At 38.1% G+C, this 144,179-nt stretch overlaps 1 protein-coding gene and 2 pseudogenes across 2 annotated transcripts; 1 reads left to right on the top strand and 2 right to left on the bottom strand.

The window, feature by feature from the left end:
- Positions 1-7,503: 7,503 nt before the first annotated feature.
- On the bottom strand, positions 7,504-106,103 carry WARS2 (tryptophanyl tRNA synthetase 2, mitochondrial). Of its 2 annotated transcripts, XM_063105947.1 has the most exons (6): positions 106,014-106,103; positions 52,618-52,875; positions 29,729-29,809; positions 26,427-26,512; positions 11,282-11,400; positions 7,504-9,290 (listed from the first exon to the last, which is right to left on the bottom strand). In XM_063105947.1, the coding sequence occupies exons 1-6, from the start codon at positions 106,101-106,103 to the stop codon at positions 8,842-8,844; spliced, it is 1,083 nt and encodes a 360-aa protein (XP_062962017.1). In that variant the 3' UTR covers positions 7,504-8,841. The 2 variants fall into 2 exon arrangements, with proteins under 2 accessions (XP_062962017.1, XP_062962018.1); XM_063105948.1 differs by lacking the exon at positions 52,618-52,875.
- LOC134384781 (alcohol dehydrogenase class-3-like) lies at positions 39,759-40,896 on the top strand (annotated as a pseudogene).
- A 29,563-nt stretch (positions 106,104-135,666) lies between the features above and the next one.
- On the bottom strand, positions 135,667-136,158 carry LOC134384246 (E3 ubiquitin-protein ligase RBX1-like; annotated as a pseudogene).
- Positions 136,159-144,179: the final 8,021 nt, after the last annotated feature.

A 144,179-nucleotide genomic window follows, 5' to 3' on the forward strand; every position in this document is an offset into this window, starting at 1 on the left:
AAAGTAGCTACCAAACCACATGGTGGTTTAAAGACACTGTAAGTGTTTAAAAACATATGAGCCAGGACTGAAATAATTTTTAGCGGCACATGGCAGACATGCAGAATGACATTTTTGTTTCTCTTTCCCCACTACCCCCACATTTGGAGTAGACCAGACTTTTTGTTTCTAACAGTGGGTGGGGGAATCAGTCCCTTTCTTCTAAAGATTTGCATAGTTTTGGGGAAACTGGGCAATGCTAATTGCTACATCTTTATTATCACCAAGTCTAGGTTCACTGAAGTTCCAAGTTTGGTTAATTTTGGGGTGTGCTATACTCTTTCTATACATTAGCACTATCCAAAGTGTTTAGTTCCTATGCGAAAGACATAAGATCAGTTTTCTGTGTATAATAATAACAGTATTTTATTTAGGTTTTGAATTATCCACAGATTTTAATTATGTGGGTTTTCTCATTAATAATGGCAAACTGGTTTTAATCTCAAATCATCACATTTTTATGAATTAAATCAATTTTATACCTTATCTCCTCTACCTTTATTATCTGTTAAATCTGAAGTGTGCTCTGATTATACAAAATACACTAAGTACCAAGTCTTTATTCTCAGGCAGTCTGCTTGCCAGCCCACCACCAATACCACATTGGTCTAGTCTGGTTCAGTCTAGTGCTCTGAACACTGTAGATTATGATAATAAAGGTGGTGACAGCAAAGATGGTAGTTTCCCTTTATGATATTGACATCAGACATTTTCAGAAATAATTCGAACATTCCTAAATTGTACTTAATGCAATTTCATGACGTTCTCACTCATAAATTTAATCCATGCTCAACTGTTTTTATTTCTAGGCCATATAACTCTTTACGGGGTAATAAGTGCTGTAATTTTACTACCCACTGTGTAAAATAACTCCCCCTCTTATTTGTCCCTTTTGGCTTCAGGAAATCCTCATTAATCCTAGTATTGGTGATCAAATTTCTGTTCACTCTATCTACAAATGTAACTTCAATTATTTCCCCTTTTAGGATGTGCACAGACACAAATTGCCCAAATTTTTAGGCTGTCTGTAAATAATTATGTATACAAACAAAAGCAACCTAAACTAAATTATTTTGAGTTAACCTGGTTAAAAAAAAGGGAGCAGACAGGAAATAGCAAAAAGTCAAAACAATAATTACGTTTTTTTTTTTTTATGACTGATTATCTATTTGTACCTTTTTCTCTCCGAGGTAAACTCCTTGAGGACAGAGGTCAGTTTTTATTCATTTTTTATCCCACCCCCACACCCCTATCCCCTGTCCCTAGCACAGTGGTTCTCAAACATCTGGACATCCCAATCACTTGAGGGTTTAATAAAACCCTTGATTGCTGAGCCCCACTCCCAGAGTTTCTCATGCAGTAGGTATGGGTGGAGTGCTGATCTGCATATCTAACAAGTTCCCAGGTGACTGATTCTGCTGGTCTGGGAACCATACTTGGAGAACCACTCACTGCCTCAGCACATTGAGGGCTCTCACAAAATGTTGGTTGCTTTGAATTGAAGCAACCTGGTTGGAGGGAAGACATCAGACAAAGAGGCTAGTACGATTAGTGTATTGGTTGGGGTAATTCCTAAGGTACTGTAACACAGAGATCCCAAGATAAAGTGGTTTAAACAGGGTAAAAGTTATTGATCACACAACAGTGCAGAGGTAGGTAGGTAGTCCAGGGCAGAAAGGCAGCACTGACTGCTGTAAGCAGGAACCCAGGCTGAAGGGTCGACTCTGCCTGTTTGTCCCTTGTGGCTTCCATGAATGGGTCAAATATGCTCTTCCAGGATGTGGGGGCAAGGAGCAATTTCCTTTAGAAAAGATGTGAAGAAAAAAAGTTTCCTTTAAAAAAAAAATTGCACACATCACTTTCTCTGTCGCAAAAAATTTATGGCAAATCTGTATATAAAGTGATAAAAATCTGAGCAAGAAATACAGTAAGGTTTCTTGGAGTATTTATACATATTGTTTTTTGAGGGGATGGAGTGAAGTGGGGAAGCAATTATGCTTAATGCAGAGAGGTTGTTAATTTGGTATCAGCATGCATCAAAAGCCAAAGCCCCACTGTATACCTTGACATGTCATGATGTCAGCACATCAAAGGGGCATCGAGTGTGCTTTCCTCAATAGAGGAATATGGAGGAACAGATGATTTGATGAATATGACGCTGTAGAAGGTGGGAGAAATGGCATGAATGTCATGACAGTGGTGGGGGCAGAAAGGACAGTGGGGCTGAGAATGGGTGCGAGTGAGGTGCACAGTGGTAATTACTGCAGAATAGTGGCGAGGACATCTGGAGGAGTACACAGAAGCTCAAGCACAATGGGAGACAGCTTGCCTTGGCTGCAGAGGTGTCAGACATCAAGGGAGACGGTGGAAGAGAGTAATGAAACCTATGCAGGAGTCAGGGAAGATCCTGACAGGAGCACTTTACATGGCGACAAACTGCGATAAACAGCATGGTGGGAGTTATGAAGCACTGACCTGGAAGAGTGCCAAAGTTGAAACGCTCTCAGGAAGAGGTGGTTTTGTTTGTTTCTCAAGCAACTAAGTAGAAAAAGCAGCAAATAAGAGAAGCAGCAGCAGCAGTAGCTGATCTATCAACTTAGATATGGGGAGGGGGAAGAGAACTGAGTTCAGATGCCCCAGAAGCAAAAGCACATGACCATTATGCTTAAATGTGGAGACACACTAAGCATCAGGGGATTCTTTGTCTTTTTATTGAGTTTGTGGGAGCTTTAAAGATGACTAGAAAACAGTGAGTAGAGAATGCAGGCATAAAAACAATGAAAGGATAATAATTCACTGAGGAACCAGCAACCTCAAAAATTCCACTCTTTGTTAATTTTTCTATAAGGGGCCCAGGAGAGGAACTCATCATGAAACAACTTTGTGTCCTTGCATTCTCATGAGTACTCACCTTCCTTTCTAGTGCAAGAATTTCTTCTGGAACACTGCTGAGGAACAACACCCTTCTTGCTCACTAGCTGTCTGGTTCATGGTAGGAACACTTCTCTCCCCGGGGCTGTTTCTCATGGTGGTGTCTGGATAAGTCACATAGTCTTTTGTTGCTGTTTTTAAAAACAAACAAACAAAACACATCACAGAACCCCCTCTTTTGTGGGGAGGCTACCACAAACTAGGAAAACTTTCTAGATACCTATTTATCTGAGCTGATGATTGTTCTCAATGGGTTTCCCTGTGGGACAGGCTGGTGTGGGGAGATCTGGTGGTAAGTGCCAGAAGCACAGCACTTCATCCCTGCATTCACAGATAGCAAATGAGACATGGCTTTCTTCCCAGGAAGAGTCTGTATTTTTAAATACTTATATTACTCAAAAAAGGGTAATCTGTAAAATCAGACCAGTTTATAGTAGAGTCATACAAAGTCACATTATCTGCTTTTCAGCAACACTTTTAGAAAATGGTGACTGCTTTACTATGTGCACATGTGGGTAGGAATGGCAAGGGTATATTTAAAAAATGAGTTTGCATTCCATAAAGCCAACACGATTATATCAAATATGAAACATTTTATTTATTCAAGGACCACTAAGTGAATGTGACATCTAGAGGCCACGTTTCAGATAATTAGGAGCTAACACCATAGCTGATGTACCCAGGAGAGGGACTTGACTCAGAAGAGTTTGGTTTTTGTTCCTATTCTACACCTCACTCTCTTTCTGTGTCCATCTGCAGTAGACAAGGAGGCTGAGGGTAGAAGCTGTGTCTTATTTTTAATTCTTGGTGCCTAATAGATGGTGCCTGTAAAACAGGTAATCCACAAATGCTTGTTCATTGAATATATTAGGTTGATCCACAAGAAAGTGCCAATTTTATTGGTAAAAAATAATGACCAAATATTGACAATTTCATACAGTTCAACATAATATTTCCATTTTCATTTTGCCTACATATTGTATGGATTTGCTTTCCCCTAAATGCTCTCGTTTCTGTGTCCTGGTTTATGATTGGAAAGCCCTTTCTCCTATCCCATATCTATCATATTCCTTCCCTGAACATCCTTGTTAATCACTCATTCCCATCCTCACCCAGCATTTTCTAGCTAGTATCTCTGTGTGTCCTCCTCTGAATTGTAGTCATATTGTATTTACCCCCTGCCTTTCACAAAGCCCTACATAAACATCTGTTGTCATAATGTCATAATGTCATAACTTTGAATTACATATCTGAAGTCACCAATTCTCTGAACCCATTTCCTTCCTAGAGAAAGAAGATAATTCCTACCTAGCCAACATAACAGAATTTCTGAGAATTAACATATGGAGGCTTAAAATGATTAACAGTAAAGCCTCTACGTTGTTCTGCTTATGGGGGTGTTTGAAAAACTTTAAGTGCTAGTGATAGGCAATCTGTTTTCAGCTCATTCTCAGGGAGTGATTGCCTCTTCCCAGCCAAAAAATCTCAAAGGACCTATCCAGCTGATGGAGTAAGAAGAGAATGTTGGTCACAGCAAGGGAACACATAATCAATGAGAACACACACACAGAGTTCTCATGTTAAAGGGACAGAGACCAAGAACTGCCACATGCCACAATCATTCCCTTTAAGTAATAACACAGGCACACGGCACTTGACAGAGTGAACCGGAAGAAAACAGAGGCTACATTTGAAAGCAACCTAAGACTGGGCAATGTGAAAAATCAAAGAACTTTTGGGGAATAATTATAAGAGCATTGAAGCAAGAAGGAGAGGGGAGGAGGAAAGGACGTACATAGGGAGATATAAGGGCTGAGAATATCATGGGACACACAGAAAGGATCACAAGTACTAGGAGAAGATTCTAGACTAGATGATGAAGGGCAAACCACTCCCTTGGGCTTACTAGTTAAGGGGCATCTCTGGGTTCCTAATTAGAATAAACTAGAGACTAATAATTAATGTGTGACTTTCAGCAAGTTGCTGAAGCAGTTTTCTTACTTGAAAAAGTGGTTCTAATAGTTCCTATCTTACAGGGCTGATATAAATATTAAATGAGATATTGAACACAGACACACTTACAAAGTGCCCAGCATATAGCAAATATATAAGACATGCTAGCTATTATTATTTAAATTTTGTTTGGGAAACTATATAGTCTGTCATTCTCAACTAATCCTTTTACTATCTTCATGGGTACTTCAGTTGAAGAACCCTCCAGGAAGAGTCCTGCACTGTATGTATTTGACCTATTATAAGCAAAATCAGTAAGCTGAATGGCTTAAAGTAGCAGTGTCCAATAGACAGTTCCGTAATGATGGAAATATTCTCCATCTACACTGTCCAGTACAATAGCCACTAGTGACAAGAAGCTATTGCGCCCTTGAAAGTGCTGCTAAGGAAGCACATTTATTATTTACTTAATTTTAACTAATGGAAATTTAAATGGATACATGTCATATTGAACAGTGTTGCCTTAGATCATATTACCCCCATACACACCAGGAGACATTGTGCAGGGGTCCACTGTGGCCTAGTTGGACTCTGGATCAGATTACCTGGGCTTGAATCCTGACTCTACCCCTTAGAAGTGGAACTGTGTTGGGTAAGGCACTCAACCTCTTATGCCTCAGTTTCAACCTTACCAATATGAGGTTGATAATAGTATCTACTTTATTGGCTTATGAGGATTAAATGAAAGGATTCATTTAAAGCAATGGTTCTCAAAGTTTAGCACACATCAGAATCACCTGGAAGACCATTAAGACACAGATTGCTGGGTTCATCCTCCAAGTTTTTGATTCAATAGGTCTAAGGTAGAGCCAGAGAATTTGCATTTCTAATGGGTTCCCAGATGATGCTCATGTTGCTGGTCTGGGGACTACACTTGGAAAAACACTTTTGTAAGACATTTAGACAGTGTCTGATACATAGTGAGAAGTCACTAGCGTTAGTTATTTTTTTATGATAAGTATCTTTATGATGTGCATCAGGTTTCTGGGAAAAAAATGCATGCCCTATTAGAAATCTCTAGCCCAGTTTCTGACATTATTTTGATAAGTGTTTATGAGGCATCTACAAAGGGCCAAACCCCCACTGAGCTCTGAATGACCAGTTATCAAGGTGGGTTTGAAGTAGGGCTTGTCGGTAGGTGGAGCTATAGAGCACCAAGCTCCCTGACCACTACTACTACCATCTGAAATATTTTTCACCATTTCAACTCTCCATAAAACTAACAGAAAATAACAATTAAAATCACCTTTTATGGTAAACTTCAGTTCGATTTCTCTCTGATTCTTCATCTCTATTAAAACGATTGTGCTGTAAATGATAAGTGGAAAGGATGTGAAAATAGATCTAGGATCTAGCCTTGGCTCTTTTGTCAACTGCCTAAGATCATTGGACGTGATGGTTAATTTTATGTGTCAACTTGGGTTACCCAAACAGCTGATAAAATATTATTTCTGGATGTGTCTATTAGGGTGTTTCTGGAAGAGATTGGCCCTTGAGTCAGTAGACTAAAAAGATCTGCCCTCATCAATGGGAGCAGGCATCATCCGATTCAGTGAGGGCCTGCCCAAATAGAGCAAAAAGGTGGAGGAAGGGCTCATTTGCTCTCTTCTTGAGCTGGAACATCCACCTTCTCCTGCCCTAGGACATGGGAGCTACCAGTTCTCGGGTCTTCAGTCTCCAGGACTTACACCAGTGGCGCTCCAAGTTCTCAGGCCTTTGGAGTTGGACTGAATTATATCACCGACTTTCCTGGGTCTTCATCTTGCAGGCAGCATATCAGCCTCCATAATTATGTGAGCTAATTCCCCTAATAAGTCCCTTCCTATACATCTCTCTATATATACTTTTGGTCCTGTTTCTCTGGAGAAACTGACTGATATACTGGAAAAGTCTCTTAATCATTATGGGATGATTTTGGACTTGAGCACTAGGGTCACTTTCAAAGAATAACAACAGAATGCATACAAGTCCAATCTCACCTGTGCATAGACTTTGCTCCTTGGAAGTTATCACAACTTATCTAGTTTTTCTCTTATGAGATTCTTTCCACAGTGCCTTTAGTTCTTTGGAGGAAAAATGTTGCAAGGGAGTAAAAACTACACAGACAAAGAGACAATTGGTTAGATAGATCCATCTTTAATTTTGTCATTTTCCAGTATTCATAACAGAGTTCATTTGAAAGGAGAAAAAACAAAAACAAAAAAAATCTTGGAAGAAATATGCCCCAAAGGCTCTAGGACTATAGGTATCCCATTCCAAGAAAAAATCCAAAAGGAAAAAGGTTTCTTTTCCCATGAGAAAGGTTAGCTCCAAGCATCCTTAAAAGGTTCTTTTAATTTGGATTCTGGCATGCAGTGTTTTGTGGTTTTGTAAATCTACATCTTTTCTAATACAAGGACCACTCTATTTCCTTCTCTTAAGAAACATGAGTAAAAATTCTTTGCCCAACATATGATTTGTGTATGATAAATGGTGATCACAGTACTAATTGGCAAAAAAAATACAAATAATTTGGTACAAAATTAATCTTGCTAACTGGTCTTGGTGTATAAGTCAGTATTATCATTTTCATCTTCAGGTGTGGAGAATAGAAGTGCAGAGAAGCTAGGTTTTAGTGTGAATTGTTATCACTCAGACTGAAGTAGAGACAATACAAGAAGCTTGTACTCATTGGAATATCTGATTTGTCAGGCCTCACTACTATTGTAGTCTGGCAAAATATACTTTGAAGTGTTTGCAAAAAGCACAGAAGAGAGAACTTGGGACCTACCTTGGAGATTTTGAAGGAAAATGTGACCAAGGTTGGCTGCATCCAGATTTAAAGCAGGCAGCTATTGGCTGAATTACTGATATTAACAAAATCAGTAGTATAGTTCATGTACTTCCAATTCTCACCTTCAAAATCGGAATGTTTGGAGTCTGGAAAATGCTGCCTTCATCAGGGTTTTGTGCTGATGAAAAAAGCACCTCTCTTAGGAATAAGGAGTAAAGGTTTTACTCTTGGATTTGCTTCTCACTTACTGAGTGATATCATACAAGTTAATTGTATTCTCTGAGCTTCATTTTCCTCATGTGTAAAATGGCAATTCCTCTCCTAAATATTTCACAGAAGGTTGACGAGACTAAACTGAGATGAATGAAGGAAATACTTATCAAGAACATAATTCAGGGACTTGGGCTTTTGTACAATAAATAAATCAAATTAAAATAATATAACCTTTTCAGAAGATGATGTCTCGTCATTCTGAATTAAAACCGAACAAACATTTATTGGAACAGTGTAGTATCTTGGGAAACAAGTTAAGCAGCTTAAATACATTAAGGCAGGCACCATTTCAATGATAAATGAACTGTACCAATCAACTTATTTTTATGAGATTGGAATACAAATCAGATCAAACGGCATCCCCAAAATTGTCTAAGACCTGTATGTATTGCTTTTTAAAAGGATGGAGATAGATAAACTGAGTATCTGTTTTAGTAAGTCGTCTTGAGAGAGGCACAAATGATACCCCATTTTCCAAATTATTGCTCACCTCAATTACATTTGTGTAAATGAATTCAGTCCAAGGAGTGTGCTTCAAGTAATTGGGGATCAGACAGCTACACCTTCTTTAATTTAATTTAATTTTTTATTTATTTTTCTTTTGGTCACAATATTTTGTTGATGGGAATTGGAACATTGCTCCATTTGAGAGCTACAAAGCATTACTCATCAAATGAAGTCAATAGTCAGCTATATCAAACTAAATATCCCCAAACTATAATTTTTTTTGCTGTGAGGAAAGCTGCCTTTATCAAAATGCACAGAATGCTAGATCCATGTACAAAAACATTTTTCTGATTAGTAAAAACTTCCTATAGAAACCCCACCAATTTCTTTACCTCCTGGCACACAGGATATGCTAATTCTTTGGCTTTTGCAGACCCAACTTGCAAAACCTTCTCTAAATGTTCCTTATCCATCTGAAGTCTTTCAATTTCACTCTTAATTGGTGCAAATTTCTCAATCACAGCATCCGCCACCACCAGTTTGTAGCGAGCAGTGTCGATGCCCCTGCTGCTCCGGACCACTTCCTGCACCGACAGTCCAGTCACTGCGGCGTGGATTGCAACCATGTTGGACACGCCCCCTCGGCCGGCAGGGTCGTAGGTGACCTCAGAGGTGAAGTCCGTCACAGCCTTGCGGAATTTCTGCATTATCACCTCTGGGCTGTCTGTTATTCGGATGGTGGCCAGTTTGTCAGGGTCTGATTTCGACATTTTGACAGAAGGATCACGGAGGGATTTCACCTTTTTCATTGATGCTAGGTGAAAACACCAACACATTCATTCCAAAAACAAAAACAAACAAAATCACAAGGAATGTCACCATCTAGATCTTAGAAATGCAAAAAATACTAAATGATTATTTTTATCTGGTTATACAAATAGCAAATATTGTAAAAAATTGAAGAAATTATAAACATGAAAATAAAGGTCATCTGAAATATGTGATAATACTGTTATATTTTGCTGATATTTTTCAGGCATCTTTTAAAGCATATATCCACATAAAAATGTATAATCTTACACAAATGAAATTATATCTTCATACTGTTTTTGCTGTGTATACCTTTTTTAAAAATGTTGTTTATTTCTTTCCTCTTCCTCTCTCTTTTCTCTATGCTCTTCCCTACCAGTTAATCACCCCCTGCCCACAACCACTGCCTGTCCTGCCCCCAACCAGTGTTTTCTGTAGCAATCCTTCCATTTCCTTACCCAGGATTATAAAAAAGTATATACCAACAGACACACACACACACACACACACACACACACACACACACACACACACACACACACACACACACACGACTTGTTTATTGCCCTGAAAGAATCAAGATGTTAAGCTGTGCTTCAAAAACCCATGTTATTAATAATTGCCTATTTTATGCTATTACAGAAGCATAAAAAATTGAGATAGATAAAATAATAATAAGCCAAAACATTAAAAGCATTACTTATTGCTAAAAGAAAGTTTGACTTCAATGCATGGGGTGTCATGAATTCATTTGTGTAAACTCTTTGAATAATTTAGAATTTAGAACTGCCTTATGTTTCTAAATTAATACTAAGCACATGTTATACTACTTTACAATGCTGTCAGCTTAATAAAGATGGACAGTACTTAGAGATTTTCAGCAATCTCTGCCCCTGCTACAAGTTTACATTGCTACCAAAATGCTGATAGAGATTTACAACTTCTTTCCTCTTGAAGATTTCAGACTAGCACAGCTTCGAAGGCCAAAGTTGATGTTTCAGTTTCAGTAAATGTATTATACATTCCATCTTCATTGTTCATTTAAGAAGACATAGTGTGAAGATTATCAATTTCCTCTTGTTTTATCTAGATTATGATTCAGCAGTTCTCACTCTTATGACTTTTTCTTATTGCAAACATTCAGGAAGGCAAGGTACACTGGCTTTGGAATCAGAAAAGCTCGGTATTGGGCCCAGCTCTGCCACTAGCAAAGTTAGCCTTGCCAAGCTTTAATTTCCTCATCTATATCATAGGGAAAGATATCTGCTTTACCAAGTAAGATCTGTTATTATATATGAGGGTACTTCAAAAAGTTCATGGGAAGATTTGTATTACCTTTCTTTTTTTTTTTTTTTCTAAAGAGGAGACATGTTTTATTTTTATTTTTATTTTTATTTATCAATATACAGTGTAGTTGATTTTCGTGTCCATTTACCAATTCCTCTTTCCCCCTCTCTCTCCCCCCTTTCCCCATCAACATCATATTTGTTCACTTGTCTTAACGAGTTCAAACAATTGTGATTGTTGTGTCTTCTTCCCCGCCCCCCCCACCATTTGTTTGTATATTTATTGATTGATTGATTTTTAGCTCCTGTAAATAAGTGAGAACATGTGGTATTTCTCTTTCTGTGCCTGATAAGATGAGTGGATAAGGAGAATGTATTACCTTTCAATTCTATTTTTCCACAACCTTTTTGAAGTTCCTTCATATATTTATATACTTTGCAAATCATATAATACTTTATAAGTGAAAAATTGTTTTTAGTTTTCAGTCTCTCCTATACTTTTCAAACATTTTTAGTTATCTTTTTCAATAATCCAACATGGTCTACTAGTCTTACTTTACAGAAATTAATGAAGATTCTAGTTACAAATCCCAAAGCCTGTCCATAAGAAAGCCAAATTTAGTCCTACGATAGTTCTAAGCCTCCATCTATTATCCAATCATCTCTTCAAAATATGCCGTGATTTAACAATCATATGTTTGTAACTTACTTAGAATGGACTCGGGCACTGGAAAGAACTCCCCATACTTCTTGTTGAAACTTTGTGCTAGATCCCGAACTAGTTCCATGTGCTGGACTTGATCCTCCCCAACAGGAACGTGTGTGGACCTTTAATAAAAGACAGAAAAACTCAACAAGCCTTCTTCTTAGATATTGCAAGCAGCTGCATTTCCTGTGCCTATTTCACTGTTGGTGTTCAACAAATGTTCACCAACAAAGTGAATGTTGAGACCCAGGTCTTTATCTATGTATCAGACAAATGCCAAAGAGATATTTGTCTACTCTAGTTCTGTTTCTCCCATAGCAGAGGAATACAGCCATCAACACCAGCATGACAGGGTCTTGCTGGGAGGAAGGAATGAGATCTTAAATAGCATATGCTCTGAGCATAATCATATTTACAAACCTCTCCTGGTTCCCTCACCCAGTCAGTACATATTATCTCAGCCTTGATCAGATGCTTTTTACCTCAGAGCTGTGGCTCACACTTGAAAGACACCCCACCCCACTTTTCAAATCAAAAGATGGCAGAAAGCTCTTCAGGCAAGTTTTTTTCATCCTAATCACACAGGGAGTAATTCAAGATCTTCTGGGAATATGCTCCTTCATTTGCAAGTAAATTATAACCACGGGACAATAATTATGCTACAGGGAACTTAAATGAACAAAATCTGTAAGTACAAAGTAGACAGATCTCAAAAACAATGTGGAATGAGAAAAACAAGTTGCAGATAACGTGACCTTTATGAAAGTACATATGAAAATACTACATATTGTTTACAGATGTATATATCTATAGTAATAAGTATAAAAACACACTGGAAGCTCCTCCCCAAATTCTTAGCTGATTCTTGAGGAGGGAAGGAAATGGGTCTGAGGAAAGGAACAAAGGAGATCTAAATTTTATCTGTACTTTTTAATTTTATTACAAAATGAAGATGTGAAATAAAAAAAAAATCAGAATGCAGGGATTCTATTTATAATGATTTCAATCCCATATGTAAGGTTTGTATTGTTAGATCATGATGACATATATCAAGTAAGGGAAGATTTTACCATTATAGAGAAGTCTTCCCCAACACCCCAACCAGCCCAGTGATGACCACCAAGCCACCGCAGGAAGCAACCCAGACTCTCCTGAGCCAGGGCAGTGGAGGGCCTCAGACCTCTGCCATGCCCCCCCAACACCTGCAACCAGCCCAGAGATTACCACTGAGCCGCTGCAGGAAGTGTCCCAGGCTCTCCTGAGCCAGGGCAGTGGGGGACCAAGGGCCTCAGCAATGCCCCTCTGACACCCGCAGCCAGCCCAGCGATGACCACCAAGCTGCTGCAGGAAGTGCCCCAGGCTCTCCGGAGCTTGGGTGGTGGGGGATCAAGGGCCTCGGCCACACCTCCTCAACGCCTACAATGACCAGCCCAGCCATGACCACTGAGCGGCTGTAAGAAGTGCCCCAGGCTCCTTAGCTGGGGCAGTGTGGAGCAAGGCTTCAGCCACACCTCCCTGACATCTGCACCCAGACCAGCAATGACCAATCCACCACTGAAAGCCCCCTGGTCTCCCCTGCAGGAATGAGGGGGTTGCCACAGGTCTCAATGCCACTCCTCCTCCTTCCTCTTTCCCCCTCCCTTTTTCTTTCCCCTTTCCCTTCTCCCGCTCCCCCCAACTGCTCTGCAGCATCATAGAATGTAAAAAAATAATATCAATAAATAAATAAACTTTATAAAAAAAAGAGATAAGTCTTGATGGGGAAAACTTTACACTGAAGTTCTATTGTGGGAGACAGGTGATTTTTAAGAATTTAGTGCTTGGATGAGGAGTTCATATCTGATAATACAGGTAACAAAGTGCCGTGGTTTCTTGATCAAAGAAGTTTGGTATTGCTCCTATGAAAGAAGCAGCAAGTTATCATAGGCAAGTTTCTTACCCTTTCTGAGCCTTCATTTCCTCTGTAAAATGGGAATCATAATAGTACTTATCTAATATGGTTGTTTTGAGGATTAACAGACATAGTATAGTACTTGATGGTAAGAGCTCAATAAATGCTAGCTATTGATATAGTACATATTCATTAATATTTGACACAATGAAGGACAAAAGGTTAAAGGAAAGACAGTATAAGGGACCATGATGTGGGGTACACTGTGACTTTTTTCAAATAGGATCATTTTCCTTTTTGATAGCTGACTCACACCACAAACACCAATATCAATGCATAGTCCCAGAGACTGTCACAGACCTGGGCCGCAATCCTGATATGGGTAGAAAATATACTTGAAACTGACAGTTCACATATCTATTCAGGTAATCCCAAAATATAAATGGAATTCTGAGAACTATTTTAATTCAAGAGAAGTGGAAACAAAACAATGAATGGAAAGGAAAAATGCAGAAACTATGACAGTGGATCAGGAAAAGGTTTCTCTTCTTATAAGGTCAGTAAATGAACATACGAAATTCTACAAAATGATTGTTAGGGCCATGTCCATTGCTCTCTTCCATACAGTCTGGAACAGAAAGCCACTGGCTCAGTGAGTAGAAGAAACAAAAACACTCCTTTTATGTTTCCCTTAGCACCATAACCGTGCATGGTCTCCTCTCTGAGCTGCACCTGTACACACCCCACTTTTAAACATTTTTCTTCTTTTACTGGACTTTGCTACTCCTGTCTTGTAATTATCTTATAGTGAGGCTGACATTCAGAGGTCACCTTGACCCCCCCCAAACCAAATTAGCCAGCAGAGGAGATTAAAAAGCAATTACAGTAGCCCATAGGAAATCACATTGGACTGCAACTAACACAGAAAAAACAATTACCATAATCAATACACTTTAAACACATCAAAATGAATATTTCCACATGTCAAAATGGTTCCAGATTCACAAAAAACAACCAAACTAAACAGAAAACACATTTAGTTTTCATAATGACTCTGCCTGTGTCTTTGCCGTATGTCGGATACTAGCTTCTTTTCTTACAATTCTGTGGAGTTTTGAGTTTTAAAAAAAGAGATTTAAAAAATTTTAATTTTTTTCACCTGGTCCTATTGCTCCACTTGGTTTTTCCATCTGATTTCAGTTTGTTTGTTTCTAGTCTTTCCTCCCTCTGCTCCTGCTGATCCTTGCACCTCCTGTAATTTATCTTGGCCTTTACTTCTCATCTATTGAGTTTACACTCTACAGTAATTCAGCCTGTCTTTGATTCCTCTCACTTATGGGGTTTATTTTCTTCACATTTTCAACTTCTCTTCTCATAGTCTTCCTTTTACTTCAAATAATTTAGTGCTTTTTTAAAAAAAAATTTATACCCTACATAATTATATCCATATTAATGTCTTCTCTTTTTCTCCCTTTTCCTTCTTTCTTTTTTTTTTAACTTACCCTGACTCTGCTCTTTTAGACACAACATAAAACCAAAGTCTTTCATAATTTTGATTGTTATAACTTCTGTCACATAATAATGTGTCTGATCTTCTTCTTTGGTGACTAAACCATTTTTCTTCTGCTTAGTTCCTCATTGCATCTACATTGACTTGGGATCCACCCCACCCCTCTGGCAGAATTAGTGTCCAGATGAATAATCATTGCCTATATATATCTGCTCAGAGAGATTTGCTCTCATTTTCTTTCTTACTTCTCTGGCTATGTTTGTGAGTTTTTGATGTTGCTGCCTTAAGCAAGCATGGCTGAGACAGGAGTTGGTGTTATTTTTCCTATCACAAAGGATTAATTCCCCATCATCGATTGCTTGTTGAATATGCTATAATGGTTTTCTAATTCAGCAATTATTTATTGAAGACCCACAACGGGAAAGGTCTGGTGCTGGGTACTGTGAGAGATATAATGAAGAGATCTAAGGCCACCAGGAAGAGAGAAAACACCAAATAAAGCTATAAATTCTCCTGGGTAGTCCTCCTGGAATATTCCTTATCACAGTGTCTGGCACCCCATCAATCCAGCTGCATAAGTCAGAAATGTGGGGTCAGCCCTGATACCTCCCTCTCATACACATCCAACTCATTCTGAAGTCCTATCAGTTTTACCTCCTGAACGTCTCTTACATTTGTCTACTTTTCTTCACCTTCACTGTTACCAGCATGGCCCAAACTAGACAAGTTAAATGGTCTCCAAACAGACTGCCCCAGCTACTCCTGTCTTCTTGCAACTCATTCTCTGTATTTTGATCAGTTGTCTTTAAAAAGTATAAGTCATATCAACTTAACCCAGTCCTTAAACTTTACAAATAGCTTCCCACTACTTTTTGAAGAGTATCCTGGATTGTTGTTAACATCTCAGCACCATTCTCTCCCTTTTGTGCTATCTCTTGATTTTCAGGTGCTAGCAGCCTGGAAACCACCTTCTCAGACTGCCTTCCAGTAGGGTTCTGGTTTAACACAGGCACTTGCCTGATAGCTGGAACAAGGAAAGAGAAAGAAGAAATGATTGCTCAGGCATTTGTGGGCAAATATGTGGATATTAGCAGACTACAGAAATGAGGTTTGGGCACGCAGAGCAGGGAGACATCCAGCAGGGGAGGCGGAAGCTCCACAGAGATCACATGCCCTGTGGTGCCGGCGTGTGACCCAGCAGCCCGGCTGAGTGCGTGTGGAGCAGGTAGATGTCCAGCAAGGGAGGCAGAAGCTCCGCAGAGACCACACGCCCTGCGGTGCTGGTGCATGACCCAGCAGTCTGGCCGAGTGCATGCTGACCAGAGAGGCAGCTCCCACAGAGGCCCAAGACCTGAGGCAACCAAGCACACAAGGCACTGGTGGCCAACTGAGCAGACACTGAGGTAGCCATACCAAATTGGCAACCCCAGCAACATCCTAGCCAGACAATCGTGTCAAACTAGTAGACTGTGACACCCCCTGCCACAATGACTAAACATCAAAGTAAAGATACCACAAATATGAAAAATCAAGAAAGCACACCACCAAAGGGTAATAACTCTCAAGCTCTAGATCTGATAGACCAAGAATCCCTTGAAATGTCTGACAAGGAATTTTGAGTGATAATTCTAAGGGAACTGAATGAGATACAAGAAAAATCAGCTAGACAACATGATGAAAGGAGGAAAAGTATACAGGACCTGAAAGAAGAAATGTACAAGGAAATCAATGTCCTGAAAAAGAATGTAGCAGAGCTTACCAAGCTGAAGAATTCATTCAATGAAATAAAAAACACAACAGAGAGTTTAACCAGCAGGCTTGCAGAAGTAGAAGAGAGAACTTCAGACCTTGAAGATGGGCTGTTTGAAATAACACAGGCAGACAAAAAAAAGAGAGAAAAGAATTAAAAGCATTGAAAAAAGAGAGATAGCAGACAAACTTAAGCACTCAAATATCTGAGTCATGGGTATTCCAGAAGGGGAGGAAAAAGGAGCTTGCATTGAAAACATATTCAACAACATAGTGGCAGAAAACTTCCCAGTTATTGGAAAAGACACAGATCTTCAGATTCAGGAAGGTCAAAGATCCCCAAACGTATTCAACCCAAAAAGGTCTTCTCCAAGACATGTTATAGTCAAATTGGCAAAACGCAAAGACAATGAGAGAATCTTAAAAGCTGTAAGAGAGAAGCATCAAATCACCTATAAGAGAGCCCCAATCAGACTAACATCAGACTTTTCATCACAAACCCTAAAAGCCAGAAAGGAATGGGATGGTATATTTAAAATACTAAAAGACAAAGATTGCCAGCCAAGATTACTCAACCCTGCAAGGCTATCCTTCCAAAATGAAGGGCAAATAGTATATATTTCTCAGACCAACAAAAACTGTGAGAGTTCACTACCACACGACCACCATTACGAGAAATTGTCAAGGGAGGACTGGGTTTGGTACCTGAAAAACAACTACCACTGCCATAAAAACCCAAGAAAAATCAAAGCCCACTAGTATAATAAATAAGGCATCTATGAAGAGAAAACAAACAAACAAAAAAAAGGCTATCTACAAACCAAGGAACAAACACAGAAAACAAACAGTAAATCAGAAAGAAAGGAACAAAAGACACTTAAGACATCCAAACAAAAATCAATGAAATGCTAGGATTAAATCAACACTTTTCAATAACAACTCTTAATGTAAAAGGCTTAAATTCCCCAATCAAAAGACACAGACTGGATGACTGGATTAAAAAGGAGGACTCAACTATATGCTGCCTTCAAGAGACCCACCTCACCTATAAAGACTCACATAGACTAAAAGTGAAATGATGGAAAAAGATTTACCATGCAAACAGAAATGAAAAACAAGCTGGAGTAGCTATTCTTATATCTGATAAAATAGACTTTAAACTAAAAACCATAAAAAGAGATAATGAGGGCCACTACATAATGATAAAAGGATTGATCCATCAAGAAGACATAACAATCATAAATATGTACGCACCTAATGTTGGGGCAGCCAAATTTATAAAACAAACGCTATTAGACCTAAAGAAGGAAATAGATACTAATACCATAATAGCATGGGACCTGAACACCCCACTGTCAATATTGGACAGATCATCTAGGCAAAGAATCAGTAGAGAAACACAAGATCTAAACAACATACCAGACCAATTGGACTTTGCAGATATCTACAAAACATCCCATCCAACAACCTCAGAATATTCATTCTTCTCATCAGCACATGGATCATTCTCCAGGAAAGATCACATGTTAGGTCACAAATCAAGTCTCAACAAATTCAAAAAAATTGGAATTACCCAATGTATTTTTTCAGACCGTAATGGATTAAAATTAGAAATCAATAACAAACGAAATTCTGGAAACTATACAAACACATGGAAATTAAACAGCATTCTACTTAATGACATATGGGTCCAAGAAGAAATCAAACAGGAAATCAAAAAATTTATTGAAACTAATGAAAATAATGATACATCATACCAAAACCTGTGGGATACTGCAAAAGCAGTACTAAGGGGGAAATTTATTGCATTAAATGCTTACTTCAGAAGAATGGAAAGATGGCAAGTGAACAACCTAACACTTCACCTTAAAAAACTAGAAAAACAAGAACAATCCAAACCCAAAGTAAGCAGATGGAAAGAAATCACTAAGATCAGAGCAGAACTTAATGAAATTGAAAAGCAAAAAACAATACAAAAGATCAATGAATCAAAAAGTTGGTTTTTTGAAAAGATAAATAAATTGACAAACCATTAGCACGGCTAACTAAAAAAAGAAGAGAGAAGATCCAAATAACAAAAATTAGAAATGAAAAAGGTGATATTACAACTGATTCAACTGAAATACAAGGAATCATTAGAGACTACTATAAACAACTATATGCCAACAAATTTGAAAATCTGGAGGAAATGGATAAATTTCTGGACACACACAAGCTACCAAAACTGAGCCAAGAAGATGTAAAAAATCTGAACAGACCAATAATAATAAAGGAGATTGAAGCTATTATCAAAAGGCTCCCAACAAAGAAAAGCCCAGGACCAGATGGATTCACAGCAGAATTTTACCAAACATTCAAAGAGGAATCGACACCAATTATTTACAAACTATTCCAAAAGATTGAAACAGAGGCAATTCTTCCAAACTCATTCTATGAAGCAAACATCAACCTGATACCAAAACCAGACAAAGATACAACTAAAGAAGAAAACTACAGGCCAATATCCTTGATGAACATAGATGCAAAAATCCTCAAAAAAACACTGGCTAACAGAATACAGCAACACATATGTAAAATTATACACCACGATCAAGTGGGATTCAACCCAGAGATGCAAGGTTGGTTCAACATACACAAATCAATATACGTGATACACCATATTGATAAAATCAAACACAAGGACCATATTATGATCATCTCTATAGATGCTGAAAAAGCATTTGATAAAATTCAACATTCATTCATGACAAAGACCCACTATAAGTTAGGTATAGATGGAAAGTATCTCAACATAATTAAAGCCATATATGATAAACTCACTGCCAATATCATCCTGAACGGGGAAAAGCTGAAAGCTTTTCCTTTAAGAACAGGAACTAGACAAGGATGCCCACTTTCACCATTCCTATTCAACATAGTGTTGGAAGTACTAGCCAGAGCAATCAGAGAAGAGAAGGAAATAAAGGGCATACAGATTGGAAAAGATGAAGTCAAACTGTCCCTCTTTGCAGATGACATGATCCTATATATTGAACAGCCTAAAACCTCTACAAAAAAACTCTTGGAGGTGATAAAGGATTTCAGCAAAGTAGCAGGATACAAAATCAACACACAAAAATCAGTAGCATTTCTATTCTCCAATAGTGAACATGTAGAAAGAGAAATCAAGAAAGCTTGCCCATTTACAATAGCCACCAAAAAAATAAAATACTTACAAATTGAATTAACCAAGGATGTGAAAAATCTCTATAATGAGAACTTCAAACCACTTCTGAGAGAAATTAGAGAGGATACAAGAAGATGGAAAGATATACCACACTCTTGCACTGGAAGAATCAACATTGTGAAAATGTCCATACTACCTAAGGTGATATACAAATTTAGTGTGATCCCTATCAAAATTCCAATGACATTTTTCTCAGAAATGGAAAAAACTATACAGACATTTATATGGAATAACAAAAGACCATGCAGAGCCAAAGCAATACTGAACAAAAAAATAAAGCTGGAGGCATAACACTACCTGACTTCAAACTAAACTGCAAAGCTATAATGACCAAAACAGCATGGTACTGGCATAAAAACAGACACACTGATCAATGGAATAGAATAGAGAATCCAGAAATCAACCCACACACTTACAGCCATCTGATCTTTGACAAAGGCACCAAGCCTATACACTGGGGAAGAGACTGCCTCTTCAGCAAATGGTGCTGGGATAACTGGATATCAATATGCAGGAGAATGAAACTAGACCCATACCTCTCACCATATACTAAAATTAACTCAAAATGGATTAAAGAATTAAATCTACACCCTGAAACAATAAAACTTCTTAAAGAAAACATAGGAGAAACACTTCAGGAAGTAGGACTGGACACAGACTTCATGAATATGACCCCAAAAGCACAGGCAACCAAAGGAAAAATAAACAAATGGGATTATATCAAACTAAAAAGCTTCTGCACAGCAAGAGAAACAATTAACAGAGTTAAAAGACAACCCATAGAGTGGGAGAAAAAATTTGCAAAATATATATCTGACAAAGGATTAATATCCAGAATATACACGGAACTGAAACAACTTTACAAGAAAAAAACACGCAACCCAATTAAAAAATGGGCAAAAGAGCTAAATAGGCATTTCTCAAAGGAAGATATATGAATGGCCAGCAGACATATGAAAAAATGCTCAACATCACTCAGCACTTGGGAAATGCAAATCAAAACCACACTGAGATACCATCTCATCCCAGTTAGGATGGCTAAAATCCAAAAGACTGTGAATGATAAATGCTGACGAGGTTGTGGAGAAAAAGAGACTCTCATACATTGCTGGTGGGACTGCAAAATGGTGCAGCCTCTATGGAAAATGGTATGGAGATTCCTCAAACAATTGCAGATAGATCTACCACACGACCCAGCTATCCCACTGTTGGGAATATACCCAGAGGAATGGAAATCATCAAGTTGAAGGTATACCTGTTCCCCAATGTTCATTGCAGCACTGTTTACAATAGCTAAGAGTTGGAACCAGTCCAAATGCCCATCATGAGATGAGTGGATACGGAAAATGTGGTACATCTACACAATGGAATACTACTCTGCTATAAAACAGAATGAAATACTGCCATTTGCAACAACATGGATGGACCTTGAGAGAATTATATTAAGTGAAACAAGTCAGGCACAGAAAGGGAAATACCACATGTTCTCACTTATTTGTGGGAGCTAAAAATAAATAAATACACAAAAAAACCGGGGGGTGGGGGGGAAGAAGACGCAACAATTACAATTCCTTGAAGTTGATACGACAAGCGAACAGAAAGGACATTGTTGGGAGGGAGGGGAGAGGGAGGAGGGTGGGAGGTTTCAGTAATGGGCCACAATAATCAACCACATTGTATATTGACAAAATAAAAAGAAAAAAGAAAAAACATATAATAGGTGGGGAAAAAAAAAAAAGAAATAAGGTTTGGCCCACAGCTTCCAGGATTTCCTAAAAATCCAGAACAGACTGGCCCCACACAGAATGGATGTAGTTCAAGAACTGGAAGTCTCCACAGCAGTTTTAGAAACTAAACTCTTAAGACATCTCAAAAAGCTTATTTTTACTGGTCCTCAATGACAGTAGTCTGATCCTCAGATATCCTGATGTCTTATCTCTTCTCTGACTCTACCAGACTGAAGTTTCTGACCAGTCATTTTACTCTCTATACTGTTTCTCTGTTTCGTTTGGTTTCTTGAGGCCTCTGTTTCCTCTTTTTCCTATATCATTTCAACTTTTGCTTTCACTTTCTTCTTATCCTCTTCCCATATTTCTCTGTTCAAATTCTTAAGATAATTTGATTAGCCCAGGTAACCACTTTCTCACCTCATTTGAGTAGAGTTAGGGGTCCCCCTCTGAATCTTCATTTCTTTAACTGTAAAATGGAGATAATACCACCTACCTACCTTACACAGATATTGTGAGAATGTGAATAATGTGCATGTAGCAGCTAGAATGATGCCTGACCAATAATGTCTAACACATGTTAATTCCTTCCCTCAAGGTCAAGCACAGTACCTTTTTCTGGATCAGTGGTATCACAGGTACTTAACAGGCATTTGCTGTATACTAATAAAAATTATATATGTACGTGACTGTAGAGACATGTATATATGGAGAGACAGAGACACAGACATAGGTCTATGCACACACACATATGCAGAGAAAAGAAAAGAGAGTAAAAGAGAAAAAAAAAATATTTATTTAACATATAGCCAGATATTTGAAATTAGGTATTCAGAGAAATAATGTAGATGCAAAATAAAAATTATGAATACTTGCTATTTTTGAGTATTGAGTATTTCATCTTTCTTCAAATATCAAGCTATAAATGGTCTCACCTCTTCATTCCTGGGTTTCTTACCAAGTTCTGCTAAAACAATTCCACAAATCTTTTATAAACTTATCTGGAAGGCTCCTTTTCTACTCTTTCCCCTTATGTTTGCTGTCTAGGGTAGGTATTTCTTTTTTAGCCTCAGCCTGCAGCCCACTGCCAGTAGCAAAGAAATTCCCATACTGCAAATATTCCTTCTTTAACTCTTACTGATCTATTTGGTGCTGAGAATATGTACTAAGAAGGGCAGAAAATACCTTTCTGCAACCTATTTTCTAAAAGGAGGATGATAGTGTCAGGATTTTTATCTATCCTCAGCACTGGCCCACCATGCCACTCATTCTAATGCTGATTTTGACAAAAGCAAACACTAAATCTATACTTGACTTGCATCAACATTTTGTGAAGAAGCCACACACATATTTACTGGTAGGAAAAACACAAATGTTTTATCAATCCTTCAATTTATCACCTTACCTATCTATGTTTGTTACGTAAATATTGATAGACATTCTGGCCATGACCTTTCCTAAATCCAGAAATATCTGAAACAAAACAAAATAAAAACAAATAAAAATACCGCAAGTGCTTGATCTCTGTTATAGCGACAACAATGGTACAGACTAAAAATCAGACCTGAGTTAGAGTCCTGCCTCTGCTGCTTATTGTCAATCAATTAAGAACTTCTGAACTTGAGAGGAAGCATGAGACAGATAAGATATGTACTTTAGCAGAGCTGTTAATTGTACTTGTCTGCATACTTTGCAGAGCCCCAGAGGACACATGTGCCCAGGAAATGGGGGATATGTGTGGTGTGGCAACAGCATCTATGGAAACAGTCTGAAGGAAGATGGCAGGAGAAAGAGGTTCAAAGGGACACTGTCTATGAGCTGGAGCATGTGTGGCCAACAGCAGGAGATCCCACCTGAGACCAGACAGGAGGAAAATGTAGAGCTGTTTCTCTTAAGAAGAGGAACATGCAGATGTCTACTCCATGTCAATGATCCAATTATGGCATTATATCTGGCAGATAGTTTCTAGTCTAAGGGAAGGAGACAATCATCTTGAATATAGGAATCACCTAGTTTTATAGAAAAACACTTTTATCTGTTTGTTTGAACAAACTAAAGTATCAGAATGCTGACAATAGATAAAAAATCCTGCTACTATCATCTTCCTTTTAGAAAACAGGACAGAAAATAGGATACAGAAAGGTATCTTATGCCCTTCTTAGTACATATCCTCAGCACCAAACAGATCAGTAAGAGTTAAAGAAGAAATATTTACAGTATGGGACTTTCTTTGCTACTGGCAGTGGGCTGCAGGCTGAGGCTGAAAAAGAAATACCTGTCCTTGGAAGCCTTAAATATTTTAAGTGAGAATCCTACTGATGTCCAGAGAGAGAAGAAGATATATAAGAAACTACTGGAAAGCTTTTAAGGTTTACCTGCCATGTCTGAAATAATAATTGTTTTCTGTAAGAAAAGAGACACAACCTCAGCCTTGGCTCTGAAAAAAGGCAGAATGTATGACGGATCTGGGGATCTTAAGAAGCTATTTTTTGCCAACATCAGCCCTTTATTTATTTTTTTACACTATGAATGTCAGCCTTTTAAAATGTTCCTCTTGCACCTTAAAACTTTTTTATTGAGTATATACTAGGTGATATCAATTCATACATAATTTATTTAATAACTCTCTGGGCTATCTACCCTTAATCCACTTTATAGATAAAAGAAACTGTAGTATTTTATCATTCTGCCACTTGTTTTTTGTTCAATTGATAAAAATATATTTGTCAAGGGTGTTTGCAAGTTAGCTCAGCTGATTAGAGTGCAGTGTTATAACACCAAGGTCAAGGGTTACATTGCCCACCCATATAGGCCAACCACCGAATACAAAACAAAAGGAAAACAAAAAATATATTCGTCATCACTTTAGTATATATGATCTTGTATTGTTTTGGTTGTTCCATGTGATAATTCTGCCTCCTAACATAACTGTTGGTTCCTTAAGGAAGGTCACCACTAGCCTCATGAGACCCGTAATCATGCTCGGATGCTCCACTGTCCATTGACTGGCTGCACAACTTTGGGCAAGTTGCTTACCCTCACCAGAGTAAAGCAAGAGAATTGAAGAGGTGGCTCCTTCCCATAAGGAGCCTTTTTTTTTTTTTTTTTTTTTTTTTTTTTGTCGTTTTTTCGTGACCGGCACTCAGCCAGTGAGTGCACCGGTCAGTCCTATATAGGATCCGAACCCGCAGCGGGAGCGTCGCCGCGCTGCCAGCGCAGCACTCTACCAAGTGCGCCACGGGCTCGGCCCAGGAGCCTTTTAATATTTATTGTGCTCCATGGTATCATAAAGAAGGCATTCATTCTCATTAAAGTTTGCTCTCTTTCACAGCCCTGAGCTCAGAGGACTCTCCCATTACAGTTCTTGAACAGTTAAGGAAATCTACCATGCTTGTGTGTTTTCCTATTCTGATGCTGAAGTCTCAGCCTTTGGTTCTAAAATGAAGTAGGTCTTGAAAAAAAATTAGAAATGAGGTTGTAAACATCAAAGTCATAATCATCATCAATCATAGCCAAGTAATAGCTCCCATCCACAGCACTGCCTGACCCATATTTCATTTTAATCCTCTAATAATCCTGTACAGGATAATTATTCCCATTTTACAAGTGAGAAAATCAAGATTCTTCATAGAACCTTTTAAAGTAAATATCCTACTTTACTAGGAAATATGTTATTAGACTTTCATTTGCTACACCTTGGAGAAAGGTGCTCTAGACTTCCCAAGACCAAAAGACACTTATAAGAAATAATAATTATCATCAAGAGTCCAACACTCAAGTTAATACAACAGACAGACACATAATTCTTATGTATACGTTTTAATCGGAATAAAAGGTAGGCTGAATGTACTCACGGACATTCCCTGCGTGTAGAGCTAAGCAGCTACTCTTCTGGCTGTTTCCACCAGAGTTGTACAAAGGCTTTAGGGTTATGCCATGAGGTACAGATACTGTCATTTCCATGCTACTTCAGATTTACAAGCAAAGAATTCTAGTTCTCCAAGGGAAGAATCTTGGCTTTAGGGGAAAGGGGTGAAAAAACATTTGTGGAGTTTCCTTTTCCCCAGAAGCTTTCACAGCAGCAAGGCTAAAGCTCTAAGTACATGCTGATTGGGAGGCTTTTTCTCTAGAAGGCCAAAAAGGGAGGCCCATACAGAGATAGCAGGGAAGAACTGAGAGAAGGATGAGACCAGATGCCCCAGCCAGCAGTACAGAGTACACGGCTTGGCATCCTCTGTCATATATTTCTGAGGCCTTTAAGTGGCAGCAATAGCTGACTGAATGGATTATGGGTCCAGGAAAAGTGAGGGTACCTTTCATTATGTTAGAAAATCTACTCTCAACCTGTAGGTCTAATATGTAGCCACTAGCCACAGATAGCTATTTAAATTAAAATCAATTAAAAATTTAAAAATTTAAAATTCAGTTCCTCTGTCACACTAGCAACATTTCAAGTGCTCAGTAGCCACATGTGGCTAGTGACTATTGTACTAGAAAGCACTGATATAGAACATTTCCATAGTCACAGCAAGGTCTATTGGAGAGCATTGCTTTAGAGTGTAGATTATATAAAAAATCAACATTTCAAACTCTTGAAGTTTAATTATTACCAGGGAAATATATATGGCATAATGGTTAAGAGCAATGACTTGGCACCCAAACTTCCTAGACTCAAATTCTGGCCCCATGCCTTGTTAGCTACATGACTTCTGGCATGCTACTAACTACTCTGGGCCTCAGTTTCCTCATCTATAAAATGGAGATGATAATGTGCACATTTTATAAGGTTATTGTGAGAATTAATGAATGTAAAGCACTTATAATGGTTTCCAACACATAGTAAGTACTATTTGAGTGTTAACTCATTATTAGTTTCTTATTGAATATACTTCTGTAGCTTAGTACTAGGGAATAGATATAAACTGATTCACAGGTATGATCCTCTCTGTGCCCCCCATCCCCATGAACCAAGTCTTGTAGGATAGTTTAAAATACTCTCCTGTCATCAGGATATGTGTAAGACCAGGGAGGGACTCTCTCCTCACTTGTACAACAGAACGTCGGCTGCCTGGAGCACTGGGTATGTGAGCAGGCCTGCGGTCCCATCGTGGTTCTGCTTAGCAGTCTTTGCCTGTGGGGGGTGAAAAGACAGCAGAGGAAAAAATCTGACTTGAACCTAATTATATTGCTAAATTAAGAAATTTTTTAAGCAACCAATGTGTGAAGCCACCTGCAATAACATATCTCAGTTCCTTTTAACAACTCCAGCCATCTTTGGGCCGGCTTGTCTTCATGCTCCAAGGTTAGGCAGGAACACAGTGAATCTGTTCCACCATAGCCCCTTTAAAGGAGCCTGCACTGCCACTATTTCTCATTAATTTTATTAAAGTAATGACATAGGGGTTTTCTAGTTTCCAAATCAGATAAACTACAGATCTCACATACAAGATCAGAAATTATCATGAAATTAAATTTCTGCAAATTAACATGAATTAACATCAAAAGCCTTATTGTTTATCTGTGGAAACCTCCCAGAAAGCCTCACACCATGCTACTGACAACACTGGAATGTTCCCTTAAAATCACATTTACAAAAACAAAATACAAAACTAATGGCATTTAAAAAATGAAAATAAGTAAGATAAATTTTAATCTAACCGATCCTAATTATCTGTCTTGAGCTTTAGGTAATTAAGAATGCTCGAGCAGTGAGGGTGAAGTGACTACAATGAACAGTACAAGTTGTACAGACAAAAACATTTCCTTCACGGAAAAGTCGATGGAAACACCAGCAGTGAAATTAGAAACATTTAATAATTGGTGAGCGATGTGTGCTGATTATAAACTACTAGTGTGTAACCAGTAAACATGAGCTCTAGTGATACTAATTCCCTTGCTGCAGTTGAACGCTACTGACATGTAATTTGATTCTCTGAGTACAGCTACTTATTAAAAGGCTTACGTACAGTTCTAAGGCCTCCATGTATCATCTCTTATGATAAGTGGATATTTTGGTGGGTAGGTAAATATTATTCATTTCGTTAATAAGAACCATTTCCCTCAAGTCCAATTATTTCTTAATAAATTGAATGACTTAATTTATAAACTTGTATGATTCCAAAGACCAAGCTCATGAGCTCACAACTCGGGCTTCTCTCACCAAAGTGCAGACACACGCTTTGAAACTGGGTCTGAAAAAGCAATAGCTTCTCTCTTTAACCATCTTAATTTCAATGTTCCATAATCTGTTACAAACTTACAACTTAACTTTTCTGGTTATAGCTCATGTAGTTTCTGGCTTACCGCAACCAATGCTATAGGCCATTCAAAGGAAATTTGAAAGTTTGAACATACAATTTCTTCAGTACATCCCCACAGTACAATGTCCATGAGAAAGGCTAGTTTGCAACTATCATTGGGTAAAGATAATGAAAGTTTAATTTGGAAAAGAGGAAATGGGAAAAGAACCCAATTTTTAAAAATTGCTACCACATTAGATTTGCAGTCTTAATATTAGCATTCTAGACCTTGAAATTACAAGGGAAGAAGGCATATGCAGAAAACATTAATATTTATTGAATGCCTATTATGTGCTCCAGATGCCTTTATGTGTGCTACTCATTAATCTTCCAAATAACCCTGACCCCACCCCTCTACACCACTGTTCCACCACTCACTGTCCCAATCAAAACCAAGCTAGGTGCTCTTATCAGATCTTCCCATAGCACTGGAATCCTGCCCTCAATACTTTCTTATTACTTGCTTAATTGTCTCTTCCCAAATAGACTGCAAGCCTCATGAACGGTGCAATTCTCAATGTATGCTCACATACACTGATTGCTGTATATCCAGCATCTAGAGTGACATAAGACTCACAGAAGGTATCACTAGTACTTGCTAGTAAAAGAATGACCACAGAAGGCAGTAGCATCATGCCCTAGGATAGGGCTGGAATTTGAAATCCATGTTTTTTCCACAATAAGAAATTATGGCCTAGTGGAAAGTCTCCTCCAGAATATTGATGCATTCACTAGTAATGTGTTATCATTAGATCCTTACATGCTATTTTAAAGTGGGAACAGTTCTTATTAAATTAGTATTCAGTTCCCATAAAAAAGGATCAACATTAACTTAGTGGGGGAGTATTATGATAAAATGGGAAAGTCTTGCCTAAAACCAAAATATAATACAGAACATTAAAAAATTTTGTTTCTAACTCCTGGCAGATAATGGATCAGCAGCATTACCAATACTGACTTATTTATTTAGTGTCTTAGTTTGTTCCAGCTGTTATAACAATGTACCATACACTGGGTGGCTTATAAACAACAGAAATTTATTTCTCACAGTCTGGAACCTGAGAAGTCCAAGATCAAGGCAAAGTCAGTGACTGGTGAGGCCCTGCTTCCTGGTCCACTGAAGGCACCTTCTAGCTGTGTCCTCACATGATGGAAGTGGCAAGGGGTCTCTCTCAGGCCTCTTTCATAAGGGTACTAATTTCATTCAGGAAGCCTCTATCCTCATGATCTAAGTGCCTCCCAAAGGCCTCACCTCCTAATATCATCACTTAGAAAGTTAGGTTTTAATATATAAATTTTGGGGGAACACAAACATTCAGACCATAGCATTTAGGTACTGTCACTTCAAAGCTCTGTCTGTTCCTTCCCACAACATATGCGAAGGCTTTAAAGACCAGCTTTTGAGGAAACGGATGGCTCTGAATCTATGCTTGAAAGAAGCTTGAAACTGAAATTAGTGTTGACATAGTTGGGGGCTACTACCCTCAGGTTATCCAATTGCAAAAATAAATGAAAGTAAAGTACTACGAATTATCCAATTTATCTTTCTCAGTTGAACTTCTTAGAAAAAGTATAGCCTTAATTCTTCTGTGGGTTTGAACTGTTGCCTGGACTCACTTTGTTTAAATGTTAAATAAAATATGTTGTCTCTTCTCCCGACAATGAAAACATTCTTTCCCTACTGCCAGTTAATTCCAGTGGGGATGGGAGGCAACTTCAAGGTCCAGTAATCCAGAAATTGTAATTATTTTTTTGTTATAATGTTGTAGGTTCAAGGTCATTACCAAGTCTATCCAAAGGTAACCGATTCAACCATACATAGTTAAAATAAACAAACAATAGAATTTATAAGTCGGAAAAAATCTTAGAGAACTGTTTTACGTCCCATTTAATATCCTGAAGCAGGAAGGTTAAAGATGCTGTTCCAGCCATTAGTGAGTAGCAGACCAGGGAGGAGAGTAAACCCAGGATTCCCAGAACCTAACAAAAATTAACAGAAAAGGAAAAATAGCTTCCTTTCTGTTTACTATCCGATCACTGGCATTTACCTTCCACTGGTGTAAATGTTGTAATCGAGGTAGTCTGACCATGCAGGCAAGGATCCAACTTAATTGCGTGTGTTCAGACACCTAAAGAAATAACACTGAATGTTAGCAAAGGTGACCAATGTTTTCTTGCATATAAGAAAAAACTAAACAGACAATGTGTATTATCCTAAATGGCTGAAAATACCCCAAATCATGGTTATTAAAAGAAGAACAGGTGAAGGGGCTTAGTTCTGATTCATAATGCTTAGAATCTTAGGTGAAGAAGAAATCATAAAAGCCAACTGATAACATTTCTAGTCTAGTGTTTAAATCCTCTCCACAACTTTCCTAGCAAGTGGGTTACCAGACTCTGCTTCATCGTCTTCAGTGAGAGGGTTTCATATGTCCTGAGGACCTATTCCATCTTTAAAAATCCAAGCTTATTAAGAAGACACACACACACACACACACACACACGCACGCACGCACGCATGCACGCACACAAAAATATTCACATGCACTTGTTCCCAGTCCTCTCTAAACAATTCCTAAATGTATGAAAGCAGCTGTAATACCTTATGCAAATGGTAGAGAAAGGTACTAGACTTAAAATTAAAGGCTGAATTTTTTAGATCTAGAGTGATTTCAAACTTAGGAATCACTAAGCGTATTTTTATGGCTTCTTTTTCTTTTTTTGGCAGCTAGCCGGTACAGGGATCCAAACCCTTGACCCTGGTGTTGTAACACCACACCCTAATTAACTGAGCAACTGGCCAGCCCCCTATTTAGTTTCTAGTTCCTTCTCTTCCTTCTCCTCCTTTCTTTTCTTTTTTTTTTTTAAAGACATCTAATCAACAAGAAAATATAAATTTTCCCCAATTTGCTTTTGTTTTAACCAAATTTAATAAAGTAACCAAACCTGGCAAAAATTGGGATTATTCTTGGGCCCGGGCCACATTCTGACTGATGACCTAAAACTTAAGTTTCATGCATCCCATATCTGGACCCTGGGGATTATGAGCCCTTCATCAACTGTGGCTTTTTTGTGTGTCCATATGATTTTCTTAAAAATCAGAGACTGTTGCCAACTCTGAAAAGTGGCCCCAAATGTGTTCTTTGTGAGTTTTGAAAAATGAACATAAAGAAATGGAGCTGAATCAGCCCAGGCCTATTTTACTAGCAAGGAATTTGCCATCTGGTGTAAGATAGTTTCTCATTTTTTCCCTCAAGTTATAGAAAGGGGAGAGTTGTTTTTCATATGCTTAACAAAGAATCACTTTTAAAGTTTTGAAAATCCCTGGGTTAAATCTGTCATCTTTCTTCCATGAGGCATTTGAGTTTTATTGTAGGCAGTGACTTTGACAGGACTGTCCACACAAATTGCTAACTGCTGCCGTAAACAAACAGCTATCAAACAAGAGCAGTAACTCTGGATGTAAGCAAGAGGATCAGAGTTGCTTCCAATCGTCAAGCAAAACACATTCCCATTAGAACTAACAAAACAAAAGCTGTTTTTTGGCATGAAAAAGTGATTTATTTTTCTTCTTACACAATTGGAAGAAAGGAAGAAAATAACCATGGACACGTAGAATGAGACCAGATGACTACTTCCCTTCAACTCTGGCTCAAATGCTTGGCTTTGGTGATATGCAAAAAGCTACCACCATGTCTCCATGAAGTCAAGTGTTTTCCTTGGAGTAGCTTTTTATTTGGACATATTGAATGAAATTTACTTAATATTCTGCAGAGATCTTCCTGGTGTTTCCAAAGTAGGGATCATCAAATTAATTCAAATTATCCTCATACAGTAAAAGTAGGGAAAGGGTCAAGGGCAATTAATTTTTCACAATTTATCATCAGTAATTATATAAGAAGGATAGCATACTTCAGGATTTGGTTCTCTTCATTCATATTCATGACAATCGCTAAGAAAGGGCCAGATTTCAAATTGGGGAAAAAGCAAAAATGTATCTAAATGTAATATTTTCTTATGTTGTGAAACCACAAACAAAATAACAATATGACCTGGTTTAGCCACAGAAAAACAAAGGCATGAATAATAAAGTGGCCTATTGGCCATCCACAAACAAGTCAGCAGGGAGGAGTAGAAAAGAACTGAAGATTTCTGACCCTCTAACTGTATAAGTAAAGACAAGAGTAATCTAAAGTTACAGCAGTCTTGCTCACCACTGTAAAACAAAGCCTGACACATTGTATGTGCTCAATGCATATTTGTTGAATGTATGAACAATATCAAAGACTGCAGAAAAAATATGGCCATTAGATTTGGCAACTGACTTGTTGGTGATCTAGGCAAAAGCAGTTTCAAGGGAGTGGTTGGGATAGAAGCTAAATAAATTATAGTGGGCTGAAGAGTGAGACTAGGAAGCAGGATATGAAGACAGATATACAAGAAGCATAAAAGAGTGGTTAAGGGCTCTACCTCCAGAGCGAGGCTGCCTGGGTCTGAATGCTAGTTCTGCCACTTATCTGGGTGACCATGGATAGGCGACTTAACCTTTCTGTGCCTCAGTTTCATTAACAATACAATGAAGTTAAGAATAGTATCCACCTGACAGTGCTTAGAACACTAAGAAGCACTCAAGGAACTGGAATCATTATAAATAACTTTTAGAAATACTTTTGTTTTGCTTTAACGTTTTATTTTGAGATCATTGTAAAACTTACATTCAGTTGTAAGAAATAATACAGAAAGATCCTGTATACTCTTTTCCCAGTTTTCCCCAATGGCAACATCTTGCATAACTACAGTCTATTATCACTAGCAGGAAACTGAATTTGATACAATCCATCCATCCACCCTATTTAGATTTCACCAGTTTTACATGCATCAATGGTATTGGTGTATTTAGTGCTATACAATTTTATCACATGTGTAAGACATTTGTTTTGTAAGGAAGGATAGAGATGGGATAACTCATAGGGATTAGAGAGTAAAAATTTTGTTTTGTTTTTTACAGTGGGATAGATCTGTCTATGTATTGAGTAGGAGGAGAGCCATTGAAAATATAAGAAAGGGGATAATTCAAAGAACAATATTCCTGAAGGGGGAAAAGAATGGTACCTGCTGTGCATTGACTGAATTGTGTCCTCAAAAGTTCATATATTAGAAGCTTAATTCTGACTATAACTGTTGAAAGTAGGAAATCCTATTACTGTAATTGAAAGTGAGGCCTTGGAGATGTGATTAGATTGTAGTACCATACTGTAGTGAATGGATTAATAATGGTGGTCAGGGGCATGGTTCTGTGGGCTTTATAAGGACAGAACATGACAGCCTCTCGCTCTGCTCTGACATTTTCTGCCATGGGAGACCCTTGCATTGCTGTAAAGCCACCACAAAGAAGATCCTCACCAGAGGTGTTGCCTGGACTTTGACTTCCCAGCCTCTGAAACTGTAAGCAAAGAATTTTGTTTTCTTACAAATTATCCAGTCTCATGTATTTTGTTATAAGCAACAGAAATGAACTAATAAAGTACCCTACACAGGTAAAAATATGGATGACTGAAACATCTTCCACTGAAACAGGAGAGGAGAAAAGTACAGATGAGGATATATCTTGTAAGCCAGGAGTGGAGAACAGAAAGTTTTAGAGGAATTCACATCTAATGAGCTCTGTTATCTCTGAAAATAGAATACAGAGGATTAGAAACAAATGGGCAAGAAATAGAATCAACAGAATTGCTGGGTTTGATAGAAAGAAACAAAAGATCTTCTGGAATGGAGTTAAAAAAGGCTTGATGTTTTGTAAACATTTTTATAAATGAAAGAGGAAAAGTGATGCATAAAATATACTGTTAGGGAAACACTGACATTCTTCACAGTAGACTAAAATGTTCTACCTAAATAATAGGAAGTATTTTTTAAATTTGCAGAAAAAATTAAATCAGTTGACTTCATTTTAAATTGCCTTTAGTCAGCAAGGATTTTTAACAGGATCCCAAAAGTACTAAACATAAATCAAAAAACCTTGATAAATTAAACTACTTTAAAATTAAGAACTCTGTCAAACATCACCACTTAAAGAACGAAAAGGTAAGCCACAGAGTGGAAGGAAATATTTGTAATACCTACACAGAATATATTGGTATACAGAATACGTAAAGGACTCTTACAAATTTGTAACAAAAAAGCAGATGAAAATTAGCCAAAAATATGAATAAGGAATTCACACAAATATATCCAGATGACAAGTTAATATATCAGAATATACTCAACATCATTAATAATCAGAGAAATGCAAATTGCATGAATTAAATGCAATAAAGCCACAAGACAGTACCACTACATATTCATCAAAATGACTAAAGTGAAAAATCTGACAGTATCAAGTATGACAAGGATGCTGAGCAAATGCAACATTTATTCATACACTGCTCAGGGGATGTAAATTGGCATACCAGCTTTGGAAAACTGGCAGTATCCACTAATGCTCAATATTCACACATCCTATGACCCAGGTATTCCATTTCTAGGTATAGATCCAACAGAAATGTGTGCATATGTTCCCCAAATATATGTTCAATAACATATTGCAACAGCTCCAAATTCTAAACAATCCAAATGCCCATGTATAGTAGAATAGGTGAATTATGGTATATTCTTACAACGGACTACTACGGCAATGAGGATGAGTGAACAGTTACATGTAACATGAATGAATTTCATAAACATAATGTTGAGTAAAAGAAGATACACACTGAATGAAAAGAGTACATATTAAATAATTCCATTTATATAATATTTTTAAATGGGTTGTCTTGGGGGATAGGGTAGTTAGTGATTAGAAGGGGGAATGAAGGGTATTCTGGGTACTAGTTACAAGGGTGTGTTTAGTTTATGAAAACAAATTGAGCTATATACACACATGATTTTGCATTATTCTGTGTGTTTATTATACGTAATATAAAGTTTACATAAAAAACTTTGAAAATGTGAATATAAAAATTGAATCATGAAATAAAGAACTTAATAGATATGATAAATATTAGATTTCTTATAGTTGAAGAGAAAATTATAAAATAGAATGGAAAAAAATCACTCATCACAGGAATAGATGGTTCCCAAATCAAAGCCAACTCTAGATCCTTCCAACATGGTTGAGGGGGAGAATGGGTTCCCATCATTGAAGAAAGATAAAAATACCAGAGCCACCACTGTGTTTGATGAGACTTCCCCACCCTATTCTCACATAAATCCATTCCAATCACGTTTTCACCTCAACCACTCCATCATGTTATCAACGCTAATGGTTAAGGTGCAGTTGTCATCTTTCTCTGCTTCACCTACCTTGATACATTTTCTTCACCTGGCTCCTCAAGACACTGCATTTTAGTTGTTCTTTCTCCCTTTTTCAATAGTTGCTCTTCTCAGTCTCCTTTTGTTGGTTACTTCTCTTCCCCTCACTTCTTAATATTATTGACACCCAGGTTATAGCCCTTGTTCCTTTACTTCTATTCTGTTTTATACCCATTCCCTTTGCAATTTCAGTTCATCTCATTGTTTTAAATATAATCTGTATAGCCGATGACTTCTGAATTTATAACTCTAGCCAGTCCTCTCTGAGAAACTTCAGACGTATATATCCAGCTGTCTACTTAGCCTCTCTGTGCGGATATCTAATGGACATCTCAAGCTCAGCACATCCACAACTAAACTGATTCTCTATCCCAAACTGCTCTATCCATAGTTGTCCCATTTCTTCTGATGGCAACTTCATCCTTGCAGTCACTCAGGCAAAATCCTTGGGGTCATCCCTCACTCCTCTTATTCTCTCACACTCCCTTATCTAATCCATCTGCAAATCTTGTTGCTTCTACCTTCATACTATATTCAGAATCTCACCACTTTTCACCACTTCTACTGCTAAAAACACTGTGCTCTGAGGGACCATCAACACTCACCTGGATTTCTGTAATAACTTTCTGATTGGTCTCCCTGCTCTCACCCTAGCTCCCCTACAATTTACTCTTAAAGCAGCTGAAGGGACCCTTTTAAAACATGTGAGGGGTTTTCAAAAATTTCATGGAAGGATTTGTCTTATCTTTTAATTCCATTTTTCCATGAACTTTTTGAAGTACCCTCATAGATCATGTCACTTCTCTGTTCAAAATCCTTCACTTACTACCCATTTCTGAGAGTAAAAGCCAAAGTCCTCATCATGGCGTATAAGACCAAGCATGATGGTCGTCTTCCTTTGAACACTGTCATCTCTGTTCTGCAAATCCTACTCCTCACTCCCATTGCTCCTCTTCTCCAGTCATGTTGGCCTTCTTGTCCTCCCTGAACACACTGGGTACACACTCGCCTTAGGGGCTTTGCACTGGCTCTTTTTACTGATAGGAATTCTCTTCCCCTAGATGTTCATCCGGCTAACTCCCTCACCTTAGGTCTTTGCTCAAAATATTATCTTATCAAGGGGCTTACCCAGGCAGACCATACTGAAATAGCAATCTGTCCCCCTCAACCCACTCTCAGTTCTTCTTCATCTTTTTCCTATCACTTATCGTCTCCTAATATACCCTATATTGGGCTTATTATTATGGTTATTATTTATTTTATGTTATCCCAACAGAACATAAATCTGATGGCACAGATTTTTGTCTGATTTATTCACTGATATAACTTGAGTACCTAGAACATAGTAAGTGCTCAATAAGTATTTATTAAATTAATGCATGAATTAAATTAACAGTTCATTTACAGGGAAATGTCTAAGGAAAATGTCACACATGTATATAATGTCATATTGCACAACACATAAAAGAAATGAGCTAAATGTATATGCAGGTACTTCAAAAAGTTCATGGAAAGATTTGTATTACCTTTAATTCTATCTTTCCTTTTTCCACAAACTTTTTAAAGTACGCTTGTATGTATAGACACAGGTAGATCACAAAAAGACACTGTTGATTAAAAACGGAAAACTGCAGAAAGGTACTATAATATGCAATTTACATAAAAATTTTTAAACCATACAAAACAAAATTATTATATACTGTTCATAGAATTATACATGAAGACAAGTGTAAAAAATGGGCTAGATTGATACACACAAAACCCAAGACTTTAGTTGCCTGAGGCAGAGGAAAGGGATGTGAGGAGGAGGGGTAAAGGGAATGGGCAAGGGAAAGGACTACAGGGACTTTCAATTCACATGTAATTTTTTTTTTTTTAATATAAGAAAGTCTAAGGAAATACGACAAAATGTTAACAATATTCATCTTTGATATTGGGAAAATGAATGTTTCTTATATCATTCTCTGTATTTTGAAAAAAAATTTTTAATATTTAATTAACAAAAAGAGTAGAGGGTAGCATGATTCCAAAAGATATGGCCACTGGGTATCAACCAAACCCATTCAAGCAATTAGCTGTTTCAGTAAATTCTGGATGACATCTCTAAGATACTTACTCTGTGTCCTTTAGGATTTTACTTTTTCCCACATAAATGTTATCTTCCCAGGAATCAGGTCCTATAAGTTTTAGTTAGGACACTTGGAAGACTATGCAGACTCACAAATTCCCATCTATTACTTCCGCTTGTTAAGCTAGCAATTTCATGCTGAGTTATTTTTATTAGACTCTTATCATCCCCATGACAAATCCATTTAACAGGAACCTTGCTTGGGGTTCTGATTTTAATTAGAAGAACTCTGTATCATCAGTTCTCTTCAACTGGTCTGCATCCTGTCAGTACTTGTGTTTGCCAATGAACATCTGTCTGTATACATTTGGAGTTTCCTACACTTTCTCTTAGTCCAATACTTTCAAAGTAAAGTAAGTAGATTTTAGAAGCATGTACCTAATTTAAAAGTCACCTCCACCTAAATTCTATTGCTTATTGTGTGTGTTTGTGTGTGTTGTGCTTCTTTATCTGAAGCAATATATTTACCAGCTTTTGCTAGACTATATTGGGTAACAAACAAGTCCCCCATTTTTTTTTTTTTCTCTGGCTGGCCAGTTGGGGAATCCAAACCCTTGACTTTGGTGTTACAACACCACACTAACCAACTGTGCTAACCACTAGCCCCTGCAAATTTAAGTGGTTTACAGAAATTGATTCTTTCTTGTTCACATTACACATTGGTAACTATAGATTAGCTATAAACCTGCTTTACATATCTTTTCATTCCAGGACCCAAACTGAAGGAGTAGCCCTTATCCATAATACTCCATTCTCACATGTCAGAAGGAAAAACAGCAAGAGAGCTAGAGCAAACATGAAATGGCTTTTAAAGATTCTTCCTGATCATGATGAACATCATGCCCACTCACTTTCCATTAGCAGAGCAAGTCACATGCACAAGCATCAGAGGGAAGGAGGTGAGTCTTCTCCCACAGGATGCACTGTCAGTCACATGGCAATGAGTGAAGACAGAATCCTCCTACACGGGGGTCAGGAAACTACTGCTCTCAGGCCACATTTGGTCTGTGGACTGTTTCTGTTCAGCCCATGGACTAAGAATGTCTTTTCCATTTTACAAGGGTAGTCAAATTTTAAAAAGAGAAGAAAAAGAAGAAAGAGAAGGAAGAGGAGGAGGAGAGGAAGAAGGAGAAGACAGAGAAGAGGTGGTGGCAGTGGCAACAGTGACAGAGACCACTTGTGGTCTGCAAAGCCTAAAATGTTTACTATCCCTTTACAGAAAAAGTTTGTTAATATCTGCTCTTACAGGAAACGAAAATGAATAAATAGGAATAATAACCTACCGCAAGCACCACCCCCAAAATTACTCCCTTGAGGAATGATAAGGGAGCTGGCCTGTAGAGAATTTGATGGCAGTGACTTTTCATCAAACCTTTCTTTTCAATAAGTTTTTATTTTAAATTTCCATGTGAATATATCTGATGGCCCTAGAAATTTAGGTCCAACAAAATAATGAAAGTTTTTTTAGACCACATCAAAATTTAAAACTCCTCTGCATCAAAAGACACAATCAACAGAGTACAAAGGCAACCTACAAAATGGAAGAAAATATTAGCAAATAACATATCTGATGAGCAGTTAACATCCATAATATATAAAGAACTCCTATAACAACAAAAAACAACCCCACTGAAAAATGAGCAAAGAACTTGAATAGACATTTTTCCAAAGAATATATACAAATGGCCAAGAAGCATATAAATAAGATGCTCACTATACGCATCATTAGGGAACTGCAAATCAAAACCACAGTGTGAAATCAACTCATATCCATCAGTATGACTGCTGTATATAAAAACAAAACAAAAACAGAAAATAGGTATTGGTGAGGACATGGAGAAATTAGGACTCTTCTTGTATGTTATTGGTGGAAATGTAAACTGTGCAACTGCTATGGAAAATAGTATGACAGTTCCTCTAAAGATTAAAAATAAAAGGACCACATGATCCAACAATTCCATATATATACATAAGAACTGAAAGCAGGGTCTCACAGAAATATTTGTTCAGTCATGCTCATAGCAGCATCATTCACAATAGCCAAAAGGTGGAAGCAGCTCAAATGTCCACTGATGGATGAGTAGATAAACAAAATGTAGTATATATACATAATGGAATATTATTCAGCCTTAAAAAGGAAGGAAATTTTGGCAAATGCTACAATATGGATAAACTTGGAGGACATCATGCTATGGGAAACAAGCCAGCCATAAAAGCACAAGGACTGTATGATTTTACTTACATGAGGTATACGTTTGAGTGGAGACCATATTCTCTGACTAAAATGCAATGAAATTAGAAATAGACTTTTTAAAAGAACCTAAGTTTAAAAAAAAAGCCATGTATTTGGAAATGAAAACACACACTTCTAAATAAAAAAATAGATCAAAGAAAAAATAATAGTGAAAATGAGAAATTATTTAGAACTGAGTTACAATGAAAATACTACATATTACATCTTTTGCAGATGCTGATAAAACAGAACTTAAAAGGAAATTTATAGTCTTGAATGTTTATATTACAAACGATGAATGGGTGAAAATTAAATAGTAAAAGAATAAACAAAGAAGCAATTTCAAAGAAAATAGAAGAGCTGACCAGAACCCATTGACATGGAACCCCAGGTTATCAAGTGCAAGGCTGCAGTTCCCTGGGAGGCTGGAAAGCATCTCTGCATAGAGGAGATAGAAGTGGCACCCCCAAAGGCTCATGAAGTTCGAATTAAGATCATTGCCACTGCGGTTTGCCACACCGATGCCTATACCCTGAGTGGAGCTGATCCTGAGGGGCGTTTTCCAGTGATCTTGGGACATGAAGGTGCTGGAATTGTGGAAAGTGTTGGTGAAGGAGTTACTAGGCTGAAAGCAGGTGATACTGTCATCCCACTTTACATCCCACAGTGTGGAGAATGCAAATTTTGTCTAAATCCTAAAACGAACCTTTGCCAGAAGAATCAAGGGAAAGGATTAATGCCAGATTGTACCACCAGATTTACTTGCAAAGGAAAGACAATTTTACATTACATGGGAACCAGCACATTTTCTGAATACACAGTTGTGACTGATAGCTCTGTTGTCAAAATAGATCCTTTAGCACCTTTGGATAAAGTCTGCCATCTGGGTTGTGGCATTTCAGCTGGTTATGGTGCTGCTGTGAACAGTGCCAAGGTGGAGCCTGGCTCTACTTGTGCCGTCTTTGGCCTAGGAGGAGTTGGATTGTTGGTTATTATGGGTTGTAAAGTGGCTGGTGCATCCTGGATCATTGGTGTGGATATCAATAAAGACAAATTTGCAAAAGCCAAAGAGTTTGGAGCCTCTGAATGTATTAACCCCCAGGACTTCAGTAAACCCATCTAGGAAGTGCTCATCGAGATGACTGATGGAGGAGTGGACTTCTCCTTTGAGCGTACTGGCAATGGTCATGAGAGCAACACTTGAGGCATGCCACAAAGGCTGGGGTGTCAGCGTGGTGGTTGGAGTAGTTGCCTCAGGTGAAGAAATTGCCACTCATCCATCCCAGCTGGTAACCGATCACACGTGGAAAGGCACTGCCTTTGGAGGATGGAAGAGTGTAGAAAGTGTCCCAAAGTTGGTGTCTGAATATATGTCCAAAAAAATAAAAGTTGATGAATTTGTGACTCACAATCTGCCTTTTGACCAAATTAACAAAGCCTTTGAACTGATGCATTCAGGGAAGAGCATTCGAACTGTGGTAAATATTTAAATTCAAAAGAGAAAAACATGTCCATCCTATACCTAAGTCTCTTGATCTGATGGGAGCAGCTCTTCCAAGTTCACAACCTCTTAGACCGTCAGTAGACATAGCATTATGTGTGTAATTCATAAATCTCTCTAATCATGGACAAGGTTAATACAGTCATAAATCTGTTTTCTGAACTCTCCTTCACATAAGTAATTGCTAGCTCATTAAGGAATATTTTAACATAACAAAAGCAATTTCTGCAAAAAAAAAAAAAAAAAAACCAAAGAAAATAGAAGAGGGAGGAGATAATGAAAGTAATGAAATAGAAGAGAAGCCTAACAAAACCAAGTCTGTTCTCTAAAAACCTCTGTCAAACTCTAGCAAAACTCACCAAGGGGAAATAAAAGAAGAAGGGCACTTATTTTTTTTTTTTTTTTTTTTTAGCTTTTGAGTTTTGGGTGGTTTATTACTTAGAAAAAGTTGGCTGATACATATAATAAGCATAGTTTTTTTTAAAAAATGCCAATAAATTCAATATTTGTAGTTTTTGTGAGTCTACTTCTTTTGCCTTTTTTCCCCAGCTGATTCTTACTCGTGGTGCTTGTTTCTCCTATTGTTTTTGACTGTGTACTGTTCATTTACTTTTCTTTCTTTGTGTGTGTGTTGTTTGTATCAGATTTTTTATTTTAACTTCTCAACATACATTGTAGTTGATTTCCATGTCCCTTTACCTGTTCCTCTTTAGCCCCTCCCTCTCTTCCCCTCCCCCACTACATCGTATCTGTTCACTTGTCTTAACAAGTTCAAGGAATTGTTGTGATTGTTGTGTCTTCTCCCTCCACACCCTTTATTTGTTTGTATATTTATTTATTTATTTATTTATTTTTATCTCCCACAAATAAGTGAGAACATGGGGTATTTCTCTTTCTGTGCCTGACCTGTTTCATTTAATATAATTTTCTCTAAGTCCATCCATGTTGCTGCAAATGTTAGTATTTCATTCTTTTTTAGTGCAGAGCAATATTCCATTGTGTAGATATACCACAGTTTCCTTATCCACTCACCTGATGACGGACATTTGGGCTGGTTCCAACTCTTGGCTATTGTAAACAGTGCTGCAATAAACATGGGAGTACAGGTATCCCTTCAGCATATTGATTTCCATTCCTCTGGGTATATTCCCAGCAGTAGAGTAGCTGGGTCATAAAGTAGATATAATCTGTAATTGTTTGAGAAACCTCCATACCATTTTCCATAAAGGCTGCACCATTTTGCAGTCCCACAAACAGTGTATGAGAGTTCCTTTTTCTCTGCAACCTCACCAGCATTTATCATTCTCAGTCTCTTGTATATTAGCCATCCTAACTGGAGTGAGATGGTATCTAAAAGTGGTTTTGATTTGCATTTCCCAAATGCTGAGTGATGTTGAGCATTTTTTCGTGTGTCTGTTGGCCATTTGTATATCGTCCTTTGAGAAATGCCTTTTTAGCTCCTTTGCCCATTTTTTGATTGGGTTATTTGGTTCTTTGCTGTAAAGTTGTTTGAGTTCCTTGTATATTCTGGATATTAATCCTTTGTCAGATGTATATTTTGCAAATATTTCCTCCCACTCTGTTGGTTGTCTTTCCATTCTGTTGATTGTTTCTTTTGCTGTGCAGAAGCTTTTTAGTTTGATATAATCCCATTTGTTTATTTTTCCTTTGGTTGCCTGTGCTTTTGGGGTCATATTCATGAAGTCTGTACCCAATCCTACTTCCTGGAGTGTTTTCCCTATGTTTTCTTTAAGGAGTTTTATTGTTTCAGGATGTATAAAAAGTTTGTTCTCTACAAAATTAAGAGAGTAGCCTCTAGCAAAATTCATCAAGGGGAAACAAAGGAAGAAGGGCACTTAAAAAAAAAACCCCACAAAAGGTGATGATAGTGATAAAATTTCAGCTTTCCAGCAAAAATTAGAATTTTAGAAAACTTGTAACCATCACTATGTGCTAGACAGTTTCCCAATATTCAATATGTTTCCTCATGACATCTGTGATGATATTAGCCAATGTGATATTTTTAATATTGTAAGTAAAATGTGCCAGAATTTGTAAGATCCATATAACTCAGTCTTAAATGTGAAAAGCAAAACTTAAAACACTTAGGAGATAATAAAGAATAGCTTTATGACATTAGGCCAGAGAAGAAACACCCCAGAAACATACAACTGTAAAGGAAAAGATTTAATAGACTGCATTAAAGTGAAAACTTCTGTACAACAAAAGACATTTAACAATTAAAAAGACAAGCCACAGACTGAAAAAGGATAATACATACAAAGGATTAATATTCAGAAAATGTAAAGAATTTCTACAAATCAATAAGAAAATACAATTAAAAAATAGGCAAATATAAGCAACTAACAGAAGAAAACAAAAGGGCTAAAACATAAGAAAAAATGCTTAACCTAACCAGCATTCAGAGAAAGGCAAATTAAAGCAACAAGGAACTAGCATGTTCCATCAATCATAATGCCAAACATAAAATGTCTAATAACAACAAATATTGACAAGGACTTGGGCCAACAGGAACTCTCCTATTGGTGAGAATGTAAATTAAAATACCAATCTGAAGAGCAATTTGGCAACATCCAATGAGGTAGACAGTGTATATGTCCTATATACTCATGATTCTTCTCTTAGGTATATACAAGGGTACTTCAAACAGTTTGTGGAAAAACAGAATTGAAAGATAATGGGAATCTTTCCATGAACTTTTTGAAGTACCTTCATACACCGAGAGGAAGTCTTTCATGTGTACACTAAAAGGCACACACAAAATATGACCGCTGTAGTACTGTTTGCAATAACAAAAAGTTGGAAAGAAATGTAAATATGTTTGGCCAGAAAAATAGATAAATAAACCGTGACATGGCCAGACAATGGAATACTGTACAGCGGTCAAAATAAAAAAATCCCACCCATGTAACACTGCACCAAAAAATGTAGATGCAGGAACATATGTGCAGCATGATACCATTTACATAAAGTCTTAAAACATGTAAAACAAATAATACAGATCGTTTATGGCCACATCATATGCAATAAAAATATGAACACATACATGTGAATGATAAATATCAAATTGATATAGTGGTTACCTCTGTGGAGGCAGAGAGGAGAATGAGACTAGAGAGAGCTAAACAGAAAGTTTCTATTATACTTGTAATGTTTTATTTCTTAAAAACCAAAAACTACATGAAGCAAGTATACCAAAAGATTAGCGTTCCGAAAGGCAGTAATTCATCTTCATGCTTTTCTGACTGTTTGAAATGTTTCTTAAAAAGTCCCCCCAAAAATTCTGAAAGTATTTTATTATTGAGGATAAAGAGAGGCATTGTCACTAATTTGATCTCCATTTTCCAATCCCACTCTACCTATACAAATCCTTTACAGTATCAAGGAGGGTGGGGTGTGGGCAGTATGTTTATAGTGGGATAGAAAGTTAACATTTGCCAGGCATTATACATCATCTTATTTAAATCCCTATTAAGGGGGTTCAGAGAGCTTGAGTAACTTGCTCATTTTGTCACAACCAAGAACAGATGACAGTGAGATTCAAGCCAAGTATGTCTGGCATTAAAGCCTGTACTTTTTCCACCACTGCTCTGATAGTAAGAAAAGAACTCTTCCTGAAGGTATAATTAAGCTATGACCTGTTCCTATGTTTAAGACAGAGGCAATACAAATATTGCAACTTGCTCATCAAGTCACATAGGAATACAGATAAAGGTAAGGAAGTGATAAGAGTGGTGCTAAGTAGAAACTTTACAGAAAAGAAAATACATGAAAAGTTTGGTTATATAATAATTTCTCTAACTTATTATTTATGCCATGGGCCGTTTAGATCCTTATCTCCCCCTAGCAACTTTGGAGGTAATGTACATTTTTACAAATAAATTCCCTAAATCCATTAATCTATACAGGTCTTTGTTTATTCTCTTTCTATTATGAGCTGAATGTGTACCTGTTGTTGATAGCTAACAACTTTGAGAGTTCAACAAACATAAATACTCAAACATGCTCCCAAATTACCAGGATAAACAAAAACACCAGAGACTGTCCAATCTTAGGCTGTGGTTCTATACCTCTAAGATAAGGTATAATGAGTCAGGTCATCTGTGTAAAATGAGCCAAGAGGCACGTAGTCAGTTCCTCTGCCCTTCATTCATTGATTCTCCTATAGTCCCCTTTTTACTACTATTATTATTACTGTTGTTGATTTTAGTTTCCTGGGAAACAAAACATAACTCTAGAGAATGAGGCCACATTCCAAAGCTGAAGATTTCATTCTCCTCCCCTGACTATTCCCTGGACTGTTTTGGACCCTCTGTAACACGAGGTCTGATGTTCCAAACTGTCCTTTCTTCCTAGCCTCGGCAGGAAACCAGCACCTAAAGCTATGTCCTCCACTTTTTATCTTCCATCTGCAGAGTGATTAGATTGCAGAGAAAGTAAGATGTGAAGACCTCTACCTCAGAAACAGCTGTGGGACTCAGACTGGATCTGCACACAGGCTTGCTGAAAATAAAAGACCAGTGACTTTGGCATTGAGATGGAAACCTCTGCCAGACACACACTTAGATGCATGCTCTCTCGCGCGCGCGCACGTTCCCTCTCTCTCTCTCTCTCTCTCTCTCTCTCTCTCACACACACACGCACACACACACACACACATACACGTGCGCGCGCAAACACACCTTTCAGAGGAGAAAGTTTGTAAAATTCCCCACATATGGCAAACATATTTTAAAAGAAGCACCATGACTAGAGGCCAGTGGGAAAGAAAGAAAAAGAAAATAATGAGAAAAATCCTCAGTAAATCAAAATTGTTCCAGTCAGACTTCTGAGAAAAAATGCAAAGCATTGGAGATGAAAATTATTGGTAAAAAAAAAAGCATTATATTATAGCTAAATTCTTTCCCTATTTCAAATCGTTACTAGAATTTTTTCTGATGTACAACAATAGCACATGGGAGAATAATCTTTATAATTTAGCTGTAAGTACTTAGCTTAACACCATACACCTGAAAAGAGCACATTATATAATATAAAAAGAATATTTTTCTCTAACTCATAATTTTAAAAATTCTTAATTTTACTTGTACATAACTGTGTGTAAGGGGGTACAGCAGGATGAAGGTGTAACTAATTTTAACTAGCATTGGCTCCCCAAACTTTAAGTATAATTGTTTTCTACATTCCTATCCTCTTACATACTTAATGACCAATTAAATGCTTAAACTCCAATATAAACTAACAAAAAAACATTTAAAAAATGTAGATAAATGACCTCTAAGTCATCTGTCTCATGGAAATGTTAATATTCATCATACTTTCTCAAAATAAAACCAGAAAAAAAGTATTTCACTCTCTGCTGTAAAGAGTTATTGGTGAAAGTTAATCAGATCATCTGAACACAAAATAAACTAATGATAAAAGTCTTCATAGAGCTTCTGGTCAAGATGGTGGAATAGACGGTCCCAGCATCACTCTCTCCCACAAATCAACCAATTTACAACTATTAAAATGCAATGACAGCCAAGCTGGGGCCACTAGAGCTCAGGGGAAGAGGAGAAGAAACCTACAGAGTTCATGAAGGTGGGAGAAGCCATGATGAGAGAAAGAACTGCCCTGACCGTTTCGAGCCCTGGCCACTTCCAGGCTGAGGCTGGTGAGTGCATGGAACAGGAGCTGGCAAAAGCTGCAGCTGTGCCCTTCGGATGAAGTTTCTTGGAGGCTGCAGTGGAGAAGAGGGCCTGGGGACCACCAAGACCACTAACAGTGCTCCCGTGGCCCCACATAGGAGTGAGGAGCCACAGACAACTGAAAAAAGGAGCCACTCAGAGGCCGGTGAGTCATCACAAGGGACAGGTGCATGGCCTTTCCCATGGGAAGTGTTTGGAGCATGGGTGGTGGGGGAGACGGACCCACTAAGGGAACACTGGGGCACAGCATGTACAGCTCATCTGCCCCTCAATCAGAGTAGGACCACTCAGTGGAGACAAGTCAGGAATATAGAATTGCATAGGGTGCAGTTTGATGAAAAGACTCAGGCCCAGACCAGAGTTTCTACACAACCTAGGTTCACCAGATCTCATGAGACCCAGATGTACCTATAACATCAACCATTAAAACCTGAGCTGCACAAAAAGCTTTCCTCAGGGAATCAGCAGCAAAGCAACAATTTAGCTCAAACACAAGCTCAAGTGCTGGTCCCCACAGGAAGTGCCCCCATTTTAGAAGTAAGCAAAAGACAACAAATTAGTTCCAGTACAGAGATTAAGTGGTAGGAACAGCAAATAATCCAACACAAAACTGAAAGAGAAAACAAAATACCCACAGATCAGAGACAAAGTTTGATATTAACTAGTAAAGGTCTCACATCACCTAGAAGGACCGGAAATCCCCTGAGCTTTCAAGCCACAGAGCAGGGAGAGCTGGGGGCCTCGGCCACGCCCCCTGACACCACAACCAGTCCCAAGGGTGGGGGGCTAAGGGTCTTGGCCACCCACTCCCAACACCCACAACTAGCCCAGCCATGACCACTGAGCCACTGTAGGAAGCATCTTGGGCTCTCCCAAGCTGGCACGGTTAGGGGCTGAAGGCCTCAGCCATGCCCTCACCGACACCCACAACCAGCCCAGCAATGACCAAGCCACTGCTGGAAGCCCCCTAGTCTCCCCTGTGGGAATGAGGGGGGTGCCACAGGCCTCAACCCTGCCCCTCCTCCTTCCTCCTTCTCCCACCATATTTCCTTCTCTTTCCCTCTCCCCCCGCCCCCAACTGCTCCACTACAACATCATAGAATGTAAAAGTATACATATTAATAAATAAACTTTAAAAAAAAAGTCTTCATAACTTAGTGGTATGGTGGAAGAAATGCTGGTCTGGTGTTCTCTGACTTTTTCTCATTCTTGAAGGGCTTTTTAGCTAAACTGAGATTAGATTTCTACCTGAGGGCAGGAGAGATGTGCTGATGTACTTTTACTTTTAGAAGAAAGATGACTGTGGCTGCCATGTGGGGAATGGACTGTGAGACTAGAGCAGGAACAAAAGGCTAATTTAATTGTCCAGGCTAGAAATACTGAGGAACCTGAGGTCAGCTACAGCCCCCCAGTATCCCTCTGCCAGAAGCCCCTGAGGCAGAGCCATGGGTGCTGGGGCAGGTCAGCATGCAGGGGCAGAAGTAGGGGCAGAATAAGTTTGTGCCTCATGAGTACACCTTCCAAAATTGGTACCTTCGGGGAAAAAAAAGAGTCCCAGCATTGATGTATACAAGCTATATGACCACAGGCAGCTAATTAAGAAGTTACATATGTGGAGTATTTACTAAGTACTGGGCAATGCTCAACAATGGCTTTAAGCATGTTTTCTACTTTATGTCATCTCTTCATACCTTGATTTATTCATTAGTGGAAGAAAAATAACAGTAATATCTAACTCCTGTGGCTGTTTTGATGTTTAAGAGAGAAGTCACATACATGAAATGGCTTGGTAAACCTTATGCATTTAATATTAGTTTTCTAATAAATTGATTCCCAACTTTTTTTATGGGTCTAAAAATGCTATAATTATATTCTTTTCAGCCCCCATCCATTGGAGACTTCACCAATTGATACCTCACACCTGTCAGAATGGCTATTATCAAAAAGATGCATGATAACAAGTGATGGTGAGGATGTGGAGAAAACGGAATCCTTGCGCACTGTTGGGAATGTAAGTTAGTACAGCCATTTTGGAAAACAGTATGGAGGCTCCTCAAAATATTAAAAATAGAATTACTATATGAGTTAGTAGTCCCACTACTAGATCTATACCCAAAATAAATGAAATCAGTATGTCAAAGAGATAGCCGCACTCCCTTGTTATTGCAGCATGTTTCACAATTAGCCAAGTTATGGAATCAACCTAAGTGTCCTTCAGTGGATGAATGGATAAAGAAAATGTGGTATATATACACAACAGATATAGTACATATGTGAGTAGTAATTCACCCTTAAAAAAGAAAGAAATCTTATCATTTGTGACAACATGGATGAACCTGGAGGTGGTTATGCTAAGTGAAATAAGCCAGACACAGAATGGCAAATACTGCATGATCTCACTTATATGTGGAATCTAAAAAAGTCAAACTCATAGAAGCAGAGAGTAGAAAAGTGGTTATCAAGGGCAGGGTGGTGAGGGAAATAGGAAGATGGTCACGGGATACAAAATTTCAGTTAGATGGGAACAATCAGTTCAAGAGATTTATTGCCCAACATGGTGACGATAATTAATAACAATGTATTGTTTACTTGAATATAACTAAGACTAGATTTTAAATGTTCTTACCACACAAAAAAATAAGTATGTGAAGTAATGCATATGTTAATTAGCTTGACTTAGCCATTCCACAATGCATACATATCCAAAACACCACATTGTACAATATAAATATATATAAATACATACAAATTTTATTTGTCAATTAAAAATAAATAAAAAAGAAAGTAAACACAAAAGAAAAAAAGTTAATTATTGATTTTTGTATCACAAAATATAAATTGTCACCATGATGATTCTTTCACCTCCTACGATACTGCAAATATGGGGCCATCCATTTAAAATAATAACTGTTTCAGGGAGACTAGCTTATTTGATTAAACTTCTACTTGAAAATGGTTCTAAGAAGAAAAAGCCAATACATGCCTTCATGATTTTAAGATAAAGTATAAGGAAGATCTCCTCATCACTGTCCATGACAACCTGAGGCTTTACAGACATTCTAAAGAAACTAATGCCTAATGTTCCTTGCCAGGCACTCCCCCGGCAGAAGGAAAGCACAGTTTCTCTTCAATCTAACGAAAATTATGATGAGCAATTATGTGGGGCAGTAATTTATAATCACTAAACATCAGCTAATGCAGATTAGTGCAAAGAGAAAGCAACAAAAAAACTAAGGTTTAATATTAAGTTCAAAAGAATTTATAGCATAAAAGAAAACCTGATCAATATATCAAAGGCATGAAAAAAGTAGAAGCACAAAAATCAAAGTTTAAAAAAAATTTTGAGTGCAGAGGACTAATGTTACAGGAAATAAAATTTGATGAACAAGTCAAAATGCACATACAAAAAAGAAACTTAAGATTTATATCAAATGTAATGTGTGGAGCTTGGAAGAATCAGGGTAATTTGGGTATTAGATGATAATATAGAATCATTATTAACTTTGTTAGATGTGATGACAGTATTGTAGTTATGTAAGAAAATTTCCCTGATTTTATAGGGAGGTACACTAAAATATTTAGGGAGTGAAATGCCATGATGTCTGTGGTGTCTGCTTTGAAATACTTCAATAGAGAAAATAACACCAAGACAAATTCAACAGAGAAAATAACATCAAGACAAATCACAAAACCTTGTAAGTGATGTGGGTACAGTACACTATTCTCTCTATTGAAAAAATATTTAAATTTTTTCTTTATTAAATTTTTTTTTTATAAAAGAGGGAGAGTCTGGTAAAGTATCCAGTTTATCCACTGAGTTGTAAAAAAGTTGGTTGCCTGAGTCAAAGGAGGAGGAAACAGTGAAGACCATTTACTAAGGTTAGAAAAACACCTGAGGAAGTCCTTCATGTTGCCTTTGTGGGAAAAATTATGAAATGCAGGCAAGATGAGAACTTGCCTCAAATTTCACTGGCAAACTATCACAACTCTCCACAAGGGAGCTGGAGTCAGGGATGACAAGAAGAGAATTGTGAGACAGCTTTAGAACTGCATGAAGGCTACCGAGGAGACACGCACACACCAGCCAACACTGGTCACCTCCACTATCTGACCTAGACCCACACCACCTTGGAACCAACGAGTCATCAGGTTCCATTCAAAGGGAAGGTGAATTTTATGAGGGTGACCTTACAAAGTCTCCCATATTGTGGGTTCCTCTTTCAATTGCTATTCTGAACAACAAAGTATTATGTACAAGAAGAATCTCAATTATTGCAAATTTTACGTCCTTATGGAGGTCACTGCTAAAAATCCTTTACAAAGGAGAAAAAATTTATACTGTAGTAATTTTCCTGGGGGAATAAGCTCAAAGCCCAACTATAGGATGTGGTTGTAAATAAGACTTTAATTTCAAAGATCACTTTAAAAAGCAACCTAGCAAGTGGTTACTTTGTGGAGACAAAACATATTCACCTACAAGAAGTATGAAAATAAGTGCTTGTGGCTAGGAATACAATTTTTAGAAACAGAATCAAATAAGGATCAAAAAAGAGATTGTATCAAAAACAGTTTAGATTGAGTGAAAATGACGTGCTTTGCAAAATGCATTAGGTGACTCAAAAAGTAGCTCTAATGATGACCAGCTCTCAATGTTGGCAATGGATGTGAAGAATTTGAATAAATGTTGTTTCACAAAATATGAGACACACGTTCCTTGCAGAGAAAAGACGAGAGTGCTTCTAAGGCAGGATGACCAAGAGGGTGAGAAATCTGGGGACAACTAATCTGAAGAAGGTAAGACCTACAAGGTAAGGATGGTACGTAATAAATGTCTCCAAGTATTTGAAGAGCAGTTGCATGGAAGACAGAGTTGGTTTACTGTGTATTTTTAGAGAGCAGAGGTTAAATGAATGGAAATTATAGGGAGGCAGATGTTTGCACGATATAAGCAAGTGTTTTAATAATAATTAGATCTGTCCAACATTGAATTTGAAAAGTCATGTGTAAGTAAAGTCTTCCTGACCAACTATAAGGAAGGAAGTTGACATAAATTGCTTTTATGGTCTTTTTAATGATTAGATCTTATTACTTTATCAAATTATCTCCAGGCCAGCAATAAGCTTAAGTTAACTGCATTTATTTTTGAATAAGTTCCATTTATTATATATTTTTTAACTTGTTGCTCTGTGTGAATCATTATGTTAAGTTCTGTGGGTAATAAAACATATATAAAAATAATGATAGAATCTTATGATCAAGGAGAGTCATAGATATGTATACATGTTAACATGTACCATGACATGTATAACATACCATTTCTTGGCTGGGACTTTGTCACAAGGTTAAAGCAGATACGTAATAAGAGCATGAGCCAGCTAGATTTTCATCTTTGCTAGGGTGTCTCTTAATTGCCCTATCCCTGGGCCAGGCTATCTTGCCTGTCCAAGAATAAACTGATTCATCCATAGTGAAGATATGAGTCAACGATTTTGGCTTTGCTCTGAAGCCTTCTGGCTTGAACACAGGACACTGGGACTTGTCTTCCAATTTCTCAGCTTGCTCTATCAAATCTCAAAAGCTATTATACAAAGAATGAACAATGGGAATTATCCAAAAGGCCTTCCAAATGCAATACCCAATAAAGTAACATTGGAATTACGTAAAACCATCAGTCACTAAATTCTATCCTTGATTACAAAGAGATTAGTCAGTGGCACTAAGTCATCAGTTTGAATCCAGCCCAGAAAAACAATTCCAGGGTTAGAAGTACTTATGGGACACAACTTTTTGGTATATGAAGGACTATAAACTTACCAAGTCTACTAGAAGAAAAGTTGAAAAATACTATTGCATTATAATGATAGTTCATGATAGGAATACTGGTAAAACTTAAACAATCACATTTTATGAGGTCGAGTTTAAAAAAAATCACAAATAAGAGTGATATGAACCATTCAAATTTTTCCTCAAATAATCTGATAACAAAAGTTTTCTCAGTTCTAATCTGGGAAGCTGACCTGAGATTGCTGGAAAAGGATGCTTTTCTCTGGGTTTATGCCGCAGGCGAGAAGAGCAGCAGTCATGTCCAGAGTGCTCTGCCGAAGGATGGCTGGGTCTTGGGGTACAGTGATGGAGTGGAGGTCAACGATGCTGTACAGAACAGAGCCATACTCATCCTGTAACCTCACCCAGCTCTCAATGGCGCCCAGGTAATTGCCCAGGTGGGGGATTCCTGTAGGCTGAATGCCAGAAAATACTCGTTTCGTGCTATCTTTCTGGAACAAAAGAAAACAAACATATTTGCTTTTGAGGCAGAATCCACAAATCCTATGCCCATGTTACTGTAACCGAAACAGCTAGTCCTATTTTTGTAAACTGCAGTCTGACAGACAGTCATCATCACCGTCCATTGATTTTGTGCCTACTCTACACAAACTACTATGCTAGGTGCTGTTACAGACAGAAAATGATATTAAAAATGTTTCTTTGCACTGAAAAGTTTACAACACAAAGACATATAAGAAATGGTCTGCACCCCCAAGAGAATGCAACCTAAATAGAGATAGAGGACATGTTTAGAGAGAGATAAGGCACAACGTAGCAACATGATTATGACCAGTTTGGTAAGATAAATAGTGGGGTACAGGGAGGGCTTCCCAAGAGGAAAAGATGACTGTAGCTCCAGTGGTCAGTGAAACACAGAATCAAATTTCATTAGAGATTAAAGGAGCCTAGAGGGTTTTTCATGTGATTTCATTTATTTTGCACTTAAGAAAATGAAGGCCACAGCATAGGGACTAAAGGTTACTGCTATTTACTTAAGTTTTTTAAAAAATAATTGCTGATATTATAATTTAGTGTGGAGGCTCTTAGGCTAGAAATTAGGAAACATACACTATTTCTATTATTATTTCTTGATAAAGTTATTTAACTTTTTGTGCTTCAGTTTCCTTTTACTTTTGATAAAATCATTTGTTTTTTTCATTTCTTCAAAAGGAGTTTTTAATTCTGCATAATTGTTAAAAATATGGTCATGTGTTTCTTTGGTTTGTACTTTCTAATACTGAAGTATAATTAAAAAAATAAGAAAAAAGTGAAATACAGGGTAAAAATTGTTTTTCCCCCTGAACAATTTTATATTCTATAGTGAAAAACCAAAAATGAGCATGTATTGGTAAATGTGTTGTAACTAAGAGGTCCTAAAGAAATAAAATTCATTACTATCGTTTTTAACCACCACCACAATAAAATAATAGTAGCAGCCATAATTTACTGGACAACTACTATGTTGCAGACACTTATATACAATAATGTATTTAATCCTTATAATACCTAATCTGATAGGCCAAATTACTACCTTCAATTTACAGATGAGAAAACTGAGGTCACAGATCATAATAGATTGCTCATGGTCACACAGCTAGTTGGGATTTCAAGCCCGGTATCATTGACTTCAAAGCCCATGTATGTTCCCTCGACTAGCTACCATGTTTCACTTAGCCAACATCTATTAAAACTTTATTCCATTCACTGTGTTAATTTTGCAACTTTTCTGTAGGTTTGAAAATTTGCAAAACAAAAAGTTACAGGGAAAGAAAAAAAAAAAAAAGACCATTCTTATATATGTAACTTTATGTTCCTCTAGTGTATATACCTAGGAGTAGAATCGCTGGTCATAAGGTATGTATATGTATCTTCAACTAAAACTACAATGTAGTGAACTATTCCCAAGTGTGAAACGATAAACACTTTCTACCACCAGTTCCTCTTATTCTACATCCTAATGAAACTTGGTATAGCCAGTCTTTTTATTTTTAGCTAATCTGGTGGATATGAGGTGAAATCTCATCATTGTTTAATTTCATCTCTTAGATTATTAAAAAAATTGAGAACTCTTTTATGATTACTATTTTTTTCCTCTTCTGTGAAGAGCCTATTCAAGTTATTTTGCCTATTTTTCTCAGACTGTATTTTTTTTTATTGACCTAAGAATTTGTACATATTCTGGATACTAATATTTTGTCAATTACATGTGAAGCAAATATATTCTCATTGCGTGACTATTTATCTTCTTTTTATGTTCTTTTTTGATGAAGAGAGGTTCTTAATTTTGCCAAATATATAACTTTTGAATACAGATTTTTGTCACAGAAGAAATCATTTGATACCCTGAGGTCAGGAAGATATGTGCATATATACATATATAAAGCAGGTGTGTCTGTTTTGTATGTGTGGGTATCTGTGTGTGATTCAAAGTTTTATTGTGCACATTTAGGGCTGTATCTACTTGGAGTTTTTTGCATATGGTGTGAGGTAGGCATCCAATTTCTTTTCCTTTTTTTTTTTTCCTATATGAATATCTGTTTCAGCACCATTTATTGAAAAGACTGTCTCTTCTCACTGCTTTGAAATGCTGTCCCTGTCATAAATCAAGGATCCCTATATGAAAAATTTGGTGAGGGTCTGGTCTTTCAATTATGTCCCATTAGTCTGTCTGTCTCTATCTGTGCCAGTATTAAATTGCTTTTTTAATAAGTCTTGGGACCTGGTAGAGCAAATCTCTCAACCTTCTTTTTCTTCAAGAGGGTCTAATCCATCCTTGGCTTTTTACATTTTAGAGTCATCTTGTCAAGCCACAAGTAAAGAAAACCTCTTGGGGTTTTTGACTGGGATTACACTGAGTCTATAGATTGCTTTATGTAGAACCAAATCTTTATAATATTCGGTCCTCCAATCCAGGAAATCATACAGTATATTATGTTTTTATCTTTGTACCTAACACTATCTCCTGAGAGCTAATCTACTTTAGATTTGTGAGTGCCAAGTTTACTTAAATTTTGCCCTTCCCTTTACCTAATAATTATAAATGTTACAAATACAGTCTATTTTCCTCTTTACTCCTAAAATGACAGCCCTAACAGAGAATGCCATATCACAGTTCCATGGTCCAAAATTGTTCTTGATCCAGGTACTCAGGAAGAAACCCAAAAGATCTGTGGCTCTAAACATATAAAAAATATCTTAAAAGACTTAAAAGTAATTGAGAACAAATATAATCTTACCACTCAAAATCATAAACGCACACATACACACAATAGGCCTTCAAATGACTAACTCCCTAAATCATAGTTTAGAAACAGTATTTTTAAACAGTTTCTAGTTGAGAATTGAGGCTGAGAGAAAGAGAGGGAGGGAGAGAAGTTAGCATAGAATGAGTACATATTAGTGAGACTTCCTCCAGTACTTAGGGACCTTAACCAGCTCTGGGTTCCTGATATGGGAATAAGCAGAGGAGTTTTCAGTGCAGTAAAAAAAAAAAAAAAAAAAGATTAATGGGCTTTAGGGACTGATTTATGAAGAGAGAAAGCAAAGCAGAAAAATAAACTCTGAAATTAATAAATGAAAGAGAAAAAAAATACCATCTGAAATACTTGACCTAGGAAGAAGAGGGACTGTTTATGGTAATGTAAAGGGTAATGAAAGCTAGGAATATTAAGCTGAAAAAAAGTATATGAATATTTCCACATAAATTCCTCCATGGTCAAACTAAGAAATTATTCCCCAGGAGAAATGGAGAAAACAAATTCTTGAGAAAACTAGAAGAGGAAAGCACTAGAGGAAGGCTGTGGGAAAAAAGAATCGTGACCAGTGGGAACAGGCGAGACATGATCTAATACATCTTTTCCACTCTCTGGTTTCTGAGATTCTATACATCAGTGCAGAGGGAATGATATTACCAAGAAATAAGAGCAACAAGAAATGTTTTGCTCAATTTTCAAGGAGCTATTAAGAAAATACAGTCTCTAAATGGGAACTGGATTCCTGGTCTTAAAAATATACAGGGAGTGTCCTCCTCTTCTGCGGTGAGTTTATGTTGCCGTCTGTTCCCCTGCGAGAGTCAGCAGGTGGCCTGCCGGCATGGCGGGGGAGACACGCCTGGTACCATGAAATCACGAGGTTGGAATGTGCAGTTTGGATAGTGGGAGGATGGGGGTTCTGTATTCAAAAGCACTAGAGTTGAAAGAGAATGAAAATGAAAGGAGCCTGGGCTTCCCAGTGGACAGGAGGCAAATCACAAGAGAAACAGCTTCAAGCCTAGCCCACAGACACTCCTGAGGAGGAAGCCTGGAGCATCAACCTACAGCACAGAGGATAAAAAAACGGAGCATTTGACAAAACAGACCCCCATCTTTACTTCAGGTATATTTCCTTAACAAATGCCACTTCCAATCGATACGTGTATTGGCTCATTTTATAACAGATCCAGCACTACCAATGGGCAGCTTCACTCTGGGATTTGGTATATTACAGAAAGAGGGTGGGTGTTAGAATCAAAGGTAGAACATACTTATGAATTTGACAGACATAGCTGAAGGTATTGCTGTCATAAGGTACTAAGCATATCCGAAACTTATAATTTTCTTAATTTTGATTACTGCACCCAAAGCAACTGAAAAATCTCAAGCTGTTAATTATGGCAAAATACAATTTTTGTGATTAACTAAAGACAACTTCTGTCTTTAATATCAAGTGAACAAAATACATCAAAAGAATGCTGCCTACTAGCTTTGAAACACTTTCAACTTGGTGGGAGGAAACAAAGACTTCAACTAAAGATTTCAAGACTCCTCTTACAAAGTCCTGCTCATACCCAGTTATAACATCAATTGTTCATTCATTACACTTGTTTTGATTATAGTCAAAGATAAACCAACAACTTTGCTGAACAACCACTATGTCTTATTGGTTACATAAATAGCATTTAATCATAGACTGTAATAAAAATGTGATCAATAACGTCACCAGCTGAGTTGGAAATCTCTTTCTGTAAGTATATTTATTCTTCTAATTGTGTATTAATTAAAAATACTATCTAAAATTCTCAATCCTGCTCTCTCAGCTAGTTTCTCAATTCTATCATTTGCATTCCTCTTCTATTTCAATCCTAGGCTCCTGAAATACATCTTCAACATTTTCTTGAAAGTGCCTCTGCTATCAATTAAGAATTTAAGAGCCAAAACAGAGGAGACACAGAAATAGAAAAATAGAACTTTAGCCCTGGCTGCGAGGAGTCAGGTGCTCCTCTGAAGGCTTTGCCAGGGCTCAGCACTCTTTGGCCAGTCAGCTCTTTCCTCCAGACAGGGTGGAAAACCCCTTTAATTTTTATTAGGAAGGTGATTAAAACTAAATTAGCATTATCTAAACATGACATAAAAAATTATAACATGATATGCAGTACAAAATATTTTTAATTCCAAATCACACTGCTTGATAAACCAAATCAGCAAGGATGACATTCTTGCCATAAATATTGTGGTTACCACTGCATAATTTTATATTAAATGGAATAGTAAATATAGGCAAGAGATCAAGAAGTATTAACATTTTTAAAGTATAAAGAATGATCTGAAATGCTTAAGAAAAGATCAGTTTTTCCTCATAAGAAAATTTCAACATTGATCTCAAAGTGTTCATCCTGGGAAGACATAATTTTATCATTACCTCTTGTGGCCAACTAAAGGAATAGCCTTTAGTTGTTAAGACTAAAGATACACTCACAACATCCACATCAATGCCTGCCTGATATCCCTTCTTCAGCTGATTATCTGAGAACATTTATCCTTTTGCCAGCAGCTGAGAGATTTGGCTGCCCACACCAAAATCCTCAGACTGTTACTAAATGTGTGAGGATTAGATTACATTGTTTTTAAAACTTTTTTTAGTTGTGTACGCTTTTTCAAATGTAATATTCTAACGAGCTGTGCCCAATATTTAGAACAGTCCAAAGAAAAATTTGGCAGGTAGATGGATAATGGCAGAGTCACTGAGCCCCAGGAGGCCCCTGCGTGCTCTTGTGGCCTCGCTCCAGCCAACCTCAGAGGGGGTTTTCCAAAGCGTACTTTGAAAACTACTTGATAAAAGTATTAACATTTTGTTGAAAATTAAAATTGTCTTCCTCAAGGTAGTAGATATACAGGAGAAGAAAGTTCTTAAAAAAAGAAAATCTGGGATAAAAGTGCAAATACCACATATATTGACTTCGCATAACTCTTCTTATTCTTTAGGGATAAGGTTCAAACTTCATAGGGTAGTTAATGTCCTTCCCAGTTGTTCTCCAATCACATGACATGAGGAGCTCACTTGATTACTTACCTTTCTTGTATAGCTCCTTCCCCTCTGCGTTCACACTGTTCTAGCATCCTAAAATGCCCCTCACCCCGCTTTCTGCCTGGGAAACTCTCCTTGGTCTTCAATCCCTAACAATCTCTCCCTGATTCTGAACTCTTAAACACGCCCCTTTTCCTTACCAAACTCTCTCTCCAGGCAGAACAGATCCCTTCTTCATCAGTTCTTCATTATTGCACATATCACATTATTAATTTGGTAAATATCTTCTTATTTGCTTAGTAAATATTTTCTTACCTAGAATATGAGCTCCTCTGGGGCATGGGCTGTCTTTTTTATCTTTATATCTCTGATAAATAGCACAATGCCAGGTACATTGTGGGCATCTAATAAATGTTAACTGAATGCATGACAAATCTTTTCTCCCCCACTTTGGATCCAAATGTAAAGGGCAAGAGAACTATAAACAAAATGAACCAAACGTTCCAGTTATAGGCAGTTGCTAAACAAGCTATGTTCTAAGAGTTTGTTTAAAAATCGGCTTTCTGAAATTCAGACACTCCCAATTCTTTAAATGGTTGTTGAGCTCCTAGGAGGCAGCCCATCAAAACTTCTCTGAGCCCACAATATTCCTGAAGAATGGTTTTCACAGCATGATTTCAGCTATACCTGAACACTATTCATAAACTGTTTCTGTGTGAAAGTGAAATCCAAGTTCCATTGTGGAACACCAGAAACCTATTCAGTGGTGGCTCCAATGCTGGAGTAGAAGGCACTTAGTGGGAGTAATTTTGTGTGAAGAGAAGGTTACATTTGCATACAGAGTAAATTGTTTTTAATTAGATTGTATGATTCCTTGGAGGTGGGACAACATGCCAAAGTCTCCTCCAGCATCCATTACCTTTCCTAACACTGATATTGTGAGTACGGACTGCCCAGCACAGTTGCCCTGGATGCCACTGATGGACAAAAAAGGAGCAGAAGGAAGGTGGGAGGAAGGGATTAGAGCAGGGGTTCTCAAAGCGTGTTCCCTGTACCAGCAATATCACTGTCCCAAGCCAGACCTACTGAATCAGGAATTCTAAAGGTGGGGCTTATCCCACAAGAAATAAGAAAAGTTATGTAATCTGTGCTTTAACAAGCCTTTCAGGTGATTCTGACACATACTAAAGGTTGAGAGGGACTTTTGGGCACCAACAATCTCTTCTTAAAATTTACTTAACTGCATAAAATGAAGTAGAGATAAAAACACTATGAATGAAAAGGAGAAGATACCCACTATACCAACAGTTCTCAATCTTGGCTGCACAGTGATCACCTGGAGCTTTAAAAAATACGGATGTCTGGGATTTTGGCGTGAGGATGGGGAGTTTTAAAATCTCCCCAGGTGATTCTAATGTAAGGCCAAGATTTAGAAACCACTGTTCTAAGCCAACTACTACATAATTATTTTCCAAAGCTGCCAACCCACTAGGAAACTTGGAAACACACACACACATACACACACAAATTGAAAGACTGTAAAAATATGAAGAGTCAGCTCACTTGCTTATAATTTACATTTCAAGGTAATAAAATCCCTGAGATAATTATTTACTAATGTCTGGTCAGAGGCCCTTTTGGCTTCAGGCAGTTCAGATAACATTGGCAGCCATGAAGATCGGAAGGTTATAAAGGTGCGGTTATAGCCCCCATGTTGGTGAGAGAAGACTCCAGTGACAAGTAAGCACACCATCTCAGATGGTTAGGCAGACTTACCTGGCAATGTTCAGTTCCATAAATCCTCATGGCCCAAGGATTCAGGAAACATTTATAGCCTCGACTTCACCATAAAATTCCACTAAGAAGTTTTTAACATCAGAATTGTATTAGATAGAAGACAAAGTTATCTCTGCCTAGAATGCTCTTTTCTACCCATTCCCTGCCTGGCAAACTTCCTAACTCCTTCAGATTTCCCTTCCTAGTTGAAAGTCTAATTTCACCACTCAAGCAGCTGTAGGTGGGTCTCACGTGTAGTTCAGCTGGTTGATCAAAACCTGAACTAACAGCTAACCTTGGCTAGGCAAAACTGAGGTGTCAGAAATTCTTATGTACAATGTATGAAATAATTCCATGACTATCTCAAGTGTTCTGAACCTTTGAGAGAGGCTGTGAATTTTTTACAAGGCACCCACAGTACAGAGAAAAATATTTCTAAAGTTATTTTCCTGGCTGTTGGGAAAACAGAATAGTTTGGTCAGGGCCCTCGCCTCCGGTCCAGTTGGGTGTGGTTTTAGCACATTCTTTGTAAGCAAATTGTGTGTGTGTGTGTGTGTGTGTGTGTGTGTGTGTGTGTGTGTGTGTGTGTGTGTGTGTGTGTGTGTAGTTAGTGCTCATGTGTGCCAATGTATCTTTTTAGTTTTTCAGAGAGAGGGAGAGAGAGAGAGGAGTTTTAGTGAAGCAGGTGGGTGGGTGTCTGCCTTGGGCATCCGCCCTACCGAGCCATGCTTTCCAATCTATGGCTCCAAGGACCTTTTGGCTAGTTACGTACCTCATAGATCTGTGTGTGAAGGGTCTGGTGACCCAGCCTGGTATGTGATGGGTCTGATGACCCAGCCTAGCATGTGAAGGGTTTGTGACCCAGTCTGTGAACGGGCTTGAGGGGTCTGTGAGCTCCAGACCCAGCCCTAGCTCAGCAATTGGCCCAGTCAGTGCAGGATTACCAGCAGGTAAAAGAGCCCGACAACTAGCGTGGCCAAGTAGCTTTATGATTGGCGTCATGAACAGGATTAAAAACATTATCTTAGCCCCTGTGCCACAATTGGCGATGTCAACAGGATTCCAGACATCAGCAGTGGCTACGCACTGGCATAAAGATAGTTCACAAAAAAACAGAACTCTTTGGTGTCCTGATCTCAACTAGGCTCGTTTTCCAGCCATCTGTGGCTCCTTTTCTCATCATCCAATCTGTAGACTGATATAATACTTAAGGTTGTTCCAAACACATTTGCACAAGTTCAGCCCCTCCTGTCAGCTCAGATTGTTAACTCAAATTTACAGTAAGAAAAATGACAAAGTCAAACAGTAAAATATGATTATGATAACTAGTTTGGTTATTAACCATGGATGAGAGGCAGATCTAGTGCCAGACTGCCTGGATTCAAGTCCTCACTCTTAGTTAGGGTGGTTAGCAGAATTGTGATGAGTTTATTAGAATAAAGTGCTTAGTTCCTGGCATGTGATAAGCTGTCAATGAGTTATCTGACCATTTATGGAGGTCAAAATTTCATGAGTTTTATTTTCACCCAACCATTCAATATGTGAAAATCTGTCCTACAGAAATATTCACACTAGAATATAAGAATATTCCTCACATGAGTATTTAATTACAAAAGAACTACAAGCAACTAATGTCTATCAGTAAGAGAAATATTAAATAAATCATAGTTTTCTTTTTATACAATAGAATACTATGGAACAGAGAAGAATTTAGTAAGTACTGAGAGTCATCACAGGGAGGAGGTGAGGAGCCCAACTCTGCAGCCAGAACACCTGAGTCCTGTGCCAGCTCTGCTGCACACTAGCTGTGTTTCCTTGTGCCAGTCACAGACCCTCCTCATCTGTAAAATGGGAAAAGTAACAGTGTCCCCCTGAAGGGCCAAGAACAGTGCTTAGCCCACAGTGGTTCTATATAAACATTTGTTTAAAGATAATCCCCGTACTGGCCATGGCCAAAAGAAAAAGATAACTGCTGAAAAGGAAGGAAGGGTACATAACTAACTTACTAGCAGTTACCCCAGGGAATGGGAGTAATTGCTTCCTTTTGACACCCTCAGTATTGTTTAACTTTTTCTAAGGGCATGAACTTTTTTCTGACACCAGATTTTAAAAATAGGCCTAATTTTTCTGTATATGGCCATATTAACTTAATAGACATGTAACTATAAGAGTCTCATATTAACAAAAATGTCAGTTATTACTATTTTCATTTTACATAATGGGAAATACAAACATAAATAGTTAAATGATTGATTAAGGTCACATACGAAGTTATTTTGTAAAATTTAACTAGAATGGAAACAATGCAGTGTAATTAAAGGACATGAGTTTGGGGGATCAAACAGTGCTAAGTTTAAATTTCTCCTATGCCCACTTGTACCTTTCACAGATTGTTTAACCTGTCAGAACCTCAATTTTATTATTTGAACAATGAGGGTAATGATAATAAGTGAAAAGCACTACAGGAAGAGCTATGAATGTATTATCTCACTTAATACTCGAGAAAACTTTGAGGTAGGTGGTACTATCATCCCTGTTTTACAGATGACGAAACTGAGGCACAGAGGGATTAAGTGAGTGATTAGTGCATAGTAAATAATGGAGATACGACCTGAACCCAGGTAAATCAGCCTCAGCAACATACACTTCAGATGGAGACTATGAGAAGGTAGCAAGGCACTCAAGAAATTATTTGCTTTTACCTCTTTGATCCACTAAATGATGCTGCCTTTCAGAATGTATGAACTAAAATCTACTTTAATTTTATGCTATAATAAACTTCTAAGGGGATATGTAATTGTCTCTTTTACATTGTTCACACTAAAGGTAATTGCTTGATGTACTTGTTTTCACTGAAAAGTGAGGGCCCATACCAGGGCAGGTGACAAGGACAGAAGTTCTTATTCATCTGGGTAGCAGCTTCAGTGCTAATTCTAAACACAGGTGGTGAGAGAGACAGCCAACAGGAAGGGGGAAGGAATCACTGCTGACATGTGCAACTGGGAAGATTGATGGTTTCCCTCTCTCTTTTTCCCCAAAGTGTCAGCCTGTGGGCAGAGACGTAGGAGCCGCTGTGCTGGGGATGGTAAAATACACAGCACAGTGTCTGCCTTGCCGCAACACTGATTAATGAGACCAAAATGACACAGAAAACAGGCAACGCTTCGGAAGGAGAATTCACAGGCATCTCTTTCTTTAATGATTTCAACAAAAGCAGTTCCCATAAACTGCCAGGTTTGAACTGGAATACCCCGCAGTTTCAGCAATGCAGGGGTATATTTGGTGGAATGTGTGGAGCAAAGGGTGAGGGTATGAGGGGAGTTTGTAATAAAGTAAATTCATATATGACTGGCTGGCTACAAATTTATCATGAATTCCTTTCCTCTATCTGATTGGCCAAAAAAATTCACAAAGTTCCAGGTAAGATAGTTATTTACCTACCTAACTTTATGTAAAAAGGACATGAGAATACATTATCACAAAGAATTTCACCCTGTTAAAAGCACTCTTGCTTTTTAGAACCAGAAGACAGTATTACTAATTTTTCAGGCTTTACTGCAGCTGCATAATGTATACATAAAAACAGTATTATTTTATTGAGAAAAGATTAATTTTAACACCAAATATAATCTCCAGTACTATCACTATCTATTGAAGAAATCCACTTGAATTTCCTTTCAGCAGTTTTTCAAACTTAATCTTCTGGTCAGCTCCTCCCAAATCTGCCCTGTTTCTGTATTCTAATCCTGGATTGAACCTTAATTAAGCAAGTGAGAAGTCTTATGAGAAATTTTGGGTTACTGTTTTACACTTAACATTATGTAACATGCTATTTTTCATTAGCATCCAGAAAATGATCTTTAGGATTTATAATTTAAAGCCCCAAATACAAGAAATATCTGTATACCAACTGAAATTCTTTTAGGTAAGATTAAATTTATGTATTTCTGTTGCTTGTTGTAGTAGGCTGTCTATGTCCCTTCAAAATTCATGCCCACTTAGGGCTGCAGAATGTGACCTTATTTGACAATAGGGCTTTTGTAGATGTAATCATTTAAGATGAGGTCATACTGGATTAGATTGGGCCCTAAATTCAATGACTGTTGTCCTTACAAGAAGACACATAGATACACATAGGGGAAAAGGCCATGCTGACAGTGGGGGCAGAGATTGGAGTGACGCAGCTGCAAGCCAAGGAATGCCAAGGACTGCCAAGGACTGTCAGGAGCCATGAGAAGCCAAGAAGCAACAAGGAAAAGTTCTTCCCTAAAGCCTCCAGAGGGCACGTGCCCTTCCAACACCCTAATTTCGGACTCCTAACCTCCAGAACACTGGGAGAATAAATTTCTGTTGTGTTACGCCATCTAGTTCGCGGTTCTTTGTTACCGCAGGCTTAGGAAACTAATACACTTGGCTAATGTAGTAAACAACAAACAGTCAAGATCAGCCAAAATGGTGTAATCATAGATGAAGTTGCTGTTACTTTGTTCTGGGCTCAATTCAAAGTTCTAGGGTCATACTTGCATTGATTCCATAAAATGACAGCACATGGTTGGCTCTGCTCCATTTATTTCTTCAATTTAAATAGCAACTCTGAAATCTCCACTATCTGTAATCACTCAGAAAAATGTAAATATAAACTTAGCAAATACTATTTCCTTTGGTGAAAAATATTGATTGTATACCATTTTTCTGGTGAAGTAGTAAGACATAAACTATTTGAACTGCCTTGATCTACTGCTGTTCTCCTCTGAAAGGACTTTATTTCCCTTTGAAATCTTAAGAGACTGTTTTTGGCCTAATTACTCCAGCCCAAATGGTTCTGAGATACAGATTTTCTTAGAAAATAAACAGTGAACTATTTCTTTTAGTTTAAAAAACCCAGTAAACATGTCTATATTTTTTCTCTGAAGCTCTTTAGGAAGAATTCTTATAATACTTCATATGTAATAAATAAACTTGGGGAAAAATGGAAAAATTCAAATTTACAAATCAGTTTTAGCTGGTCATTAATTCACCATCCCTCTTTTTGTTTAAAAGGCTATCTTGATAATCTCTGGAAACTCTGAATGACAGCCTATAACGTCAGGGAACAAACAGTCCAATATATTTTTGACACTCTCCATAACTTCCTGTATGTCATATCTTTGGGTCTCTCAAACAGATTTTGAAAAAACTGGCAATCTATATACAGATGTTTTAAAAACTGGCAGTCTATATAGAGGTGCAGAGAGGGTGTTATCAAAGAAGTGTCAGTATTGGAAGCATTTCAGAGTTTTCAATTCCTCAAACTTAACAATAAACCCTAGAATTTTGCACAATCAAGTACTTAGCTCTTCCTCTAAAACTTTACCACCACATTCAATTTTCTACTCACATGCAGTGGTACCTTCATGATTCTGATTTATATTCACTCTGTGTGTGTGTTTCCGCGTATGTGTATAAAATAACTCCATATTCCCTAGTAAGTTGTTTCATTGAGCCTAGTAAAATACAAGAATATTTCTTCAATTAGGAGGGCCTTTCCTTTTCTGATTGCTTACATAAGCTGATGACTATTTTTTCATCCTTTTATTGAGTTAGTTCACTATATTTTATTGAATAAACTGAAGAAACGTTTATCTCATTTGTAAAATAACGCAGCGTCATAATTTTGTTTCTCTAATTCCAATTATTTCATTTGTATTTGCAAATTCTTGTGGTAATCAAGTTGTAAATGTATAAATCAAAACAATTATCCTCTTTTATATTTTATTTTGATTTTTCAACAATTCCAAAAAGCTTCCTTTATTCACAAATGGAAAATTTATCATGTCCCTTTTGTAGTAAACACTTTTTTCCAATAACTCTGACTTTATTTTTTACACGTTTTATGTTTTTATAGGGTATATTGTTTTTATAAATATGTTTTGAGTTAAAAATGGTAATTTTTCAACAACAGCTTCACCACAAAATCAGCACTCACTCGAACCATAATGATTTTAAAACAATTTACTTGGGAGTTTTTGAGACTTCTCCCCTCTTCAACTGGAAATTTTTTATATTGTATGTTATTCTCCTCCATGACTAAATTTTAATAGGTAAAATAATAAAATAAAAAAATAATAAATAATGGAATACTGCTCTTATTTTTAACAATTTCAAACATAGTATATCTTGAAAGTGCATTATTTTTCATCTAATTAGATGACAAACTACTATGCACTGGATAATTATTAAAATACTTGGTACCACAAGTTACACCATTGTTGGCCTCAATTGATAAACTTGGACATTTTTGTGAAAAATAATACAGGCTTTTGTTTTGATACTACTACTAAATAATCAGTTACTGAGAACGTAACTGCAGATGCTCAGGTCCTAACCATGAGAGAGTGAAGAGGAGTGAGAAATGCATGAGCGGGGTGGAGCAGGGCTGTTGTGTGCAGACAAGCAGAACCTGGCTGGGTAAAGATGATGCTATTGAAAAGCCATCAGTTGAGTTATACTGAAGTGATTTTCTTTATCTTACATCTTGATAAGAAATTTGTGATTTTTTAAAAATGCTGTAGCAGAAAAAATAGCCCAATGAGTTATCAGATGATTTATGGAACAAAATATTTTTCAAGTTTTCTCATGTTTCTAACAGTTTTAACTTCTTGGCTGACCCCCCACCTTACCAGCACGGCTGAGTTAATAAGGCTCAAGTCTACTTTTTCAGCCTTTTTCTTCCAGCACTCCACTCCATGAATTGCATACATCTTTTAGATCCCTGAAAAAGCTGTACTCTTTCTAAACTCTCTGCCTGATATGCCCTTCTCCATCTGACAAATTTCAATTTATCTTTTAAGATCCAGTTCAGACATCACCGCGTCCCCAAGGCAAGAAGAGTTACTTACTCCTATAAGCACCGACAATGTCCTGTTCTCCCTCTATTATAGCATGTGGTCTTACCGTAATTTACTTTGCCCTACCTACCCTCACCAGTCAGTGAAATCCTCAAGGGCAAGAGCCATGATTTTATTCCGAACACCAACAGAGTGGGGGTTCAATATATGTATATGAATAAAGTAGTAATGAATACTCTATGAGTTTTATAGAATGCTAGAGATGGAAATCTGATCTTAAGTTCTAAGGCTCTTAGTGGTCCCAGGGGAGAGGAAGATGAAGGGAGAACATTTACCAAGACTATTAGAGAGGATTTTAAAATGATCCCTTCCCAGACTGCCTCTGCAAATGCTAGCCATCTTTTTAGTCAACACTTAAATGTCAGAACACTTTTCTAAATTCCCAATGTATTATAACTTTATTTGAATCTATAATAAAGTACTCTTAGAATGACATGTGCTTTCCAAAGTATTTTTATAAACCCCTTATAAAGTTATTCAACTCTCCTTACAATGCAAGCAATCCCACCTTAAAATTCAGAGTGGATTTTATGTGATAATTTCCTGATATTTTGTTTTAACAATGTATTGTTAAAGAGGCATTCATAAGTATACAGAGTTCATGGTATAAATTCAGTTTGATTTTTGACTAGTTCTGCCCTTAGATCATGTGTCTAACCTACAATACAGTACCATTTCCTCTTTTCTGGAAGACAAGCAGTGTGTACAACCCATCAGGCACCCAGGAGAACGCCTAATCTGGCAAGGGCAGGAACATGGCAGAACTCTATAGGATCAGGATGTTTTGAGTTGAGTTAAGGGATGGGATTTATGGGAAAACTGAGTTGATATGTGTTTATGTTTTTCTAATCTGAATCTTTAAAAAGAACTAAGAAACTCAAAATCAATATCAGATGTTGTGTGATGACTTCAACATGACAAATTACATCTTAAAACAAAATATTTAGAAATTTAGTTCCTTCTTTGCTCACCTGCTGCTGCTATGTTTCAAGGGGTCAGGATTTCCACTGTGACAGTTCATAGCAACCAAAAACAACATGGAGGAAAATGCTTTGGTCTTACTAGTGTTCTCAGAAATAATGAAGAAACAGCAAACTCCTGATATTAACTGGTGAGTAGAAGAGAAATGCATGTTTTAGTATCAGAATTGTTTCAACTTTCCTTTCTTAGGAAATAGCAAGTTTGGAATATTAGTTCACTGATTTAAAATCAAAACAAAATTCATGCTATTTTTTATGAAAGAATAATTTTTTTTCCCTAGTAAATAAGTCACATTTTACTGGCCTCACCTTAAGGAGACTTCCTCTAGATACTGCAGGTGCTCAATATATAATTATTAAATGAATGAGTAAATGAAAGAGTTGCATCATCACTTTCCTTTTTATTCTCATAGGAAAAAAAAGACTGAAAGCCTTTTCTTTTTCTTTCTCTTCAAAGTCTTTTACCACATGCCATTAAATCTGTAATCTTGATGTTCACTTATCATGTCTAATACAGGATTACTGAACACAGGATCCCAAGCTTCTCTAACACACACACTAGTAATTTGTTCAGTTTTAAATAAGGAGATCTGAACTATTTCAAAGTTACTAAAACATTCTGATGACGAGGCAAGAGTAGAAAGGTACAGGTTCCTCAGGGGCCATACAAACCATAAGGATGGGCCTGAATATGACATTTCTGAACTTGGGCCAGATTCCAAAGATATAAGCAGCAGAATGATGTGTGCTATATCTAACAGCTCACCCTTTTCATCTAGCACTACCCAAACAAAATACTGCTGCTTCTACTCCTTATCCTAAGGAAAGCCAATATATAATTTGGGGCCTATAAAAAAAGGTATCATCTACTTTATTAGGTCCTGTTTCTAAACTGCAGAATGTTGTGGCCTTAGTTTAATGATTATATTTAATTTCACCCAGGCACTGATTAGGGGTTAATAGCAGTTTAATTCAATTAAAATAAACTTTCAGTGATCACACACTAGATACCAGATCCTTCATTCATTCATTCATTCATCCATCCATCCAAATATTTACTGAGCACTACCCATATATGCCAAACACTGTTTTTAGTAGTGGAGACACAGTAGTAATAAAACAAAGTCCCTGCCATTCACAGCTAATTCACTGGCCCATATTAATTAGACCTCATTTTAAATCTTTTGTGAACTTAAGCCCCCAAGAGTTTCCCTCCATTTATCAGGTAACTTTAGTTCTTGCCTCACTGAGTTCAATATGTAGTACCATCTTTTCTATTTTGTACCTCCAAATATTTCCATGTAGATAACCATCCTCTCTCCTTTTTTGTTTCAGAGAAAGATATTCCTCTAAGATTAACCCATTCCCACAGTGCTACTGATTCTGTACTTTCCTGTGTTCTTCAGAATATTTCTCCATCACTTTTTTTTTTTCCATCTTTAATCTTTATCTCTTTACCAAGTCCTTCAAATCTTTCCTGCTATGGAGAAACATAAAGAGGTCTACCCCTATCTTGGGTTATTTCTTCCTTTCCTACTCTTCCCAAATATTCCTAGGAGAACCCTATACCTGCCCCCACCACTTTAATTCCCCATAATCTACCCCCTGCCTTAACTTCATCACAATCTGATTTCCTACCCACAGAATTACTGAAGCTTTTCTAAAACCAAAAATGACTGTTAATCCTTCAGTCCGATCAACAAAACCTTTTCTGTTTTGTTGCTCTTCAACGATCACTTTGAATCTACCAACTGATGCTCTTTATTTTTATCACTTAAAACACCTTTCATTTTCATGAAGCTATGCTGCATTGTTTCTATTTTAGGCTCTCTGATTTCTCCAATTTTGTCTTTTTTGGTTTTTGGATTTTTTATTTTCACTCACATTTAGCACCTAAATGGGACCTAAAGCAGCAGTTTTCAACTTTTTGTTTGCTGTGACAGATAATGTTCACAAAGAAAAGAGAGCCTCCTTTCTTTACCTGTTCTTGTCCCCCATTTGGGTCAAAGAACTGCTCATCAAATTGATCAGCTTCAAGCACTCTGATTGGGCCTTGTCTTCTGCCAAAGGAGTCCTGCCCTTCCTGTCATCCCTGTCAGCCCGCCCTAGGCCTGGCTCCCTTCACCATCTCCTCACTCAGGAGCTCGAGCTCGTGTCTTCCTCCCTCTATCTCAGGCAGCTAGTAATTCACATCCCAACATTTGAGTCTAGGCTGAGATGAAGTCTTGGGCATAGTCGAGTTTACCAGAGCTACACATTAGAGTATCAGGTCCAAGCCCAGTTGATAATAAAATAGTATTTTAATCATCATATGCCTCTGTCTCCATACATTTGTCCCCATCTCCTTTGGGACCTCCTGGAGAAGGAAACTTGGGGTTTGAAGAATTTGTGCACTCCTGGAACTCCAGGCCATAACGTCATCTCTTTTCTGCTCTTCACTTTATTAGATTAAAAAAATGTCAAATAATACCTGTTTCTTGTAACAAGTCAAATAATATTGAGTTATGCAAAGGAAAAAGTAAAAGTTACTTCTTTCCTTTTTCATATTACGTGTAACTAAAACCATCAACATTAAGACTCAGGAGGGTATGCATCCATATCCTTATCAAAAAATTTGAAAAAATTTATATATGTAGGATAAATTTTTAAACAAAATTGGGATCATATATTACTCTGCCCTTAACTTTTATAACCACTTTACAATACCAATGACATCTTTCCAAGTCAATATATGTAGATGTAACAAATTATTTTTAATTACTGAATATTCATAATATTAGGATGCTTTCCCCCTCGTAACTAAAATCTTACAATAACCTTTTTAATGTCTCCTTGCCTCCATTCTCTTCCTTTTGAGAATCATAGGACAAAGAAATATTAAAAATCATTGTCTAATAGCAACATATTTCTGGTGGGAAAAAAAGATGCTTCAAGAGATTAACCAACTTGCCCAAGAACACTAAATTAGTGGGAGAGATATTCATTCATTCATTCATTCATTCATTCACTCATTCATTCAACAAATATTTGTTGAACATTTACTATGTGGCTCTGGTATTGTAGAGCTTAAATTCCAGAAAGAGACATGCAAAAACCAAGAAAACAAATAAGCATGATGAATACAGTATGTTATTGGTGTCATGAAGGAAAAATAGGGTGAAATTGAGTAACAGATAAAAACCTACTTTCGATAGAATGCACATGAAAAGTAACTTGGAGTACATGACATTTGAAGTTTTACCTGAAGAATAAGAGAGAGAGAACAAGTTGTAAAAAGAGGCAAGGTAAAAATATTCTAGGGGGGGAAAAAACAAAAAAAGAAAAACAGCAAGAGCAGAGAAGAGACCAGTGTTCCTGGTGTGCAGTGATTAAAGGAAAAGAGTGGCAGGAAATGAGGTTGGAAAAGCAGACAGGGAATAGATCACATAAGGCCTTATAGGCTATGGCAAGGAGCTTGGACTGGGAATTGATTCAAGAATTTTAAGGAGTGATATAATCAGATTTACATTTTACAAGGATTACTCTGCCTCTATATCAAGGATAGAAGGCAGTCAAGAATGGAAGCAGGGAAATCATTTCAGGAGCAGAGGTAAGCAATGACAGTGGTTTTGATTAAATATTGGCAAGCAAACAGATGTGGACAGATTTGATAAATATTTTGAAGAGAATTTCAATAAGACTTGCTGATGGAACGGGTGTAGGGCTGAGGAAAAGGGTGGTTCCAAGTGTAGTAATTGGTAAAACTGGTACCTGGGGTCATTTTCTGTGATGGGAAAAAGCAGGGAAAATCATATCAAAAGTTCTGTTTTGGACAATTTAACTTGAAAGACTTGCTTACTAGTCTTCTGTAGAATGCTAATTAGGTAGATGAAAACAAATGAGATGCATAGGGGAGAGCTGGAGCTGTAACCTTAGAAATCATCAGCATATACATGGTATTTAGAGCCATGAAACTGGATGAGCTCAGTGAGTAAACAGTGTGTAGGAGAATTCAGGAAGTAGCTTAGGGGTCCTCCAACACACAGAAGTCGTGGGAAGGGGAGGTGGGGAAGGAGCCAGGATATGTGACTGATAAGGTGCAGCCAGGGAGGTAGAAGTGAAATCAGGAGCATGTGGTGTCCCAGAAACCAACACGAAAAAAGTGTTTTAGGTAGGAGGCTGGGGTCAACTGTGTCAAATGCTAATGAATGATTAAGTAATATGAATACTAAATGTTGACGACTGGATTTGACAACGTAAAGGTTATTGAAGACTTTGACAAGAAAGGTAGGTAGTAAATAGGTAGAAGGCGAGAGATAGGAATAGAAACCAGTTTGTTGAGGTGTCTGTTCAAATCTTTTGCCCATTTTTCAATCAGGATGTTCATTTTCTCATTGTTGAATTTTAATAGTTCTTTGTATAATTTGGGTAACAGTCCTTTATCAGATGTGTCTTTTGAAACTATTTTCTCCCAATCTGTGGCTTATCTTCTCATTCTCTTGACACTGTTTTTTGCAGAGCAGAAGTTTATAATTTTAATGAAGTCCAGCTTAACAATTATTTCACTCATGGATCGTGCCTTTGGTGCTATATCTAAAATGTCATTGCCATATCATGGTCACCTAGATTTTCTCCTATGCTATCTTCTAGGAGTTTTATATTTTCATTTTACATCTAGGGCTAGGATCCATATTGAGTTAACTCTTGTGAAAGGTATAATGTCTGTGTCTAGATCCATATTTTGTATGTGGATGTCCAGTCATTCCAGCATCATTTGTTGGAAAGATTCTTTCCTCCACTGTAATGCCTTTGCTCCTTTGTCATAGATAAACAGACTATATTTATGTGGGTCTATTTCTGAACTCTCAGTTTTGTTCCACTGATGACCTATTTGTCTCTTCTTTCACCAATACCACCGCCTTGATTACTATAGCTTTACAGTAAGTCTTGAAGTTGGCTAGTGTTAGCCCTCCAGATTTGTTCTTTTCCTTCAATATTGTGTTGGCTATTCTTGGGTCTTTTACCTCATCATATAAATTTTAGAATCAGTTTTTTGATATCCACAAAATAACTTGCTGGAATTTTTATTATATCTATAGATCAAGTTGGGAAGAAATAACACCTTGACAATATTGACTTCTCCTATCCATTAACATGGAATAGCTCTCCATTTATTTAGTTCTTCTTTGATATCACCATTAAGTATGTTAGCTATAGGTTTCTTAAAGATGTTTGATATCAATCTGAGGAAGTTTCCCTCTATTCCTGGCTTAATGATCATTTTTATCACAAATGCGTGTTGTATTTTGTCAAATGCTTTTTCTGCATGTATTGATATAATCATGTAACTTTTCTTTTTTAGTCTGTTGATGTCAATGAGTTGCATTAATTGATTTTTGAATAATGAACCAGTCTTGCATACCTGGTATAAATCCCACTTGGTCATGGTGCGTAATTCTTTTTATACATTGTTGGATTTGATTGGTTGAAGTTTTTGCATCTATGTTCATGAGAGATATTAATCTTTTCTTTTCTTGCAGTACCTTTGTATGTATTTTGTATAGGGTAATCCTGGCCTTATAGAATGAGTTAGGAAGTATTCCTTCTGCTTCTATCTTCCAAAAGAGATTGTAAATAATTTGTATAATTTTTTCCTTAAATGTTTAGTAAAACTCACCAGTGAACCTACCTGGGCCTGGTGCTTTCAGTTTTGGAAGATAATTAATTATTGATTCAATGTCTTTAATAGATGTAGTCCTGTCCTTTCTTCTGTCTATTTCTTCTTGTGTGAAAATTGGCAACTTGTGCTTTTCAAAGAATTAGTCCATTTTATCTAGGTTATTAAATTTGTGGGCATAGAATTGTTCACAGTATCCCTTTATAATCCTTTTAATGTACATGAGATCTACAGTGACGTTCCTTCTTTCATTTCTAATACTAGTAATTTCTGTCATCTCTTTTTTTTTTTAGTTACCCTGAGCTAAGGGTTATCAATTTTATTGCTCATTTCAAAGAATCAGTTTGGTTTTGTTGATTTTTCCTATTAATTTCCTGTTTTCAATTTCATTAATTTCTGCCCTAATTTTTATTATTTATTTTCTTCTACTTACTTTTGATTTAATTTGATTTTCTTTTTCTAGTCTCCTAAAGTGGAAGCTTAGATGATTGATTTTTGATCTTTTTTATCTAAAATATGCATTCAGAGTGCTATAAATTCCTTCTAAGCATTGCTTTTACCGCATCCCACAAATTTAGCTTTTAAACATAGGCCCTATTTCTGTATGCATCCCACAAATTTTGATATTGTATTTTCATTTTCATTTAGTTCAAAACATTTTTGAATTCTATTGAGTTTTTTTCATTTATTTCAAAATATGTTTTAAAACTTTCTATTGAGATTTTTTTTCTTTGACCCATGTGTTATTTGGAAGTTTATTGTTTAATCTCCAAGCATCTGGCAGTTTTCCAGCTGTCTTCTTGTTATTGATTTCTACTTTAATTCCATTGTGGTCTAAGATCAGACACTGTAATATCTCTATTCTTTTAGACTTGTTAAGGTGTGTTTTACAGCTCAGAATGTGGTCTGTCTTGATGAATGTTCCATGTGACCTTGAGAAATATGTGTAATCTGCTGTTGTTAGATAAAGCAGTTTATAGCTGTCAATTATTTCCAGTTGATTGATGGTGCTGTTAAGTCCTTACTGATTTTCTGCCTGCTGGATCTATACATTCCTGACAGAGGGATGTTGAAGTCTCCAACAATAAGAGTTTATTTTTCCTTGCAATTCTATCAGGTTTGTCTCATGTACTTTGACACTCTGTTGTTAAACCCATACGTGTTATAGATTGTTATGTCTTCTTGGAAAATTGCCCTTTTCATCATCATGTAATGCCCCTCTTTTTCCCTGATAACTTTCCTTGCTCTGAAATCTATTCTGTCTGAAATTAATTAGCTAGTCACTTTTTACCTAGTTTCTTTAATTTAGTGTTAGCATGGCATATATTTCTCTATCCCTTTTCTTTAAATCTATACGTGTCTTTATATTTTAAGTGAGTGTCTAGTAAACATAATTCAGTTTTGTTTTTTGATCCATTCTGACAATCTGTCTTTAAATTGGTCTAAATAAGGCCACTGACATTTAAAATGATTATCAGTATAGCTGAATTAATACCTATCATATTTTTTACTGACTTCTACGCCTTGCCTTTGTTCTTTGTTTTCATTTTTGTCTTCCACACTTTTTTCTGCCTCTTGTGTTTTTTAATTTTCTTTTCTTTTCTTTTCTTTTTTTTTTTGGTGGCTAGCCAGAATAGGGTGCAATCTGTGTTTTTAATTGAACATTTTATATGATTCCTTTTTCTCTCCTTTCTTAGTATATCAACTATACTTCTTTTTGTAAAACTGTTTTTAGTTGTTGTCCTAAATTTTGCACCATACATTTACAACTAAGCCAGGTGACTCTGAAATAACACATATTGCTTCACAGGGTGGTGCAAATAACTAGTAATAACAAATATTCCTGATTCCTTCCTCCTATCCCTTGTATCTTTGCTGTCATTAATTTCACATATATAAACATATATATATATATATGCATACATAATCAAATATATTGTTGCTATTATTTTAAACAAACTTTTATATATTAGATCAATTAATAAGAAAAATAAAAGTTTTTATTTTTACTTATTCTCCAATGCTCTTCCTTTCTTATAAATCCAAGTTTATGACTGACATTATTTTCCTTCTCTCTGAAGAACTTCTTTTAACATTTCCTGCAAAGCAGGTCTCCTGGTGACAAATTCCCTCAATTTTTGTTTATCTGGAAAAGTACTTTTTTCTCCTCCACTTTTGAAGAATAATTTCACAGGGCACAGAATGCTAGATTAATGATTTTTCCCCCCAATACTTTAAATATTTTATTCATTCTTTTCTTGCATGGTTTCTGAGGAGCAGTCAGATATACTTCTTACCTTATCTTCTATAGGTAAGGTGCTTATTCTCTCTGGCTTCTTTCAGGATTTCTTTATCTTTGATTTTCTAATGCTCACATGTAGGGCTTTTGTTTTTGTGTTTGGCATCTGTCAGGCTTGGTGTTCTCTGAGCTTCATGGACCTGTGGTTTGGTGTCTGACACTATTATGGGGAAATTCTCAGTCATTATTGCTTCAAATATTGATTCTGTCCCTTTCTCTTTTTTTTCTCCCTTTGGTAGTCCCATTACATGTATGTTACACCTTCTGTAGTTGTCCCATAGTTCTTGGAAGCTCTTTTCTTTCTTTTTTGCCTTTTTTCTCTTTGCTCATCAGTTTTGGAAGTTTCTATTTTTATATCCTCAAGCTCAGAGATTCTTTGATCAGACATTTACAGCCTACTAATAAACCCATCAAAGGCATTCTTTACTTATGCTACAGTGTTTTTGATCTCTAGCATTTATTTTTGATTCTCTCTTAGAATTTCCATCTCTCTGATTATATTACCTATCTGTTCTTTCATGCTGTCTACTTTTTCTATTAAAGCCCTTAATCATAGTTTTAAAATTCCTGGTCTGATAATTCCAACACTCTTGCCATACCTGATTCTGGTTCTGATGCTTATTCAGTCACTTCAAACTGTGGCTTTTGCCTTTTACTAGGCCTTGTAATTTATTGTTCAAAGGTGTACATAATATACTGGGTAAAAGAAACTGTGGTCAATAGGCCTTTAGTGGTATAGTGGTAAGGTGTATGGGGAAGGCCCTATGATTAGATCTGTCATTTGGTGAGCCTGTGACCCTGGGCTATGAATTTCACAAGTGCTTCTCGGTTTTCTTTATCATACTCTCCCCCTCTTAGGTCGGGTAGGATAGATAGAGGAGGCTGAAGTTGGGTATTTCCCTCCCCCCAGGTCGGGAAAAAAAACAGTAGGTTAGTCTCTGGTAAAAACAGTTTTCCGAGTGCAGGCTTTGTTAATAAGAAGAATGCTCTGGTGTATTTCACAATGTCTCTATTTCCCCTCTCCCTGCCAAAGCATTAGGGGGTTTTTCTCTAATATTTGCTGTGAGAATCTGGTAGAGCTCCTGGAGGTAAAACTCACAAAAATGTGCCCCCCCCCCCGCTTTCATGACTGGGTACCCCTAGAGATGTTAACTCTCTGAATTGTCCACACTGAGCCCCCAGCAATTCATCAGTTACAGTTTAGGTTTCCCACCCCATCAACGGTTCCCAAGGAGGTTTCTGCTCAGAGGATTCTACTCTGGTAAAGTATGGCTCTCTGTATCCAAATGTCTGTCCCTCCAGTTTTAGGGGGTAACAGTTTGCCCTGTGACCTAACTTCTCTGACAGATTTAAGAAGAGTTGATATTTCAGTTTGTTCAGCTTTTTACTTGTTGTTAGGATGAAGTGAAGACTTGTATTCTAAGTTCCTTACATATCGGAAACTGACAATTTTTTAAGGGAGGTTTATCATGAAAGGCAGCTAAGAAGTAGGGCAATAGTTAAATGGAGTTATAACCATAAAACAACTTGGGAAATATCAGAGCAGTTTGAATGATGATGAGAAATATCCAGAAGAGAGGGAGATATTTATGATGAAGGAAAAAAGAGTAAGAATGTCAAAATAGCTGTTAAGTCCCTCAGAAGTCAGTAGAGAGAGGATTGAGAGCACAGACGGATTGAGTGACCAATGTGAGAAGGAGGAACATGCCTTCCATTGTGACTTGAGATGACAGAGAATACAGGCAAGATGCCAAAACAAAAATAGGGAGTTCACGTCTCATTCTATTTTTTAATGAAGTGTGAAGCGAGAACATTGTCTGTTTGAAAGGTAAGAGAATTTCAGGAGTAAAAATAAGAGTCTCAGAGAGTGGAGCAAACCAACTTACTAGAGAAACATAGTAGCCAGGCAATAGTAAGTGCCCATTTCCAGTTAACTAATTTCTGTGTAATATTCTGCAGTCATGTTTGGCTGCTTGAGTACAAGTGAGAAGAAAGTGAAGAGTACACTGGGCTTTGCTGAATGCATACAGCAGAGGAAAAGACTGCAAAGGGACTGAGAGTATTTGCAAGGGAGTGACTACAGTGACTGACCATGAGGAGTGTGGTGATGAATCACGACGAAGGAGTCAGGTAAACAGATGAGGGGACATGATGAGGTTGAAACAGTCGGAGTGTGAGTACCTGATGAAGTGAGCTAGAGATTAGTAGGAGGAGTTTAGAGATTAGAAGGCTAAAAGGTATATTTGTGAAGCTGTGCTATTGCTATTGATGACAAGATCTAGAGTTGAAGCCATGTGTACCACACAGAAATTTTTACTGTATGCAACAAATTAACTTTGCCTAACTAAAGCAGAAAAGGCTAGGTAGCAGAAACAAGCCAGTCAGGATGCTGCCACTGGCCCTGTACATTGCTGGGGCCTAGACCACTGCTACCATGACCACATCCTCTATCCTTCTTCTCTAGCTGCCCCTTGCAAGATTAAAAGGCCCAGGAAAGTAAGTCCCACTGCTTGAGCCCAGGTCATGTGCCTTTCCTTGCTCATTCTACTTGATGGCAGAGAAAAGGAAGATACCCCTCCAGTGACTACCATGGTAGCAGAAGGGGTCCTGCCCTTACCCCAAAGCTTATACCAAGAGGGAATTCTTTAAAACTAGGAAGGGGTCCAGACATAATGGCAGTAAAAAAAAAAATTTTTTTAAGAAAAGCAAAAACCAAAAAGTAAAAGAAAATAAATGTCTTTTCTTTCTTTCTTTTTCTTTTTTAAATCATGGGAGTGTGTGAGGGACTGGGCTGAGATCAAGGAGAAGGTAAAGGAAGATGAGGAGGTTACCATCTTGAGAAGCCAGGCAGTGTTCTAGATACTGATAAGACAAAAGTGAACAAAAAGATTAAATCCCTGTACTCCTGAAGTTTACCTTCTAGTGGGGGATTGAGCCTCTTGGATCTTTCCAACACACTATGGTCTACTAGTACTTCAAAGCTAGCAAGACAATGATGTGATTTTAAGCATATTCCTTGCTCCAATCTTTCCTGCTTGCTAATCCCTGACATTCTTTCAGAAGAACTCAAGATCTTTTCATTTACAATATATAACGAAAAGTTTAAGATGCTAAATACTTGGTTGAGGTAAAAATAACTAAACATGTTTATTCTAAAATATAACAAATAAGAACATCAACAACAGTAAATATATATTGAGCACTCTGCTGTGCCATGTTCTTTTCTTCTCATAACTTACTTAACTATCACAAGAATCCTATAACGTAGACACTATTAGTATTCATGTTTTACAGAGAAGGTGACCTGAGGCACAGAGGGGTTAAGTAACTTAAGTAGGAGATGGTAGCACCAGGAAGTCTGGCTCTAGTAATGACTTAATATCACAGCCTTTCCTTTGTTTTTTTTTTTAAGCCAGAGAGGGAATCTGACAGCAGGTAAGTTACTAACACATAGAAAGGGATAGGCTAATTTTAAAGTGGCCAAACAGAAGCTATGCATATTTGCACAAAGCTTAACAGGGATAATACAGCTAAGAGTCAACAATCGATTTACTTGATTTATAGTTTGAAGGAGATTTTGTTGTTTTTCTCAGTCTAGGAAAACTACATGTTGTTCTCAATACCAAGAGTTCTGAAGGTTGAAAAGGACAGAGAGATTGGGAGAGCAAAGTCCCTGAATGAGAAGAAGATGGGAGTGCTAACAGTGCCAGTTTGGAGCAGAATAAATAATAACTTTGTGGACCCCCATACCAGCCGGCCACCAAAACAAAAACAAAAATCAAACAAAAATAAAATCCTTTGGACCTACTGGATAACCTGAATAAGGTACTAAACCAAGTGTTACTGTACACAACACCCCTTTTAGTAAGCCAGCCAGAACTCAGCAAGGGTTTCTTTAGCCTCCTAAGCTAGGTTGAGAGATTTAAGAGTTGCCCTCATATTTGGTGTACAGCTTTAGGACCATTCATATCCACGAGAAAAGTAATTTTCATGGTTAGGGTTTGACAACTCTTCCTGTAATCCCATCCTAGTATAAGAGAAGAAATGGCAATTCCCTATAATTTTACTTACTGCAGAAGCAAAAAATTCATTCTTACATACGTCATGCAAAGACCCAAACCAAAACCTGCTTTATCAGAACTTAGATGGCCTCCAGATACCTTAAAATGCAGCCATATGCTCTCTAATATTACAGGTCTATTATACAAGTCTCCTCCTTAATTCCAAAGGAGGCTAGAGGACATACCACTGCTGTTACTTCCTACTCACATTTTAAAATAACAGAATGAAAAAAAGAAATCCAGCCACAATTGGCTCCAGTTGGCGTGAATAATGAGATGTGGTTGTCAGATTCCTGGAAGGCCGCCAGCCTGGTCATTAGCTGGCGAGATACTAGGCCTACTTATAAAGAGGATAATGAATGCAATTTTAAATGAGGTCAATCTTAAAGAGATTTTAAATTTGGGACCTGGGTGTGGAATGAACCAATCTATGAGATATTTTCCATAAGAAAGAGGATAGATGGAGCTGAGGGGAGAGGGGGCTTCCTCAATTTTGGAAATCTAACTTTGCCTAATTAAAATATCGTCCTTTTTTGAAGTCTATGATAGAAGAATCATAGCTTTGACAAGTTGTCAGTAATCTTTGTGATCTATTTTACTGGGATATAAGTTGTCACTGCAAAAATAAAACATACTACAAAACTGGAGCACAGACCCTGCCTGTGATCATTAGACAGACTGGACCAAGTGCTTCAAGTCTTTGATGCCCTGACATATTTTCTGGATGGTGTCCAGCAACCCAATGCAGAATAGCTTTTTCTCTACTGTATCCAGATGGCAAATGGAAGAGATCAACTTCAACAGTTTCAGGGCTAACCTTAATGGATGTGAAAGGCTGGCTCCTCTGCTAGCTTTTCAGGGATCTACGATACACAAAAGGCCTTTGAACAAAGAGGCAAATAATTGGCTTCTCTATCTCTCTTCAAAACCAAACTATGAATGTAGTAATGTGGTTCAAATCCATCTTCTGGTTGAAAAGGACAGCCAAATATCTGATCAGTTCTAATCACTGACACTCTCATGACACTCTCCGTGAAGTTCAGATGGGTGTTACTCTTAATATTCTGGAAAGCTTTTTTCTCCCCCTCCAGGCAAATATTTTCACTCTTCCTCTATTTCCTTCAAAACTTTAACCAAACGTGTATGTGTGTGTGTGTGTGGTATTCCTAAATGTTTAGACAGCATCATCTTATATGAAAATTCTCACACTCCCCCTAAAGGCTGAATTTCAGAATTGGCTAGCATGACATGAGCCTTACACATTTGTGCTATTGTATAAGCATAAATCAGAATTTCACTATAAAGCCACTTGTGCAGGAAGAAATACGGAATGAAGCTCTGCCTAACTCCCCAGACAAGAGGTTTTACTTATTGAAGTACCAGAAATATCTCATTGACATAAAAGTCCTATGATGTGGATCATAAGACCAGATTTGTAGTTAGTAAGTGGTTGAGAAAGCAACAATGATGAGGAGGTCCCAATATTTGAAAGAGAGGATTAAGTTTAACTTCAGGGATTTATTCCATAAAACATAGATTGACTTAAAGTAGGATTTCTTAACCTGTGTTTACGGACTTGTGATATTGTACAAAAAGTTTCGAGAATGTATTTTTCAAGGTAGAAGGTCCACATTTTAATCAAAGAAAACAGTGACTTCCAAAGTATAAGAACTGAGGACAAGACTTAACAGAAATGAGATTAGGCACATTAACATCTCTAAGGAAAGAATATGTTCTCTTGAGGGGTGGGCTTAGAAAATGAAGCTCTCCTAGAAAAACCATGGCCTTGTGTTTTAAAGAACTGCCCAAGGGACATGGTGCTGTGACACAGGCCAGCAATATGTTGCCCAAGGAGCAGGTATGTCCCATATTGAAAATAGGTTATCAGAGCTTGATTACCCTAGCCGGTGAGGTGATTCGATGAGCTCCCTTAACTGTGATTTCATACCCATCAAGCTATCTTGGTAACTAGTGAAGAAAAGTAGCTGGTAGTCCTGATCACTCTACCCATATATGATAAGTAGGGTATGTGTGTGTGTGTGTGTGTATGCATCCATACACACGTTAATCTATAAAACATTTTCCTAGCTTGGCTTCCAGGATGTCACATTCTCCTATTTTTTCTGCCTATCTGGCTACTACTATGTTGTCTGTTTCTTCTCATCATCCCAACCTCTTAATGTTGGAATGCTCACAGGTTCAGTACTTGAATCTCTCATCTTCTCTTCCTAAATATACTGCCGAGATTATCAAACTCAACCTCATGGCATTAAGCACAGTCTATACTGAGGACTCCCAAATGTGAATCTCTCTCTACACTTCTCCCCTCAGCGTTGGTCTCATATATCTGCCTACCTCACTGGCATCTCCATTTAGATGTTCACTAGTCATCCAAACTCAACGTGTCTAAGACCCAACTCCTGATCTTCCGCCCACAGTCTTGTTTCTGTTGCAGTCTTTATCATCTCAAAAGTGGCAAATTCATTTTCCAGTTTCTCTGGCCAGAAACCTTGGAATCACTGATAACTCTTTTCTTTCTTTCATCCTACATCTAATAAATCAGAAAATCTTATTGGCTCTACCTTCTTTAAAATAAATATCCAGGATGGGGGAGCTTCAAGATGGCGGCGGCTGCGGCAGCTGGCGCGGAGTAGCTGAGGTGGAAAAGGTGGCCACTGGGCCTCAGGCAGCCGGGAAACTTGTGGACCTTCCTCTGGCCATCTCTTAAGGGAGGACTGCTGCTGCTGGCCGGTCGTGGGGGCTCAACGCCACTTTGCCCCCGGCAGGAGAGGCTGCCTCATTTACAGGCAACAGCTTTGAAGTGTGGAGCAGGAAAAGAACTGATTCTTAGCTGCAAAAGCGAGTCTTGAAACAGGGAACACGGCGCCAGGGCTGCTGTGGATGCAGCCAGGATCCCGGAGGCTGGGGCCGCACTGAAGGCGGCCAGCTGCCCTATTCAGGATTCGAGGTTTCAGGCCAGCATTAAAGAAGATTCCTGGGAGCACCCGAGCGGCGCCGCGACTGAACAGCCCGAGGCGGCAGCGCCGAGAACACGGAAGGCAACAAACCAGAGACAGAGCGAGCGCCCAACCTGGCACAGCACTGTGAGTGATCCCTGGCACAGCTCTGTTCGGGGGGTGGATGCCCACGCGGCTCCCGGCTGCACCACCAGGCCACTCACTGCCACGGTGCTGCCTCCATTTTCCCAGGTGCGGGCAGCTCCGCCCTGCTCGGCCATCACTGAGCCCATTTGCTTGGCCTGGCGCGGGGCTTTCCGGACCCTGCGGGCCGGCCTCCTCTCCCACTCCCTCCGCAGTTCTCTGGCGGGGCTGGGGGTGTGGGGCGTCCCGACCAGTGTTGGGAGGGTTAGGAAGTACGGGCGGGCCAACTGTCACTCCACCACACCCTGGACTCCGGCCCCGGTAAACTTCCTGTTACTGGGAGGCAGATACCATCTCTGCGACCACCAGTTTGGAAAAAAGCCTAATGAATTTCTGGCTGGGAATAGTGTGGTAGGAGAGTTCCCAGGTCCGCTTGAACCTGCCGGAGAGCAGGCTGCAGGCGGGCACTAGACTCGGTTTATACCGGGGGGATACAAAGGTGAACAAGACCCGAGAAAGATCTACACAGTGCTACAAAGGCACCCAGAGAGACCGGTCGTCTGTGCCTAGCAGAAACCTGGTAGACTTCCTGGGCGAGGCGGTGCTGAGCAGGGTCTTGAAGGCCCAGCTGATAGACGAGGGGTGCAGAAGACACACCCCAGCCCAGCACAGTGTGCACAGAGGGGGGAGACGTGCGGCCAGGGAGGCGGAGACTCGACAGAAACCACACACCCGGTGGGGTCGCCACTGCACGATCTAACAGCCTGGGCCAGAGCACACGGAACGGGGAGAAGTCCTGTACAGAAAGTGAAAGCTCAACAGAGATCACACACCCTGTGGTACGTGATCCACCAGCCCAGCAGAGTACAAGCTGACCAGAAAGGTGGATCCCCGGAGAAGCCCAAGACCCGAGGCAACCACACACACAAGACACTAGAGGCCAACTGAGCAGTCACGGCGGGAGCCATACCAAATTGGCAACCACAGCAACATCCTAGTTAGTCATTAGTCTCAAACCGGTGGACTGTGAAACCCCCTGCCACAATGAATAAACACCAAAAAAAAGACACCAGAAATACAAAAAATCAAGAAAGTACACCACCAAAAGTTAATAAATCTCATACTCTAGATCCTATAGAACAAGAAGCCCTTGAAATAACTGACAAGGAATTTCGAGTGATAATTCTAAGGAAACTGAATGAGATACAAGAAAACTCAGCCAGACATCATGATGAAATGAGGAAAAGTATACAGGATCTGAAAGAGGAAATATACAAGGAAATCAATGTCCTGAAAAAAAATGTAGCAGAACTTGCTGAACTGAAGAAGTTATTCAGAGAAATAAAAAACACAACGGAGAGTTTAACCAGCAGGCTTGTCGAAGTTGAAGAGAGAACCTCTGAACTTGAAGATGGGCTGTTTGAAATAACACAAGCAGACAAAAAGAAAGAAAAAAGAATCAAGGACATGGAAGAAAATCTGAGAGAGATATCAGACAACCTCAAGCGCTCAAATATCCGAGTCATGGGTATTCCAGAAGGGGAGGAAAATGGAGATTCCATTGAAAACATATTCAACAAAATAGTGGCAGAAAACTTCCCAGGTATAGGAAAAATCACAGATCTTCAGATCCAGGAAGCTCAACGATCTCCAAACGTATTCAACCCAAAAAGGCCTTCTCCAAGACATGTCATAGTCAAATTGGCAAAACTCAGAGACAAAGAGAGAATCTTAAAAGCTGCAAGAGAGAAGCGTCAAATCACCTATAAGGGAGCCCCAATCAGGTTAACATCAGACTTTTCATCACAAACCCTAAAAGCTAGAAAGGAATGGGATGATATTTTCAAAATACTAAAAGACAAAGATTGCCAGCCAAGAATATTCTACCCTGCAAGGCTATCCTTCCGAAATGAGGGGCAAATAGTATATTTCTCAGACAAACAAAAACTGCGGGAGTTCACTACCACAAGACCACCCTTACAAGAAATCCTCAAGGGAGTACTGGGTTTGGTTCCTGAAAAATAACTACCACTGCCATAAAAACCTAAGAAAAATCTAAACCCGCTAGTACAATAAAAATGGCATTCATGAAGAGAAAACAAGCTAACAAAAACACTATCTACAACCTAAGGAACCAACAAACAAAGAAACCAAACAGTAAATCAGAAAGCAAGGAACAAAAGACACCTAAGACAACCAAACAACCAATAAAATGCTAGGAATAAATCAACACCTTTCAATAACAACTCTTAATGTTAAAGGCTTAAATTCCCCAATTAAAAGATACAGACTGGCTGACTGGATCAAAAAGCAGGACCCAACTATATGCTGCCTACAAGAGACCCACCTCACCCATAAAGATTCACACAGACTAAGAGTGAAAGGATGGAAACAGATTTACCATGCAAACAGAAAAGAAAAACGAGCTGGAGTGGCTATTCTTATATCTGACAAAATAGACTTTAAACTACAAACCATAAAAAGAGACAATGAGGGACACTACTTAATGATAAAAGGACTGATCCATCAAGAAGACATAACAATCATAAATATGTACGCACCCAATGTTGGAGCAGCCAGATTTATAAAACAAACTCTATTAGACCTAAAGAAGGAAATAGACACTAATACCATAATAGCAGGGGACCTGAACACTCCACTGTCAATATTAGACAGATCATCTAGGCAAAGAATCAGTAGAGAAACACAAGATCTAAACAAGACTCTAGACCAATTGGAATTGGCAGATATCTACAGAACATTCCACCCAACAACCTCAGAATATTCATTCTTCTCATCAGCACATGGATCATTCTCCAGGATAGATCACATATTAGGTCACAAATCAAGTCTCAATAAATTCAAAAAAATTGGAATTATCCCATGTATCTTCTCAGACCACAATGGATTAAAACTAGAAATTAATAACAAACAAAACTCTGGAAACTATACAAACACATGGAAATTAAACAGCATTCTACTTAATGACATATGGGTCCAAGAAGAAATCAAGCAGGAAATCAAAAAGTTTATTGAAACTAATGAAAACAATGATACATCATACCAAAACCTGTGGGATACTGCAAAAGCAGTATTGAGGGGAAAATTTATTGCATTAAATGCTCACTTCAGAAGAATGGAAAGATGGCAAGTGAACAACCTAACACTTCACCTTAAAGAACTAGAAAAACAAGAACAATCCAATCCTAAAGTTAGCAGACGGAAAGAAATCATTAAGATCAGAGCAGAACTGAATGAAATTGAAAACCAAAAAACAATTCAAAAGATCAACGAATCAAAAAGTTGGTTTTTTGAAAAGATAAATAAAATTGACAAACCATTAGCATGGCTAACAAAAAAAAGAAAAGAGAAGACTCAAATAACAAAAATTAGAAATGAAAAAGGCGATATTACAACTGATTCATCTGAAATACAAGGAATCATTCAAGACTACTACAAACAACTATACGCCAACAAATTTGAAAATCTGGAGGAAATGGATAAATTTCTGGACACACACAAGCTCCCAAAACTGAACCGTGAAGACGTAGAAAATTTGAACAGACCAATAACAATAAAGGAGATTGAAGCTGTTATCAGAAGGCTCCCAACAAAGAAAAGCCCAGGACCAGATGGATTCACAGCAGAATTTTACCAAACATTCAAAGAGGAATTGACACCGATTCTTTACAAACTATTCCAAAAGATTGAAACAGACGCAAATCTCCCAAACTCATTCTATGAAGCAAACATCATCCTGATACCAAAACCAGGTAAAGATATAACCAAAAAAGAAAACTACAGGCCGATATCCTTGATGAATATAGATGCAAAAATCCTCACTAAAATACTAGCAAACAGAATACAGCAACACATACGAAAAATTATTCATCACGATCAAGTGGGATTCATCCCAGGGATGCAAGGTTGGTTCAACATACGCAAATCAATAAATGTGATACACCATATTAATAAACTCAAACACAAGGACCATATGATCATCTCTATAGATGCTGAAAAAGCATTTGATAAAGTTCAGCACTCATTCATGACAAAGACCCTCTATAAGTTAGGTATAGAGGGAAAGTATCTCAACATAATTAAAGCCATATATGACAAACCCACTGCCAATATCATCCTGAATGGGGAAAAGCTGAAAGCTTTTCCTTTAAGAACAGGCACTAGACAAGGATGCCCACTCTCACCACTCCTATTCAACATAGTGTTGGAAGTACTAGCCAGAGCAATCAGAGAAGAGAAGGAAATAAAGGGCATCCAGATTGGAAAAGATGAAATCAAACTGTCCCTGTTTGCAGATGACATGATCCTATATATCGAACAGCCTAAAACCTCTACAAAAAAACTCTTGGAATTGATAAATGATTTCAGCACAGTAGCAGGATACAAAATCAACACACAAAAATCAGTAGCATTTCTTTTCTCCAATAGTGAACATGCAGAAGGAGAAATCAAGAAAGCCTGCCCATTTACAATAGTCACCAAAAAAATAAAATACTTAGGAATTGAGTTAACCAAGGAGGTGAAAAATCTCTATAATGAGAACTACAAACCACTGCTGAGAGAAATTAGAGAGGATACAAGAAGATGGAAAGATATTCCATGCTCTTGGATTGGAAGAATCAACATAGTGAAAATGTCCATACTACCCAAAGTGATATACAAATTCAATGCAATCCCCATCAAAATTCCAAAGACATTTTTCTTAGAAATGGAAAAAACTATTCAGACATTTATATGGAACAATAAAAGACCACGAATAGCCAAAGCAATGCTGAGCAAAAAAAATAAAGCTGGAGGCATAACACTACCTGACTTTAAGCTATACTACAAAGCTATAATAACCAAAACAGTATGGTACTGGCATAAAAACAGACACACTGACCAATGGAATAGAATAGAGAATCCAGAAATCAACCCACACACTTACTGCCATCTGATCTTTGACAAAGGCACCAAGCCTATTCACTGGGGAAGGGACTGCCTCTTCAGCAAGTGGTGCTGGGATAACTGGATATCGATATGCAGGAGAATGAAACTAGATCCATACCTCTCACCGTATACTAAAATCAACTCAAAATGGATTAAGGATTTAAATATACACCCTGAGACAATAAAACTTCTTAAAGAAAACATAGGAGATACACTTCAGGAAATAGGACTGGGCACAGACTTCATGAATACGACCCCAAAAGCACGGGCAACCAAAGGAAAAATAAACAAATGGGATTATATCAAACTAAAAAGCTTCTGCACAGCAAAAGAAACAATTAAAAGAGTTAAAAGACAACCAACAGAGTGGGAGAAAATATTTGCAAAATATACATCTGACAAAGGATTAATATCCAGAATATATAAGGAACTCAAACAACTGTACAAGAAGAAAACAAGCAACCCAATTAAAAAATGGGCAGAAGAGCTAAGTAGGCATTTCTCTAAGGAAGATATCCAAATGGCCAACAGACATATGAAAAAATGCTCAACATCACTCAGCATCCGGGAAATGCAAATCAAAACCACATTGAGATACCATCTAACCCCAGTTAGGATGGCTAAAATCCAAAAGACTATGAACGATAAATGCTGGCGAGGCTGCGGAGAAAAAGGAACTCTCATACATTGTTGGTGGGACTGCAAAATGGTGCAGCCTCTATGGAAAATGGTATGGAGGTTCCTTAAACAATTGCAAATAGATCTACCATACGACCCAGCCATCCCACTGTTGGGAATATACCCAGAGGAATGGAAATCATCAAGTCGAAGGTATACCTGTTCCCCAATGTTCATCGCAGCACTCTTTACAATAGCCAAGAGTTGGAACCAGCCCAAATGCCCATCATCAGATGAGTGGATACGGAAAATGTGGTACATCTACACAATGGAATACTACTCAGCTATAAAAACGAATGAAATACTGCCATTTGCAACAACATGGATGGACCTTGAGAGAATTATATTAAGTGAAACAAGTCAGGCACAGAAAGAGAAATACCACATGTTCTCACTTATTGGAGGGAGCTAAAAATTAATATATAAATTCACACACACACATACACACACACACACACAAACCGGGGGGTGGGGGGAAGAAGATATAACAACCACAATTATTTGAAGTTGATACAACAAGCAAACAGAAAGGACATTGTTGGGGGGGAGGGGGGGAGGGAGAAGGGAGGGAGGTTTTGGTGATGGGGAGCAATAATCAGCTACAATGTATATCGACAAAATAAAATTTAAAAAAATAAATAAATAAATAAAATAAAATAAAATAAAATAAAATAAAATAAATATCCAGGCTCTGATCACTCCTTATTGAAATATCTTCACCACCCACCCTACTGCAAGCCACCGCCATCTCTTGCCTGGTCTTCCCTGCTTCTATTCTCGCTCTTCTATATTCTACTTTTAACGTAACAGCCAGAGTGAAGTTTTAAAACCTATGTCAGATCATGTCATTTTCTCCACACAGAGCCTTCCAATGACTGCCCAACTTAATCTCAGTAAAAGCCAAGTCTTTACAATTCCTTCTAAGACTCTCTACAGTTAACCTCTCCATTTCTACCCTCCTATTAGACATCTGACTTCATGTCCTACTACTATAACGAGCAGTATAATGCAAAACCAACCCAAGGTTAGGACCCAGGCTCCCCATCCTTGTTAGCTGTATGAATTCTGTTGCATGCGTGACAAGTTACTTAACATCTGTTTTACAGATCTTCATCTGTACCATCTTACAGGGTTGTTATGAGAATTAAATGAGCTGGTATTTGCAAAGTATTTAGAAAAGCATCCAAACATAGTAAGTGCTATGTAGTATTTGTTAAATAAAGAAAATGCTCATTCTCCTTCAGCTATATTGGCTTCCTTGCAGGTCTTCAAACATGCCAAGTTAGCCTTCACTTCATGGCTTTTCCCATTCTTTTTTCCTATTCCTGGCATGCTCTTACCTCAGGTATCCACCTTGTACATGTCCTCACAACCTTCAGGTCTTTCATGGAATGTCACCTTCTTGGAGGCCTTTGCTGACCACCCAAGTTATTATAGCAATATCACTTGGTAGTCCCAGTCTCCTGTGCCTGCTTTATTTTTTCTCCATATCACTTACTATCTTCAAATCTTCTATATATTTTAATTACAGTAGTCCCCCCTTATTTGCAGTTTTGCTTTCTGCAGTTTGTTTCCCACAGTCAACTGCAGTCCAAATATATTGATATTCTGTGAGACCACATTCATATAACTTTTATTACAGTATATTGTTATAATTGTTCTATTTAACTATTAGTGATTATTGTTGATCTCTTACTGTGCCTAATTTATAAATTAAACTTCATCATAGGAGTGTATGTATAGGAAAAAGCATAGTATATATAGGATTCTGTACTATCTATAGTTTCAAGCATCTGTTGGAGGTCTTGGAACATATCACCCATGGATAAGGGGGGACTACTGTCCTTGTTTCATTTTCTGTCTCTCCTAGTAGAATGTAAGATTCTTGTCTGTGTTCTCACTAGTCTCTCTCCAACATCTTGCACATAGTAAGTGCTCAATAAATATTTGTTGAATAAATCAATACCTATAAAATATTTATGACTTTATTACTCACATGAACTAGAGACAAGAACAGAATTCAACAGGTAACATATCTAAGTAATATTCCACTGAATAGTCTTTTAATAGTTCAGAAGACACTGGGTATAAATGGTCCAAAATATCCTACATGACCACATATATGGGAGAAGAATAGATTTTTATACTTATTCAGCCCTTTGTTGTTATCTTTTCACTTCTTGAATACTCTCCTAAATTGATAAAAGGCTTAGAAAGATGGCTGTCTTTCTACCCTGACTTCCACTGCACAAGAGAGTTCAATTGCAATATCGGGTATACTATGCATCTAATACACTACCAGTCAATACATTTGTTTGATCTCTCCAACTTCCACCTTTTATTCCCATTACATACCCTGGAACTTGTCACCATACAGAATTTCTCCATTTTTGAGAAATCACAAATGTCAATATTCTACTCAGTCTGCAACCATCCACCTTTCAACTCTTTCATGCTTTCATTACTACTACTACTATACCTGCTCTTCAAGCTCATTTAGAAATCAGAGCCTCTGATTTCATTTTTTTCTGGTACAGCAGTCCCTATCTGTCCTGTTCTCTTCCCTACCCACCCTGGCCCTACGGTCAATCACTTGGGCTATGCTCTCATGAGCAACCTCAGCTCCCCTTCCTATTATGCCCCGACAACCAAGCAACATTCCAACCCTGGATCAAGGCTAGAGAGTTCATTCTTCACTTATATGCTTTACTAACTGGGCGGTTTTGGTAAAAAAAAAAATCTCAAAACAATACAGAATCTACTTAAATATCTAATTTATAGTTTGTAATTTCAATTAGGCTCTCAACACTGCTTATCAAACTCTTTTTAAAAATTTACATAACACAAGGGCTGGCCTGTTAGCTCAGTTGCTTAGAGCATAGTGCTTATAACACCAAGGTCAAGGGTTTCGATCCCTGTACAAGCCAGCCACCAAAAAAAAAAAAAAACTTACATACTTACAACATACCTGGTACTGGTCTAGATTCTTACAAATATTAACCCATTTAATCCTCATACTAACCCTCTGAGGTAGATACTATTATTGTCCCCATTTTACAGATGAAGAAATTAAGGCACAGAAAAGTTAAGTGAGTTGACAAGGTCACACTGCCAGTAAGTGGTGGAGCTTACCAGCTCCAAACCCTGACAGTCTGGCTAACTCTATGCCCTTCTTCTTCTTACGGATGAAGAAAATGAGGTACAGAGTGGTTCAGTAACTTGCCCAGCGACACCTAGTTATCAAGTGGAAGAACTTGGAAATGAATGCAGAGAATCTGACTTCAGAACCCATACACGAACCCACTAACCTACACCATCTCTTCAGGACTAAAACCTCCTGAGAGAATTATGCCCAACAAGTTTTGCAGTTCTTCCACTTCTCATCCCATTCCCAGCAAACTTATCTAGACACACACCCATCTCTACCTTTCTCCCATTCTCAGAGTTGATCTGCCTCTCCCAGTGTTCAATCATTTCCTCTGGATTGCATTTCTTCCGTTTATCTCTGTCTCTTTCCTGTATCTTCAACCACTGCATCCTCACTGTTCTTATAATCATACTCACCTCTTGTCTCACGGTAATAAACCTTCTGCAGCAATAACTCTTCTAAAGCTATTTTTGTTAATATCGTCAGTCATGTACCAATTGTAAACCCTAGTAAATACTTTTTAGTCTTCACCATACCATTGTCTTGTTCTTCATTTCTTCTTCTTTAAAACTCTCTATGCCCTTGGAATCCTTAGATCTACACTCTAATGATTCTCCGCCCACCCCTGTGTCCTTTTGGGATTCTTCAACTCTGGCCTGTCCTCCAGAATTTGAACCTAGCGAGGTTTAAAAATTCCTAATTTTTAAAATTCGCCCCCCTCCCAAATTTTGTGCTTTTCTTGATGACCTCCCTGTAGAAGACACAAAGTTGAATGCTATTCAGCTGACAGTAATCCTGTCAGTGGACATGGCTTTACACTCCTTCCCAAGGACCCAATGCAGATCTCTCTCCATTCCTTCTAACATGTGGTCCAAATGGAAGCTGGCTGACCTTATATCCAAAGGTGGGCATTTGACTTTCAAGAAGGCAGTTATCATGGAAGCTTGACCAAAAAGTCTACCAGTTAGACAGAAAATATGACTATAGGACAAGCTGTGTGTTTACTTTAGTCACAGATACATTAACATATTCTCAATCAAAATTGAGGACACATGGTCTGCTGAAGAATTTATGTTCCATTTTAGAATTTGAAAAACTATGTGGGAGATGTCATCTAGATGCTGAAACATTGGAATTCCCAAGACATTTAAAAAATTGGGGGGTATGACTGATTCTGGATTTTACAAGATGTCAGGACAGCGCAGTCACAGACTACATTGGACAATGTTTGTGCCCTCTCTCTCCACTCATATGTTGAAACCTAATACCCCAAAAATGTGATGGTATGTGGAGAAGGAGCCTTTGGGAGATGATTAGGTCATGAGAGTAAACCCCTCATGAGTGGGATTAGTGCCCTTATAAAAGAGACCCGAGAATGCTCTATCACCCCTCCCACCATGTAAGCTTATAGCAGAAAGATGGATATCTACAGACCAGGAAGGAAGCCCTAACCAGACACCAAATCTGCCAGGACCTTGATCTTGAACTTTTTCACTCTAGAACTGTTGTTTTAGCTACCCAATCTATGGTATTTTGTTATAGCAGCCCAAAGGGACTGAGACAAATTTATCAGGAAGATGCTGCAATGAAATCCCTTCTCTCTTATAGACATGATATTCCATAACAGTTCTGTGATTATACTAGGTTGACTTAAGATTTTATTAAACATGTAAATGACAAATTGGTAAGCAAGTATGGCAATAAAGCTGTCCTGACCAACTGCAAAATGCCACTATCCACTTTAAAAGAAGAAAATATAAATTCTTTGCAATACCTTTAAAATATATAAAGGTATTGCGCTGGGAGTGCCGAGGCCGCAGGTTCGGATCCTATATAGGGCTGGCCAGTGCGCTCACTAGCTGAGCGCGGTGCAGGCGACACCACACCAAGGGTTGCGGTCCCCTTACCGGTCACGAAAAAAAAAAAGAAAAAAAAAATTGCTTCTCTAAGTTACTGAGTCTTGGTCATGTAGATATAAAATATGCTTGAATCACATTACTCCAGTCTTATTATGGTGCAAACAAAAATGAAGTTACATTAGACTGGAAGCTTACACATGACTTTACTATCTATATCACATAACAGTACAGTGAGACTTAGGGTTGTTTTCAATGTCTATGCAGAGCATACCAAGATCTATAGAGCAAAGTTGCTAGGTACGGTTTAACAGCTTGCTTTTATAGGACTGAGCTAGGTAACTGAGCAACGTCCATATAATAAATGAGCTTTTTATTTCCTTCATGAGTTGAAGAAAGCATACTCTTGATTTTAATAGCAAAAAACACAATATCAGTTATTGTGTAGATAATATGGCACAATATGGAACCAAACAGTCTCATGAGTCAAAACTATGTCCAAAATAAAATCTTTTCATCTTAATCCTGAGTATGTCTATATTTTTCTATATACAGAGGTAACAAACTTCAGTATAATATACAGAAGTAGCAAACCTAGTATAATTAGTGACAACTGCCAAAAATAAAATTAGAGCTAGAGTGGCAAAGTCAGTTACAGCAACAAATTGAAAATCCATAGCCTACTTAGAAAAGCATTGAAATAAAATTGGTATTATCTTCCAGTCACTTACATCTGAATACTTTGGACAATAATAAGATCACTTATAAACTGCAACAAACATTCAATACCTTTTGTAATTAAATACATAAAAATACACACAAAAATGTATGGTTTAAATTCAACGACACACTTGACACCAGTGCTATACGTTTTCTAATGCTATCTCATTGATTTTGTTTTTCACTGAATTCATTCACTCAAATACCTATTGAGCTCCTTCTGTGATGGGAATTATTATGCCAAAGATATAAATAATAACTCATTTTCTCAAACAAATAGTGATCGTAACCAAATCTTAACAGGAAGAATCCTTCCTGTCTCTCAGGACTAGTAGTGGCCTCCAGAAACGTACTGTCTGGTGAGGTCTGCCTGCTGGGTAGCAGCCTATGGTTGCACCTGTGGAACAAGGCATACTGAACTGTTTCCTACTGAAGTGTTCACAAAAGGTCTAAATGAAAAAGAGCATGCTCTTCCATCTGTCTTAAAGCAAATGCCTATAAAAAAAAGACAGTATAAGGAAGGACATGTTGTTTCTATAACAAAGGTACAAAGTCCTATAAAATTTCAAAATGGAAGCAACCATTTCCAGCTGAAGAACAAAGTTTCCTGAAACCTATACATGAGTCTTGTTGTTGTTGTTTGTTTTAAACCATTTTATTGAGGTACGATTGACATGTAAAAAGCTGTACATATTTTTGTTTTGTTTTTAAAGAATGGTGGAATACAGACAGATAAGGATGAGAGGAAAGGCCTTTCCAAGAAAAGGTAATGGCATTAAGAAGTAAAAGGGAACAGCTCTGTGCAAACGTGGAAATTTTATGACTCCAGTGCAAAGGATATAAGATAGCAATAGCCTAGAGAGGTATTTTAGATCCAGACTGTGGAACATCTTGAATGCTCAGCTATAGGAAATCTAGACTTTATGAGAAGCCCGCAAAGGTTTCTGAGCAAGAGAACAACATAAGTAAAGCTCTCCTTTGGGAGATTAATTTGGTCAGATTGATTTTTTTTGGAGGGTGGTGGGAGGGGAAGGATAGGGTGGAGATGGGGGGAATCCTGTTAAGATTGATAAGGACAGAAAAGAGAAAGGTTGCTAAGTAGAATTACATATTACTGAAGAAATAATTATCAAGTAGGGAAGATCTACCAGGTATTGTGCTCTGGCCAAGGGGCTTACATATTTGGTAGGATCTCAAATCCACATAAAATTCTTACAGTGTGAGTATTATTATCAACACTTTGCAGATGAGAAAACTGAGGTTTACTGAGGTCAAATAATTTGCCTGGTATCACACAGTTATGTGGTGGAGCCAGGCCTGACTGGTCCAAATAGTCATGCACCTTCTGCTTTACCACATTTCCTCTTAACAAAGAGTCAGTCAACTTTAAGATGACAACTATAATGTTCATGTGAATATTTATCCTCTCTAAACTTGCTTCTCTGGGCCGACCCCGTGGCTCACTTGGGAGAGTGCGGCACTGGGAGCGCAGCGGCACTGGGAGTGCCGAGGCTGCAGGTTCGGATCCTATATAGGGCTGGCCAGTGCGCTCACTAGCTGAGCGCAGTGCAGGCGACACCACACCAAGGGTTGCGGTCCCCTTACCGGTCACGAAAAAAAAAAGAAAAAAAAAATTGCTTCTCTAAGTTACTGAGTCTGGATATTTCACAGCTTGGTGGCATGTGGGTGGCTGGAAACTTGCCAGCCATTGGAGAAACCAAAGTTGCCTGCAGAGAGGGATTTTCCTTCACAACCTAAATGGCCAAATAACTAGTATCCACAGGGGCCCACCTGGCTCTCTCCCCAGGACTGGCAAGGGCTCTACATAGTCTGGTCCTTCGGACTCTACCTTCATACTGCACACTTATCCCCAGCCTGAGAGACTTTTCTTTTTCCCAGCAAATTTATGAACTGGCTGCTTAGACCATTCTCCCCATGGGAGGACAGAAATCCAAATCAGGGATCTGAGTAAACAGCTCCATTTCCTGTCACTATTACATTCTCCTGCTTCCCAAAGGAGGTCCAAAGTAACACAGCAAATAAAGAGTGGAGCTGAATAAATATAAAATAGAATGATCCATGCAAAATATCTGTTCATGGGAATATAAGGAAAAGTTCATGAAGAGGTTGTTGTACAAAATCAGCTGTGTTCAATATTGCTAATCTTATTTCACTATTTATTTCTGGCAGCTGGCTGGTATGGGGATCTGAACCCTTGACCTTGATGTTACCAGCACCACAATGTTGCTGTTTTTAAAGCCTCATCAGCATCCTAATTAATGTGCTAATTGGTAATAATTCACCTTGATACTCTGTAATTAGTGAATTACAGGCCTCTTCAAGAACTCCTTTGAATGAGACTCCTTTTGATAAAATTCTTCCTTATAGCTTGCAGAAATAGCCCATAACACTAATTACTTTCATTTCTCCCACCTTCCCACTTTGTACTTCTGCTACTTCTTGAAGAAGTTACTCTAGCCATAAATTCCAACTAGACCCTAGATAGTGTTCCTCTGGTCATCCATTAGCTTTAGCACTCACCACTTCCTCTCTGCCTACAGGGCTCTGCACAGGTTGACCTTTTAGCTATAGACTGTGTATAAACAGAACTTCCTACATGCATCTTGGGACTCATGCGTTAAAAGCCTTTATTTTATACAAGGTAATCTGAGTGGCAGTAGCCAAATAGAGACATGGAGATAAATTTACAAGACAGCTTCGCTCCTTTCTCATAATTCATCAAGCCAAACAAGACTGTAAGAATAGCAACAACAAAGGATGATTTATAATTTCTACTCTGCAAGTCGCTATGGAAAGATATATAAATGGCTTTCAAGGAATAGATTTAAAAGTTGTCTTTTTTTTTTTTTTGGTGGCTGGCCAGTTCAGGGATTGAACACTGGACCTTGGTGTTATCAGCACCACACTCTAGCCAACTGAGCTAATAGCTAATTGATTAGCCTTAGACTTAAAAGTTGCAGCAAGTTAATATGTGTGACTTGTTTCATAATTTACCATCACTTTATTACAGTTAGTGTACAGGGTTTGGAATCAGGCTACATGGGTTTACATCTTTGGCTCTGACATTTGTTAGTTATGTGACCTTGGGTGAGTTACTTAACCTCCCAGCATTCTCATTTATAAAATGGGGTTCATATTGGCACCTACCTTGCTGAGTTGTGAGGATTAAATGAGCTAATGCAGGTCAAATGCTTAAAACCATGCTTGGTACATGGTAAGCATCCAATGAATGTTTGCTGTTATTACCACCACCTCCCCCTCCATTATCATCATGTTTAGTAATAACTGAAATTATCACAGTCCTATCGGACCAGGGCCCCCAAATGAATTAAACATTAAACTAATTTTAGTACCAATAGGATAATATCTAGTGAACTAAAACATGAAATAACACTGATATTTACTTATTTAAATTCATCTTCATTACAAAACTAGTAAAAAAAATGGGAAGGCACAATGAAAGTTTGATCAGTGAATAAAAATTTTAGATAGCTAATAGTGAAACTTTGTATGTTGTACTCAAAATTAAATGAGAATACATGAAGCATTTTGAAAACTAGAAAGTGCTGTATTAAATAGGCTATTATTAATGAAGATAATAGATTCCACTTAAAAATGGTTTACAAGATGAGATTTGTTATTTTATTTTATACTTTCCACTACCTTGTTGAAAAACTTACAACCATCATCCCAAGAAACTGGGACAAGAAGCAAAGTAACCAAGATCATTCAGGGCTCCACCCTCAGTGGTGTTGCATGACACTGTAATGAGTCACAGCCAGAACATGAGGATGAATGTGAAGGAGAAACTGACAACCTTGCACATCAGTTGGTGTCCCTTCATAGAGAATGAAGGCTGTAGAAGTAAAGTTGTGAGACTCTCCATGGATTAGAAATTAGGTTGACTTGACTCTGCTTTTTGAGAGTCAAAGGGACAGTCAAAAAGGCAGGTTTCTTAGACAACCAGAAGCCAATATCGAAGTAAATACTCCGAAACCACTCATTTACAGGGCAGCTGTTTAAAAATAACCTATCTATCAAGGGGTAGCTCAAGAGAAACAAGTAAGATTGTGTGCCAAGAAAAAGAGAACTATATATGAATTTGGTAATTAATTAGAGGACCAGTAGAACTCAGGTGATAGAGCAATGCAAAGACCAAGATATAAGCTTGCTTTGCTCAGTAAGCAGGGAAGTTAAGAAAAATTATTAAGTCCCTGACTGGGGATAAAAATAGGTATTGCTAAGAAATGATACAGACAGAAAATTAAAAACTGAGCAGAGTTAAATTAAGTCAAGCTGGAGTCCGTGTATCATTTCTGTGCCTATAAATCACCTCTCTGCATCTAGTGTCTCACACTGCAGCAAAGCAGCTTCTATCTTAAATGAGTAAATTTCTCCTGTGAAAATTTAGAAGGAAGACAGGCTTCATGTTACAGTATTTAGAAGAGAAACTCCTGAACTCCTGGGTGATAGTGGTGAATTAAGTCAAGAGCAGAACTGGAGTAAGTGTTCTTTGTAAGGAGGCTAGAAGCCAAGTTAGTTATAATAGTGACTGAGAGTGAATCTGTAGCATTATTTCTGTGCACAAAAATCAGCAAGTTACGCAGAGGAAGCTCGGAGGGAGAGAGGGAGAGAGGGAGGGAGGGAGGGAGGGAAGAAGGAAGGGAGAAAGGATGGAAGTAAGGAAGGAAGGAAGGAAGTTATCTGACTGCTATTATCTCATGTACTCATGTAGCTTAAGATAAATAGAATATTGTATTTTAGTTATAAAATACATAATATCAAAGTAAATACTCCCAAACCACTCATTTACAAGACAGCTCCTTAAAAATAATCCATTTATCATATGTGGTCCTGATCAACAAACTCACTTGGATATTTAAAGAAGCTGAAGTATTTTTCAAAGTACATCTTAAGAAATCCAAGATTGTATGGCACCACCTCAGAGGTCTCTAAGTTGTGTTTTGGTGACGGGTGCAGGGGAAAGGGAAATCAAACAAGCAGGGCTGTAGGTACTCTTCTATTTCTTAAATCTGAAAAGCTCTGGTTTTATCTCTTTTGTTTTGTTTTTGGCAGGTGGCTGGTACAGGGATCCATATTTTTATCTGTTTTATTTAACAGAGACTCATTAAAGATTTCATTCGATAAGAGACTACTACTTAACTATGGTCAAGTGGGAAAAGCAGAGGCAACTCTGGGTTTGAATCCTGGCACTGCTATTTACTAGCTTTGTGACTTGGGAAAATTACTTAATCTCTCTGAGCCTTAGTTTCCTCTTTATAAACTGGGTAGAATAATATTTACAAGACTGTTGTAAAAAGTAAATAAGATAAAGTATGTATACCATACAGCAAGAGGCTTTAGCACATAGCAGGCACTAGCTAAATGCTAGTTCCTTTTCTGAAAAGACATACGGATACGTATAGAGAAAGAGTGTAGTTCAAAAAGTTCATGGAAAAATAGAATTAAAAGATACATGAATCTTTCCATGAACTTTTTGAAGTACCCTTGTGTATATATTTGTATAAGTACTCTGTAAATGGTTCTTCTGTAACTTGCAGTCATGCAACAAATATACTGAGAAAGAGTCTGGGGGTCAGCAGCATCACTCTCTCCAGCATTCCCTGGCTGTGGCTGCCATCCCAGTCACTAGCATAAATTCTTAGCATTTATCCACTGTTCCTCCTCTATATTTTCAGCAGTTACTATCAATACTTTTCATTAGTTGCTCAAAGATATTTTTTCAAAGAATCGAAATATTTTTATAATAAGCTAAGACACTTCACAAAGGCAAACAACCTAAAGAGCATTTTAAACAAATGGACTCTTGATCTGATTGAGATTAAAAGGAGCATTAGAGTGGCTCACCTTTTCTTAAGCACAGACAGATGAAGTAGCCTGATCAAACTGGCACAGTTATCAATTAGAAAAATTCCCACATGGTTATGGCAGCTCCTGATAGCTTTCCATGCTGATTATCTCATGCTGCATGTTGCATGGACAATACATGACAGAGAAAAGGTAAGGGAAAAGTCACTGGGAATACTACTCTAATTCAACGTCATTAAGATCACAGAAGACTACAATAACAAATACTAATTACAAAACATGGAATGAAATGCCCACAGTAAGTTTTACCATCCTAATTCCACCATTAATTAATTGTGTGACATGGGAAAGTTACTTAACTAAGGCCTATTTCTTCATGTTTATGGATAAGAAAACTGTGGTACACACACACACACCATGGAATTCTACTCTGCCATAAAAAAGAATGAAATTCTCCCATTTGTAACAGCATGGATGAGCCTGGAGAAACTTATGGTGAGTGAAATAAGCAAAGCACAGAGGGATAAATACCACATGTACTCACTCATATGTGGGAGCAAAGAGAGAAAGAATGAAGGAAAGAAAGACCATAGTAGTGCATTGGTCTTTTGAGAACATTCCTTGGACTACAAAATTGAGTCAGGGGGAAAGGGGGAGGAGAGGGAGGTTGTGGGTAATTGGGAGAGGTACATGGGGTACAAATGCAATTTGTGGTAATGGGTATGCTGCCAGTATGAATCTGGCACTCACATCATGGGCACGAGGGGGGACAACCAGCTTTGTATCACATGAATATTCATAACTAATAATAAATAAATAAAGTAATAATAAAAAAATACCTGCCTTAAAGCCTTGTTATGAAAAACATCTCTTCTGAGGTATTCTTGCAAAAATCCATAACCTCAGTCTAATCATGAGAAAACATCAGACAAACCCAAATTGAGAGATATTCTACAAAATAACTGATCAATACTCTTCAAAAGTGACAAAGTCATGAAAGTCTTTAGTGGTTACCAAAGACTGAGGAAGTTTCACAGATTGGAAGAGACATGACAAGTAAACACAGTGTGGTGGAGGTTCCTCAAAAACTTAAAAATAGAACTACCATATGATCCAGCAATCCCACTACTGGTTCTATTTCCAAAGAAAATGAAATTAGTATGTCAAAGAGACATCTGTGACATACTAATTTCATTTTCTTTGGAAATGATGTTTATTGCAGCACTATTCACAAAAGCCAAGATATAGAATCAACGTAAGTGTCCAACAACGAATGAATGGATAAAGAAAATGTGGTATATATACACAGTGGAATATTATTCAGCCATAAAAAGCATGAAATCCTGTCATTTGTGACAACATGGATGAACCTGGAGGACATTCTTAAGTGAAACAAGCCAGACACAGAAAATAAATACTATGTGATTTTACTCATATGTGGAATTCAAAGTTTATCTCCTCAAAAGAAGACCCCAAGATAAAAAAATAATAAAAAAAAATTTAAAAAGTTGATCTCATAGAAGTAGTTAATAGAACAGTGATTACTGAAGACTGGGGAAGGTAAGTAGGAGGAGGGATGAGGAGAGGTTGGTCAACGCATACAAAGTTACCGTAGAAAGGAAGAATAAATTCTGGTGTTCTATTGCACAGTAGGGTGAATATAGTCAATAATAAGGTATTGTGTATTTAAAAATAGCTAGAAGAGAGATTTTGAATGTTTCTACCACAAAGAAATGATAAATATCTGAGGTAATATATATGCTAATTACCCTGACTTGATCATTTTATAATATATACATGTACTGAAAAATTACATCATACCACATAAATTGTCCAGGGTTCCATCCCTGTACCAGCCAGCCACCAAATAATAAACTAATTAATTAAAAAATGATAAATGTAATGTGGGATTCTGGATTTGTTCCTGGACCAGGAAAAGGACTAGTGGAAAAACTGGTGAAATTTGAATTAGTTCTATAGCTAAATTATATTGAATCAATGTTAATTTTTTTTGTTTTGATAATTATATTATGATTATGCAAGAAAAAGCTTGGTGAAGGGTATATAAGAATTCTCTGTACTAATTTTGCAACTTTGTAAACCTATAACTATTTTAAAATAAAAAGTTAAAAAGTCTTGTGAGAACTAAATACAAGATCAAAAATTTAATACAGCAACTATTTTTTTTCACAGGCACGATTCCTTAATCTAACAGCTATCCTTAGTGATCGTTAACAGTAGAAACAGTATGTTGATACTGGTCAAATCCAGGCTGGAGATGCTAATAATGAAACATGTTGTTCAACTGCAATAAATATACTTCAACTGAATGATTACAAATATTCTTGTAAAAATCTACTAACCATCAATATTTCACTCCTTGCACAATATAATCACAAGCTAGTGTTTAAATAAGTATGGATTCTGTGTTTGGCCAATGATGACAGGCTTTATTTACCTAACACCATTAGCATTTAAACATAACATGTCAGATCTTCATTCCTCTAACACTATGACTACTCTCATCTTGTCAGATTTCAACAGTTCTCTGTCAGGCAACACCTGGCAAAATAAATTGTTTTCATATAAATTGAAGACATCCCATAATGAGTACGGTGTGATATCCTCTTATTCCTGTTTTTTCCTATTTTTATTTTTGATCTTGAGTTCACATCCAGCCTTGAGGGTCAAAAGCCTGCATGAGATAATTAAAGATCCCCAATGCCAAGCATTTTACCCAAGATTTCGTTTAAAAAAAAAAAAATTAAAACAACTTAGGACTCATGATGCTCTGAGTTACTGCTTCTAACAAGTCACTGCTATGGCTCATCCATTTTTGCTTCTCACCTCAGCCTAAATCTAGTAAGTAACTTGGCTGTTTCTTCATTTTTGATTGAATCATCCATATAATAAACATACATTTCTTCCTATTATACTATATTCTGGTAAAATAATTTCTGTTTTCTGCAAAGGCTATGAGATATCATAAAAATGTCTAATGCATCTGGTTTAAGAGTCCAGTTTTTCATTCACATATTTCTGCATCTGTTCACAAAATCCCTTTGACTTCAAAGGAAGCTTTTCAAGAAAAAAAAGAAGATACATACAGGAAAAGTGGCCATAAATTTTTAGCAGTCCTTTTCTAAAGCCATTTTAATAACGGCACTGTGGCATAAGTGTCTCTCTCACAAACCTAAACTATCACAAACAGTATTAATGACTACAGATTTGTATGGAGATTTATGCTTTCAAAACTTTTTTTCTGGTTATAAAAGTAATATACCTTCCATTTAGAACATGTGAAAAGACAGAATGCTTCAAGGAAACAAATCACTTTTAATCCACCATTTAGGAACACTAAAGCTAACAAAGACATTAAGAATGGTTATTTTCTTCCAGTCTTTTTTCTGTGTATATATTTATATAAATATTTATATATAAACATAATATTGTAATCACACTATGAATACAATTTTGTATCTTTTCTCAATTTATCTTTCAGGCCACCATTTTTAATGACTGAAATTATATGTAGATCTATAATTTTAAAAATACATTTAATTCTTTTTCTACTCAAAACTAAATTAAAAGCTTAGAAACATTAATCTGTTCTGGAAATTCTACATCTTGAAACAATCTAGATTAACAGTTAACTTTAAGAATAACCCTATTCATAAATGCTACTGAAACAATAGTAGAGGTTTAAGAAATTTTTTCTTTAACATTTGTAATGATTTAGTGTCCTAAACCTCCCTGAGCAGTCATTAGTGGGCTCTAGTTTGTTTTTCTTTTCTCTTTCATTCTCTATTCTCATGACGTCCTCAATTCCTTAGTTTGGAACGAGGGAAAATTTGGGTCTAAGGATTAGTTACTTAGGTAGCATAGGTTTTAATATGCTATAAGCTATAAATAATCAACTAATTCCGGTTCTGAGTAACCATATCCTCAAATTTCAAGGAGAGGAATATTTGACGTATTTATTTTTAATCAATTCTTACCAAACATTGCTGCCTGAAATTTAAAGCAACATTTGAATGGTTGTTTGTTGACAAAGAGCTTTCCGATTTATTGTCTTTAACCTTAGGAGAATCTTGTGAGGCTCACATCAATGAATAAAACAGATATCAGAAAATTAAGTAATTTATTGGATGGTTAGAAAAATAAGTTGAACTTAAATCTTGGTTTTCATAATTACTCTTATTGGCTTTCCTTTGGCTTCATAATCATAGTCACACATTTTCCAAAACTTTAAGAAACATTAACATTTCAATCAGTCCAACTCTCCCTCCACCCAATTTGCTAAAGAAAAAATCCTGTGACTTGTCGTGTCACATAGCTAGCACATGGCAGACAAAGGCTTTCACCTCTGGTTTTCTAACTTCCGCTCTAGTGCTCTTTCCAATACATCAGTTACAATACAATATCCTCATACCTACGCATTATGACAATGAATATAGAAGGGTGCCAGGAAATTACCTAATAATCACGTAATCTCGAATTTTTCTCTAGTTACCATAAAATATCTCCATAGATAACGTATGTCAAAGTGCTTACCACTGAGATCATTTGGAAGACTTTAGTAAACATCTGAATCAGTGAATGGGCATCCCCGCGCCCCTCCCCCCTCCCCATTCTTGCCATGAGAGTAAAATTTCAAATACTGACGGGCTGAAAGCCGCCTCATGCTCCCGGCACCGCGAGGGTAATGGTAAGGGCAGTGCTGTCGAGCGCCGGACGGGAGGACGCACTTTGGCAGCCTCCTGTCAGTCTTTCACAGAGCTTGCCAGAAACAGCACTACTCGGGGCTATGAGGAAGACCAGAGTGAAAGACGCCACTGACACCTGCTCAAGTACCACACCGCCAGAGGGAGGACGTCAAGCGGCTGCACCGACCTGAACCGCCCAATTCCTAAAAAGACGTCTACTCTCATTTCTCCGCTGGCCCCTTGGCTTGCTGTTAGTGAAAGGAGAGTAAAAACAGTAAGGGGACCATCAGAAGGGCAGCAGTCCCGGAAAGACCGGGACTCTGACAATTCCACGCCGGGGTCGGCTTCCCGCGTTGCCCGGCAACAGCGGCGGCGCAGCATTCTCCGGGCTAAACGCGACTGCCACGGTGTCACGCGGAGGCGCGTTGCTCCCACCAGGGGAGCGTTACGTCATCACGTATCTTGCAACGTCACCACGCTCCGAGTAGGCGGACAGTCATAGGCGAGTCGACCTTAAGAGAGAAACGGCTCGGAATTTTCCGAAGGAAGCGGGTGGAGGCAAACGGGAGGAGAGAAGGGCGAGGAAAAGGACCTGGCGGGAAGGAAAGCTGGTGAAAGAAGAGCCAGCTTCAGTTACCTGGGGAACGGGAGCCGCTTCTGGTCCTTTATGAAGTTCCCGGATGAAGCCCCAGCACCCACGCGCCTTCCGCATTGAGTGCAGCGCCATCTTAAGAAGGGCGGAGCAGTCTCTGAGAGCCAGTCCGGGTCACGCAGCGCCTTTTGCTTGCTGCGCATGCTCATGGGCTTGAGGCTGGACGCTACGCTGCTGCCTGGGGGAGTGCTGTTTTGCAGAGCAGGTGGGGATCGGGACGTGGTTGGGCTTGGCTTTATGTTTTCCCTGAATTCCTCATCTTTGCGCAGGCTTCTTTGAGGGAGAATCTCCTTTGGTGGAATTAGTTGCAGCAGTTTAGACTGAAAAGAAAATCATGTAGGGTGCATTTCAGGTCCTAGCCATCCAGAGGCAACTTTTAAGTTTCTTTAGGAATGGAGCCTCCCAGTTCTCTTAGAATAAGTGATCTTTTGAGACCTATGAGGCCTCATTTCATTCTGCCTGCAAACTTTGTTGAACTCTGCCACGCGCTAGGCAATGACGGTACCACGAAAGTCACATATCTTGCCTTCAAGAAGTGTACAGCGTAATGGGGAGGCAGTTGAATAAGTGGTGCACAGTGCTTCAGGTGTTATAGAAGCAGTCATCAAGTTTGGGATGAAGTGGTTAGGTCTGTGGTACGGGGAAGCTTCAGGGAGAAGGTGATAACTTAGTAGAGGAAATAGTTTTATGTTAAATTATGAGGACTAATACAGTTCTTCTGTTAATGCATCTGTAAAGCCCCCAGACAGATTAAGAATCTTTAAGTAAAAATATAACTGGAAGACACTCGTCAGAATTCCTTTATGTGATTTGTTATATTTATGCATTGAGCTAACATTGAAAATTACCAGGGAGTAGTAGTGGTAAGTTGTAAGAGGTGCTTATACAAGGGTACTTCAAACAGTTCATGGAAAAAGTAGAATTAAAAGATAATCCAAATCTTTCTATGAACTTTTTGAAAACCCCCTCGTATAACTAAGGAGCTGAAATGTAGCAAGATAAGACAAAACTTAATAAATTTAAACCATACAGTAGTAAAATCTCAAATGTACAAAGTCCTTGTGAAGTTTAAGCATAATTGGAATAATTTAGAAGTGAGCAGGGAAAGAATTGTAGGGATAAAGGAAAAAAAAAAAAACTAAGGAAATCATCTCAATCTTCAACAAAACAGAAGTGGTGCTTCTAGTACATATTCATACTTCAGGTAGATACATGAATCTGGAGCTCAGGAGAGGGGAGTGAACTACAAAAAAGATGGTGATTGAAACCAAAGAAATCTTTGAGACCACCAGATAGAATTTGTGTAATAAAAGTGGTCAGTGATGGAAATAAAAAAAAGTAGCTATCATGCTCTGGCTCTGTCGGAATCCTGCTGACTAGGCCAGTTGTAGAGCTCTTTTATCTGCCCGTAATCCTGCCAAGTGGGACCATTGTAGCACTCGGGCTTAATGTCGGAATCCTCCTCACAGCACCAATTGTCGAGCTGGGGCTGGGTCTGGAGCTCACAGACACCTCAAGCTCACTCATGGACTGGGTCACAAACCCAGGCTCGGTTCCCAGACCCCTCACATTCCAGACTGGGCCACCAGACCCCTCACATGCAGGTCTGTGAGCTAGGTAACTGGCCAAAAGGGTTTTTGGAAGCCGTAGGTTCGAGAGGATGGCTGCACAGAGCCGGCCGCCTGAGGCAGTCGCCAGCCAAATGAGCTGTGCATAAGCACCAACTCCACCCACCCCCACACACAATTTGTTTACTGAACCACCCCCAACCAGCCCAGAGGGGAGGGAAGCCTGATTAAATTATTCTGTTTTCCCAGCAATCCACCCCTTCAGGGTCCCTCGCCGCATGTATGATCTACATGTTCAGAATCTTCTGCAATGTTCCCTTAGCGAGGATAAATGACCCTTACTGTAAGAACCCAAATGCCCCAAGGGATCACACCCTGATCACATAAGTCCTTCTCGGCCACACCCCATCATGGCACTGGTTGCCCTTCTCTTCCGTATTCTCCTTCCTGCTGGCGTGAATTGCACACCAATCAGCTCACCCCCCAAGCCCCATGCAGTATGCTAAGTAGGGATTGTATTTTAAGCCAATCAGCTATCCCTAAAAACCCTATATATATGTGTGTGTGCCGCCTAATAAACGAGCTCTCTCCGGTGGATGTCAACTGGTGTTGATTCGTCCTTTCACTTACATTTACGTACTACGCAGTCCATCCCAGTCCCAAAAGTCTTTAGCTTGTTGCACACCAACTCAAAAGTCCAAAGTCCAAAGTCTCCTCTGAGACCGAAAGGCAAAACTCCTTTCAGCTGTGAACCTGTGAAGAGTCAAAAACAGGTTTATCTACTTCCAAGATACAGTGGGACAGACATTGGGTACACATTCCCATTCCAGAAGGGAGGAATAGAAAGGAGAATCAGGCCCCAAACAAACCTGAAACCCAAACGGGGCAAACGTTAAGCACTCTGGGGCACCTGGACCCCTAAAGTGTTGGGCAAACTTGCTCCTACAGCTCTGCCAAGTGCAGCCCATTGAGCTGCCTGGTGCCGGTGGCTTTTCCAGGCCAGTGCTGCATATTGCCAGCAGCCCCACAGTTCTGGGCTCCTGGTGGCAGTTTCACCATCCTGGCTCCACTAGACATTTCCCCATTGGGGGTTCTCTGTGAGGGCTCTGACCCCACTTTTCTGCTACACATTGCTCTGCAGATGACCTCTGCAGTGGCTCCACCCCTGCAGCAGGTCTCTGCCTGAGTCCCCCTGGCTTTTTCTTACATCTTCTGCCACACCTCCACTGCTCTCACATACTGTTGGCCTGCAAAATTAACACAACATGAACGCCACCAAAGTTTTCGGCTTTTGCTCTGCGGAGGTGCTGAGGCAGGATTGCTCCAGCCAGAGTGGCTGGGATGCAGGGAGCAGTTTGCCAAGGGCAATGACACCTCAGGTCTGCCCTCCAGAAAAACTCAGTTCTCCTAGGCCTCAGGGTCTGTGGCGGGTGGGGCATCCTTCCAGACTTCTCAAATGCCTTTAGGGCATTTTTCCCATTGTCCTGGTTTTTAGCATCTGGCTGCCTCACCATCAAGATAATGTCTTTGGCAAACAGTTTATTTGCTTCACCCTTGCATTTTTCTCCTGCTCTCTGCTTTTCTATCTCATGGCCAGACTGCAAATTTTCCAAATCTTTATGCTCTGCTTCCCTTTTACATTCTGGCTTTTGAATTACTTCAATCAGCTCGGCTTACACCAGCTATTTATTCAGTCTCATGCAGTTCTGCAATGTTTGCCCACACAGTTCAAACAGCTGCATTTTCCCAGTCCATCAAGGAGTGGCTGCCCTGCCCCTGAGCATATCTGTGGCTCTCCTGTAACCACTGCCACCAGGACAGGTGCATAGTAATGGAGACTAACTTTTCCACCTTTTCACCAGGTGAAAACATACTTGAAATTCTGCAGGAGCACCCATCCTCAGGTCATCTTCCATCTGCATGTGGCACTCTATTCTCAGGATTATATGGCACCTGTCGAGCCATCAGGTTTAAGTGGCACCCTCTGAGCCTTTTACCTTCAGACAAATGCAACATGTGTTTACTATATCGTCTCCAGAGCACGTTACACCATCCACCCCTAGGTCACATAGCTGTAGCAGCCAAGGGCTCTCCCTGTTTCTGCTGCTTTATTGTCTCAGTTTCTCATGCACAACAGGTTGTGCCTGGAGATGCACAGTTTCCCCCAACTCACCACTGGGTTGGTCATCTTCCCTGGTGTGAGAGGCAGGAGTGGCTAGTCACTGCACATCATCCTCTAGGACATTTATCCGTGCTTCCAAAAACTCTGCTTTCTGCTGCAAATCTCAATCAGTTTGCAGCATAGTGATCAGCAGCCAGGCTCCGGTTAGCAGAAAAGTGGCCACTGGGCACCACATGCTCAAAGACAGCCACATTTCCTCCCCCTCCCAAGGAGTTTTGCATTGTAGTACCTGGTCTATGCTGCCTTGCAGTACAGTGTGCAACAACCAGATCCTGGTCAACAGGAAAGTGGCCATAGGGCAGAACATATTCAAAAGTAGCCACATTTCCTTCTTTTTCCAAGGGCTTTTGGCTCCTGTAATGGCTCAGAATCCTGCCACAGACTATGCCAATTGTGGAGCTCTTTATCCTGCTGACAATGCCAATTATAATGCTCTGGCTCTGTCAGAATCCTGCTAACCAGGCCAATTGTAGTGCTCAGGCTAAAGTTGGAATCCTGCTCACAGCCCCAATTGTCGAGCTAGGGCTGGGTCTGGAGCTCACAGACCCCTCAAGCCCACTCATGGACTGGGTCACAAACCCTTCGCATGCCAGGCTGGGCTACCAGACCCCTTACATGCCAGGCTGGGCCATCAGACACCTCACACACAGGTCTATGAGCTAGGTAACTGGCCAAAAGGGTTCTTGGAAGCCATAAGTTCGAGAGCATGACTGCACACAGCAGCTGCCCAAGGTAGTCACCAGCCAAATCGTGGCACCGTGCATGCACACCAACTCCACACACACACACACACACACACACACACACACACACACATACACACACACGCACACACACACACACAATTTGAACCACCCCCAACCAGCCCTGAGGTGAGGGGAGCCTGATTAAATTATTCTATTTTCACAACAGTAGCCAAGAAATGTTGGAGAACCCAATGAAAGTGTTACAGAAGCTCAGGAGAAGACACCTTGACAGGGGAAAGAATATATGGTATCCCTTGTAAAATGCAGTTTTATCAATGCCTTCAATGTTCAGTTCTCGTATATAGATCAAAGCATTGCAATACAGTTTTTCACAGATATATTATTAGATTATGTGATGGTTGGAGTTAGCAAGATTAGACTTCTGACATCCTCAACCATCCAGATTGCAAGATAAAATCTAGCAATTAGATTTTGGTGCATCAAAAGTTGTTAAAGAGTGTACCCACTTTAATTCCTCAAGAAGTAATTCTTAGTCTTACCTGCTAACACTCATATAAATGATGTTATTTTAATGGGAGATATTTCCAAGACACATGAGGGGTCTTCAAAAAGTTCATGGAACGATTCATATTATCGGTTAATTCCACTTTTCCACAAACTTTTTGAAGTACCCTTATGTTCTCACTAAAGAAGGTATGTCAACACAAATCTGATTATTTCAATATCCCAATTTTTTTAAATTAAATTACTTGCAAACTTTAAGGCTTTTTTAGAAGTAATAAAATTTGTTTTACACCATGGTGGTGACCTGGTGATTCTAGAGTGTCACTCAGCCAGTTAGGTTGCTTCTTGGATAGGACTGTATTTCACAATTCTTATATTTCCTCCAGAATTTAGAATAGTGCCTTGCACAGAGTAGGCATATCTTTTAAATCTAAATTTGCTTTTAACAAATTACACAATTAATTGTCAGAGATTGATGTACTTTTAACAGCCAGAAGGGACAGTTGACACTAGGAAAGACAGGACCTCTAAAAAATGAACCAGTTCTGTCTACTTCTGTATTTTTTTCACAATAGCATCCTGGTTTGTGGGGAAGTATGACCAAAAAGTTCACCATCTTCTAACCATCTTCTAAGAAGAGCAGTATATTAAGCTTATTTTAATGAGTGTTTTTAATAATGATAACAACCTTCAGGGAAAGATTACAGCATACGTTATTGTGTGTCTTTAGAAAAAATTAATAATACATGTAGGGAAAATAGGATAATTTAGTCAGGCTCCCTCAGCTCAGGTTTGGTTGGGGGTCAAGCCCCACATTTCTTGTAAACAAGTTGTGTGTGGGTGGAGTTAGCGCACATGTGCACCAATGTATCTTTTTAGTTATTGCTATTGTGTGTTCTTCAGTTTGTGAGGCAGAAGCTGGCTGGCAGAGCTGCATCTAAAAATAGAGCATGTTTACTCTGCTGGCAGCTGTTTAGTTTTTCTTTGGACTTTGCCAGTAGCAGTTGAATTTCTGAGTTTCTCCTTTGTACTGCCTAGCTCTTAGACGTGTGTGTCCTGAACAAAGGTTAATCTTTCTTCAACCAAGGCTCCAAGGACCTTTTTGCTAGCTACCTAGCCCATAGACCTGCGCATGAAGGGTTTGTGAATGGGCTCGAGGGGTCTATGAGCTCCAGACCCTAGCTGTAGCTCTACAATATACTTGAAATGTTTTCGTACAAAATGGTTAATATTTTAAAAGTTTATTAATATTATTCAGTGTTAAGTTTGGCTATGTGGAAGATTTACCTATAGAATACCTTATTCTCCATTGCTATTTACAGTGTTGTTTAAATGGAGCAACACTGGGTTTAAGAACAGTGTTTTACCACAGTTGGGTAAGCTAAAGAACTTTAGTAAGATGAGATATAAATGTCATATTGAAAGCAAACTTTAAATATACTTAAGATTAAAAAATTTTATTTTCCTATATCTAGAGTATGCACTATATGACTACATATGTTCATGCTTACAATTTTGAACACTTGTTTAAAATTTGATTTCTCATCAACACTTTTAGAGTAAGTTCAGGTAATTTTGCTCTCCCTTTAACATTCCCTGCAAATCCTCTTGCTAGAAACAACAGATTAAAACCAGACTGGCAGTTGGGGAATGGTTTCTATTGCAACCATGTGTGTCAGAAGAAAGGATTAGGTTTCCTTGTCCAGGAACATCAAGGGGAACCTCCACCTCTGCAGACACACCTCTATTCCTCAGTAATGGAGAATTTATATCTAGCTAGATTTAAGTGGGATAAGGGAAGAGTTTAAATCCACTCTTTGCTGTAGCAGTATAATCAGCCCTCAAGTCTCAAAAGTATCCAATTTTGTTTCTCTAATTTAATTCTAAGTGTCAGGTTGGTATCAGATGCTAATCAAGGTAATGGAGAGTTGCCCTACACATTTATTCACTTAAAGAAGAATTTAGCAGACTGCAAAGATGAGACGGCAATTGTATTCAAAACTTACTTAAAGCACAGTCCACTCACCCTTGACCTTTCATCTATATTGAATGTTTTTCAAATATAAAGGAGGAGATTCCATAATGGAAGCAAACCTTTCTCTTCATAATTATGGGGGTACAGCCGTAGTTCTCTGGCCAACCCATCTTATGCTGGACCCATTAGAAGGACCCATACAAAAGTTAGGCACATTCTAGCCTTGAGTGAGATAACATCCAAGAGTCATTAAAGTATATGGGAAACTAATAATGATTTGGAAATTGTTCTTTTTCACCTTTGGCTTAATTCTACTTCCTAAAATCTGTCTTTTTATAGCTGGTGAAACTGGTCCACAGATATTAAGTACTTTGATCAAAATCACACAAGAAATAGGAGCAGGAATAGAAAGAACCTCAATCTTCAGACAAGTGTTCTACTTTAGTGGACACCGTTGTAAAGCTGAAGCAAAGGCTAGAGCTCGTCCAACTGGGGAAAGGTTTTATATAAAGCCATATCCTCGTGTCAGGCTTCAGAGTCAGAACAAGTAAATGTCCAACTTTTAAAAGGCTGATGCTCTCATCTACACCCCCAACATTAAAAGATGATCTACACCCCCCAACATTAGAAGATGCTGTCATTTCCTAGTAGTTTTAGGGAGAGTGCAAATTATACTCATAGCATCATTTTAGTGTGAGAAAAATAATCAGAAGTCTTATCATGTATTTGGGAAGGTTACTTAGGGGTTTCTTTGTGGGCGGTTTGCAGCTGGTGGTATGGGAATCTGAACCCTTGACCTTGGTGTTTTCAGTACTTAGGGGTTTTAAGAGAGGCATCACTATCCCTCTCTTTCTAGAAGATGCCATCCAACAAAATCAAGAGAAAGACTAAGTGACGTGAATAGCAAAATGCGATTTTTCTCAGAGTACCTTTTCCTAAAAATTAAGGGGCAAGGCCACAGTTTTGTGTTGCTAGATTCAACTTCTTGTCATAAGTGCTTTGTTTTCTACTCCACAACAATGACGACATTTTGCTTGGAGTTAGGAAAAGGTGAAGGGAGGGAATGGGTGGGTAGAATCAAAGCAGATACAAGTGAATAATGTACTGATATTCAGAAAACTGACTTTATTACTTGTAAAGACCTTAGTATGCAGTACCAGGAGGAGGACTGATTATATAGGAATGTTATAGGCTGTAGGATTCCTGTTCATATTTAATGTTCAAACTACTGTTTCAGTCTTGGAGAAGAGGTCTTTAAAGAAGATAGAGAATTCTTCCCTTAAGCATAGCTCTACAATAGAATGATTTTGGAGAGTTTTAAGAGACTATTTTCAGTGTTCCACATCCCCGCTATTCATCCTCAGTCTTAGGACATGTGTTCCATGGAGGAAATGGAACCTAAAAATTAGCAAAATGAAAGTTTTGAAAGAGTATTTTACTTTGTTATCTCTCTTTGCATTCTGTATCTTTTTCAGATGGTATGGCCCTAAAGACAATATCTATATGCCATCTGCCCACGTTTTCTATTTTCAAATCATCCTTTGCTCCCAGCTACTTCATAACTGGAGTGAACAGACTTTCCACTTCTAAGTTTATCTATTACAAAAAAAAATTTTAGCAAGGTCGCCAAAAAGCTGGTTGGCATGGCTCTTAGATAGGCTCTTTTCTGTGTTGTCTGTGTAATCAAACTACATTAAATTTCTTTCCACACCCTATGTACTTGGTGTGATTCTAGGATCTTATCTTGCCTACAGAAAACCAAACATGCTTAGATCTTGATCTTTCTAAAAACAATATGAAAAGATATTTTGATCTCTAAAAATGGAGTAGTAACCTCAGTGTCTCAAATTTCATTTCAGCTAATCAAGATTCCATTGTACTTCTCCAAACCACTGACAATCGCAATCTCCTGTTTTTCTTCACTTTTTCTCCTTAATGAGTAGAACTGAGCATGAACTTTGAGAAAATCTGCATGCTAGCTTCAGTGCTGATCTCAGTGAACCATTTAACTTGCATGTGCCTCTTTTTCCTTATATGTAAAGTGAGAGGAAAATAGGGTTAGATGACATATACTGTAACTCTTGTGCTTCTCAACACTAGTTTCTGACTTGTCCCGAATTAGAGTCATTTAGATTTATAGAAATAGGTATTACAGTCAGGATCCGCATATCAGAGAATATCCACTGACCCCATGTCCATGGAACATACTAAGATGCAGATAGTGAGAATGGGCCTTAAAACTTTTCTCAAGATGTGCTCCAGGCAGCTGTGCTCAACCAAATAAAAATGGCCTTACTTGTCCTGGCATGGCAGGTTTAGGTTTATGAAAGAGAGAATATGAAACTTCTCAGCCAATTGTGAATGCAAAGTGGCTTTCCACAGATCTCTTTTGAAAGTGTAGGTAGAAAGAATATCTTGACCTCTTTTCATTCTCTCTAGCTAGTTTAAATATCAGTTCCTTTAGATTCCAACTGTATTGATTTTTATTTTTTTCTCAGAAATGTGCATGTTATTTTGTAGTTGGCAATTACAATTATTTGTATGACAGCTGCTGGCCTAAGAGTTCTATGAGAGGGCCACCTAACAGGTGCTATGGCCTTTAGGGGAGGAATGGAGCCATTGTCCACCCACAGCTTGGCAGGTGTAGAGAACAAGGGGGGGAGGGTGTGGTAGGGGGATAAATACCCTTGCCTCTCTCCTCTCACTCACTAATCTTCTGATATTTTGGTTCCTCTCATTTGCTGAACTCAGGGCAAAGGAACATGATTTATCAGGTCCATAAAGATCAGTCCCTCCTTCCACTCTCCAGAAGCATAAAACAGGATGAAATATGGTAGACAGTGGAATAGGAAAGTCTAATGGAAATATTCAGTACACAACTACTGAATATCTATTCGCAGAACTAGAAATATAAGTAAAATGTGAAAAAAAAAATTAAATCATCTTAGGATAACTTTCTAACCAGGCATTAAACTTGAAGGCAAGATCTCTGTCTTCATCTCTGACTTAGCAGAGTACTTGGTGCACCAAAGAGGGGCTCAATAAGTATTGGCAATTGATTAAATGAATAAATCACATGTGGGGGTTGGATGGAGATGTGCAGTGGGATATTTTAAAGATAGTGCAGGAAGTTAGGGAAAACATTTTTTGATTGTAAGAGAAGCCCTGTAAGCATTTTAAATTCTCTGACTTATGCTTACTTTCTTGTGGTTTGCTCTTTCCACTAAAAAGCAGAATGCATAAAATATTCTGATTAGTTGAGGATTATTACTTAGGTTCCAACTAATGTTTTATATATAAATCTAAATTACTATTCTTCCTTCATTCTCCTTCCCTTTCTGTTTGGTCAAATCCCTGTGGGAGAGAGTAACATTCCTGTGGTGAGTAAAATAATTTCTACAGAAATTATTCACAATGCAATTTCTGTAAACAGCATGTGAAGATACGATTTATTTCTGGATTCAGCCCTGTGCTTGCATCATCTTTCTCCTCATCATCACGTTCTCTGTCTGCCCACATCTTTTTAAGGATTTGTCCATATGAGTTGTACATCTAAGAGGGTAAACTTCCATTAGGAGGATTGAGGCAATGGGAAGGAAGAGAGAAGAGATTGTGTTCCAGGAAAGAACACTGGACTTTATTCCCAGCCTTAACCCTGCTGTCACTGCAAAGTGACACTGGAAAGTCCTTAATTTCTGAGCCTATTATTTATCTGAAAAAGTGGGAGTGTGTGAACTAGATGGCTCTCAAGGTTCCTTCCAGCCCTTAACATATAAGCTTATGCTCCACGTAGGTATTGCATTTTTAACCCAGGGATCTCCGAGTACTTTGGAAATACACCTACAGGCTGACAGGCTGAACCAGCTCCTGGGACCTGAATGATTCTTTAATTATTACATTGTGAATCTGTGGAAGATCCAGCAGCTGTGTCTTGGGTAGTCTCGTGCTGGAGGAATAAAACTGAAGTAGGACTAACTTGAAGAGAGTGTTGTTGGTGAGAAAATCATTAAATAAATTCTCATCAAAGTTGGGATAAAGAGTCTGTAGTATTAATTTATGCATCTTCTGGTGGGGGCAGATTGGCAGCTGGTTTAAGGGGAGAGCCTGGAGGCAGAGTAAGAGCTGGAGGAGATGGGAGAACCATTTTTAATTCTAAAATTTGTCCAGCAGAGGTGCCAATATTTTTATTCATTTATATTATTCACTCATTCAAAAATCATTTAATGCATGCTTACTGCATGCCTATAAAACTAAAGGACTGAAAAGGCAAGCTTTGTGTCACCCCAGGTATCACATATGATACTTCTTAAATGTTACCAAACATGTATCACCTTCTCTTCTGGGCTCTAGTTTCCTATTTCCCACTCTGAAACCTCAGAGATGAATGGAATTGGAAAGCCACCATTCTTTCTTCCCTCGGTCTCTTCACCATTCCCTCTCTTGCTGCCATCTTCTCCACATTAATTGACCACCTTCTATTAACGTGGTCCTATCTAAGGTGCTGGTGCTTCATGGAAGATTGAGATGTGGATCCCACTATGGGGAAGGCGAGTATTGCAGGAGAGATTTCTTGTAAACTTATAATACATCAGGATAGGTGTCATTCTAAAGCACGGACATGGTAGTATAAACTCAAGTCCCCCAGTTTTTAAAATACTAGCAACTAGATAGCTCATTATGAGCTCACAAGGCCACTGATGGTGAGAATGAGGATGCACTTCTTGGGATTCCCCTCCTGGTCAATATGCACAACTCCCACACTAGCCCTGACTATGATTTTCACTTATATTGTCACTGCTAGTTATCACCTCAGTAAGAACAAGACCCGCCATGCCCAGGGCACAGGTCATAGGACATAGAACTCTGATTTCTCCTCAAAGAATCACATACCTTTAGCACTTATTTTATCCATTTTAGTCTAGAACTGCTTGGGAAAGGAATCAAGGAGGGAAGGGTCCTAGCTAGAGGGTCTCTAGCTCAGGCCTTTACTGTGTCAGGAAGGTCCTACTCCAGTCCTATTGCCCCTCCTGTCTCTTTTTCTAGAACACTCAATTTAGCTCTCAGATTTTGAGAACTTTCCAATTGTCTGAAACTTAACACCATGAGGTGGTGAAGTGGGATGGTGTAGAGAGATATGACGCTACACAAACATGGACTCTTGAGGGCTTGACATTGTTTTATTTATGCATCTCACAAATACTGGGTGTCTGTGATGCCATCCACCATGCTAATTACAAAAAATTGAATAAGATACTATCCATGCTCTTTAAGATCTCAATTTATTAGGGAAGAGTGCAAACAGCAAACAGAATTTTAGAAGAAATGCCTTTGTATCAGGGAGACCTTTCAATTTCCTTTGAATCACACTTTATGGGTAGTCCTAGCCTCACTACTTATTATTTATATGACAGTAGACAGGCTTCCTAAGTGTTCTGGGCCCCAGTTTTCTCACCTGAAAACGAGGGAGGGCAAAGGATAACAAATTCCCAGAGTTCTTACACAGCTCTAAGAAGAGTACTCAGCTGGATCTTGAATGAGGTACTGAGTAGAATTTTGAATAGGAAAGAGGAGCAGGGTGCCCTTAGGAGAGATAACTGCATGAGCAAAGCTTGGATATGCAGATGAATAAGGTGTAAAGAAAAGTGGAAGAGAATAAGAAACTATCACATCTCTCTGCTTCCACTCTCATCCTCTTCACTATATTCTCAGTCAGTAGACAGAGTGACCCACTAAAATGTGAGTCAGATAGTAGTCACTGCTCTGCTCAGAACTCTCTAGTGCTTTCCGTGTGATCTGCAGAAAACAAACAAACAAACAAAAAACCAGTGTTTATTGAGACCTGTAAGACCTAAATTATCAACATTCTCCTTTCTAACCTCCCTTTCTGGCTTTTTCTGCATTGCCTTCCCCCTTCTTTGATCTGCTGCAGGCACACTGGTCTCCCTACCGATCCACAGCACTTATCACCATCTAACATATTTTACTCTATTTCTCCTCCTTTGGAATGTAAGCATCATAAGAACAAGGACTTTTGTCTGCTTTATTCTGTATCCCCCAAATTTAGAATGTGCGTGGCTAATAACACTTGTTGAATTAATTTCCTCAGTTTACAGATAAGAAAACTAAGATCAAAGAAGGAAAGCGAAGGAGGTCAATCCGCTCCTTAGGAAAGTCTGGACTAGTGAGTATGGAGATCTTTTGTATGGTAGATAGCATAATGGGCCCTGAAGATGTCTACATCCTAATCTCCAAAACATGGCAAAAGAAACTTTGTAGATATAATTAAATTAAGGATCTTGAGATGGGGAGATTACCCTGATTTATCTGGATGGGCCAAATGTAATTGAGACACAATAGGGGTAGGCCTGTGAACCAAACTGACTCCATTTTCCCTGAAGAGTACACTTTGTTACTTTTCCACTCAGTCATGAGACCCCCAGAGCACATGATTACCCCATGGCCCAGCCTGATAAAATAAACTCAGACAAGAGGGGAACAGATACTGAGTTGCAAAACCCCTCCCCAAGGCTTGTTTCCTGTAACTGTGAAAATTAAGTTACATATTAATCTTAAGACCCCTTTAGAAGTTCCTGCATGCACACAAAGCTTCAAGGTGAGTGCTAGAATGACCCTCCTGGGGTGATGATAAACACCACCACCTTGGGCCTACTGAGCAGGCCCAAGGACCAAAGCCCTAACTGAGCATGCACCTGTTAGGCAACCATGAAGAACAGAATGGACTACCTCCAGAAGCGCAGAATGATGATGCTGACCTGTACCCCTTAACCTCTTGCCCCATAAAGGACTCTGAACAGCTCCCCTCGGGGGGGGGGGGGTAGCTATTCTGTAGCTACCTCTCCCCCACCTTACCCCCCCCACACACCCCTTACGCATTAAGTCTATCTCTTCTCTTAATAAAGCCTTACTTGCTTTACTGCTGGGTGCGTTGCTCGTTTCTATGACTTTGGGACCCAAGAGCCTAATTTGGTAACATAATCATAAGGGTTCTTCTAAAAGGGGGGCAGGAGAGTCAGAGTCAGGTAAGGAAATGTGATGATGGAAACAGAGTTTAGAAGATGGAAGGGAGGAACCAACCAAGGAATGCAGGTGGGGGGAAAAAAGGATGGACTTCCCCTAGAGCCTCCAGAAGGAACACAGCCCTGCCAACACCTTGATTTTAGGACTTCTTACCTCCAGAACTATAAGATAATAAATTTGTGTTGTTTTAAGCCACCAGTTAGCAGTAATTTGTTGGAGCAGCAATAGGAAACTAATACAAATTCTATTCACTGCACGTTAAGAGAAAATGCTGGGCAGGTAATGGAAGGACAGTCTGTTAATTCATTATTGAATAAATAGCTTTTGAGCAACCCCCCCACCCCGTTTTGGTGGAACATTGCTCCAGATACTGTGTATAATAATATAATGTAAAGAACATAATTCCTGCACTCAAGAAGCTCACAGGCTAGCAGCTATGGCTATGGGCAGGGGGTGACAAACCCAGAATTCAAGGGGGAGGAATTCAGGTGCTTAACTTCGAGTGCCTGACTCAAGATTGATACTAAGGCCCCTAGATACAGAAGCTGGGAGCTGCTTCCCAGGGATTTGTTCCCAACAGACAACGATATTTTTTGTCCCTGCATCTGTCACCCAGGCAGTCACATATTTTCAGTAAGCTTCCAAGAGAGGTTCATTCAACAATGCTTCTCACCTGAGGAAGGGAATTTAAAAGGCAACTGAGCCTGGGTTGGTGTGCTATGTTAGTACTCAAATCATCTTGACCATTGTTACTGTATTCTTTGGGTGTCTTTTGGTAGTTGGCCTAACTTCTGACCTTCTTTCCCTTGGCTTCTTCAGCTCTATTAAGTTTATTTATTCACTCATTTATTAATTGACTCAACCAACATTTACTGTGTACATCAATAAATCTGTTTTAGCAAAGGAAAAATCACATCTTCGTGTAATTTTTTTTAAAAGCAGTGGAATTGTTTCTTAATTTGTAGATTTCCAGTGTTTTTTTTAATTTAACAAACAGAAATATATTTTTTGAGAGCTACTCTGAGCCAGGCACCATGTAGACACTGGAGATAAAAGATAAGTCTTGAACTATAGACACAGCTTAATAGTGGGGGCAAGTGAACAGATGATTGCCCTGACATAAGCAAGTGTCACCAGGTAGGGAAACAGAGTTTCTGTGGAGGCACAGAGGGGGCAGATAACCTGCCTAGAGAACAGCATTGGGGTGTAGAGGGTTGCGTAGAGAATTCCAAAAGTAACATCTCGACTGAGTGCTCTGATTATGATCAAAGTTTGGGCACTTTGGCCCTGGCCTCGGTTATTTTGCTAACCAGAGCCAGCTGTGTTGTGGCTGCCTTTTTCCCCATCCTGGTGTCTCTGCTTGGTCCCTTCACTCACTGCCTCCCACGCCCTGGCATGACACAGGCATTTTCAGCCCTTTCCCAGGAATCTATTTAGAGCCAGCATCCTGTGCAGCTCATGAGGAGTCACAAGCCCATGATGAGATAAGAGGAGGAACTTGGAAGAAAACACATGGACAAAGCCAAGGGGAAAATATACATGTTTTCATTTGCTTTCCCCAAACAGGATGCTTTCACACCATTTTCTATAATCCAAACAGTATGCTTCTCCTTAACATACTGTGAAGATGTAAGGCCACATGAGCTGTGTCTTTCCGAGATAGAGTTAGTGACCCTCCTGGCATTCCTTCAGAGCCTTTGCTCCCATATTTTATAGTGTCTCTCAAGCCCTACCCTATCTCCTGTCTGTCTGTGTTCTCCATGGACCCCTAGGATTCTTCTAGAGTAGTGACCAGCCTTGCTTGAGCTTGTATGGCATATACCCTGTGCACAGCAAATGCTCCACAAAAAATCGCTTAATTAAATTTAATAGAATAAAGCAACATAAGTACTAGTCTCGGTAAATTTTGAAACATCTGAGGTCCATCTCTTATTTTAGAAGGCTGGAAAAAATTGTTTTCAATTTTAATTGATTATTTCTAAGAAAACATAAAATCGTTCCCACAATGTTCAAATAAATATTCACCAGTGACACTTACAGCCTGATTTGACAGGCTGGGGAGGGGTGCAGGTTGAGTGCATCAAAAAAAACTAGTTTCATTGCCCTCTAACTTGTGGTTATTTACGAAAAAGGAGCACGAGATATAGAAGAGGGAAAAATGCTTTGAAAGCTCTACAGTGGGTTGCAGATGTTAGTTTGTTTTCACATAAATGACACAGAAACTGCCCATGCATTCAGTAACTGGCAGACTGGAGCAAACATCCATGTTTGGATGGGACCGAAGAATGGTGGGAAGAACTGTTACTTGTTGCACAGAGCATCTAATTGTTCTGGACTTGGCCCGGATGCAGATGGTTTTCCATCGCTGGAATTGGTCAGGGACAGTGGCAGAAGCGCCAATGCTTTCACTTAATCAGAGATGAAGGGTTTCAAGAAATCCTTGAACAATAACACTGTGCAGGTATCTACTTGGGGAGGTCAACTCTTGATTTTTTTTAAAAAAAATTCAAATCAAACAAGTGACAGTGCCACATCCCAGTGCCATTTCATAGCATTTCGGACTTCTCAGGAGCAGCTGATGCCAGTTGTCTTCTCTGGCATAAATTGCTAGCCCTGGCTTTGCAATGGTCCAAGGAGACTCCAGTTCTCCAGAAGAATTGCAGTTGCTGCTAAATATTCTTTAAAAAAAAATTAAATTCATTTTAATTTTAATCTACATATGCCAGCCAGTACCTTTAAAAGATGTCGGGACTGTGAAATAACATGGCCAATGATAATATATTACAACTCTGAGACACAGCTGTAAATTCTCAGAATAAGATGCCGATGGTACTGCTGTCCAATGCTGTCAGATTTTCACCTTGGCCAGCTGTGAGGGCTAGCCTATTCTTATCTCTCTGTGTGGCTGTAAAAAATGTTGTAGGTCCAAGATGGTAAGGTATTATTTCATAAAGCCTTAGTCTAGCGAGTTCTAGTAATTCTTGATCTTTCTCAAATAAATACTGGTCAAATCTTCCCCAATTACAAAGTAACTAAGAATCCACATTCTACAGTCATATTGTAATTTTAATATGAGAAATTTCTTTCCTGGTCTCCAGAATCTAGAAAGTAAACATATAACCAACAATTGGGAATGTTAGGCCTATGGTAGGGGAGTCAGATGTTCTGCCCATCTCCATCCTAACCTCTCCACTTCAAATTTCTTACTCTTTTCTCTTTTGTTTAAATATATCTTGGTGTGTTGCCTGGGAGTTTTTGTGTGTTATCATAACAGAAGAAGGAATTATGTAAAACAAAGCCCAACTTTCATTTATTTTTCCTTGCAGTCCTACAATAACTTAAACAAAATTTCACCATATTCTTCCATTGTGTAGAATGGCTATTGAAAAGAAAAGCTATAGAAAAAAAAATTTTCAGGGAACACTGGGAAACTAACCCATCGTGATACCTAATAGGATGCTATAAGTAGGAGTCAAACCCAGGAACATGGAAATTGCTGATTTAAATTTCTTTTTTTTTTTTCAATTTAAAAGGAATGCATTCACATAGTTAAAAAATGAAACAGTAAAGAAAAATACAAAACAAGAAGTAAAATTTCTCTTCTCCAGTGTTCTACATAACTCCTGAAGGCCACTGTGAAGAGAAACGTTGTTAGCCATGTGCTGTGCATCTTTCTATGCATATTATAAAGACATCACAAGCACCACATGCTTTCTTTCCCTACAAGCTCAATTTGATTTTTTTTCCTTATGTCTTGAGCATCTTTACATATTAATAAACCCGTAAACCCCAATTTTAAAAAATGATCAAAAGCTTCATAGTATTCCATTGAGTATCATTATTTGTGTGTTTTTGTTTTTGTTGTTTTGTTTTTTGGTGGCTGGCCGGTACAGGGATCAAACCCGGAATCTTGGTGTTACCAGCACCACATTCCCTCATTATTTGTTTATACAATCTCTTTTTGGTCGACATCTGGATTGTTTTTAGATGGTTACTACTGCAAACAATGTTTCAATGAACTTTTGTAAATATATATTTGCACACATAGGACAATAAATTATATCTGCCCAGTAAATTTCTAAAAGGAGAATGACTAATTCTGACATTATATGCATTTATATCTTAATAATTATCTCCTAATTTACCTCCAAAGATTTTAACCAATACATACACCTAGCAACAGTGCATGAGTGTATTTCCCAGTTGTTCTCATCACTGATAATTTGTTGTTGTTGTTCCTTTTTTAATAAAAACATATGAACATTATCATAAATTACCTCTGGGATTCAGGGAAGAACTTTTACTTTTTACTTTTATAGACAACAGTGCTTATGTAAACTTGATACAGTCAGGATATTTTCTTTTGTAATTAAAAAAGATTAAAGAGATTCAGAACACGTGTTTGTAACTGTTTTCAGACTAAAATTTCAATTGTAAAATGAAAGCCTAGAATATAAGACCATTCATCAAAAGAAGACCATGGGAGGGAGCAGAGTAAAGCCCTGTTTAATAAGGGCAAGCTGATGGTGGGGAGAGGAATAGACCTTAAGGGCTACCCACCTGTGAGAACTGGAGAAGCATTTTGTAGTATCAAAATGCAGGAGCCCAGAGATAGCTATAAATTTGTTGCCATAATACTGCCCCCCACAAGGTCATAATCCCTAGAATGAGAATTTACTTTTACAGGATACACTACAATGCAAGGAGCAATGTTCAGGAAGTACTGCACTTAGTTCTTTCTTGCACCCTAAAGACAAAATCTGTGCTTCTCATTTTAAGTTTTTCTAGAACAGAATGTGCTCAATTCCTCTTTTCCAAACATAGATTTGAAAACTTGGTTACTTTAGGATTCATCTTCAGGTATGCACATTTTCCTTAGTTTAGAAAACATACGTGTCCCACTCTCAGAATCATCACTATAGTAGAGGAGATGTTCAGGGCAAGAATTCTTCGTAAAACAACATCCAGATTCAAGGGAAAACATCTGAGTCATGACAACTTGAATTCCAGTCTGCTATTAAAAAAAGAAAAGCTTTTATAACTTTAAGTATCTCATATGCAATTGGAGAAAGGAAAATTTGGTCAGTATAACATGGAATTCATGGAACTCAAACATGATTTTCTAGCCAAGGAGAGTTGGAATGGCAGGAATAAAATTATACCTTTCAGTATGAAATGAAAAACTTTTAGGGTGACTGCTGCTAAGCAGTAGTTCTTTCGGCTATGTTTTTGTTTTAAGAAAATTAAAAATAAGTGTTTGATTGCTGGTGATAGTGAAAAAAATTATAAACACATGGAAGTGGAATTTGACCATACCAGCATTTACTCTTTTTTATGGACTGAATTTGTCCCCATCAAATTCATAAGTTGAAGTCCTTACCCCCAGTACCTCAGAATATGACTGTATTTGGAGACAGGCCTTTAAAGAGGTAATTCAAGCAAAATGAGGTCATTTGGGTGTGTCCTAATCCAATGTGCCTGGTGTCATTAGAAGAAGAGATTAGGACACAGATGATATACAGAGATCATGTAAAAACACAGAGAGAAGATTGGCTATTGTCGAGAGGCCTCAGAAGAAATTAATCCTGCTGGCACCTTGATCTTGGACTTCCAGCCTCCAGAACTGGGAAAAAGTAAATTTCTGTTATTTAAACCACCCAGTCTGCGGTATTTGATTATGGCAGCCCCAGCAAACTAATGTACTTGTGGACACATAATTCCAGAAATACACTTCCACAAAAATGAAACAACATATAATTAAAATTGTTCACTGTGATAATTCTTATAACAGCAAAAAAAAAGAAAAAAAGAAATTAATTCTAAATTCTCTTCCATAAGAGACTGGTACACTGTGGTATATTCACACAATGGAGTGTGTGCAGCCACGAAGAACAGCGAGGAAGACATCCATGACCTGATATGAAGTGATTTCCAGGGTATACCCTGAGGGAAAAAAAATGCCAAGTGCCACAGAGTACGTGTTCTTTATACCAAAAGGAGAAACAAAAATATGTGTATGCGTTTGCTTATTTTTGTGAGAAATAAACATAGGAAGAAGAAAATGAAAATGGTTACCTGAGATGGGGTGAGGGGAAGTCATGAGCTAGATAAGATAAAAGTGGAAATGTAATATTCCCGAATAGATCTTTTATATAGTTTAGATTTTGGGGTCCTATAATACTTTACCAATTCAAGTATTAATTAACTTGAAAGGCACCAAGAAGCAAACCTTAAAATTGAACACAAACAGAAAATAATAAAATAAACCTAAACACTTATCAAGTTGTTAACATAACCATGCAGGTAAAAAGAATGAAAGTAACTTTTGAACGCAGTGATCTTTACGGGATAAGTCAGCAGACTAAAAGATCTGCGATAAAATCTGGAATTTAGTAGGTTTGCTGTTAGAACAGATATTAGAGTACTGAAATTATTTTATTTATATTGTAGAATAGTGCAAAAGAAAAAAAAACGTGTTTAGGTAGTTGGAAACTGGGGTTCTCCCAGTTTAAGAAAAGAGATACAAATATATAATGGGGAAAAGTGAGGAAGAGCCCTGGAATTGGAGGATATCATTATAAACTTCTGTGTTAGTAGCACTGAGCACACCTAGAAATTAGATCTTTGTTTCTAAATGTCATTCTTCACTAAAAACAACATGACTTCTTTTTTTTAGTTTTCATCTTTGCAGACACTATTTACTCAAATCCTTTGCACATTTTTAAATAGGTTGATTGCCTTTTTATCCTGTTTTTTAATTTTTTATTGAAACATACTTGATTGTATATATCCATGGGGTACAGAGTTGAAAATCAATACCTGTGTGCAATATGTGATGCTCAAATCAGGATAATTAATATATTCGACGTTATACAATATAATTGTTTTTTGTGGCCTTTTACCAATTCCTCCTTTATTCCCCCCTCCCTCCTCCTTTGCTACGTCTGGTAACCTCAGTTCTGTTCTCTCCTTTTGAAAGTTCAATGTATTATTGTGATTGTTGTATCTTTCTTTCTTTTCTTATTTATTTGTTTATCTTTTTTAGCTCCCACTTGTGAGGACTGTGGTATTTTCTTTCTGTGCCTGGCTTATTTCGATTAGCATAATTTTCTCTAAGTTCATCCATGTTGCTGCAAATAGCAGTATTTCATTCATTTTTATGGCAGAGTAGTATTTCTTTGTGTTACTATACCACACTTTCCTCATCCAGTCATTCAACGATGAACATTTAGGTTGGTTCCAACTCTTAGCTATTGTAAACAGAGCTGTGATAAATATGGGAGTGCAGGTATTCCTTCGACATGGTGATTTTCATTCCTTTGGGTATATACCCAGCAGTGCAATTGTTGAATCACATGCCTGTTCTATCTGTAGTTGTTTGAGGAACCTCCATACTATTTTCCACAATAGCTGCACCAATTTACAGTCCCACCAATAGTGTAGGAGGATTCCCCTTTCTCTGCATCCTCATCAGCATTTGTTATTCTTTGTCTTTTTGATAATAGCCAGTCTGACCAGGATGAGACGATAACTCATTGTGGTTTTGACTTGCATTTCCCTGATGCTGAATGATGTTGAGCATTTTTTCATGTGTCTGTTGGCCATTTGTATATTGTCCTTTAAGAAATCCTATTCAACTCCTTTGCCCATTTTTCAACCAGGTTATTTGTTTCTTACTGCTATGTACTTTGAGCTCCTTGTATGTTCTGGATATTAATCCATTGTCAGGTGCACTGTTTGAAAATACTTTCTCCCATTCTGTAGGTTGTCTTTTCACTTTGTTTCTTTTGCTGTGCAGAAGGTTTTTAGTTTGATATAACCCCATTTTTAATTTTTTTAAGTTTGATATAAACCCATGTTTATTTCTCTTTTGGTTGCCTATGCTTTGGGGTTCATATTCATAAAATCTTTGCTCAGTCCTACTTCCTGAAGTGTTTCCCCTATATTTTCTTTTAAGAGTTTTATAGCTTTAGGTCTTATATTTAAGTCTTTCATCTATTTTGAGGTGATTTTGGTATATGGCAAGAGGTACAGGTCTAGTTTCATTCTTCTACAAATGGTTGTTAATGGAGTTTGGATGTGTTGTCCCCTCCAAAACTCATGTGGAAATTTGATCTCCAATGTGGCAGTGTTGGAAACTGATTGAGTCATTGGGGTGGATCCTTCTTGAATGGATTAATGCTCTCCCTGGGAGAGGGGACATTAATGAGTGAGTTCTCGCTCTATTAGTTCCCATGAGAGCTCATTGCTTAAAAAGACCCTGGCACCTTCTCTCTCTCTCACTTCCTCTCTCTCGCTTCCTCTCACCATGTGATCTGCTTGTACCCGCCGGCTGCTTGCCACTTTCTGCCATGAGTAGAAGTAGCCTGAGGCCCATGCCAGACGCAGCTGTCCCAAAACTGTAAGCCATATAAACCTCTTTTCTTTATAAATTACCCAGTCTCAGATATTTCTGTTATAGCAACACAAAACTGACTAAAACAGTTGTCCAGTTTTCCCAGCATCATTTATTGAAGAGACAATTTTTTCTCCAACGTATGTTCTTGGTGCCTTTGTCAAAGATGAGTTGTCTGTAAGTATGTGGGTTGATTTCTGGGTTTTCTGTTCTGTTCCATTTGTCCAAGTGTCTGCTTTTATGCCATTACATGCTGTTTTGGTTACTATAGCTTTGTAGTATAATTTGAAGTAAGGTAGTGTAATGCCTCCAACTTTATTTATTTTTTTTGCTCAGGATTGCTTTTGCTATTTAGGGTCTTTTGTTGTTCCACATGAATGTTAAGATTGTTTTTTTCTATTTCTGTGAAGAATGTCATTTGTATTTTGATGGGGATTGTGTTGAATCTTTAGATTACTTTGGATAGTATGGACATTTTCATAATGTTAATTCTCTTAATCCAAGAGAATGGAATGTCTTTCTATCTTTTTGTGTCCTCTTTAATTTCTTTCAGCAGTGATTTGTAATTCTCATTGTAGAGATCTTTTACCTCCTTGGTTAAATTTATTCATAGGCATTTTATTTTTTTGATGACTATTGTAAATAGGCTAGCTTTCTTGATTTTTTTTTTCTGCTAGTTCAGACAACAAGACTTCTTTAGCAATTCTAAGTTTGGAGGAAAAAAGCACAAGACAACCCTGGAATATCTAGTGCCAGAAATCAAGGGAGTGTTCAAAGATGGAAAAACATATGTTTAGAGGACACAGGAGCAGGCTTAAAGGAGCTCCCAGTGGCCACATATGAGACAGGTTGAGAATCCCAAAGAATAACATATAACACATTAATTATATATATTTATATAATATATAATAATAATGTAATAGGATATAACAATGTATTTTAAAAATCCATGTGTCTGTAGTGATACTAAAATAAAAGGCAGGCAGAGGGAGAAAAGCTTTGCAAAAGAATGACAACTAATATATGTACAAGGGGTGACAAAATTACAAATTTAACATTTTGCAACATTTGCAACAACTGATTCAGGTAAAGATCATCAATGGGACACTTTTATAAGAGAACAGAGTATTCATACATCTCAAAATGTTATATCACAGATTGCTTATTAACTATGAAGGGAGAGGGTATCTTTACAATGGACATATTCAGCAGATGCCACTTAACTAAGTGAATAAGCATTAGTTGTGCTGCTGTGATGCAATGAGAAGTACACAACATCAGTTATGTAGCTGTACTTGCCAAAATATTTAACCTGCATCCAAACGTGAGGAACCAATCAGGCAAATTCAGATTTTGGGGCATCCCTCAAGACTACTGGCATAGGCTTTTGAATAATGTCAGTGTCATAAAATGTGTGAAGTTTGGGAGTAGGAGATATTCTAGATTATAGGACGTAAAGAGACATGACAACTAAATGCTATGCATAACCCCGAATTTTATCCTGGTTTGAAATAAATAGCAAGGAGATGATATTACTGGGTCAACTAAGTAAATATGACTATGGACTGTATATTAGGTAATGTTATTGTATCAGTATTAACCTTATTGGGTGTGATACAGTAACATGGGTAAATAAAATAATCACTTAATTTTTCAGATACATGCTGAAGTACTTTGTGTTGAAATGTCATGATATCTGTAACTTACATCAAAAGGCTCAGCAAACAAATAACTTCTTTAAGTTTCATAATTTTAGGTTTTACATTTAGGTGTATGATCCATATTGAGTTAATTTTTGATATATGATGTGAGTTATGGATTGAAGTTTACTTTTTTTGCATGTTAATGTACAAATGTTCTAGCACCTTTTATTGAAAAACTATCCTTTCTCTGCTTAATTGCCTTTGCTCCTTTGTCAAAAATCAGTTGACCATGTGTGTGGACTCTCTGTTCTGTTCCATAGATCTATTTACCTTTCCTACACCAATATCACACTCTCTTGATTAGAATATTTTTATAATATGCCTTGAAATCAGATAGTGTAAGTTCTCCAACTTTATTCTGCTTTTTCAAAGTGTTTTGAGTATTCCATAGCCTTTACATTTTTATATAAATTTTAGAATCAGCTTGTCAGTGTTTCCAAAAAAGGCCTGTGGGGATTTTGATGAGGAATGCATTGAATCCATAGATCAATTTGGGAAAGACTGACATTTTAACAATATTGAATCTTCCAATCAATGAATGCAATGTATCACTCCATTTATTTAGGTCTTCTGTAATTTCTGGCAGCAATATTTTGTAGTTTGCAGTACAGATGTACCTAACTTATGATGGTTCAATTTATTTCAATTCTATGATGGGTTTATCAGGACACAACCCCATCATAAGTCAAGGAGCACCTATATACAAGTATTAAACATCCTTTGTCAGGTTTATCCCTATTTCAATTTTTTTATGCTATTGAAAATAGTATTTTTAAATTTCAATTTCTAATTGTTAGTAGTGTATAGAAATATAATTGATTTTTGCATATTGATCTTGTATTCCGTGACTTTGCTAAACTTGCTAATTAGTCCTAGCAGCTTTTTTCTTTTCGGTAGCTTCCCTAGGATTTTCTGTATGGATAACGATGTCATCTGTGAATAAAGGCAGTTGTACTTTTTTCTTGCCAATGTTTCTTTTTCTTGCCTTATTGTACTGGTTGGAACCTTCAGTACACTTTTGAATAGATGTGGTAGAGCAGACATCCTTGATATATTCCTGGTCTTAAAGGAAAAGCATTTAGTCTGTCACCATTAAATATGATATTCGCAGTAAGGTTTTTGTAGGTACTATTTATCAAGTTGGGAGACTTTTCCTCTATTAGTAGTTTGCTGAGACTTTTTTAAGAATCAAGAAAGAATATTGAATTTTGTTAAATGCTTTTTTTCTATTAAGATGATCATAGATAGATCATTTTTTGCCTTTCTTTTTTGTCTGTCAATATGTCTGAAAAGCGTTAACCTTTTGAGGAACTTTCATACAATTTTCTATAATGGCTGTACTAATTTACATTCTCACCAATAGTGCACAAGGGTTCCCTTTTCTCCACATTCTCACCAACACTTACCTTTTGTCTTTTTGATAATAACCATTCTGACAGGCATAAGGTGATATCTCACTGTGGTTTTAATTTGCATTTCCCTAATGATTAGTGATGTTAGCATTTTTTCATATATCTGTTGGCCATTTGCTTGTCTTCTTTTGAGAAACATTTATTCAGGTCCTTTGCCTATTTTTTAATCAGATTATTTGCTTTCTTTTTATAGAGTTGTTTGAGTTCCTAATATATTTTGGATATTAACCCCTTATCAGATGAAGTTCTAATTTGATTATTCTGCATGTGGATAGCCAGTTTTCCCAGCACCATTTATTGAAGAGACTGTCCTTTCTCCATTGTTTGTTCTTGGCATCTCTGTTGAAAATCAATTGACCATAAATGTGTGGATTTATTTTGGGGCTCTCTATTCTGTTCTGTGGGTCTATGTGTCTGTTTTTATGCCGATACCATGCTAGTTTGAGTATTATAGACTTGTAGCAGATTTTGAAATCAAGTAATGTGATGTCTCTTCTTTGTTCTTTTTGTTCAATATTGCTTTGGCTATTCAGGGTCTTTTGTGGTTCCAACAAATTTTAGATTTTTTTTTCTATTGCTGGTCTGCTGTGAAAAATGTCATTGGAATTTTGATAGAGATTGTACTCAATCTGTAGATTGTCTTGGGTATGGACAGTTTAACAGTCTTAATTCTTCTAATCCGTTTGAACATAGAATATCTTTCCATGTATTGTGTCCTCTTCAATTTTTTAATTAATGTTTTATAGTTTTCAGTGTATCTCCTTGGTTAAATTTATTCCCACTTTTTCTTTTTTTTTTTGGTAGCTGTCATAAATGGAATTGTTTCCTTGATTTCTTTTTCATATAGTTCATTGTTAGTGTATGGAAATGCTACCGATTTGTATCCTGTGACTTTATTGAATTTGCTCATTAGTTCCAACATTTTCTGGTGGGGTCTTTAGGGTTTTCTATATACAAGATTATGTCATCTTCCAACAGAGACAATTTAACTTTTTTCTTTCTGATTTGGATGCCTTTTATTTCTATTGCCTAATTGCTTTGGCTAGCACTTTCAGTACGATGTTGAATAGAAGTGGGCATCCTTGTCTTGTTTCTGATCTTACAAGAAAATCTTTCACCTTTTCACAATTAAGTATGATGTTAGATATGGGCTTCTCATATACGGACTTTATTGTGTTGAGGTATATTCCTTCTATACGTAATTTTTGAAAGTTTGATGATGATGATGATGATGATGATGATGATGATGATGATGATGATGAAAGGATGTTGGATTTTTCAAATGCCTTTGCTGCATTTGTTGAGATGATCATATAGTTTATGTTCTTCTTTTAATATGTATATCACATTTATTGGTTTTGAATATGTTGAACCATCCTTGCATCCCTGGGATAAATTCCAGTTAGTTGTGGTGAATGATCCTTTTAATGTGTGGTTGAATTCAGCTTGCTAGTATTTGGTTGAGGATTTTTGCATTTCTGTTCATCAGGAATATTGGTCTGTACTTTTCTTTTCTTGTAGTGTCCTTGTTTGGTTTTGGTATAAGTGTAATACTGGCCTCTAAGTGATTTAAAGATGTTGCTACCCTATCTTCTTGCTTGAATAGTGTCTGACAAGAAATTTAAGTAATTCTCGTTGTTTATCTGTACGTGAAGTGCCATTTTTCTCAGGCTTCTTTTAAGATTTTCCCTTTATCACTAGTTTTAAGCAATTTTATTATAATGTGTCTTAGTGTTCCCATGGTGTTTTGTGTGGGGGTGGAGTGGGGTGTGAGTGTCTTTTTCTTTCTTTTTTTAATGTTTCTTCTGCTTGGAATACAGCGTTTTGTGGATGTGTAGGTTTATACCTTTCTTCAAATTTGAAAATATTGCAACCATTATTTCTTCAAATATTTTGCATCTGTCCCCTTGCCTTCTTTCCTTTAATGATTCCAATTACACACTTAACTTAGCTGCTTAAAGTTGTCTCATTGTTCAATTATGCTTTATTTTTTCTTAGTCTTTTCTTTAAAATTTTCTGTCCTTCATTTTGGATAGTTCCTGTTGCTATGTCTCCAAGTTTACTCACCTTTCCTTCTGTGATGTCTAATCTGATGTTAATCCCATCCAGTGTATTTTTCATTTCAGACATTTTAGTTTTTATCTGTAGAATTTTACTTTTTTAGAAACATCTTTTATATGTTTACTTAATCTGTTAAATTTATCTCTAGTTTTCTGAATACATGGAATACATTTATCATAACTGTTTTACTCTCATTCGAAATTAATGCTATCACCTATGTCACTTTGTAGGGTTTCTTAATTAATTAATTCCTTTATTCTTACTATGCATTTTATTTTTCTGACTTTGCATGCATGGTCATTTTTTTTTAGGTGCACATTATGAATTTTATCTTGAGAGATGTTGGATTTCTATTAAAAATATTCTTGCACTTTGTTCTGGAATATGGTCAAGTTATTTAGAAACAATTTTTTTAATACTTTTGGGTCTTGCTTTTAAGCTTTGTTTGACAGGACTAGGGCAATATTTATCCTAGGGTTAATTTTTCCCCACTACTGAGGCAAGAACCTTCTTACTACTTATCTCAGCCCCAGGAATTATGAGGCTTTCCATCACCCAAGTGGAAGTAGCCAATATTCCTGGTCCTATATGAGCCTTGGGATAGTTTGCTCTTATCCTTTAAAGCAGTTCATTACCTGGTCTGTTTCCTCACTCACACACTTGAACTGTTCTCAATTGAAATCTTGAAAAGGATCCTCTGTAGATCTCAGAAGTTCTCTGTCTGTGCAACTCTCTCCTCTCTAGTTCTGTGCTCTGAGAACTCTAGCCACATTGTCTTACCTGGACTCCATCTCCTCACCTCAGGGAGATCACTGGGCTCTGCCTCAGTTGTTCTCCCTGTGTCATGGCCTGCAAACTCTCTCCAAACAGTAAGATGGGCAATCCTATGGTTCACTTAATTTGTTTCTATCACTCAGAGGTCACTGTCTTTTATTGTTTATTTCCAATATTTTAAGAGTTATTGTTTCATATATTTGTTCAGGTTTTTTCAGTTCTTTTAGAAGAGAGTATAAATGCAGTTTCTGTTATCCATCTTCATCAGAAGCAGAAGTCCCACAATATTGTTTTCATGCATTTTTGAACATTCCCCTGAGGCAAGCTCCAGCTGATCTGCTTTCCTGTGCTATTCAAATTATCTCCCAAGTAATTATAACTGTTTTTGTTAGTATTCTGGTTATAAAGTTGAATATGTTTTTCCCCGTTTTATTTTAATATGAAATTTTATAATATGCAGTGTTTTTGAGGAACACATGTATTGTGGTATATCAGTTTTATCCTGTACAATTGAAGAAACTGCACAATTGAAGTATATGATTGGCATAAGCTTTAAGCAAAATCAGAAAATACACAAAGATAAACCTTGACTACCATTCTAGAAAGTAAAACTAGATGGTCAGATCTTTGAAGGTAGTTTTCATTTTGTATAAGTCATTGTATTTCCATTTCCCGTGGTGTCCAGCAGATAGATCTACAAAAACTATTTGTTGTTTTGCCAAAAGAGATCTTTTGATAATTTGAGAATATATTGCTATTTTCATAATTACTATTATTATAGCTATTATGTGTTATTGATCGTCTACTCTAAGTTAGGCACTCTGCTAGGCAATTTATAAACAATATCTAATTCAATCTTCACTAGTGCTTCTGTGGTGGAACAAAAACTCATCAGACTCCTGGCCTGGTTCCCTCCAAATTTTTTTTTTCTTTTTTCTTTTTTTTTGACCAGTAATAGGATCGCAACCCTCGGCACGGTGTGAAACCGGCCATCCTTATATAGGATCTGAACCTGCGGCCTCGGCACTACCAGTGCCGCACTCACCATTGTGAGCCACGGGGCCGGCCCTCCTTCCAAATTCTAATGTATGGCTTGAGCTCTTTCAGTGTGTAAGGGTGGCAAACAACATGCCTTGCATTTAGTTTTTAGCTTTTTTGGAATCCAACTGGATTTTATTTGACACAGAGTACAATATTCTGCAGGAAGAGCAAATTGAAAAAGCAAAACAGAAATGACACAGTTCTACCCAATTTATAATTAAGTAACAGGAGGGCAATTCAGTACATGAAAAACAAAACAGTTAAGCTAGATAGAAGAATTATTTTCTATGTCCATGCTTTTGAAATTCCCACTCTGTTGTCTAACGGACACACCTGCCGTGTTCTGAGCTGGTGAGAAATGCAGTGAAAGTGAAAAGCATGGTTACAGACTTACCATCCAGCGTGCACTCTTAGGAAGGAGCAGCCACCAGGTTAGCTTGGCATTCTATGCAATGATCCATAATTTAGTTCCTGCAGATGGTACAGTTATCAACCACAATATCCCAGGCCCAGAGGGCTACTGCGTTCCACTTTTTTAAAAAAATTTTATTTTGTCGATATACATTGTAGTTGATTATTGTTGCCCCTTACCAAAACCTCCCTCCCTCCCCCCTCTCCTCCCTACCCTCCAACAATGTCCTTTCTGTTTGCTTGTCGTATCAACTTCAAGTAATTGTGGTTGTTATATCTTCTTCACATCAAAGCTTCTAACCCATGCCGTTGTAAGTGCAGCTCGTGGTATCCACACCCACCGCTGTTGCCATTTTGGAAACACACAGGCTGTCACCCAGCCATTGCGCCTGCGCAACAGCGCATGCTTCGACACCTCCACGCACCCCCGTTCTTTTACCTGTTAAAATTTAGTCCGTCTGTAGAGACAAAGAAATGGACTCACAGAAGTTAAATAACATGCGAAAGATCCCACAGTTAGTAACTGATATTATTGGGTTTCCAAACCCAGGTCTGTCTGATCCCAAAGCTCTGTCCTCTGTTATCCTGAAACATAGTGAAGGTTAGTGATTCTTTTCTCTAACAGGAACTCCCTTATTAGTTTTTCATTCTCATAGAGATGAGAATAAAAAGAAAGTCATTTTAAGATATGACAATCCAATATGCGTCAGTTGGTAAAATAATTATGCATCTTGAGCTTTCTGAATTTATCCAGGGATCAGAGTCAAGTCCAGGGTGATTTCACATGGCTGTATTATACCTGAAGACCAGGAACATAGATTGTGTCCAATAAACACAACAAACTAAAAATATGTCAGCGTCTCTTGTTTCCTTTTAAAATAACCTTTACAAGTTTCTACCAATTGAGATGTATTTACTCTTCAAATAGACCTCTGTTCTTTTGGTCATGACGGGAAATGTGTTTGACTTGGAGACTTCTTACAGAGCTATGTAGGGGCTTCTCTTTGGAAGGGTCTAAACTAGATGAAAAATTGAGTTTTGATCTCAAATAGTTTCCTTAAAAATGTTGTGGTACAGGCTGAGCAGCATGCTTCTTGTAAAAGAGAGGATAAAGTTATATTGACCTCACAATGCTAAATCCTATGGTTTCCCACGTGTTGCTCTTCCACAACCAAGAAGCCAGATTTCATATTACTTGGGGGTTGAGCTTGAGCCTGGGAGGGCCATGAACAGGAGGCCTGTCAGCAGAGGAAGTCAAGGAACATGAGCCCCGATTGTCCTCGCAAGGGGAAAAGAAGTCTGGCTTCATGGACAGGGCCCAAAGTTTATCTGTGCCTATCACTGTGGCAAGGAGGCATTATTTTTATTAAGCATTTTGTGTTTGTGCAAGAGCTTTCAGTCATTAATCATTTAACTCTTTTTCCCCATGAGACTTTTGTAAAGCAAATGGGAAAGAAATAACACAATTCTTACTTTACAGATAGAGAAACAGAAGCAATGTTGTTTGCTGCTGTTCCGAACTAAAAGAGCTCAAAGCATACATTAGAATTTGGGGGAACCGGGCCAGCAGTTTGAAGAGTTTATGTTCCACCACAGAAGTGAGGTTTTCTGTTATTACATAAAATGGACTTGCTTATTTTTCATTTTGAAAAGCAACCTGATAGATACAGAGGTGTACTGAAGAAAAAAAACAGACTATACCTCCCTACATTTATAGTCTAAAAATTCTGCTGAGTTCCCACAAAGTTTTTGGAATCCAAATACACATTTAAGTTTAAGTAGTAAAGACTAAAATGCATTGCTGGTGCTGAGTTTTCTAATAAGAAAGAGAATATAAGCAAACATATCCAGTTTAGTTGTGAATAGCCGATAGTAAGTTATAAATGGAAAGAATGGCATGAAGAATTTGCTGCCTGGAATTAATCTGATGGGCTTTCTGGAGGGGACGTGTTTTGAATTTCAATTAAAAAAGAAAAAAAGATTTCAAAGATCCTTCTGCCCAGATGCTTTGAAATATAATTCTGTTTCTTTCTTTCTTTCTATGGAGTGTGAACACCATACACACAAACACACACACACACACACACAAAATTGGTAAATATCATGAGGAGAAATTGCCAGAAGGGGTCTAGAAGGGCACATTCAGAGTGATAAAAAGGAAATAAAGAAAAGTTTTCTGACAGTGAGATCTTTTAGATATTTTAACAATGAGGTAGGTAAGGAGGCAGTGGGGTGGAGTGGTAGATAGAATGGTATCAGTGGAAGCCATTGAATCAAACTAGATAAATTCAGAAAGATCACATCAGGATTCTGCATGCCCTCTGGTGGGGGCAGGGGATACAATTAGGGCCAGGACTAACTCACTTCCTTTGGCATAAGATAGACCTTGGATTCAAATCCGTTTAGAAGCTATGTGACTAAAAGTCTCAGGTTCCTCATTTGTAAGATGGTATGAACATGGCCTACCTTACCAGCTGATGAGTGAAATAAATGAAAGTTTGAAAAGTGCTTCCTTGGTGCATGGCACTGGGCAAATCAAGGTTATATGGGTTTGAAACTTATACAATATTGAAGTCCTTCTTTAAGAAAAAGTATAAACAATTCTGGTTATAAAATTAGGTAATTGTAGAGCTAGGGCTGGGACTGGAGCTCACAGACCTCTCAAGCCCATTGTCCAGACTGGGTCACAAACCTTTCATATGCAGGTCTACTAGCTAGGTAACCGAAAGAAAGGTCCTGGGAGCTTTGGTTGAAGAAAGAATCGTCTTTCTTCAGCACACACACATCTCAGAGCTAGGCAGTCCAAAAAGAAACTCAGAAACTCAACTGCTACTGGCAAAGTCCAAAGAAAAACTGAGCTGCAGCCAACAAAGTAAACATGCTCTCTTTTTAGACGTGAGCTCTGCCAGCCAGCAGGTCAGGGCCACTGCTCCACATAACTCTGGAACACACAATAGCAACAAAACTAAAAAGATACATTGGCAGGCATGCACACTTACTTCACCCCCACACACAATTTATTTACAATGAATGTACTGCACCACACCCAATCAGACCTGAGGTAAGAGGGCCTGATTAAACTGTTCTGTTTTCCCAACAGTAATAAAGTGGGTATTTGTATAGAATTAAAAAATCACAATAAATGACTAATTTTAAGAAAAGCTGATGAATACCAGTAACATCACAAAATCTAGGAAAACAATGTGATGCTTTATTTAACTGCCTGAAATATCTCTATTTTATACAGATAACTGTATATACATGTTGCATAATCCAATAGCCTCTCCATATGACAATTTTCTAATATCATATTGTATAGAGAGAATAAAAACATAGTCCTGCTTTCCTCTAGTAAGTTTTATCAAAATTTGTTTTTTATTGTTGATTGTTTAGGAAAAATTCTTCCAGTAACAGAACTTGTTTCTTGAAATGTCACGCAAAATTTTACTATTGCTAAATTTGGGGAAATCTTTTATGGAGGTTTTACATGTAAGAGTTGTAAGAGTTATATAACTCTTTCATGACTAGTTTCTGGCTCCATACATTTCAAATCTTGTTTTTCTTCCATTATCCTCCGAATTTCAGGGCCAGGTACCGTAGAGTGCAGTCATATCCCAGCGTGACATACCTTAGTCACTTAGCTCACGGGGTGAGTAGTCGATGACTAGGAGTGTTTCTGGAATCCATTCCTACAACCATGTGGTTAGCAATCAACTCTACACAGACGTGATGTGAACCACGTAATACACTTCACTCTACTCAAATTAATTATATCTTCCACCCAACCCTGATCCCACTGTACACAAAGAGAAATGTGACAGGTGACAGTCAGGGCAGTATTAACGAATTTGTTTTCAATACCTTAGTTATGTAAACTTTACAAAAACAGAACCATGCCCACACATTGACAGAGCCCTTACCAGGGACTTGGAAGGGACTCATGCCATTAACCTCATGGTCAACTGTCTCTACATGTCATATTAATGTACTGACCAGTTCTTCCTTCACTATTCTGGCCATTCTTGTTCCAAGTGAGCAAGATGGTGGTGGGGATTTGGGATCACGCATTCAGGATACTCCCTGAGAGCAGTATTACATACACTCACAGAGATGAAGTATGTTTCCTCCATCAGTGGTAAATCTAAATTAAATTGAGTTGTGAGAATCTGATGGTTTATATCAGAAGGAAATTCTTTGTTCCTGTTGCATTTTGCTATTCTATTCCTTCCCCCAACATCAACTGGTTATACTTGAGTTCAAATCTCCTTTGAAATTACCTGGCTCTGAACTCTCATTTTTCAGAGAATCCCTTCTAAGAGTGCTATGATCCCCTTCTCACAAAATGGACAGGGTAGAGCTTAGCTGGTAAGTTTGTCAAGCCTGCCTCTGGGCCACTCCACATGGTCCCAGGCAGAGATACTTTTGTGGCTGGTGCAAGCAGCAGTTGGGAAACAGGGGGTCTAATGGTGTGGTGGTCATTCCAGAAATGAATCCCTCACAAACGTGCTGCCCAGGCTCTTGGAAGCAGGGTAAAACAAATAAAGCTGCTGCCTATTTGGAACATACGCTGCCTCTTTCCACATCTGCAGGACATTTAGCTCCTTGCATCTGGTAGTGTTTGAGCAAATATAATTCCATATTCACTAATAATTCCTGGGGCTAAAGGCCCCCCCTTGGGTAACCTTGTTAATATTCTCTCAAGGCCTGGTGTGAACGCCTCATAGCATTTTGATTAGAATTCAATCTTGTGTTTTTTTCCCTCTCTGTCTCTTTCTCCCTCTCTCCTCTCATAGTTTTCTGGCCCCTGGTTTCCTGGCCACCCACATCAGGAGACATTCTCCCTCCCTACCACTCTCCATTCTCAGTTTCAAGGAATTTCCTTGTGTCAAAGGCAAAGTGTGATTGACATATTTTCCCCTCTTAAGAGTAGTCATCTCAATGTTTGATTTAACCATCTACTTATAGGGCTCATAGGATCATTACCTGGGTGAAAGAGACTCCTGCTCACCCTTACACTCAAGCACCAACCTCAGACCCATGCAGCTTTGCACTTTTATAGACTTTTTAAACTGCTACTCTTTATTTCCTTTATTTTATTTTATTTTTTTTTGGTTGGCACTAGCAAATGATTCCCTAGAGAGTTGTACCTTGAGCTTTAAAGCATTTTAGTTATCCACAACAGGTAGAATGGCTGCTCCTGCCAGTGCCCTCTGCCTGCCAGGAAAAGCATGTGCTGTTCTTCAGATCTGGGGAAAGGAATAAACACTTAATGAGTTTTCCTGTTTTGAACTCACTGACTCTGGGCAAATTGTGCTCCTTTGGTTCCTCAGTCTTGCTCGACCAGTTTATGTGTCTCTCAGGAAAGGAAAATAGAAAAGAAAAACAAAAGCAAACTAGCCATAGCACGAGGAATTATATTTAAATCCAAGAAGAATTTTTTGCAGTAAAAGTTCTTAACGCTGGAGTGAGTGATTCTGGAATGTATGCACTCTCTCTCAGGGTCTTTAAAACAGGCTGTGCTATCATCTAATTACCATGGGTTCTAAAGGTTTCTGCCTGAAGGGAATGAACTAGATGACCTTGGAAGGTAACTTGCAGCTCTTTAATTCAGCAGCAATTCCCTTCTTTTCTGCGAAGGGCCATGCTTCTTACAGTGTTGAATCATATACTGTCTCAAGGGAATTACTCATGTATTTCCAGAAGTAACGGGAATCACATCCCGCTGTTTCCCTTTAATGAATCACATCTTCTGCTGCTCACTTATGAAATGCTGCCTACTCAAAGCTCTCAACTTCAGGCAGCTCCATTGTGGTGCAATAATTATCTCCTTAAGGAACTTTCTGTGATTGCCACCCCCCCGCCCAAATCTCACTGTTTCAGAAGAAAACAGAGTGCTGAAAGATAGAGCCTTCAGCAAAGTTGTTTTTGCAGTAATAAAATTTTTGTCCCTGCTGGAATTTCAGCAATAGAAGTAGCTGTAATAAAAAAACTGTATGTGAAACATAGGTATAATACCTTAATTTGTTGTGCAAAGCCAGCTTTAAGTGATATTTCACTTAGTCAGTCGCAATGACCTGCCTTTAGTGACCACTAGAAGTACTCTTTTTAGCATAATATGACATAAATACCTTCCTGTCACAATTCTCGTTCATTCTTTAAAGCATAAAGCCAATCAAGTAAGGCAGGCATATGTTCTTACATTGCTGGTAATAGCATTATGTGTATTATAAATTGTGTTTTTAATTGGAATTACACCCCATTGCTCTAGGAAAACTTGGCTGTAGAGAAAATGTCAGTACTAGCTATCCATTAGAAACATTGGAAGGAATATATGTCAGACCATGGTCTACCCAGACCAATATCTGAGTCTGAAAGTAGAATTATGGGATTGTGTGTGGAAAAGTATGATTATCCTAAAAAATACTGGCCCCAAAATATTAGGATTAACCCTAAAATATTTCTAGCTCATCTCAATTTCCTATTACAGGTTTCCAAGGGCCACTCGTTGAAGTCAAGACCTGAAGAACTCATGTGGTTTACAAATGAATCTAAATCATTTCTGTGCCTAACTTGTATTTTCAATCTGTATGCCCACTTGAGATAACAGGTCTCATAAATTTCATCACCTGCTTTGTAAATAGTATTTCTTCTTATTTGCTTTGTATCTGCTTTTTTCAAACACTGGGAATTTGATCAAGTTCTAGTACTCCAGGATTTGGTTAAAGTGTCAATAGTTCACCATTTCTGTATCCTCCGTGGCAGGGTAAACTTTAACCAGACTGTTACTACACACTTCTCCCATCCCCCAACTCCCTCCACCACCACTTTCATCTTTCCAGATGGACAAATATGAATTTTCAAGTCCTATCTTCATATAGACTCCCTTATTCTCTTCAGTGTTTTAGTCAATGATGTTTAGAACCTTCTTTATTAAGTAAATCCTGGTGACCGATATTGCATACCTTATTTCATGTAGGTATAGGCTGGAACTTTCTAAGAGTAGATATAACATATTCATGTCCTTTTATTAAGTATTTCTGCAATGTTTCTAAATTTAAGATAATGAGATCAATATTATTAGATTATTACCATCAGTACATTTAATACCTTACCTGTCCATAGTTAGAAAAAGGTCACATAGTGGTTTAGCACAAAGTTCACTGACCTTGTTAACCCTGCCCCGAGGGACAGCAGGACCCCAGCCCCACTTCTAAGGTGTTCTTCCCTCTGATATTTCCCAGGGAGTCTCTAGGAGATGTCTTGCTTGTGTCTTCTCCATCAGTAGTGACAACTTAGCTACATTGCCTAGGAGCATGGAGCAGCTCTGCTGCTCCAGAAAGCTTTCTGTGGTTCTGTGCAGTCCACTGCAGATACCATTGTACTGCCTTTAGGTCTGCTCTCCCCTTTGCCTAAGAGTGGACACAGACCCTTTCTTTAATATCACACAGCACAGCCAAGAACAGACTATGACAGTGAATATCACCTTTTTTATACAGCCTCAGATATAACCAAAAGGAAGTATACACCAAAATAATCCTTCATCCGGCTGATAACTATACATCTCTATGGGGTCTGCTCTAGGCCACATTTTTGCCCAGATATTGCAAAAAAACTTTCCACCCAATATGCATTCTCTTCTTCTTTAGTTACAGAAAAATTTTATTCAAGATGGTTAGAACTGGTCTAAAAAGAGATCTTTCCCAGCCTTTCTTGCAGCTAGGTATTGTCACAAGTCCAAGTTCTGGCTAATGGAACAGAAATGGACTTCTGGGAGGGCTCCTTGCAGGAGCTAATACAACTGGGAGACTGTGGAGGAGTGTAGGAATGTTAAGATTGAGAAATACCAGAGAACTTACACAGGGCAAAAGCCCTTAGTGTTAGGTAAGAGATTTGAGGCAGAAGAGGGATCACTCACAGGGCAAAAGCCCTTAGCACAACAAAGATTTTCAGGTATGTTCTGCTAGATTAAATAAGGACATTAAGGTCATTTCTTATCCAGCTTCACTCCCTTTCCTTTGTTTCTCAAGATGCTTTCCAGAGATTGCCCCATAGCCAATTTCTTTTCATTCCTTAGATAAATAACTGATTAAGTTGTTTTCTCTCTGTATTTCCTCATCATTACAATACAAGCTGAAGCAAATACTGACTCAGGGCTGCACCCTGTTTCTCCCTTCTTAAGGGAATTGTCTCAGTGCAGTCCCTTCAGGCTTCTCATTGCTCTTAATGTTTGGGCTCTGAGTAATCTTTGTGTCTCCATCACACAGCAAGAAGTGACAGGAGATGCCTCCTTTTTGTCTTTCCTGCTGCCTGAAATGGGGATGTGATGGCAGGGAGTACAGCTGTCATCTTGGAACATGAGGTAGTCTTGAGGCTGGAAGGA

Source organism: Cynocephalus volans, chromosome 8 (assembly GCF_027409185.1).
Source record: "Cynocephalus volans isolate mCynVol1 chromosome 8, mCynVol1.pri, whole genome shotgun sequence".
NCBI classification, from domain to species: Eukaryota; Metazoa; Chordata; class Mammalia; order Dermoptera; family Cynocephalidae; genus Cynocephalus; species Cynocephalus volans.

Excerpts from the sequence above, each read along its gene's own strand:
- WARS2 (XM_063105947.1), bottom strand. The coding sequence starts at position 106,103 with ATGGCGCTGCACTCAATGCGGAAGGCGCGTGGGTGCTGGGGCTTCATC. Across the intron at positions 26,513-29,728 it reads AACATTTACACCAGTGGAAG|GCAAAGACTGCTAAGCAGAA; the intron begins GTAAATGCCAGT and ends CACCCCCCACAG. Across the intron at positions 11,401-26,426 it reads GCCGACGTTCTGTTGTACAA|GTCCACACACGTTCCTGTTG; the intron begins GTGAGGAGAGAG and ends CTTTTATTAAAG.